General features: G+C 45.4%; 2 protein-coding genes across 28 annotated transcripts; both read right to left on the bottom strand.

Moving 5' to 3' along the window:
* Positions 1-13,505: 13,505 nt before the first annotated feature.
* Positions 13,506-26,725, bottom strand: LOC119928470 (zinc finger protein 397-like). The gene is made up of 3 exons (XM_038746751.1): positions 26,282-26,725; positions 17,656-17,779; positions 13,506-15,252 (listed from the first exon to the last, which is right to left on the bottom strand). Exons 1-3 carry the CDS (start codon positions 26,666-26,668, stop codon positions 14,405-14,407), a joined length of 1,359 nt encoding a protein of 452 aa, XP_038602679.1. The 5' UTR covers positions 26,669-26,725; the 3' UTR covers positions 13,506-14,404.
* A 31,357-nt stretch (positions 26,726-58,082) lies between these two features.
* Positions 58,083-128,542, bottom strand: LOC119928472. 27 transcript variants are annotated; one of them, XR_005451087.1, is made up of 25 exons: positions 128,388-128,531; positions 120,711-120,728; positions 119,621-119,632; positions 116,630-116,653; positions 110,373-110,384; positions 104,556-104,627; positions 103,650-103,661; positions 100,703-100,717; positions 96,985-97,056; positions 96,111-96,128; positions 95,491-95,502; positions 91,528-91,545; positions 88,722-88,736; positions 84,267-84,293; positions 81,373-81,399; positions 80,744-80,755; positions 79,140-79,157; positions 76,585-76,596; positions 74,974-75,003; positions 69,538-69,564; positions 69,039-69,065; positions 66,081-66,148; positions 61,798-61,835; positions 60,194-60,250; positions 58,556-58,628 (listed from the first exon to the last, which is right to left on the bottom strand). XR_005451087.1 is itself a non-coding variant. In XM_038746754.1 (24 exons), the coding sequence occupies exons 1-24, from the start codon at positions 128,455-128,457 to the stop codon at positions 58,503-58,505; spliced, it is 762 nt and encodes a 253-aa protein (XP_038602682.1). In that variant the 5' UTR covers positions 128,458-128,516; the 3' UTR covers positions 58,083-58,502. The 27 variants fall into 27 exon arrangements, 25 of the variants coding, with proteins under 25 accessions (XP_038602682.1, XP_038602686.1, XP_038602683.1 ...); XM_038746754.1 differs by lacking the exons at positions 60,194-60,250; positions 61,798-61,835 and adding an exon at positions 60,176-60,193 and having other exon boundaries at positions 58,083-58,628; positions 128,388-128,516; XR_005451088.1 differs by lacking the exon at positions 74,974-75,003 and having other exon boundaries at positions 66,081-66,149; positions 128,388-128,542.
* Between the last annotated feature and the right edge of the window lie 15,637 nt (positions 128,543-144,179).

Raw genomic sequence — 144,179 nt, 5'->3', positions numbered from 1 at the left:
ACCTTGGGCAAGTCACTTAACTTCTTGGTGCCTCAGTTTCCTCATCTACAAAATGGGAATCCAATACCTGTTCTCCTTCCTCCTTAGCCTTGTGAGCCCTATGTGGGACCTGATTACCTTTTATCTACCCCAGTGCATGGCTCAGTGGGAAGAGCCCGGGCTTGGGAGTCAGAGGTCGTGGGTTCTAATCCCAGCTCTGCCACTGCTCAGCTGTGTGACTTTGGGCAAATCACTTGACTTCTCTGGGCCTCAGTTACCTCGTCTGTTAAATGAGGATTAAGACTGGGAGCCCCACGTGGTACAACCTGATTACCTTATATCTACCCCAGCGCTTAGAACAGTGCTCGGCCCATAGTAAGCGCTTAACAAATACCATCATTATTATTATTTATTATTACAGTGATTGGCACATAGCCAACATGTAACAAATACCGCAATCATCCATTTGCTCCTGAGTGAAATCCTGGCAACATAAAATGGATCCCGTTCTCCTACTTACCGTCTTCTCGGATCCTTTTAGTTTGTAAGCTCCTCTCTAGACTGCAAGCTCTTTGTAGGCAGGAAATATGTCTACCAACTCTGTCGTATCATACTCTCCAAAGCGTTTAGTACAGTGCTCTGCCCCAAAGCATCCTGAGGCTGAGAGGGCAGGCGAGATATCAACCCATCTTCGTTGAACGATATCGTTGGGGATGAGAGTGGCATAAATGAATCGAGGCTGGGGCCCTGCCCTTTCTATCTTATATTTGGTGAGCACTCCGGAAAGAACAACAGAGCGATGAGCACAACGTTGTGCAGAGTGTAGCCAGCTGACCCCTGATCACTACGTGGATAAATCCACAGGCCGTAATGAATGATCTGCCTCAAACCACTCCACATTTCCATCTAGAGTGGATTATATGGCAATGAATCTACACTGTAGACAATCTAGAGTGTAAACTGGTAACTAGAGACTGTAAACTGTAAACTAGAGAAGCAGAGTGGCTCAGTGGAAAGATCACGGGCTTGGGGGTCAGGGGTCATGGGTTCAAATCCCCGCTCCGCCAATTATCAGCTGTGTGACTTTGGCTAAGTCACTTAACTTCTCTGGCCCTCAGTTACCTCATCTGTAAAATGGGGATTAAGACTGTGAGCCCCCCGTGGGACAACCTGATCAACTTGTAACTTCCCCAGTGCTTAGAACAGTGTTTTGCACATAGTAAGTGCTTAATAAATGCCATTATTAAACTCGGTGTGGTCAGGGATTGTCTCTATTCCTGAATTGGACTTTCCAAGCACTTAGTACAGTGCTCTGCACACAGTAAGCGCTCAATAAATCCGATTGAATGAATGAATGTGAGGTTGAAAAGTTGGGAAAGGATGGAAGCCCTCTCCTGAAATTGAAAACACTATGCCTGGGTATTTGAATCCAGAGCAGACTTTGGGTTCTCCCTGGGCTGAACTCAGAGCTACTTCACTATAGATATGAAGCAGCGTGGCTCAGTGGAAAGAGCCCAGGCTTTGGAGTCAGAGGTCATGGGTTCAAATCCCAGCTCCGCCACTTGTCAGCTGGGTGACTTTGGGCAAGTCACTTCACTTCTCTGGGCCTCAGTTACCTCATCTGGAAAATGGGGATGAAGACTGTGAACCCCCCGTGGGACATCCTGATCACCTTGTAACCTTGCCAGTGCTTAGAACAGTGCTTTGCACATAGTGAGTGCTTAATAAATGCCATTATTATTATATATAAACTAGAACCAATCTCAGTCACATGGTTTTTATACGGACCAAAGAAAAGTTTGGACCTAGAAATCCCTAACCAAGCCCTAACCTTGGTATTATCCTCAACTCATCTCTCTCATTCAACCCATATATTGAATCTGTAACCAAATCCTGTCAATTGTAATAAAAATAATAATGATGATGGTATTTGTGAAGCGCTTACTATGTGCAAAGCACTGTTCTAAGCGCTGGAGGGGTACAGGATTCCAATAACCCTCTGATTCATGATGATTTAGCTGCCTCCACAAACAGGAGAAATGAAAAAACACAAATAGATAAAACAAAAACGGAAAAATCTCCAATTAGATCATCACCCCTCACTCCCGCTTTCCCTGACCTACCTTCGCGTCGGCTCGATCGCATGGAACCAGATCTGAAGAGGTCCCTCACGTTCCCGGCATCAGAAGGGAAGAAGAGGATCAGAGCAGAAATCCCTTCACCTTATCAAGGTCAGGCAGAGGGGCTTGGCTCCACCCAGAACTAATAATAATAATAATAATAACAATAATAATAATAATAGCATTTATTAAGCGCTTACTATGTGCAAAGCACTGTTCTAAGCACTGGGGAGGTTACAAGGGTGATCAGGTTGTCCCACGGGGGGCTCACGGTCTTAATCCCCATTTTCCAGATGAGGGAACTGAGGCCCAGAGAAGTGAAGTGACTTGCCCAAAGTCACACAGCTGACAGTTGGCGGAGCCGGGATTTGAACCCATGACCTCTGGCTCCAAAGCCCGTTACCCTTTCCACTGAGCCACTCTGCTCCTCTGGTTCAACTACCCGCTGAAGAGGTCAGGAGTCAAGCCCCTAGGCTTCCTGGAAAAGATAGTTTTTCTCCTCCTCCTCCCTGCTGGACTTTTAAGAGGATTAGTCTCCCTCCTGCCGCCAGTCCTTCCCCTGCCCAGTCCATACATAATAATAATGATGGCATTTATTAAGCGCTTACTGTGTGCAGAGCACTGTTCTAAGCGCTGGGGAGGTGACAAGGTGATCAGGTTGGCCCACGGGGGGCTCACAGTCTTAATCCCCATTTTACAGTTGAGGGAACTGAGGCCCAGAGAAGTGCCCAAAGTCACACAGCTGACAAGTGGTGGAGCCGGAATTTGAACCCATTCATTCTTTCATTCCATCGTATTTATTGAGCGCTTACTGTGTCCAGAGCACTGTACTAAGCGCTTGGGAAGTACAAGTTGGTAACATATAGAGACGGTCCCTACCCAACAGTGGGCTTCATGATCTCTGACTCCAAAGCCCGGGCTCTTAAGCGCTTAGTACAGTGCTCTGCACACAGAAAGCACTCAATAAATACGATTGATTGATTTCCACTGAGCCACACTGCTTCTCTAATGATTCCCCAATCCACTTCTCCAACCCTCATCTCCTCTACAGCCTCGCCTGCCCTCCTGCCTTCAGGACAGCTCTGTTTGGATGTTCCAACCGACAGCTCAAATTTATCACGTCTAAAACAGAACTCCTCATCTTCCCACCCAAAAACCAATCTCTCCCTGACTTTCCCATCACTGTAGACAACATCACTAGTGTCCCTCCATCACAATCCCTAACCTTGGTATTATCCTCAACTCATCTCTCTCATTCAACCCATATATTGAATCTGTCACCAAATCCTGTCAATTGCAATAATAATAATGATGGTATTTGTTAAGCGCTTACTATGTGCAAAGCACTGTTCTAAGCACTGGAGGGTTACAAGGTGAGCAGGTTGTCCCACGGGGGGGGGGGGGCTCACAGTTTGAATCCCCATTTTCCAGATGAGGTAACTGAGGCCCAGAGAAGTGAAGTGACTTGCCCAAAGTCACACAGCTGACAGTTGGCGGAGCCGGGATTTGAACCCATGACCTCTGACTCCAAAGCCCAGGCTCTTTCCACTAAGCCACGCTGCTTCTCATCTCTAGAATCTACCTTTGCCTTTCCATCCAAACTGCTACCATGCTGATCCAAGTACTTAATAATAATAATAATAATGGCACTTATTAAGCACTTATTATGTGCAAAGCACAGTTCTAAGTGCTGGGGAGGGTACAAGGTGATCAGGTCGCCCCACATGGGGCTCACAGTCTTAATCCCCATTTTACAGATGAGGGAACTGAGGCCCAGAGAAGTTAAGTGACTTGCCCAAAGTCACACAGCTGACAAGTGGCGAAGCCGGGATTTGAACCCATGATCTCTGACTCCAAAGCCCATGCTCTTTCCACTGAGCCACACTGCTTCTCATACTTGTCATATCACATTTTTATTAGTGCATCACCCAACTCATTGATCTTCCAGCCTCCTGCCTTTCCCCTCTCCAGTCCATATTTCATTCTACTGCCTGGATCATTTATCTGAAAAAATGTTCAATTTACATCTGCCCACTCCTCAAAAACCTCCAGTGGTTGCCCATCTACCTCCGCACCAAAGAGAAACTCCTTACCATTGGCTTTAAGGCACTCAATCAATTCTTCTCCTACCTCACCTCACTGATAATAATAATGGCACTTATTAAGCGCTTACTATATGCAAAGCACTGTTCTAAGTGCTGGGGAGTTACAAAGTGATCAGGTTGTCCCTCGGGGGGCTCACAGTCTTGATCCCCATTTTGCAGATGAGGAAACTGAGGCCCAGAGAAGTGAAGTGACTTGCCCAAAGTCACGCAGCTGGGAATTGGCGGAGCTGGGATTTGAACCCATGACCTGTGACTCCAAAGCCTGTGCTCTTTCCACTGAGCCACGCTGCTTCTCAAGTGCTGATGATCACTTTCACCAACCGAACCCGCACACTTCACTCCTCTCACGCCAATCTACTCTCAGTACCTTGGTTCATTCATTCATTCAATCGTATTTATTGAGCGCTTACTGTGTGCAGAGCACTGTACTAAGCGCTTGGGAAGTACAAGTTGGCAACATAGAGAGACGGTCCCTACCCAGCAGCAGGCTCACAGTCCAGAACTTTGTCTTGATCTAGTCTTCATTCATTCATTCATTCAATCGTATTTATTGAGCACATACTGTGTGCAGAGCACTGTACTAAGCGCTTGGGAAGTACAAGTTGGCAACATATAGAGACGGTCCCTACCCAACAGTGGGCTCACAGTCTAGAAGGGGGGTATGGTATTTGTTAGGCATTCAATTACATTTATTAATTGAACTTCCCAAGTGCTTAGTACAGTGCTTTGCACAGAGTAAGCGCTCAATAAATACGATTGATTGATTGATTAATAATAATGATGGTATTTAAGCACTTACTATGTGCCAAGCACTGTTCTAAGCACTGGGATACATAGAAGGTAATCAGGTTGTCCCACATGGGGCTCACAGACTTAATCCCCATTTTACAGGTGAGGTAGCTGAGGCACAGAGAAGTGAAGAGACTTGCACAAGATCACACAGCTGATAAGTGGCGGAGCCGGGATTAGAACCCATGACCTCTGACTCCCAAGCCCGGGCTCTTTCCACTAAGCCACGCTGCTTCTCTCATTTATTGAGTGCTTACTGCATGCAGAGCACTGTACTGCGTGCTTGGGAGAGCACAATATAACAATGAGTGCTTTCTACGTGCCAGGCACTTCACTTCTCTATGCCTCAGTTCCCTCATCTGTAAAATGGGGATTAAGACTGTGAGCCCCACGAGGGACAACCTGATCACCTTGTAACCTCCCCAGCGCTTAGAACAGTGCTTTGCACGTAGTAAGCGCTTAATAAATGCCATTATTATTATTATTATTACTAAGCAATGGTAGATACAAGGTAATCAGGTTGCACCACGTGGGGCTCACAGCCTTAATCCCCATTTTACAAATAAGGAAACTGAGGCACAGAGAAGTGAAGTGACTTGCCCAGGATCACAGAGCTGACAAGTGGCAGAGCCTTCTGACTCCTGGGCCCAAGCTATATCCAGCAGGCCACACTGTTTCTCTATTCCGGGAAACCTCCTCAACTGCTCTTTGTTATTAATAATAATAATAATAATACTGGCATTTATTAAGTGCTTACTATGTGCAAAGCACTGTTCTAAGCACTGGGGGGATACAACGTGATCAAGTTGTCCCAAATGGGGCTCACAGTCTTAATCCCCATTTTTACAGATGAGGTAACCGAGGTTCAGAGAAGTGAAGTGACTTGCCCAAGGTCACATAGCAGACTTGTGGTGGAGCCGGGATTCGAACCCATGACCTCTGACTCCAAAGCCCGGGCTCTTTCCACTGAGCCACGCTGCTTCTCTAAGTTATTCCCACGTGCCATTCCAAACTTTCCCCCATACCATCCTCCACCCTTGGCTGCCCTATTAAGCGCTCAATAAATAGGATTGATTGATTTCCCCACTTGAACACAAGGGCCTCCTGAACTGAGACCTGTTGCCAACTTAGTACAGTGCTCTGCACACAGTAAGCTCTCAATAAATACGATTGATTGATTGATTGATTCCCTCTCCCACTTCTAGCCGCCCACCGTGTTTCCCGAGTGTGCAATCCAAAGCCTTCACTTCAGCTTGGGTTTCTGCTGGCATATCTCTGCAGGTTGTACAAATGGTGTCCGAATTAGATTCTGAATGCCTGGATAACAATAATAATAATAATAATAATGGCATTTATTAAGTGCTTACTACGTGCAAAGCACTGTTCTAAGCGCTGATAATTGGGCTACCATGGCATTCAGCACAGTGCTCAGGTACACATGCTGTATACGTGTCTCTTTAATATATATGACTGGACAGTAATCAACTTGTACCATAGCAGGTGGAAAACAGGGGTGGAGATGGCTGTGGGGAGTACATGGATCCTCTCGTAGGATGGCAGAGGCTCCAAAAAACCATACTGCTGGAGAACAATGCTTGGCACATAGTAAGCGCTTAATGCCATTAAAACAAAAAAGAGCCTAGGCCTTCATTCATTCATTCAATCGTATTTATTGAGCGCTTACTGTGTGCAGAGCACTGTACTAAGCACTTGGGAAGTACAAGTTGGCCAAAAGGCCTTCCTTTTTGCACAATCCCTTACTATCCCGCTTTGGAGCTTCTAGTTCATCCGCTTAATCTTTCAAAATTGTGTCCTCTGAACCACAGAGGAGCACTAACGACAATGCCAAGGCTGAATTAAGCAGGGAACAGAAATGGAAATGAAGATGATATTCTATCAACAACGTACGCTTGCCATCACGAGAAAAACTGGGAAAATCCAGGACACTTGACCTGAGGGACTTGATCAACTCTCTGGAGAGCCACCTTAGCTGGCCCAGAACCATCTACTAATAATAATGATGGCATTTATTAAGCGCTTACTATGTGCAAAGCACTGTCCTAAGCACTGGGGAGGTTACAAGGTGATCAGGTTGTCCCACGGGGGGCTCACAGTCTCAATCCCCATTTTACAGATGAAGTAACTGAGGCCCAGAGAAGTGAAGTGACTTACCCAAAGTCACACAGCTGACAAGTGGCAGAGCTGGGGTTTGAACCCATGACCTCTGACTCCAAAGCCCGGGCTCTTTTCCACTGAGCCACGCTGCTTCTCATGTGGGAACCTTCCACCTGCTGAGACACTTTTTTTAAAAAAAAATGGTATTTGTTAAGTGCTTACTATGTGCCAAACACTGTTCTAAGTGCTGGGGTTGATACAAGGTAATCAGGTCAGACACAGTCCCTGTCCCACGTGGAGGTAAGGAGGCGGTAGGATTTAATCCCCATTTTGCTGTTGAGCAAAGTGAGGCCCAGGGAAATGAAGTGACTTGTCCAAGTTATCACAGCGAGCAGTTGGCAGGGGCGGGATTAGAACCCAGGTCCTCTGACTTCCATGCTCGTTCCAGTAGGCCAAACAGTTGCTGCCGAGAAATCATCATCATCAATCGTATTTACTGAGCGCTTACTGTGTGCAGAGCACTGTACTAAGCGCTTGGGAAGTACAAGTTGGCAACATATAGAGAATATCGAGGAGCAGCGTGGCTCAGAAGGAAAGAGCACGGGCTTTGGAGTCAGAGGTCATGGGTTCAAATCCTGGCTCCACCAACTGTCAGCTGTGTGACTTTGGGCAAGTCACTTAACTTCTCCGGGCCTCCGTTCCCTCATCTGTAAAACGGGGATTAAATCTGTGAGCCCCACGAGGGACAACCTGATCACCTTGTAACCTCCCCAGCGCTTAGAACGGTGCTTTGCACATAGTAAGCGCTTAATAAATGCCATCATTATTATATAGAGAAATGGCCATTCCTTCATCTCTCCCCACAGCCAAGCCACCACACTCACTCACCACCTTGGACATACGCTCCATCTCATCGTCTCTAATGGCCGTACAAATTGCCCTCCTCGCCAACTTTGAAATTCCTCTCTCTGACCCCAGCCACCTCACCTGCCTTCCCTCCCACACACCCGCTCACCATGCATCCCAGCGCTTAGAACAGCGCCTTCCACATAGTAAGCGCTTAATAAAATAAACGCTGTGCCGAGACTTGGGAAACCTGGGAATCAATCCCCAAAAGAACCTAAGGTTCTCAGGGTGCATTATTAATACTGATACAATTCACCAAGAGATGCTAATTACAAAACAGGAAGCTTTAGGAAACCCCACGTTATACAATCAATCAATCAATCAATCAATCAATCGTATTTATTGAGCGCTTACTATGTGCAGAGCACTGTACTAAGCGCTTGGGAAGTACAAATTGGCATCACATAGAGACAGTCCCTACCCAACAGTGGGCTCACAGTCTAAAAGGGGGAGACAGAGAACAGAACCAAACAAACCAACAAAATAAAATAAGTAGGATAGAAATGTACAAGTAAAATAAATAAATAAATAAATAAATAGAGTAATAAATATGTACAACCATATATACATATATACAGGTGCTGTGGGGAAGGGAAGGAGGTAAGACGGGGGGATGGAGAGGGGGACGAGGGGGAGAGAAAAGAAGGGGCTCAGTCTGGGAAGGCCTCCTGGAGGAGGTGAGCTCTCAGCAGGGCCTTGAAGGGAGGAAGAGAGCTAGCTTGGCGGATGGGCAGAGGGAGGGCATTCCAGGCCCGGGGGATGACATGGGCCGGGGGTCGATGGCGGGACAGGCGAGAGCGAGGTACAGTGAGGAGATTAGCAGTGGAGGAGCGGAGGGTGCGGGCTGGGCTGGAGAAGGAGAGAAGGGAGGTGAGGTAGGAGGGGGCCAGGGGATGGACAGCCTTGAAGCCCAGGGTGAGGAGTTTCTGCCTGATGCACAGATTGATCGGTAGCCATTGGAGGTTTTTGAGGAGGGGAGTAATATGTCCAGAGCGTTTCTGGACAAAGATAATCCGGGCAGCAGCATGAAGTATGGATTGAAGTGGAGAGAGACACGAGGATGGGAGATCAGAGAGAAGGCTAGTGCAGTAGTCCAGACGGGATAGGATGAGAGCTTGAATGAGCAGGGTAGCGGTTTGGATGGAGAGGAAAGGGCGGATCTTGGCAATGTTGCGGAGCTGAGACCGGCAGGTTTTGGTGACGGCTTGGATGTGAGGGGTGAATGAGAGAGCGGAGTCGAGGATGACACCAAGGTTGCGGGCTTGTGAGACGGGAAGGATGGTAGTGCCGTCAACAGAGATGGGAAAGTCAAGGAGAGGACAAGGTTTGGGAGGGAAGACAAGGAGCTCAGTCTTCGACATGTTGAGCTTTAGGTGGCGGGCGGACATCCAGATGGAGATGTCCTGAAGGCAGGAGGAGATGCGAGCCTGGAGGGAGGGGGAGAGAGCAGGGTCAGAGATGGAGATCTGGGTGTCATCAGTGTAGAGATGATAGTTGAAGCCGTGGGAGCGAATGAGGTCACCAAGGGAGTGAGTGTAGATTGAGAACAGAAGGGGACCAAGCACTGAACCTTGGGGAACCCCCACCGTAAGAGGATGGGAGGGGGAGGAGGAGCCTGCAAAAGAGACTGAGAAAGAACGACCGGAGAGATAAGAGGAGAACCAGGAGAGGACGGAGTCTGTGAAGCCAAGGTCAGATAACGTGTTGAGGAGAAGGGGGTGGTCCACAGTGTCAAAGGCAGCTGAGAGGTCGAGGAGGATTAGGACCGAGTAGGAGCCATTGGATTTGGCAAGCAGGTCATTGGTGACCTTTGAGAGGGCAGTTTCCGTGGAATGAAGGGGACGGAAGCCAGACTGGAGGGGGGCAAGGAGAGAGTTGTTGTTGAGGAATTCTAGGCAGCGCGTGTAGACAACTCTTTCTGCACTTAATCAATCGTATTTATTGAGCGCTTACTGTGTGCAGAGCACTGTACTGAGCGCTTGGGAAGTCCAAGTTGGCAACACATAGAGACGGTCCCTACCCAACAGTGGGCTCACAGTCTAGATCTCAACTATCTCTCCGCTGACCCTCTATGTCACCTATGCACTCAAACCTGGACCCCTTAAGCACTTGCTATTCGCCCCACCCTCGGACTCCCAGCACTTAGGTATAGGCTGTGAGCCCACTGTTGGGTAGGGACTGTCTCTATATGTTGCCAATTTGTACTTCCCAAGCGCTTAGTACAGTGCTCTGCACATAGTAAGCGCTCAATAAATACAATTGATGATGATGATGATGATATCTGTAATTTATTTTGTCAGTTTCCCCCCCACCTACTGTCCGCTCCCTGTGGGCAAGGAACATATCTACCAACTGCTATGCTGTACCAGTCAATCCTATTATTTGAGTGCTTACTATCCAGTCCCCGTCATTCATTCAGTGGTATTTTATTGAGCCACTAAATAAACTGATTTATTTCTAGACTGTGAGCCCGCTGTTGGGCAGGGACCGTCTCTATATGTTTTACTTGTACATATCTATTCTATTTATTTTATTTTGTTAGTATGTTTTGTTTTGTTCTCTGTCTCCCCCTTCTAGACTGTGAGCCCACTGTTGGGTAGGGACTGTCTCTATATGTTGCCAACTTGTACTTCCCAAGCGCTTCGTACAGTGCTCTGCACACAGTAAGTGCTCAATAAATACGATTGATTGATTGATGCGCAGAACGCTGTACTAAGCACTTGGGAGAGTGCTGAGCTGCTTGAGAAGCCGCGTGGCTCAGTGGAAAGAGCCCGGGCTTTGGAGTCAGAGGTCATGGGTTCGAATCCCAGCTCCGCCACGTCTGCTGTGTGACCTTGGGCAAGTCACTTAACTTCTCTGAGCCTCAGTTACCTCATCTGTAAAATGGGGATTAAAACTGTGAGCCCCATGTGGGACAACCTCATCGCCGTGTATCTCCCCAGCGTTTAGAACAGTGCCTTGCACATAGTAAGCACTTAACAAATGCCATTATTATTATTATTATTATTACAATGCAAGAGAATTTGCAACATGTTCCCTGCCCAAAACGAGTTTACAGTCTAGAGGAGCTTACAGTTTTGTATTCTCCCAAGCACTTAGTACAATGCTTTCCACATACTGGGCATTCAATAAATACAATTGATTGATTGAACTCATCTAAGAGTCCTTATGGAACGTCCTATTACCACATTAAACCAACATATAATAATAATAATAATGATGGTATTTGTTAAGTGCTTACTATGTGCAAAGCACTGTTCTAAGCACTGGAACAATAATAATAATAATGGTATAAATTCATTCATTCATTCAATCGCATTTATTGAGTGCTAACTGTGTGCAGAGCACTGTACTAAGCACTTGGGAAGTACAAGTTGGCAACATATTAAGAGCTTACTATGTGCTGAGCACTGTTCTAGGTGCTGTGGGGGGGATACAAGGTAATCAGGTTGCATCACGTGGGGCTCACAGTCTTAATCCCCATTTTGCAGATGAGGGAACTGAGGCCCAGAGAAGTGAAGTGACTTGCCCAAAGTCACACAACAAGTGGTGGAGCTGGGATTAGAACCCATGACCTCTGACTTTCAAGCCCGTGCTCTTTCCACTGAGCCACGCTGCTTCTCTAACATATCTTTCAAGATGCCCATGTAGTGCCTTGGGCCTCCATGAGTTTCGTAAAGATTATTTGATAATGTTAAGGGAATGTTGATTCTACTCAGTATAAAGTCCCTTTTATTAGCAAGTTTTTCCATTTCAACTCTAGTCCTCAGACATCCCATAACCAGATGTTCTCCCCTCTATCTGGAAAATTACCGTGTGGTCACGTTGCCTCCATTTTCCTATCCTTGAGTTGATAAACTCATTCCCTATGGCTTTCCCCTTCCATCCTCCTGACAACATTCTCTATGCTGACTTTTTCTAGGCAATTTATTTCAGCTATTAATAGAATTTCATTCCTCCTAGTGTAGCTGTTTCTCTACCAAAGGCGAGAAAAATAATAGAGGAACAGCCTGGCGTAGTGGAGAGAGCACAGGCCTGGGAATCAGATGGTCATGGTTTTAATCCCAGCTCCGCCACCTGCCTGCTGTGTGACCTTGGATAAGTCACTTCGCTTCTCTGTTCCTCAGTTACCTCTTCTGTAAAATGTGGGGTAAGACTGTGAGCCCCACATGGGACAAGGGACTGTGTCCAACCTGATTTCCTTGTATCCAAGCAAGAGTTTAGAGCTTAGCTCTAAGCTTAGAAGAGCTTATGTTGCCAACTTGTACTTCCCAAGCGCTTAGTACAGTGCTCTGCACACAGTAAGCGCTCAATAAATATGATTGAATGAATGAATGAACAATGAAGCATTAACAAATACCATAATTATTATTAGTATTATTGTTATTTGCTAAACACGTGCTAGGTGCTGAGCACCACACTAAGGATTGGGAGAAGTGCAAGACAATCATTGCACACATTAGAAGCAGCGTGGCTCAGGGGAAAGAGCCCGGGCTTTGGAGTCAGAGGTCATGGGTTCAAATCCCAGCTGCGCCACTTGTCAGCTGGGTGACTTTGGGTAAGTCACTTCACTTCTCTGGGCCTCAGTTCCCTCATCTGTAAAATGGGGATTAAGACTGCGAGCCCCACGTGGGACAACCTTTTCACCTTGCCTCCCCAGCGCTTAGAACAGTGCTTTGCACATAGTAAGCGCTCAATAAATGCCATTATTATTATTATTATTATTTCCCAGCCCACACAAGGCTACAATCTAAGACTTAAGGAGAGCAGGTCTCCACCTGAGAGGGGAGGAAACAGAGATGCAGAGTGGCTGATTCACTCATAGTCACACAGTAGGTCAACGGCAGAGTTGGGATGAGAACCCAGGTCTCCTGATTCCCTTCCCCACAGCACCTGTATATATGTATATATGTTTGTACATATTTATTACTCTATTTATTTATTTATTTTACTTGTACATATCTATTCTATTTATTTTATTTTGTTAGTATGTTTGGTTTTGTCTCCCCCTTTTAGACTGTGAGCCCACTGTTGGGTAGGGACTGCCTCTATATGTTGCCAACTTGTACTTCCCAAGCGCTCAGTACAGTGCTCTGCACACAGTAAGCGCTCAATAAATATGATTGATGATGATGACGATGATTCCCAGACTCATGATATTTCCACTAGGCCCCACAGTCCCCATAGTGATGCCCCATTTTTCTTCCCCAAACAAGATGCAGGTGAAGGTAGATGATAGGCATTCCTCGGGTGCCAAAGTGGGATTGGGTAAACTCCCATTAGCCCCTCCCCTTGACCCCCCATTTCTAAAGTATAAAGTATTTATACTTTCTAAAGTATAAAGTATTTATACTTTCTAAAGTATAAAGTATTTATACTTTCTAAAGTATAAAGTATTTATAAAGTAAAGTATAAAGTACTTATAAAGTATCTGGAAATTATGAACTCACGGTTAAGTTTTATTGTTCTCACTGGAAAATACCTACTCCTGGCGGGGAGAATGCATACGGCCTGAATGAGACAACGTCCAAACCAGAACTTCTTAAAAGAAAACGTGAGATTTTAAATACTTGCTTTCAGCTGTAAGTTCCAATTTCTAGATCTCTACCAGAAAGGAAAGCATTTTTCATAGTCACTGGCCTTAACTAGTAGAATGTGAGAGCACATACTCCCTTAGTCCTACTTTTTAGTGAGCTACACTATTTAGAAAGGGAAAATGGGACTATTAGACTTCAGTACCTTAAAGGAAAAATTGCAAATTTCTCCTGTCCGGGTGGACACCCGGTTTGTCACTGAATTCTGCTACTTAAGTAAGGCCTTTTCCAATGGTACATTTAATTTCCAAGTAGGAGACTCTTTGGGAGACCGACAGTGTGGCGTTAAGTTCCAGACTAAACTGGAGATCTGCAGGAGTCCAACCTTCTATAAGGATGTGATATTTCAGCCTCCCTAAGGTGTCGTATCCATCTTCCGGAGGACTTTCACGCGGTACACTGAAGTGTCAAACAGCACACGACAGGTCAGGATTCCACTATTAGGTCTTGGATTGCCATTTTTGCCACCGTCAAAACAATAACCATCTCAATTCCACTTCCCTAAGCAGATCTTGGAGGAGAATGGGTAATAATAGCAGGTTACCTGAGTGGCTGCTGGAAAGTGAACTGAAATGGAGCAAAACAACCCTTTTATATAGTGGCAATTGGAGAAGAGCTGGTCCTTCTCCTGAAAAGACTTCTGAAATACTGTGATACTACGAAAAAAGTGTCAAATACCTCAAAATTCAGCAATCTCAATAACTACACCTGTGCGTGTGCACGCAAGCGTGCACATATACAACCCCCCACCTCATTCCTCCAGGTCCATCCTCCTAACTGGTTCTAGAGTCAGCAGTCACTTCTCTTCTGTATGGCTTTTCTGATGCCGAATAAGGTTGGAGCTCCGGCTGAAGCGACAGTCACACTTATTACATTTATACGGCTTCTCTCCCCTGTGGGTCCTCTGATGTTGAATAAGATTTGAGTTGAGACCGAAGCTCTTCCCACATTCCCGACATTCGTAGGGCTTCTCTCCCGAATGGAATCTCCAGTGCCGGACGAGGCTCGAGTAACGATTAAAACTCTTCCCGCAGCCGCACTTGTGAGGCTTCTCTCCCGTATGGGTGGTCTGGTGATCGGCAAGATGAGCTCTGGACTTAAACCGCGTCCCACATTCGCTGCAGCTGTAAGGTTTCTCGTCCGTGTGAGTGATCTGATGTTTCATGAGTCCTGAGCTTGTTTTAAAGCTTTTTCCACACTCACGGCATTTATAGGGGCTCTCACTGGTGTGGATTAGCCGGTGGTTTTTCAGTGACGAATTTCGGGTGAAGCTTTTCCCACATTCGTTACACAAAAAGGGCCTCTCGCCCATGTGGGCGCTTTGGTGATACTTTAGATAGGACTTCCTCCTGAAGCTCTTCCCACATTCAATGCATTTGTAGGGTTTTTCTGCTGAAGGTGGATTCCTGATGAGGGCAGCTATCCCCGGGAATTCTCCAGGATCGGTCACCCCCGCAGTGGGCTCTCTCTGCCACGCCTCTGGAGAGATTGCCCACTGTTCTTCTGACCCGTACCCAAAGGTGTCCGGTGAGTCGGAACTCTGAAGAACCTTTCCGATGGAGCGTCCCAGTACCGCTCCTCTGAATTCCAATTCCTCATGAGTTTCCTTCTGGATCACCTCATTCTCACTTCCGTGCCCCAAATCTGAGTGGACAAATTAAAAAAAAAAAAAATCAGATACGATCCATTCCTTTTCCTGAGACTATACGGACCTGCAAAAGGAAATACCTAACGATTGCCGAGAAAATTCAAAGCAGGCGGTAAATTTTAAACACTGAAGGATTCCAGTCCGGGTTTCTACCGTAGCGTACAAGGAAAAGCGCCCGGAAGGGGCTCCTTGGGTTTGAATCCACGAATGCGAACTGTGGTTACAAGAGGGTGAGTGAGAAAGGGATTAAAAACTAGGAGTGATGCCAATATTTGATCAAAGTAACAATAATAATAATAATAGGGTTTGAATCCATGAATGCAAACTGTGGTCACAAGAGGGTGAGTGAGAAAGGGATTAAAAACTAGGAGTAGTGCCAATATTTGATCAAAGTAACAATAATAATAATAATAATAGCATTTATTAAGCACTTAATATATGCAAAGCACTGTTCTAAGCACTGGGGAGGTTACAAGGTGATCAGGTTGTCCCACAGGGGGCTCAGTCTTAATCCCCATTTTACAGATGAGGTAACTGAGGCCCAGAGAAGTTAAGTGACTTGCCCAAAGTCACACGGCTGGCAATTGGTGGAGCAGAGATTTGAACCCATGACCTCTGACTCCAAAGCCCGGGCTCTTTCCACTGAGCCACGCTGCTTCTAGTACAGTATTTTTCTCACTGGGCCTGATATTCTCATTAATCCCTCACCAATGTGAGGGTTAACTTGGAAGCCTGTTCTCTTGGTTCCACTGGAAAGCCAAAGAAATTCCTTATGTTTGAGTGATAGCAATTTTTAAAGCAGTCACCCTAACTTATTCGAATGGAGAGAAAAATCTCACTCGTGAAGATTAAACGAGGAAAACAATGAACATAATACGAACAAAGAAGCATTTGTTTAAAAAGTTCTGGTGAAGTTATACAAGGTTTCTAGACTGTGAGCCCACTGTTGGGTAGGGACCGTCTCTATATGTTGCCAACTTGTCCTTCCCAAGCGCTTAGTACAGTGCTCTGCACACAGTAAGCGCTCAATAAATACGACTGAATGAATGAATGAAAGGTTGTGAAAACGAATTACCAAGGACAAGAGGAATTGGGAGGAGTGAGGAAATTTGAAATAGAAAAAAAGGAGAAGTCCAAGTTCAGGAAGCACAAGACTCAGAAAAAGTATTTGGATTTTTCCTCCAAGTTGCCCTTCTCACTCTGTAGCAGCATTTCACTCGGAAGATGGAGAAACTGCCTGGCCGAGTGGAAAGAGCTCGGGCCTGGGAATCCTAATCATCATCATCAATCGTATTTATTGAGCGCTTACTATGTGCAGAGCACTGTACTAAGCGCTTGGGAAGTACAAATTGGCAACATACAGAGACAGTCCCTACCCAACAGTGGGCTCACAGTCTAAAAGTCTAATCCCACCTGCCTGCTGTGTGATCCTAGGCAAGTGACTCTTCTGTGCCTCGGTTTCCTCATCTGTACGATGGGGATTTGATGCTTGTCTCCTTTAGCTGTGAGCCCCATGTGGACAGGAACTGTGCAAAACCTGGTTATCCTGTATCTACCCCAGCGCTTGAGTGGAGTGCTTAGCCCATAGCATGTGCGTAACAAATACCACAATTACTAAGATTTAGCGATTGGTGACACCCCTGTCCATATCAGTAGAATGAACAGTAGAATGCCCCCTTTATCCTCTCCTCCTCCCCTTCCCCCCGCCCTACCTCCTTCCCCCCGCCCTACCTCCTTCCCCTCCCCACAGCACCTGTAAATATGTTTGTACAGATTTATTATTCTATTTATTTTACTATTTATTTATTTATCTATTTATCTATTTATTTTACTTGTACATATCTATTCTATTTATTTTATTTTGTTAGTATGTTTGGTTTTGTTCTCTGTCTCCCCCTTTTAGACTGTGAGCCCACTGTCGGGTAGGGACTGTCTCTATATGTTGCCAAATTGTACTTCCCAAGCGCTTAGTACAGTGCTCTGCAATAAATACGATTGATGATGATGATGATGATGATATTTAAAGCTGTAAATAGCTGTAAATGTAAAGCTGCAAAGCGCTTAGCACAGTGCTCTGCACACAGTAAGCGCTCAATAAATACGATTGATTGATTGATTGATCTTACTTGTACATATTTACTACTCTATTTATTTTGTTAATGATGTGCATCTAGCTTTATTTCTATTTATTCTGATGACTTGACACCTGTTCACCTGTTTTGTTTTGTCGTCTGTCTCCCCCTTCTAGACTGTGAGCCCGTTGTTGGGTAGGGACCGGCTCTAGATGTTGCCAACCTGTACTTCCCAAGCGCTTAGTACAGTGCTCTGGACACAGTAAGCGCTCATTAAATACGACTGAATGAATGAATGAACGGGGAATATGAAAAATAAGTCCTTACCTAGCGAGGTGATATTCCTGTTTTCCTCTTTGACATCCTCAGAGAGATCCCTATCCGGGGGAATCTTGAGCCCCTTCTCCTCCTGGGAGAGGTATCCGCTCACTTGCTCCGATGTCCTCAGACCCTAAAACAACAGAAGACTCCAACTCAACATCTTTTGTGCCAAAGCAGATCGTACTTTAGGGCCCCACTGGTGAAGGACTGGGCCAATTCCATTCGGATATAGAAACATTTTCTAGGAAAATCATAATAAAAAAATTGTGCTATTTGTTAGGCACTTACTATGTGCTGGGGTTGACCCCTTGTCTACATCTCTATATGTTGCCGATTTGTACTTCCCAAGCGCTTAGCACAGTGCTCTGTACACAGTAAGTGCTCAATAAATATGATTGATTGAATGAATGAATAAATACGATTGAACGAATGAATGAATGAGTCCTGCCTCTGGCCTGGAACGCCCTCCCTCCTCAATTCCAACAATTATTCTTCCCCACTTTAAAGCCTTATGGAAGGAACGTCTCCTCCAAGAGGCCTTCCCAAAGAACCCCCCCGTTTCCTCTTCTCACTTCTGCGTCGCCCTGACTTGTTCCCGTCACTCTGTCCCCCTTCCCAGCCCCTCAAACACTTATGTATACATCTGTAATTTATTTATTTCTATTAATGTCTGTCTCCCAGCCTCCAGATTGAAAGCTCATTGTGGCCAGGGAACGTGTCTGTTTATTGCTGTACTGTACTCTCCCAAGTACTGAAGCAGCGTGGCTCAGTGGAAAGAGCAAGGGCTTTGGAGTCAGAGGTCATGGGTTCAAATCCCGGCTCTGCCAACTGTCAGCTGTGTGACTTTGGGCAAGTCACTTCACTTCTCTGAGCCTCAGTTCCCTTATCTGTAAAATGGGGATTAAGACTGTGAGCCCCCCGTGGGACAACCTGATCGCCTTGTAACCTCCCCAGCGCTTAGAACAGTGCTTTGCACATAGTAAGTGCTTAATAAATGCCATCGTTATTACTATTATTAATACAAAGTAAGCACTCAATAAATATGACTGAATGAATGAGCGATACAAGTCAATTGGATAGACACAGTCCCTGTCTCCCAGTCTTAATCCCCACTTTAAGGATGAGGTAACTGAGGTCCAGAGAAATGAAGTGACTTGCCCGAGGTCATACAGCAGATAAGTGGTGGAGCCGGGATTAGAATCCAGGTCCTTCTAACTCCCAGGCCAATGCTCTATCCACTAGGCCATCCTGCTTCTCTTAAGAAAGAGACCAGAGGAAGAAAGACGGAGGAAGAAACAGATGAGAGAGAAACTCCCAAACACTGTAAAGGATGGGCCTTGTCTCTCTGACTTAATAATAATAATGATGGCATTTATTAAGTGCTTACTATGTGCAAAGCACTGTTCTATGCGCTGGGGAGGCTACAAGGTGGTCAGGTTGTCCCACGTGGGGCTCACAGTCTTCATCCCCATTTTACAGATGAGACAACTGAGGCCCAGAGAAGTTAAGCGACTTGCCCCAAAGTCACACAGCTGGCAAGTGGCGGGGCTGGGATTTGAACCCATGACCTCTGACTCCAAAGCCCGGGCTCATTCCACTGAGCCACGCTGCTTCCCCAATTGCTTAATGAGCAACTGCAGTAGTAAAGCAATGTATTGCACTCTCCCAAACGCTTAGTACAGTGCTCTGCCTAGTGTAAGCACTCAATAAACACGACCGAACGTAGTGAGTGCTTAACAAATACCATCATTATTATTATTTGTATGTATTTATTACTCTATTTATTTTATTTGTACATATTTATTCTATTTATTTTATTTTGTTAATATGTTTTGTTTTGTTGTCTGTCTCCCCCTTCTAGACTGTGAGCCCGCTGTTGGGTAGCGACCGTCTCTATATGTTGCCAACTTGGACTTCCCAAGTGCTTAGTACAGTGCTCTGCACACAGTAAGCTCTCAATAAATACAAATGAATGAATAAATGAATGAATAGATGCAATGAAATCAGTAGTGCTACTCTCACCTCAGAATCAATCAGAGTCACTAAGTGTTTACTGTGTGAAGAGCATTGTACTATGCGCTTGGGAGCGTACAATATAACAGAGTTGCTCGACATGCTCCCTGCCCACAAGGAGCTTACAGTGCAGAAGAGGAAACAGACATTAATTTAAAGGAATTAATTATGGACATGTATGCAAGTGCCGTGAGGCTGAGGGAGGGGTGAATAAAGGGAGCAAATCCAAGTAAAAGGGGGACGCAGAAGGGAGTGGGAGAAGAGGAAGGGAGGGCTTCACAGTGGAAGACCACTTGGAGGAGAAGGGGTGAGGTATAAGCCGCTTCATATGGGATCAGCCATGGAGGGCTTTTTCAATAATAATAATAATAATAATAATAATAATAATAATAATAATAATAATAATAATAATAATAATGGCATTTATTAAGCACTTACTATGTGCAAAGCACTATTCTAAGCACTGGGGAGGTTACAAGGTGATCAGGTTGTCCCATGGGGGGGCTCACAGTCTTCAGCCCTATTTTACATTCATTCATTCATTCATTCAATCATATTTATTGAGCGCTTACTGTGTGCAGAGCACTGGACTAAGCGCTTGGGAAGTCCAAGTTGGCAGCATATAGAGGTGGTCCCTACCCAGAAGATGAGGTAACTGAGGCCCAGAGAGGTTAAGTGACTTGCCCAAAGTCACGCCAGCTGACAAGTGGGGGAGCCGGGATTTGAACCCATGACCTCTGACTCCAAAGCCCGGGCTCTTTCCACTGAGCCACGATGCTTCTCCACTTTTAGGAAGAAGCAGGAATTCTGGGGGCAGGCAGTACTGAGAGATAAGGAAGAGACCCGGGAGAGATCAGCCCTCCTATTCAACCACCAGGAACAGCGTGCTCCAGCAGACCAGGGAAGAACCAGAAGGCCCCTTAACGTGACTTTGGGCACTTAACTTCCCTGTGCCTCAGTTACCCAACTGTAAAATGGGGATTAATACTGTGAGCCCCCCGTGGGACAACCTGATCACCTTGTAACCTCCCCAGCGCTTAATAAATGCCATTATTATTATTATTATTATGACCTAGCAGGTGGATTGCACAGCTCTCTGGGGGCACAGAACATGATTAACAACTCTGTTATATTGGACCCTCCCAAGGGCTTAGTACTTAGTACTCTAAGCACATACTAAGCGCTCAATAAAAATACGATCGATACAGTCCCACCACCCTAGATCCTAGGCTGAGCCCCAGATAGGGACCTTGGGTCAGGTCAGGGCTGAGAGAGGAGCCCGGACCTCCCTGTGAGGGACTGATTATGCCACCCATTTCTGGGGATATCACGCACACCCTTAAAAGCAATCAATCAATCAATCAATCGTATTTATTGAGCGCTTACTGTGTGCAGAGCACTGCACTAAGCGCTTGGGAAATACAAGTTGGCAACATATAGAGACAGTCCCTACCCAACAGTGGGCTCACAGTCTAAAAGCAGTGTGGCCTAATGGATTGACCGCGGGCCTGAGAGTCAAAAGGACCTAGGTTCTAATCCTGGCTCCACTACTTCTCTGCTGTGTGACCTTAGGCAAGTCACTTCATTCATTCATCCATTCAATCGTATTTATTGAGCGCTTACTGTGTGCAGAGCACTGGACTAAGCGCTTGGGAAATACAAGTTGGCAACATCTAGAGATGGTCCCTACCCAACAGCGGGTTCACAGTCTAGAATGGGGAGACAAACAAAACAAAACATATTAACAAAATAAAATAAATGGAATATGTACAAGATAAATAGAGTAATAAATCCGTACAAACATCTATACATATATACAGGTGCTGTGGGGAGGGGAAGGAGGTAAGGCGGGGGGAGATGGGGAAGGGGAGGAGCGGGAGAGGAAGGAGGGGGCTCAGTCTGGGAAGGCCTCCTAATAAGTAAAAGTAAAATAAATAAGCAAAACAAGTAAAATGCCTTCACTTCTCTATGCCTCAATGACCTCATCTGTCAACTGTGGATTACTCATTCATTCATTCAGTCGTATTTAGCACTGTACTAAGCGCTTGGAAAGCACAATTTGGCAACAAATAGAGACAATCCATGAGAAGCAGCGTGGCTCAGTGGAAAGAGCCCGGGCTTTGGAGTTGGGGGTCAGGGGTTCGAATCCCGGCTCCGCCACATGTCTGCCATGTGACCTTGGGCAAGTCATTTAACCTCTCTGAGCCTCAGTTACCTCATCTGTAAAATGGGGATGAAGACTGTGAGCCCCCCCCGTGGGACAACCTGATCACCTTGCAATCTTCCCCAGCTCTTAGAACAGTGCTTTGCGCATAGTAAGCGCTTAATAAATGCCATTTAAAAAAAAATCCCTACCCAACAACAGGCTCGCGGTCTAGAAGGGGGGAGACTGCTGAGCCCCAAGTAGGACATGGGTGGTGTCCAACCTGATTAGCGTGTATCTACCCCAGTGTATAGAACAGTGCCTGGCACATAAAAAGCACTTAACCAATGCCCTCAAAAAAAAAAATACACTGTGGTCCTCCTGGGCTGCTGGGACTCATTGTTCCAGCAACTCAAAGACATAACTTTCTTCCCCTCTAGACTGTAAGCTCATTGTGGGCAGGGAATGTCTCTGCCTACCGCTGTACTGTACTCTCCCAAGAGCTTAGTACAGTACTCTGCACACAGTAAGCACTCAATAAACACAACTGAATAAATGAATACCCATGCATATACCACTATACAGTGTACATGTATGCATGTAGGGCATGCAAGGTCTTTTAGACGGTGAGCCCACTGTTGGGTAGGGACTGTCTCTATATGTTGCCAACTTGTACTTCCCAATCGCTTAGTACAGTGCTCTGCACACAGTAAGTGCTCAATAAATACGATTGATTGATTGATTGATGTAGAGTGTACACTATACACTATAATAATAATAATGATGGCATTTGTTAAGCGCTTACTATGTGCAAAGCACTGTTCTAAGCTGGAGGGTTACAAGTTGATCAGGTTGTCCCCCGTGGGGCTCACAGTCTTCATCGCCATTTTGCAGATGAGGTAACTGAGGCTCAGGGAAGTGAAGTGACTTGCCCAAGGTCACACAGCAGGCATGTGGCAGAGCCGGGATTCGAACCCACGACCTCTGCTATACTGAGCCCCTGAGCCTACTCTACAGTTTATAAGGTCCTTATCGGGGGCTCAGCTGGGCAGAGACATAGATGCATGGATCTAGGGTGGTGGGACTATCAATTGCATTTTTATTGAGCGCATAGTGTCTGCAGAGAGTACTAAGCACTTGTGAGAGTACAGTATAACAGAGTTGTTAAACATGACAAGCAGTGTGGCTCAGTGGAAAGAGCCCGGGCTTTGGAGTCAGAGGTCATGGGTTCAAATCCCAGCTCTGCCACTTGTCAGCTGTGTGACTTTGGGCAAGTCTATTCTATTCATTTTATTTTATTTTGTTAGTATGTTTGGTTTTGTTCTCTGTCTCCCCCTCTGTCTCACTGTGAGCCCACTGTTGGGTCGGGACTGTCTCTATATGTTGCCGACTTGTACTTCCCAAGCGCTTAGTACAGGGCTCTGCACACAGTAAGCGCTCAATAAATACGATTGATGATGATGATGATGAAGTCACTTCACTTCTCTGGGCCTCAGTTCCCTCATCTGGAAAGTGGGGATTAAGACTGTGAGCCCCCCATGGGACAGCCTGATCACCTTGCAACCTCCCCAGTGCATAGAACAGTGCTTTGCACATAGTAAGCGCTTAATAAATGCCGTTATTATTATTATTATGTTCTCTGCCCACAGCCCTCCATGTTCCGAAGCCCTAACAGAGGGCAAACAATGGCAGGACGCCTGGGCTTTGGCCTAAGTCATAGAGTTGGGTGCCGCCAGCTGACTCGAACCCAATCGATCAATCAATCAATCGTATTTATTGAGCGCTTACTATGTGCAGAGCACTGTACTAAGCGCTTGGGAAGTACAAATTGGCAACATATAGAGACAGTCCCTACCCAACAGTGGGCTCACAGTCTAAAAGGGGGAGACAGAGAACAAAACCAAACATACTAACAAAATAATATAAATAGAATAGATATGTACAAATAAAATAAATAAATAAATAAGTAGAGTAAAAAATATGTACAAACATATATACATATATGCAGGTACTGTACCCTGGGTGGTGTACGCTCAACACACACCCTTCCGTCAGCAAATTCCATCGCCCACGGAGGGATGGTTATTTCTCACTGCTCTCCCGCCGGGACTCAAGACGTCCCTCTGATAACCACTCACCTGATGCTGCGACGCCGGGGGTGTTCTCCCACACCCAATTTGATCTCTCTTCCTGGGTTATTCACTCCCCTTAAGCTCTACTGGATCCAGCTGGGATCGTGGTGACTTTTTTGGATCCAGCTGGGATGGTGGTGACTTTTTTGCTGTCTCTTGGGACATATGGTGTGCCCAGAGGTGGTCTGTTGGGCACATCCCGTCTCTGGGTGGACAGGAATGGCCCTGGATGTTTCTTGTGAGAGAGGATAATGGTAAAGAAGCCCCCTGAGCCTATCAATCAATCAATCAATCGTATTTATTAAGCCTACTGAAAGAGGAATCACAATTTCACCGGAGCTCCCAGTTCCGGTTACCTTTTGGGATTCCTTTGCTCCCCTAGGGGGAATCCCTATCCTGGATACAAACTGATGAGGCCCGGAAAGATATCCAGGAATTAGAATGGGCTGTAGCCCAAGGAATCAATCAATCAATTGTATTTATTGAGTGCTTACTGTGTGCAGAGCGCTTGGGAAGTACAAGTTGGCAACATATAGAGACGGTCCCTACCCAACAGTGGGCTCACGGTCTCAAAGGGGGAGACGGAGAACAAAACCAAACATACTAACAAAATAAAATGAATAGATATGTACAAGTAAAATAAATAGAGTAATAAATATGTACAAACATATATACATATATACAGGTGCTGTGGGGAAGGGAAGGAGGTAAGATGGGGGGATGGAGAGGGGGACGAGGGGGAGAGGAAGGAAGGGCTCAGTCTGGGAAGGCCTCCTGGAGGAGGTGAGCTCTCAGTAGGGAATTGAACAACCCTTGCATATCCAAGGAGTCGAATGAAACTCAGATCTCAGTAAATGGTGACTCGGCACCAGTAATTACGTACCTGTCTGTAATTTATTTACTTAGATTAACATCTGCCTCCCCTTCTACACTGCAAAATCGTTGTGGGCAGGGAATAATAATAATAATAATAATGGCATTTGTTAAGCGCTTACTATGTGCAAAGCACTGTTCTAAGCACTGGGGAGGGGAAACAAGGTAACGAGGTTGTCCCATGTGGGGCTCACAGTCTTAATCCCCATTTTACAGATGAGGTAACTGAGGCTCAGAGAAGGTAAGTGACTTATCCAAGGTCACACAGCAGACACGTGGCGGAGCCGGGATTCGAACCTACGATCTCTGACTCCAAAGCCCGTGCTCTTTCCACTGAGCCACGCTGCTTCTCCTGCCCAGCTCAATCTATTAAATTAAAAGAGATTTTCTTGAGCTTCATTTAGTTAAAAAGGAAGTGTGGCAAACGGGGAATGGGGAATGTGTCTATTGTGGTGTCGTACTCTCCCAAGCACACAGTAGAGCACTCTGCACACAGTAAGTGCTCAATAAATACGACTGGGTGAATATTCTTCCTTTTTAAGACAGGACTACGAAAAACTCCTCCATTAGCCACCTTGACTTTCTTTAATTTACTTGCCTTCGGGCGGAAGTCAAAGCCAGGGGGATGTTTCAGAAGAGTAAGAGGACGGCAGAGGGGAGTGACCGAATCCGAGCTGAGCTAATGCAGTTCTGGCTCTTTTCAACTGTCCAAAAATGACCATCCCAGCGAGGGGAATTGCTTATGCTAAATCCCTACCCCCTTCCTTCATGGCCACACGGATGGGTCCTCGACGATCCACACTAACGGTATCAGCGATCCGAGGAGGGCCACGACTGAACCGTGCTTCTCACAGGGAAAGAGATATTTTCCTCCCTTATGCCCGGTGTCAGCTGGGCTTCCCAAAAGCCCTCAGGCTCATGTGTATTCCCTGGACGGGTGTCCCGGACACGGAACGCAGCCAGATGAACAATAATAATAACAATAATGGCATTTATTAAGCGCTTACTATGTGCAAAGCACTGTACTAAGCGCTGGGGAGATTACAAGGAGATCAGGTTGTCCCACGGGGGGGCTCACAGTCTTCATCCCCATTTTCCAGATGAGGGAACTGAGGCCCAGAGCACTTAGCGACTCGCCCAAAGTCACACAGCTGACAATTGGCAGAGCCGGGATTCGAACCCCTGACCCCAAAGCCCAGGCTCTTTCCACCGAGCCACACTGCCTCATGCAGGAGACCAACGAACCCCGAGTGGTTTGCGAGATGCCCAAATACCCGTCGCCCCACAACGCCCCCCCCCCTTTTAGACTGTGAGCCCACTGTTGGGACTGTCTCTATATGTTGCCAATTTGTACTTCCCAAGCGCTTAGTACAGTGCTCTGCACATAGTAAGCCCTCAATCAATACGATTGATGATGATGATGACCCAGCTTTTCTTAGAGCACATCACACAGCCTGTTTTCTCTCCTCACCTTCTGTTCAGATTTCCCGGGCTCCCTCTGCAAATCCTCCACCAGGGCCAATGCCTCCTCCCCGTTTCGGGGCTGCCGCTCCCGCTTCCAGGCCTGGAGTTCCCTAGGCAGGATGGTCAGGAACTGTTCCAGCACCAGCAGCTCCAGAATCTGCTCCTTCGTGTTCCTCTCTGGCTTCAGCCACTGGCGGCACAGCTCCCGGAGCCGGCGGAGGGCTTCGCGGGGCCCGTCCGCCTCCTGGTAGGGAAACCTCCTGAACCGGAGGCGGCGGGTGTCGGGGCGAGGGTCGTCCCCCGGGAAGACGGAGGCCATTCCGCCGGGAGCTCCTTCCCCTTTCCCCCTCGGGGTCGCCTCTTGCTCTTCCGGAGCCTGGACCCAAGGGCTCATCTCGGGGCTCACACGACGGCCCCTTCCCAGCGGCGTCCTGTGTTTTAGAAGTCCGACTTGAGCGCTCTCTGTATCCTGGAAGCGTAATAATAATGAGGTTGGCATTTGTGAAGCCCAGATAATAATAATAATGATGGTACCTGGAAGCATAATAATAATAATGACGGCATTTGTGAAGCGCTTACTATGTGCCAAGCACTGTCCTAAGCGCTGGGGAGGTTACCAGGTGATCAGGCTGTCCCGGGGGGCTCGCAGTTTTAATCGCTCCACTTTTTCCCGCACTGGGGGATAGAAGGTGCCGAAGTAGGGAAGGCACAAAAAATCACAACTGCCTTTCCTAACGCTTGCTCATCTCATCTACGTTGCCCCCAACGCCTTGCCCACCTCCTCCCAACCACCAGCCCGCTTCTCTCCCAACCTTCAAAATCCTCCTCAAATCACATCTCCTCCAAGAAGCCTTCCCCAATTATGCCCTCCCTTCGTTTACTGTCCCCCCCACAAGTCCTGTCTGCATCCTAAGCACTTCACGAGAAGCAGCGCTGCTCAGTGGAAAGAGCCCGGGCTTTGGAGTCCGAGGTCCTGGGTTCAAATCCCGGCTCCGCCACTTGTCAGCTGGGTGACTTTGGGCAAGTCACTTCACTTCTCCAGGCCTCGGTTATCTCATCTGGAAAATGGGGATTAAGACTGTGGGCCCCCCGTGGGACAACCTGATCACTCTGTAACCTCCCCAGCGCTTAGAACAGTGTTTTAAACATAGTAACTGCTTAATAAATTCTATTTATTTTATTTTGTTACTATGTTTGGCTTTTTTCTCTGTCTCCCCCTTTTAGACTGTGAGCCCACTGTTGGGTAGGGACCGTCTCCATATGTTGCCAACTTGTACTTCCCAAGCGCTTAGTACAGTGCTCTGCACACAGTAGGTGCTCAATAAATACGATTGATGATGATAATAAATGCCATCATTATTATATTATCATTATTATTATTATAGCCACCCCAGCCCCCAAAGCACTTATTGACACAGAGGAAGTGGCATGGCTTAGTGGAAAGAGCCCGGGCTTTGGAGTCCGAGGTCATGGGTTCAAATCCCGGCTCCGCCAATTGTCAGCTGTGTGACTTTGGGCAAGTCACTTCACTTCTCTAGGCCTCAGTTACCTCATTTGTAAAATGGGCATTAAGACTGTGAGCCCCCCGTGGGACAACCTGATCACTCTGTAACCTCCCCAGCGCTTAGAACAGTGCTTTAGACATAGTAAGCACTTAATAAATGACATCATTATTATATTATTATTATTATTATAGCCACCCCACCCCTCAAAGCACTTATTTACACAAAGGAGCGTGGCTTAGTGGATAGGGCACGAGTCTGGGAGTCAGAAGGACCTGGGTTCTAAACCTCCGCCACGTGTCTCACCTTGGGCAAGTCATTTCACTTCTTTGTGCCTCAGTTACCTCATCTGTAAAATGAGGTTTAAGAGTGTGAGCCCCATGCAGACAGGGCCTGTGTTCTGACTACCCTGTAACTTCCCTAGCGCTTAGAACAGTGCTTGACACACAGTAAGCGCTTAACAAGTAATAATGATGACAATAATAATGATGGTATTTGTTTATTCATTCATTCATTCAATGGTATTTATTGAGCGCTTACTGTGTGCAGAGCACTGTACTAAGCGCTTGAGAAGTACAAGTTGGCAACATATATTCATTCATTCATTCAATCGCATTTATTGAGCGCTTACTGTGTGCAGAGCACTGCACTAAGCGCTTGGGAAGTACAAGTTGGCAACATATAGAGACGGTCCCTACCCAACAGTGGGCTCACAGTCTAGAAGGGGGAAAGTGCTCTGTTAAGCGCTCACTATGTGCCAAGCACTGTTCTAAGTGCTGGAAAGGATATCAGGTTGCCCCACGGGGGGCTCCCAGTTTTAATCCCCATTTTACAGATGAGGGAACTGAGGCACAGAGAAGCGAAGTGACTAGCCCAAAGTCACAGAGCTGACAATTGGCAGAGCCGGGATTCAAACCCATGATTTCTAACTCCCAAGCGCGAGCTCTTTCCACTAAGCCTGGATATAGATGTATATATGTTTGTACATACTTATTACTCTATTTATTTTACTTGTACATATTTATTCTATTGATTTTATTTTGTTAATATGCTTTGTTCTGGTTCTCTGTCTCCCCCTTCTAGACTGTGAGCCCACTGTTGGGTAGGGACCGTCTCTGGATGTTGCCAACTTGGACTTCCCAAGCACTTAGTCCGGTGCTCTGCACACAGGAAGCGCTCAATAAATACGATTGAATGAATAATGAATGAATAAGCCACGCCGCTCATCTCTCCTATCCGTAATTTATTTTAATGCCTGTCTCCCCCTCTAGATTATAAACTCTTTACGAGCAGGAATCATGCCTATCGACTGTACCTCATCTCACTAATCTCCTTCTGCAGCCCAGTCTACACACCTCACTAATCTAGTGCCGGCTTACTCACGTCCCCTAATCTCATTTATCTTCCCTCTGCTCCCTTTCCCACATCCTCCCCTTAATCAGTCAATCAATCAATCATATTTATTGAGCCCTTACTGTGTGCAGAGCACTGTACTAAGCGCTTGGGAAGTACAAGTTGGCAACATATAGAGACAGTCCCTACCCAACAGTGGGCTCACAGTCTAAACCTGGGCCACCTTTCCCCTCCGTATAGGCCGGACCACCACTCTCCCTACCTTCAAAGCATTCCTAAGGTTACATATTCAATCGTATTTATTGAGCGCTTACTGTGTGCAGAGCACTGTACTAAGCGCTTGGGAAGTACAACTTGGCAGCATACAGAGACGGTCCCTACCCAACAGCGGGCTCACAGTCTAGAAGGCTTATAATAATGGCATTTATAAAGCGCTTACTATGTGCCAAGCACTGTTCTAAGCGCTGGATAATAACGATGGCATTTATTAAGCGCTTACTATGTGCAAAGCACCGTACTAAGCGCTGGGGAGGTTACAAGGTGATCAGGTTGTCCCATGGGGGGGCTCACAGCCTTAATCCCCCTTTTACAGATGACGGAACTGAGGCCCAGAGAAGTGAAGTGACTTGCCCAAAGTCACCCAGCTGACAATTGGTGGAGCCGGGATTTGAACCCATGATCTCTGACTCCAAAGCCCAAGCTCTTTCCACTGCGCCACGCTGCTTCTCAATCTCCTCCAAGAGGCCTTCCCTGATGTAGTCCTCTTTTCCCCAGTTCCCTCTCCCATCTGCATCATCCACGCACTTGGATCTGTGACCAGTATTACATCTGGGCTTCTAATATTCACCCCACAGCACTTAGGAACAAATCTTTAAGTTATATATTAACTTAATAAATATATATATACTATAAATATAATAATAATGGCATTTATTAAGCGCTTACTATGTGCAAAGTACTGTTCTAAGCGCTGGGGAGGTTACAAGGTGATCAGGTTGTCCCAAGGGGGGCTCACAGTCTTCATCCCCATTTTACAGATGCGGTAACTGAGGCCCAGAGAAGTGAAGTGACTTGCCCAAAGTCACACAGCTGACAATTGGCGGAGCCGGGATTTGAACCCATGACCTCGGACTCCAAAGCCCGGGCTCTTTCCACTGAGCCACGCTGCTTCTCGTCAGAAGGTCATGGGTTCTAATTCCGGCTCCGCCACTTGTCTGCTGTGTGGTCTTGGGCAGGTCACTTCATGTCTCTGTGCCTCAGTGATCCCATCTGTATGTTGCCAACTTGTCCTTCCCAAGCACTTAGTACAGTGTTCTGCACACAGTAAGCGCTCGATAAATACGATTGAATGAATGAATCTGTAAAATGGGGATTAAGACTGTGAGCCCTATGCGAGACAATGACAGTGTCCAACCCTATTTGCTTTTAGCCACCCCAGCGCTGAGTACAGTGCCTGGCACAGAGTAAGCGCTTAAACAAATACCATCATCATCATCACTGTTATACCCTTCCGCCTCTCTGCCCCCCTGCTCTGCGTCCTCCAGCATTTCACCTTCATCCGCATGCTCCGGGCCCTCCGCTCTTCCCTCCCGCCACCCCACATTCCCGTTTTTCTCCCACCTCTCTTTTCTCCATTCGGGATCTGGAATAATAATAATAATAATAATAATAATAATAATAATAATAACAACAACAATAATAATAATAATAATGGTATTTCTTAATTGCTTACTATGCGTCAGGGACTCTACTAAGCGCTGGGGTGGAAACAACCAAATAACAATAATAGTAACAATAATGGTATTTGTTAAGCGCTTACTACATGCCAAGCACTGGTCTAAGCACTGGGGGAGATACAAGGTAAGCAGGTTGTCCCACATGGGACGCACAGTCTTAATCCCCATTTTCCAGATGAGGGAACTGAGGCACAGAGAAGCAAAGTGACTTGCCCAAAGTCATACAGCTGACAATAATAATAATAATAATGGCATTTATTAAGTGCTTACTATGTGCAAAGCACTGTTCTAAGCACTGGGCAGGTTACAAGGTGATCAGGTTGTCCCACGGGGGGCTCAGTCTTAATCCTCATTTTACAGATGAGGTAACTGAGGCACAGAGAAGTGAAGTGACTTTCCCAAAGTCACACAACTCACAATTGGCGGAGCCGGGATTTGAACCCATGACCTCTGACTCCAAAGCCCAGGCTCTTTCCACTGAGGATACAAGTAATCAGGTTGTCCCACAGGGGGCTCACTGTCTTTATCCCCATTTTACAGATGAGGTAACTGAGGCCCAGAGAAATTAAGTAATACTAATAATGATGATGATGGTATTTGTTAAGCACTTACTATGTGCAAAGCACTGTTCTAAGCGCTTGGGGGATACAAGTAATCAGGTTGTCCCATGTGGGGCTCACAGTCTTAATCCCCATTTTACAGATGAGGGAACTGAGGCCCAGAGAAGTGAAGTGACTTGCCCAAAGTCACACAGCTGACAATTGGTAGAGCTGGGATTTGAACCCATGACCTCTGACTCCAAAGCCTGGGCTCCTTCCACTGAGCCACGCTGCTTCCCTTACAGTCAATCAATCAATCGTATTTACTGAGTGCTTCCTGTGTGCAGACCACTGTACGAAATGCTTGGGAAGTACAAGTTGGCAACATATAGAGACGGTCCCTACCCAACAGTGGGCTCACAGTCTAGAAGGGGGAGACAGAGAAGAAAACCAAACATACTAACAAAATAAAATAAATAGGATAGATAGGTACAAGTAAAATAAATAAATAAATAAATAGAGTAATAACTATGTACAAACATATATACATATATACAGGTGCTGTGGGGAAGGGAAGGAGGTAAGATGAGGGGGACGGAGAGGGGGACGGGGGGGAGAGGAAGGAAGGGGCTCAGTGTGAGAAGGCCTCCTGGAGGAGGTGAGCCTTGAAGGGAGGGCCTTGAAGGGAGGAAGAGAGCGAGCTTGGCGGATGGGCAGAGGGAGGGCATTCCAGGCCCGGGGGATGATGTGGGCTGGGGGTCGATGGCGGGACAGGCGAGAACGAGGCCCGGTGAGGAGATTAGAGACAGAGGAGCGGAGGGTGCGGGCTGGGCTGGAGAAGGAGAGAAGGGAGGTGAGGGAGGAGGGGGCGAGGGGATGGATGGACAGCCTGGAAGCCCAGGGTGAGGAGTTTCTGCCCAATGCGCAGATTGATTGGTAGCCACTGGAGATTTTTGAGGAGGGGAGTGATATGCCCAGAGCGTTTCTGGACAAAGACAATCCGGGCAGCAGCATGAAGTATGGATTGAAGTGGGGAAAGAGTCCGGGCTTTGGAGTCAGAGGTTGTGGGTTCGAAGCCCGCCTCCGCCAACTGTCAGCTGGGTGACTTTGGGCAAGTCACTTCAATCAATCAATCAATCAATCAATCATATTTATTGAGCGCTTACTGTGTGCACAGCACTGAACTATGCGCTTGGGAAGTCCAAGTTGGCAACATCTAGAGACGGTCCCTACCCAACAGTGGGCTCACAGTCTAGAAGGGGGAGACAGAGAACAAAACCAAACATATTAACAAAATAAAATAAATAGAATAGATATCAATCAATCAATCGTATTTATTGAGTGCTTACTGTGTGCAGAGCACTGTACTATGCGCTTGGGAAGTACAAGTTGGCAACATCTAGAGACAGTCCCTACCCAACAGTGGGCTCACAGTCTAGAAGGGGGAGACAGAGAACAAAACAAAACATATTAACAAAATAAATAGGATAGATATCAATCAATCAATCGTACTTATTGAGCGCTCACTGTGTGCACAGCACTGTACTATGCGCTTGGGAAGTACAAGTTGGCAACATTATAGAGACGGTCCCTACCCAACAGTGGGCTCACAGTCTAGAAGGGGAGACAGAGAACAAAACCAAACATATTAACAAAATAAAATAAATAGAATAGATATCAATCAATCAATCGTATTTATTGAGCGCTCACTGTGTGCAGAGCACTGTACTATGCGCTTGGGAAGTCCAAGTTGGCAACATCTAGAGACGGTCCCTACCCAACAGTGGGCTCACAGTCTAGAAGGGGGAGACAGAGAACAAAACCAAACATACTAACAAAATAAAATAAATAGAATAGATATGTACAAGTAAAAAATAGAGTAATAAATACGTACAAACATATATACAGGTGGATATATACTGGGATTTATATACTTCACTTCTCTGGGCCTCAGTTCCCTCATCTGTAAAATGGGGGATGAAGACTGTGAGCCCCACCGTGGGACAACCTGATGACCTTGTATCCCCCCAGCGCTTAGAACAGTGCCTGGCACAGAGTAAGCGCTTAATAAATGCCATCATTATTATTATTCTAGACTGTGAGCCCGCTGTTGGGTAGGGGCCGCCTCTAGATGTGGCCAACTTGGACTTCCCAAGCGCTTAGTCCAGTGCTCTGCACACAGTTAGGCGCTCAATAAGTACGACTGAAGGAATGGGAGGGAGGAAAAGCGACTCACCTGCTCATCAGGACTCACTCAGGCCCAAGGTTTTTCCCCCACCGGAAGTGCCATGAGGCGCGCAAGGGCGTCTGGGATTGGAGTCAGGTCAAGGCCACCTCTCCATCATGGGCAAGGCCTGGACCACAACTCCCACAATGCCCCGCGCCGGCCGGGGGGGGGGGGGCTGGGGGAGACACCCATTCCTCGGGGAGGAGCCCCGTTCACGCTCCTCCCACCCTGCCCAGTCATCCCCCACGTGTCTGCTGTGTGACCCTGGGCAACTTCCTTCACTTCTCTGGGCCTCAGTTCCCTCACCTGTCAAATGGGGATGAAGACTGTGAGCCCCCACGTGGGACAACCTGATCACCTTGTATCCCCTCCTCCAGCGCTTAGAACAGTGATAATGGTATTATCTCCCCCTTTTAGACTGTGAGCCCACTGTTGGGTAGGGACTGTCTCTATGTGTTGCCAATTTGTACTTCCCAAGCGCTTAGTACAGTGCTCTGCACATAGTAAGCGCTCAATAAATACGATTGATTGATTGATTGATTGGTATTTATTAAGCGCTTACTATGTGCAAAGCACTGTTCTAAGCTTTTAGACTGTTCTTTTAGACTGTGAGCCCACTGTTGGGTAGGGACCGTCTCTATATGTTGCCAACTTGGACTTCCCAAGCGCATAGTACAGTGCTCTGCACACAGTAAGCGCTCAATAAATACGATTGATTGATTGATCTCTATTCTATTTATTTTATTTCGTTAATATGTTTGGTTTTGTTCTCTGTCTCCCCCTTCTAGACTGTGAGCCCACTGCGTGCTACGCAGCTCTGCCACTTGTCAGCTGTGTGACTTTGGGCAAGTCATTTCACTTCTCCTTCTAGACTGTGAGCCCCTTCTAGACTGTGAGCCCACTGTTGGGTAGGGACTGTCTCTATATGTTGCCAACTTGGACTTCCCAAGCGCTTAGTACAGTGCTCTGCACACAGTAAGCGCTCAGTAAATACGATTGATGATGATGATTCTAAGCGCTGGGGGGGATACACGGCGATCAGGTTGTCCCACGGGGGGCTCACGGTCTTATTTTACAGATGAGGGAACTGAGGCCCAGAGGAGTGAAGTGACTTGCCCAAAGTCACACAGCTGACAATTGGCGGAGCCAGGATTTGAACCCATGACCTCTGACTCCAATCAATCAATCGTATTTATTGAGCGCTTACTGTGTGCAGAGCACTGTACTATGCGCTTGGGAAGTACAAGTTGGCAACATACAGAGATGGTCCCTACCCAACAGTAGGCTCACAGTCTCCAAAGGCCGGGCTCTTTCCACTGAACAAACAGTGCTTCGCACATCCGATGTTGGGTAGGGACCGTCACTATATGTTGCCAACTTGGACTTCCCAAGCGCTTAGTACAGTGCTCTGCACACAGTAAGTGCTCAATGAATACGATTGAGTGAATAGAGAAGCAACGTGGCTTAGTGGAAAGAGCCCGGGCTTTGGAGTCACAGGTCATGTGTTCAAATCCCCGCTCTGCCAATTGTCAGCTGTATAACTTTGGGCAAGTCACTTAACTTCTCTGGGCCTCAGTTACCTCATCTGTAAAATGGGGATGAAGACTGTGAGCCCCCCATGGGACAACCTGATCACCTTGTAACCTCCCCAGCGCTTAGAACAGTGCTTTGCACATAGTAAGCGCTTAATAAATGCCATTATGATGATTAAATCCCGTATCTGCCAACTGTCAGCTGTGTGACTTTGGGCAAGTCACTTGACTTCTCTGGGCCTCAGTTCCCTCATCTGTAAAATGGGGATTAAAACCGTGAGCCCCCCGTGGGACAACCTGATCATCTTGAAACCTCCCCAGCGCTTAGAACAGTGCTTTGCACATAGTAAGCGCTTAAGAAATGCCATCTTTATTATTATTATTATTATTATTAAATCCCATACCCACCAACTGTCAGCTGTGTGACTTTGGGCAAGTCACTTAATTTCTCTGTGCCTCAGTTCCCTCATCTGTAAAATGGGGATGAAAACTGTGAGCCCCCCGTGGGACAACCTGATCACCTGGTAACCTCCCTAGCGCTTAGGACACTGCTTTGCACATAGTAAGCGCTTAACAAATACCATCATTATTATGAGTAAGCGCTGAACAAATGCCATCATCGTTATCCCCGCCCCCTAGCTTTCCAATTGGTCTATCCTCCGGGGAGTGGGCGTGATCAACGGGCAATCTGGGCATGTGATTGGCTAGACTGGATTTGTAGCCCCGCCCATCTGCCAATCAAATGGCCACGCCCCTCGCGGCGGCCGTGCGCCGGCCCTCTGCGCAGGCGCAAAGGCAGGGGGTGGTTGCCTAGTAACGGAGACGCGCGAGGAGATGAGGAGCCTGTCGGACACGTGACCGTTGAAACCAGTCCTTTAATAATAATAATCATCATCATCATCAATCGTATTTATTGAGCGCTTACTATGTGCAGAGCACTGTACTAAGCGCTTGGGAAGTACAAATTGGCAACATATAGAGACAGTCCCTACCCAACAGTGGGCTCACAGTCTAAAAGGGGGAGACAGAGAACAAAACCAAACATACTAACAAAATAAAATAAATAGGATAGATATGTACAAGTAAGATAAATAAATAAATAAATAAATAGAGTAATAAATATGTACCAACATATATACATATATACAGGTGCTGTGGGGAAGGGAAGGAGGTAAGATGGGGGGATGGAGAGGGGGATGAGGGGGAAAATAATAATAAATAATATAAATTATATTTATTATATATAATAAATAATATAAATAATATAAATGATAATAATAATAATGAAGGCATTTGTTAAGCGCTTACTACGTGCGAAGCACTGTTCTATTCCCTGGATTTTTTTTGTTTTTTAATGGTATAATACTACTACTAATAATAATATGTCTCCCCCTTCTAGACTGTAAGCCCATTGCTGGGTAGGGACCGTCTCTAGATGTTACCAACTTGTACTTCCCAAGCGCTTAGTACAGTGCTCTGCACATAGTAAGCGCTCAATAAATACGATTGAATGAATGAATGAATAATGGCATTTATTAAGATCTGTTCTATTTCACGGCTGTTTTTTGGTTTTCTTAATGGTATTTGTCAAGCGCTTACTATGTGCGAAGCACTGCTCTATTGCCCGGCTGTTTTTTTCGTTTTTAATGGTATAATAATAATAATAATAATAATAATAATAATAATAATAGCATTTATTAAGCACTGTTCTATTCCCCGGCTGTTTTTTTCGTTTTTTTAATGGTATTTTCATTCATTCATTCATTCATTCAATCGTATTTATTGAGCGCTTACTGTGTGCAGAGCACTGTACTAAGCGCTTAGGAAGTCCAAGTTGGCAACATATAGAGACGGTCCCTGCCCAACAGCGGGCTCACAGTCTAGAAGGGGGAGACAGACAACAAAACATGTTAACAAAATAAAATAAATAGAATAAATATGTACAAGTAAAATAAATAGAGTAATAAGTATGTACAAACCTATATACATATATACAGGTGCGGTGGGGAGGGGATGGTTGTTAAGCGCTTACTATATGCGAAGCACTGTTCTATTCCCGTCTGTTTTTTCGTTTTTTTAATGGTATTTGTTAAGCGCTTACTATTTGCGAAACACTGTTCTATTCCCCAGCTGTTTTTTCGGATTTTTAATGGTATTTGTTAATAGCTTACTATGTGCGAAGCACTGTTCTATTCCCCGGATGTTTTTTGGTTTTTTCAATGGTATTTGTTAAGCGCTTACTATGTGCGAAGCACTGTTCTATTCCCCGGATGTTTTTTGGTTTTTTAAATGGTATTTGTTAAGCGCTTACCATGTGCTAAGCACTGTTCTATTCCCCGGCTGGTTTTTGGTTTTTTAGTGGTATTTGTTCAGCGCTTACTATGTGCGAAGCACTGTTCTATTCCCCGGCTGTTTTTTCGTTTTTTTTAATGGTATTTGTTAAGCACTTACTATGTGCGAAGCACTGTTCAATTCCCCAGCTGTTTTTTCGATTTTTTAATGGTATTTGTTAAGCCCTTACTATGTGCGAAGCACTTTTCTATTCCCGGGCTGTTTTTTGGTTTTTTAAATGGTATTTGTTAAGCGCTTACTATGTGCGAAGCACTGTTCTATTCCCCGGCTGGTTTTTGCTTTTTTTAATGGTATTTGTTAAGCGCTTACTATGTGCGAAGCACTGTTCTATTCCCCGGCTGTTTATTGGTTTGTTAAATGGTATTTGTTAAGCGCTTACTATGTGCGAAGCACTGTTTTATTCCCCGGCTGTTTATTGGTTTTTTAAATGGTATTTGTTAAGCGCTTACTATGTGCGAAGCACTGTTCTATTCCCCGGATGTTTTTGTTTTTTAAATGGTATTTGTTAAGCGCTTACTATGTGCGAAGCACTGTTCTATTCCCCAGCTGTTTTTTCGGTTTTTTAATGGTATTTGTTAAGCGCTTACTATGCGCGAAGCACTGTTCTATTCCCCGGCTGTTTTTTTGTTTTTTTAATGGTATTTGTTAAGCGCTTACTATGTGCGAAGCGCTGTTCTATTCCCCGGCTGTTTTTTTGTTTTTTTAATGGTATTTGTTAAGCGCTTACTATGTGCGAAGCACTGTTTTATTCCCCGGCTGTTTATTGGTTTTTTAAATGGTATTTGTTAAGCGCTTACTATGTGCGAAGCACTGTTCTATTCCCCGGATGTTTTTGTTTTTTAAATGGTATTTGTTAAGCGCTTACTATGTGCGAAGCACTGTTCTATTCCCCAGCTGTTTTTTCGGTTTTTTAATGGTATTTGTTAAGCGCTTACTATGTGCGAAGCACTGTTCTATTCTCCGACTGTTTTTTCGTTTTTTAATTGGTATTTGTTAAGCGCTTACTATGTGCGAAGCACTGTTCTATTCCCCGGCTGTTTTTTTGTTTTTTTAATGGTATTTGTTAAGCGCTTACTATGTGCGAAGCGCTGTTCTATTCCCCGGCTGTTTTTTTGTTTTTTTTAATGCTATTTGTTAAGCGCTTACTATGTGCGAAGCACTGTTCCACTCCCCGGATAGTTTTTTTTGTTTTTTTAATGGTATATGTTAAGCGCTTACTATGTGCGAAGCACTGTTCTATTCCCCGGCTGTTTTTTCGTTTTTTAAATGGTATTTGTTAAGCGCTTACTATGTGCGAAGCACTGTTCTATTCCCCGGCTGTTTTTGTTTTTTTAATAGTATTTGTCAAGCGCTTACTATGTGAGAAGCACTGCTCCATTCCCCGGATGTTTTTTTGTTTTTTTTAATGGTATTATAATAATAATAGCATTTATTAAGCACTCACTATGTGCAAAGCACTGTTCTAAGCGCTGGGGAGGTTACAAGGTGATCAGGCTGTCCCACGGGGGGACTCATAGTCTTCATCCCCATGTTACAGATGGGGGAAGTGAGTCACAGAGAAGTTAAGTGACTTGCCCAAAGTCACGCAGCGGACATTTGGAGGAGTCGGGATTTGAACCCATGACCTCTGACTCCAAAGCCCGTGCTCTTTCCATTGAGCCACGGATATTTGTTAAGCGCTTACTAGGTGCGAAGCACTGTTCTATTCCCCGGCTGCTTTTTGGTTTTTTAATCGTATTTGTCAAGTGTTTACTATGTGTGAAGCACTGTTCTATTCCCCGGATATTTTTGGGTTTTTTTAATGGTATTTGTTAAGCGCTTACTATGTGCGAAGCACTGTTCTATTCCCCGGCTGTTTTTTTGGGTTTTTTTTAATGGTATTTGTTAAGCGCTTACTATGTGCGAAGCACTGTTCTATTCCCCGGCTGTTTTTTTTTGTTTTTTTAATGCTATTTGTTAAGCGCTTACTATGTGCGAAGCACTGTTCTATTCCCCGGCTGTTTTTTAGTTTTTTAATGGTATTTGTTAAGCACTTACTATGTGGGAAGCACTGTTCCACTCCCCGGATAGTTTTTTTTGTTTTTTTAATGGTATATGTTAAGCGCTTACTATGTGCGAAGCACTGTTCTATTCCCCGGATGTTTTTGTTTTTTAAATGGTATTTGTTAAGCGCTCACTATGTGCGAAGCACTGTTCTGTTCCCCGGCTGTTTTTTCGTTTTTTAAATGGTATTTGTTAAGCGCTTACTATGTGCGAAGCACTGTTCTATTTCCCGGCTGTTTTTGTTTTTTTAATAGTATTTGTCAAGCGCTTACTATGTGAGAAGCACTGCTCCATTCCCCGGATGTTTTTTTGGTTTTTTAATGGTATAATAATAATGATAATAGCATTTATTAAGCACTTACTATGTGCAAAGCACTGTTCTAAGCGCTGGGGAGGTTACAAGGTGATCAGGCTGTCCCACGGGGGGGCTCATAGTCTTCATCCCCATGTTACAGATGGGGGAAGTGAGGCACAGAGAAGTTAAGTGACTTTCCCAAAGTCACGCAGCGGACATTTGGAGGAGCGGGATTTGAACCCATGACCTCTGACTCCAAAGCCCGTGCTCTTTCCATTGAGCCACGGATATTTGTTAAGCGCTTACTAGGTGCGAAGCACTGTTCTATTCCCCGGCTGCTTTTTGGTTTTTTAATGGTATTTGTCAAGTGTTTACTATGTGTGAAGCACTGTTCTATTCCCCGGATATTTTTGGGTTTTTTTAATGGTATTTGTTAAGCGCTTACTATGTGCGAAGCACTGTTCTATTCCCCGGCTGTTTTTTTGGGTTTTTTTTAATGGTATTTGTTAAGCGCTTACTATGTGCGAAGCACTGTTCTATTCCCCGGCTGTTTTTTTTTGTTTTTTTAATGCTATTTGTTAAGCGCTTACTATGTGCGAAGCACTGTTCTATTCCCCGGCTGTTTTTTAGTTTTTTAATGGTATTTGTTAAGCACTTACTATGTGGGAAGCACTGTTCCACTCCCCGGATAGTTTTTTTTGTTTTTTTAATGGTATATGTTAAGCGCTTACTATGTGCGAAGCACCGTTCTATTCCCCGGATGTTTTTGTTTTTTAAATGGTATTTGTTAAGCGCTCACTATGTGCGAAGCACTGTTCTGTTCCCCGGCTGTTTTTTCGTTTTTTAAATGGTATTTGTTAAGCGCTTACTATGTGCGAAGCACTGTTCTATTTCCCGGCTGTTTTTGTTTTTTTAATAGTATTTGTCAAGCGCTTACTATGTGAGAAGCACTGCTCCATTCCCCGGATGTTTTTTTGGTTTTTTAATGGTATAATAATAATGATAATAGCATTTATTAAGCACTTACTATGTGCAAAGCACTGTTCTAAGCGCTGGGGAGGTTACAAGGTGATCAGGCTGTCCCACGGGGGGGCTCATAGTCTTCATCCCCATGTTACAGATGGGGGAAGTGAGGCACAGAGAAGTTAAGTGACTTGCCCAAAGTCACGCAGCGGACATTTGGAGGAGTCGGGATTTGAACCCATGACCTCTGACTCCAAAGCCCGTGCTCTTTCCATTGAGCCACGGATATTTGTTAAGCGCTTACTAGGTGCGAAGCACTGTTCTATTCCCCGGCTGCTTTTTGGTTTTTTAATCGTATTTGTCAAGTGTTTACTATGTGTGAAGCACTGTTCTATTCCCCGGATATTTTTGGGTTTTTTTAATGGTATTTGTTAAGCGCTTACTATGTGCGAAGCACTGTTCTATTCCCCGGCTGTTTTTTTTTGTTTTTTTAATGCTATTTGTTAAGCGCTTACTATGTGCGAAGCACTGTTCTATTCCCCGGCTGTTTTTTAGTTTTTTAATGGTATTTGTTAAGCACTTACTATGTGGGAAGCACTGTTCCACTCCCCGGATAGTTTTTTTTGTTTTTTTAATGGTATATGTTAAGCGCTTACTATGTGCGAAGCACTGTTCTATTCCCCGGATGTTTTTGTTTTTTAAATGGTATTTGTTAAGCGCTCACTATGTGCGAAGCACTGTTCTGTTCCCCGGCTGTTTTTTCGTTTTTTAAATGGTATTTGTTAAGCGCTTACTATGTGCGAAGCACTGTTCTATTCCCCGGCTGTTTTTGTTTTTTTAATAGTATTTGTCAAGCGCTTACTATGTGAGAAGCACTGCTCCATTCCCCGGATGTTTTTTTGGTTTTTTTAATGGTATAATAATAATAATGATAATAGCATTTATTAAGCACTTACTATGTGCAAAGCACTGTTCTAAGCGCTGGGGAGGTTACAAGGTGATCAGGCTGTCCCACGGGGGGGCTCATAGTCTTCATCCCCATGTTACAGATGGGGGAAGTGAGGCACAGAGAAGTTAAGTGACTTTCCCAAAGTCACGCAGCGGACATTTGGAGGAGCGGGATTTGAACCCATGACCTCTGACTCCAAAGCCCGTGCTCTTTCCATTGAGCCACGGATATTTGTTAAGCGCTTACTAGGTGCGAAACACTGTTCTATTCCCCGGCTGCTTTTTGGTTTTTTAATGGTATTTGTCAAGTGTTTACCTTGTGCGAAGCACTGTTTTATTCCCCGGCTGCTTTTTGTTTTTTTAATGGTATTTATTAACTGCTTACTATGTGCGAAGCACTGCTCTATTCCCCGGCTGTTTTCTTGTTTTTTTTTAATGGTATTTGTTTAAGCGCTTTCTATGTGCAAAGCACTGCTCTATTCCCCGGCTGTCTTTTGTTTTTTCAGTGGCATTTATTAAGCACTTACTATGTGCGAAGCACTGTTCTATTCCCCGGCTGTTTTTTTGTTTTTTTTAATGGTATTTATCAAGCGCTTACTATGTGCGAAGCACTGTTCTGAGCACAGGGGTAGATCCAAGGTAATCAGGTTGTCCCACCTGGAGCTCACAGTCTTCTTCCCCATTTTATTCATTCACTCATTCAATCATATTTATTGAGCGCTTGCTGTGTGCATAGCACTGTACTAAGCGCTTGGGAAGTCATTATTATTATTATTTTACAGATGAGGGAACTGAAGCACAAAGAAGTGAAGTGACTTGCCCAAAGCTGACAAGTGGGAGCGGGATTAGATCCCATGACCTCTGACACCCAAGGCCGGGCTCTTTCCACTAAGCCACGCTAATAATTATTATAATGGTATTTGTTAAGTGCGTACTATATGCCAAACACTGTTCTAAGCGCTGGGGAAGATCCGAGGTAATCGGGTTGTCCCAAGTGGGGCTGACAGATTTAATCCCCATTTTACAGATGAGGTCGCTGAGGCCCAGAGAAGTGAAGTGGCTTGTCTAAAGTCACACAGCAGACAAGTGGCGGAGGTGGGATTAGAACCCACGTCCTCTGACTCCCAAACCCGGGCTCTTTCCACTGGGCCACACTGTTCCGTTCTTTCTAACAATAATAATAATAATGGCATTTATTAAGCGCTTACTATGTGGAAAGCACTGTTCTAAGCACTGGGGAGGTTACAAGGTGATCAGGTTGTCCCACGGGGGGCTCACAGTCTTCATCCCCATTTTACAGATGAGGTAACTGAGGCACAGAGAAGTTAAGTGACTTGCCCAAAGTCACACAGCTGACAATTGGCAGAGTCGGGATTTGAACCCATTACCTCTGACTCCAAAGCCCGTGCTCTTTTCCATTGAGCCACGCTGCTTCTCTAATCATAATGATGGCATTTGTTAAGCACTTACTATGTATGCACAGAGCACTGTTCTGAGCGCTGGGTGGGGATACAAGGTGATCAGGTTGTCCCACGTGGGGCTCACAGTCTTCATCCCCATTTTACAGATGAGGGAACTGAGGCTCAGAGAAGTGAATTGACTTGCCCAAGGTCATACAGCAGACACGTGGCAGAGCTGGGATTTGAACCCATGACCTCTGACTCCAAAGCCCAGGCTCTTTCCACCGAGCCACGCTGCTTCTAGACTGTGAGCCAACTGTTGGGTAGGGACTGTCTCTATGTGTTGCCATCTTGGACTTCCCAAGCGCTTAGTACAGTGCTCTGCACACAGTAAGCGCTCAATAAATACAACTGATTGATTGATTGATTCTCCCCAGAACCCAACTCCACACCTGCTCTCCCACACTTCCCGCTTCCACAACCAGATTTCTGTTTTAAATGCAGGTGTGGGCAGGGAATGTATTTGTTGTTTTGTTTTTTGTGTTTGTTTTATTTTATTTAGAGAAGCAGCGTGGCTCAGTGGAAAGAGCATGGGCTTTGGAGTCAGAGGTCATGGGTTCAAATCCCGGCTCCGCCAATTGTCAGCTGTGTGACTCTGGGCAAGTCACTTAACTTCTCTGTGCCGCAGTTACCTCCTCTGTAAAATGGGGGTGAAGACTGTGAGCCCCCCGTGGGACAACCTGATCACCTTGTAACCTCCCCAGTGCTTAGAACAGTGCTTTCCATATAGTAGGTGCTTAATAAATACCATTATTATTATTATTTTTGTTTTGTAATGGTATTTGTTAAGCACCTACTATGCACCAGGCACTGTACTAAGTGCTGGGATAGATAAAAGGTTATCAGGTTGGACACAGTTCCTGCCCCACATGGGGCTCACAGTCTTCATCCTTATTTGACAGATGAGAAGCAGCGTGGCTCAGTGGAAAGAGGCCGGGCTTGGGAGTCAGAGGTCGAGGGTTCGAATCCTGGCTCTGCCACTTGTCACCTGTGTGACTCTGGGCAAGTCACTTCACTTCTCTGGGCCTCAGTTCCCTCATCTGTAAAATGGGGATGAAGACTGTGAACCCCTCGTGGGACAACCTGATCACCTTGTATCTCCCCCAGCGCTTAGAACAGTGTTTTGCATATAGTAAGCGCTTAACAAACACCAACATTATTATTATTATTCTCTGGGCCTCATCTGTAAAATGGGGATGAAGACTGTGAGCCCCACGTGGGACAACCTGATCCCCTTGTATCCCCCCAGCGCTTAGAGCCGTGGTTTGCACATAGTAAGCGCTTAATAAATGCCGTTATTATTATTATGAGGTAACTGAGGCCTAGAAAAGTGAATTGACTCACCCAAGGTCACCCAGCAGACGAGCAGCAGAACTGGAATTAGAACCCAGGTCCTTCTGACTTTCAGGCCTGGGCTGTATCCACGAAGCCAAGCTGCTGCACAGTCTTTTAGACTGTGAGCCCACTTGTTGGGTAGGGACTGTCTCTATATGTTGCCAACTTGGACTTCCCAAGCGCTTAGCACAGTGCTCTGCACACAGAGAGCGCTCAATAAATACGATTGATTGATTGATTGATCTAGCTTTATTTCCATTTATTCTGACAACTTGACACCTGTCCACATGTTTTGTTTTGTTGTCCATCTCCCCTTTCTAGACTGTGAGCCCGCTGTTGGGTAGGGACCATCTCTATATGTTGCAAACTTGAACTTCCCAAGCGCTTAGAACAGTGCTCTGCACACAGTAAGCGCTCAATAAATACGATTGATCGATTGATCTAGCTTTATTTCCATTTATTCTGACGACTTGACATCTGTCCACATGTTTTGTTTTGTTGTCCATCTCCCCCTTCTAGACTGTGAGCCCGCTGTTGGTTAGGGACTGTCTCTATATGTTGCCAACTTGAACTTCCCAAGCGCTTAGAACAGTGCTCTGCACACGGTAAGCGCTCAATAAATTTGATTGATTGATTGATTGATTGTATCCACGAAGCCAAACTGCTTCCACTTCGGACCAGGGAAGTTCAGGCAGCCAGAGTATTCTGCAGCTACTTCAGGTGGTGGCTCGGATCCCTCTGCCCCAGACCCGACGCAACTTTTAGGCCGAGACCTCGCGTTTCCGCGGCTGGGCACTGCCCCACCTGCCCCAGGGCCGCTCTGAGACAGGAAATTGAGCCCCCTTCATCATCATCATCATCATCAATCGTATTTATTGAGCGCTTACTATGTGCAGAGCACCGTACTAAGCGCTTGGGAAGTACAAATTGGCAACATATAGAGACAGTCCCTACCCAACAGTGGGCTCACAGTCTAAAAGGGGGAGACAGAGAACAAAACCAAACATACTAACAAAATAAAATAAATAGAATAGATATGTACAAATAAAATAAATAAATAAATAGAGTAAAAAATATGTACAAACATATATACATATATACAGGTGATATACATAAATACAGGTGACCCCCTTCTTCCTCTCCTCCTCCCCATCCCCTCCGCCCTACCTCCTTCCCCTCCCCACAGCACCTGTATATACGTTTGTACAGATTTATTACTCTATTTATTTTACTTGTACATATTTACTATTCTATTCATTGTTTTAATGATGTGCATCTAGCTTTATTTCCATTTATTCTGATGACTTGACACCTGTCCACATGTTTTGTTTTGTTGTCTGTCTACCCCTTCTAGACTGTGAGCCTGTTGTTGGGTAGGGAACCTCCTTCCCTTCCCCACAGCACCTGTATATATATATATATATATATTTGTACATATTTATTACTCTATTTATTTATTTTACTTGTACATATCTATTCTATTTATTTTATTTTGTTAATATGTTTGGTTTTGTTCTCTGTCTCCCCCTTCTAGACTGTGAGCCCACTGTTGGGTAGGGACCGTCTCTATATGTTGCCAACTTGTACTTCCCAAGCGCTTAGTACAGTGCTCTGCATACAGTAAGCGCTCAATAAATACGATTGATTGATTGATTGATTGATTGTCTGTCTCCCCCTTCTAGACTGTGAGCCCGCTGTTGGGTAGGGACTGTCTCTATATAACTTGTACTTCCCAAGTGCTTAGATAGTGCTCTGCACACAGTAAGTGCTCAATAAATATGATTGAATGAATGAATGAATGGATGAATGAACTAGGCTGCCCCAGCCCTGACCCTGGCTCTCTCCCAAGTGTTTAGTACAGTGCTTTGCACACAGTAAGCGTTCAATAAATACGATTGAACGAATGAATGAATGAACGGATGGAGAAAGGAGAAAAGATTCGGCAGTGGCAGACTTCAAAAAACTAGGGGACACGGGGAAGGCAAGCCAGTTGGGCAGTCATTTATTGAGCACTTACTGCATGCAGAGTACTGTACTAAGCGCTTGCGAGAGCAGTGTGGCTTAGTGGAATGAGTCCTGGCTTGGGAGTCAGAGGTCGTGGGCTCTAGTCCCGGCCCCGCCACTTATCTGCTTTGTGACTTTGGGCAAGACACTTAACTTCTCTGTGCCTCAGTTCCCTCATCTGTAAAATGGGGATTACAGCTGTGAGCCTCACATGGGACAACCTGATTACCTTGTATCTACCCCAGTGCTTAGAATAGTGCTTGGCACGTAGTAAGCGCTTAACAAATACCATCATTATTATTATTATTATTACAATATAACAATATAACAGACACATTCCCTGCCCACAGTGATCTTAGAGTCTAAAGGGGAGCTTACAGTCTAGAGGGGACATCCAGATACCCATCAGAGCAGATCCTTTCCAAGCTTCCTGGAGTGAGTGGTCCTGCCCTCAGGAACGGGCTGGGTTTTGCCCGTACAAATTAATAATAATAGTGGTATTTGTTAAGCGCTTACTCTGAGCCAAGCACTGTCCAAAAGCTGGAGCAGATCCAACTTAATCAAGTCCCACAAGGGACTCCCACCTTAAGTAGGAGGGGGCAGGTATTGAATCCCCATTTTGCAGTTAAGGGAAGTGAGGCACAAAGAAGTGAATAATAATAATGGGATGGATACAAGCGTTTAGCACAGTGCTCCACACACAGTAGGCACTCAATAAATACAATTGAATGAATGAATGAATGAGTAATAAGTACCACAGTTAATAATAATAATGATGGCATTTATTATGTGCTTACTATGTGCAAAGCACTGTTCTAAGCGCTGGGGGAGGTTACAAGGTGATCAGGTTGTCCCACGAGGGGCTCACAGTCTTAATCCCCATTTTACAGATGAGGGAACTGAGGCATAGAGAACTTAAGTGACTTGCCCAAAGTCACACAGCTGACAAGTGGCAGAGCTGAATTTGAACCCATAACCTCTGACTTTCTTAGCCCGGGATCTTTCCACTGAGCCATGCTGCTTCTCTGTGAAATGAAGCTTAGTACAGTGCTCTGCACACAGTAAGTGCTCAATAAATACGATTGAATGAATGAATGAAGTGACTTGCCCAAGGTCACACATCAGGTAAGTGGCAGAGCAGGATTAGAACCCAGGTCCTCCAATTTCCAGGCCCGTGTTCTTTCATTTAGGTCTCACTGCTTCCCCTAGGTAATAATAATAATAATAATAATAATAATAATAATAATAATAATAATAATAATGGTATTTGTTAAGTGCTTACTATGTGCCATGCACTGTTCTAAGCGCTGGGATACATACAAGGGTAACCAGGTTGTCCCACACAGGGTTCACAATCCTAATTTCCATTTTACAGATGAGGTCACTGACGCTCAGAGAAGTTAAGTGGCTCACCCAAGGTCACGCGACAGTCAAGTGGCGGAGCGGGATTAGAACCCACGACCTCTGCCTCCCAAGCCCGTGCTTTTTCCACTAAGCCACGCTGCTTTCTGTTCTTTCCCTTCTTAAGAGTCACGACAAAATCTGGTTCTGCCAGAGAAAAGAAAAGAGTGGAAGGGCTGGAGGGACAGAGAATCAAGTGGCAAAAAAGAAGAGGGTGAGGACTAAACTACAAGCAGCAGCATGGTGTAATAATAATAATAATAATAAGGTAAGTGCCTAAGTTGGGATCCTTCGGTCATCAAGGAGGCCCCGTATTAGGAAGAGAAATCAGGAACCAGGAATCAGAAATCAGGAATCAGAGTGAGCCTCAGTGGAAAGAGCCCAGGCTTTGGAGTCGGAGGTCAGGGGTTCAAATCCTGACCCCGCCACTTGTCAGCTGTGTGACTTTGGGCAAGTCACTTCACTTCTCTGGGCCTCAGTTCCCTCATCTGGAAAATGAGGATGAAGACTGTGAGCCCCACGTGGGACAACCTCATCACCTTGTAACCTCCCCAGCACTTAGAACAGTGCTTTGCACATAGTAAGCGCTTAACAAATGCCATCATTATTATTATTACAATACTACAATTAACAGATGCATTCCCTGCCCACAGTAGAGACAGTACACACAATAATAATAAGTGGGACAACCTGATCACCTTGTAACCTCCCCAGCGCTTAGAACAGTGCTTTGCACATAGTAAGCGCTTAACAAATGCCATCATTAGTATTATTATTACAATACTACAATTAACAGATGCATTCCCTGCCCGCAGTAGAGACAATACACACAATAATGATAAGTGGGACAACCTGATCACCTTGTAACCTCCCCAGCGCTTAGAACAGTGCTTTGCACATAGTAAGTGCTTAATAAATGTCATTAAAAAAAAACAGAAGCCCACGGGAATGCTTGATTGTGGAATTGTCAGCAGCTACTAGGGTTGCCTATTCCTCCCTGTTCTTGCACCCTCTTGGTCAGGTGCTGTATAGAAATTTTCCATGAGACCTAAGCCAATATATCCCTTATTCCCCAACTCCCTAGATATAGGGTAAGCCACCGATGGACGACATTAAAAAACACTGGACATCTCTTTTTCCAGCTGGATGCAACAGGTGAATATTATGTAGGTTACATATTACGTAGGCTCTGACAGTTCCCTCCTGTGTGACCTTCCACAAGTCATTTCACTTCTCTGTGCCTCAGTTTCCTCAGCTATCAAATGGGGACTAAATACCTCTTCTCTCTTCGTCATCGTCATCATCAGTGGTATTTACTGAGGGCTCACTGTGTGCAGAGCACTGGAATTAGCGATTGAGAGAGTACGATACATCAGAGTCGGTAGAGAAGCAGCGTGGCTCAGTGGAAAGAGCCTGGGCTTTGGAGTTAGAGGTCATGGGTTCAAACCCCAGCTCCGCCAATTGTCAACTGTGTGACTTTGGGCAAGTCACTTCTCTGCGCCCCAGTTACCTCCTCTGTAAAATGGGGATGAAGACTGTGAGCCCCCCGTGGGACAACCTGATCACCTTGTCACCTCCCCAGCGCTTAGAACAGTGCTTTGTACATAGTAAGCACTTAATAAATGCCGTCATTATTATTCTCTGCGCCTCAGTTACCTCATCTGTAAAATGGGGATTCAGTCTGTGAGCCCCCTGGGGACAACCTGATCACCTTGTCACCTCCCCAGTGCTTAGAACAGTGCTTTGTACATAGTAAGCACTTAATAAATGCCATCATTATTATTCTCTGGGCCTCAGTTCCCTCATCTGTAAAATGGGGATGAAAACTGTGAGCCCCCCGTGGGACAACCTGATCACCTTGTAACCTCCCCAGCGCTTAGAACAGTGCTTTGCACATAGTAAGCGCTTAATAAATGCCATCATTATTATTATTATTAGATATGTTCCCTGCCCACAGTGAGCTTACAGTCTAGATGGTGATTCCCATGCAGGACAGAGACTGTAGGTCTCATCTGATTATCCTGTGTTTACTCCAGTATTTAGCGGAGTGCCTGGACTCTACACTTAATCACTATAATAGTAATTGCAATAGTAATAATTGTTTGGTTCTTAGGGCACAGGAAAAAGTTCTTTGCAGAAATCTGCAAAATGCAGAATGTGTGATCCCTGACTCCTCCCTCCTCGTGCTCCAGGATTTCTGGGTTTTCCCCGGTCCCGGTGAAGATGAGCAGCACTTCTGAGCCAAAGGACTGTGGGAGGATCTGAGGTGGAAGGACCCTGGGTGTTTGAAATAAAATTATAGGACCCAAAGGCAGCTGTTGCCATATCAGTATTATCATCATCAATCGTATTTATTGAGCGCTTACTGTGTGCAGAGCACTGTACTAAGTGCTTGGGAAGTACAAATTGGCAATATATAGAGACGGTCCCTACCCAACAGTGGGCTCACAGTCTAAAAGGGGGAGACAGAGAACAAAACCAAACATACAAACAAAATAAAATAAATAGAATAGATATGTACAAGTAAAATAAATAAATAGAGTAATAAATATGTACAAACATACCTAGACAGTATTAGCAGATTAGCTGGAGATCAGGGTTTTCAATATTGAACTGCATGGATAATAATAATAATAATGGCATTTATTAAGTGTTTACTATATACAAAGCATGGTTCTAAGTGCTGGGGAGGTTACAAGCTGATCAGGTTGTCCCACGGGGGGCTCACAGTCTTCATCCCCATTTTCCAGATGAGGGAACTGAGGCACAGAGAAGTGAAGTGACTTGCCCAAAGTCACAGAGCTGGCACTTGGTGGAGCCAGGATTTGAACCCATGACCTCTGACTCCAAAGCCCGGGCTCTTTCCACTGAGCCACGCTGCTCCTAGGAATAGCCACCCTATCCCCAAAAGAAGTAAGCCAGGGAATCCAGAATCTCTTCCTGAACTAAGCAGGACTCGTAGGAATAGCTCTCTGGGACTAGCTCTGCTGAAATAACTTGTATATATGTTTGTACATCATCATCATCATCATCAATCGTATTTATTGAGCGCTTACTGTGTGCAGAGCACTGTACTAAGCGCTTGGGAAGCACAAATTGGCAACATATAGAGACAGTCCTTACCCAACATTGGGCTCACAGTCTAAAAGGGGGAGACAGAGAACAAAACCAAACATACTAACAAAATAAAATAAATAGAATAGATATGTACAAGTAAAATAAGTAAATAAATAAATAAATAAACAATCTGTCCCGGCCGCCCTTTAAAGACTGCTCCGGGGGAAAGTGCCTCAATAACGCCTTAATTTAAAAAGTGGGTTGAACGGCTGTTAACATACACCGAAAGAAGGGCAGACACTTATTGCTCTATTTATTTATCTTGTACATATCTATTCTATTTATTTTATTTTGTTAGTACGTTTGGTTTTGTTCTCTGTCTCCCCCTTCTAGACTGTGAGCCCGCTGTTCGGTAGGGACTGTCTCTATGTGTTGCTGACTTGTGCTTCCCAAGTGCTTAGTACAGTGCTCTGCACATAGTAAGCGCTCAATAAATACGATTGATTGATTGATTGATTACAGGTTCAAAAGGCAGGCGTGAACCATCCAGTTTTCGACTGTCACAGTTCGCGTCGAAGACCAGGGACTATTTGAAGCTAGTAGCAATACAACGGCACACAGACTTAAAGTAAAAAATATTAGAGGAGCTTGCATGCCGAAGCTAGCCACTGCACAGGAACTGGAAAACTTCCTGCTTTAGGCTATTAGTTTCACAGAGGACAGCTCAGAGCTTGGAGTTAAAGGGAAGCATAAAGACACTTGACAACCTGCCTTTCTTCTGTGTCCAGTGTGGATCCCCTCCTCTCTACTTTTTGGGGAACTCATTGGGTCACATAATAATAATAATAATAATAATGGTATTTGTTAAGTGCTTACTATATGCCAAGCACTGTTTTAAGCGCTGGGGTAATAATAATAATAATAATAATAATAATAATAATAATAATAATAATAATAATAATGGTGATGGTACTTCTTAAGCGTTTACTATATGAAAAGCACTGTTCTAAGCGCTGGGGAGATTACAAGGTGATCAGGTTGTCCCACGGGGGACTCCCCTTCCTTCCACTCCCCCTCACCCCCCTCTCCATCCCCCGCATCTTACCTCCTTCCCTTCCCCACAGCACCTGCATATATGTTTGTACATATTTATTACTCCATTTATTTATTTTACTTGTACCTATCTATTCTATTTATTTTATTTTGTTAGTATGTTTGGTTTTGTTGTCTGTCTCCCCCTTCTAGACTGTGAGCCCACTGTTGGGTAGGGACTGTCTCTATATGTTGCCAGCTTGTACTACCCAAGCTCTTTGTACAGTGCTCTGCACACAGTAAGCGCTCAATAAATATGATTGATTGATTGATTGATTTAATCCCCATTTTACAGATGAGGGAACTGAGGCACAGAGAAAGTTAAGTGACTTGCCCAAAGTCACACAGCTGACAATTGGGGGAGCTGGGATTTGAACCCATGACCTCTGACTCCAAAGCCCGGGCTCTTTCCACTGATCCACGCTGGGTAGATGCAAGGTCATCAGGTTGTCCCACTTAGGGTTCACAGTCTTAATCCCCATTTTGCAGATGAAGTAACTGAGGCACAGAGAAGTGAAGTGACTCGCCCAAGGTCACAGCAGACAAGTGGCAGAGCCAGGATTAGAATTCTCGTCCTCTGACTCCCTAGGTTGGACTGTTTCCACTGTGATGATGATAGAGTTTATTAGGCAATTACTCCATGCCCAGAACAGTGCTAAACACTAAATTCGTGGCTCAGTGGAAAGAGCCCGGGCTTTGGAGTCAGAAGTCATGGGTTCAAATCTCTGCTCCGCCAATTGCCAGCTGTGTGACTTTGGGCAAGTCACTTCACTTCTCTGTGCCTCAGTTCCCCATCTATAAAATGGGAATCAACACTGTGAGCCCCCCGTGGGACAACCTTATCACCTTGTAACCTCCCCAGCGCTTAGAACAGTGCTTTGCATATAGTAAGCACTTAATAAATGCCATTATTATTATTATTATTAAATTAGATAACAACTAATCAGATCAATGGCAGACAGTTTTTTTTATAACACTGGATTTTGTTCTTCAAGAACTTAATGGATAGAGCTTGGTGGATAGAACACAGGCCTAGGAGTCAAAGGGACCTGGGTTCTAATCCCGGCTCCTCTTGGGCAAGTCACTTCACTTCTCTGGGCCTCAGTTACCTCTTCCATAAAATGGGGATGAAGTGTGAGCCCCATGTGGGACAGGGACTGTGTCCACCCTGACAATCTTGTATCTACCAATCTCCTTTCTCTCTCCTTTCCATGAATCATTTGACACCCCATCCTCGTCTCCTGCCCCCATTAAGGACCATTATTCCTGCTGGAGGTTTTTGATAATCCAGTCATGGGTTGGTTTGGGTTTTTTTATTTTATTTTTCAGTGGTATTTAAGTGCCTGACTATGTGCCAGGCACTGTACCAAGCTCTTAATAGCTCTTCTAGACTGTGAGCCCACTGTTGGGTAGGGACCGTCTCTATATGTTGCCAACCTGTACTTCCCAAGCGCTTAGTACAGTGCTCTGCACTCAGTAAGCGCTCAATAAATACGATTGAATGAATGAATGAATCTACCACTCATTCAATTATATTTATTGAGCGCTTACTGTGTACAGAGCACTGCAATAAGCACTTGGAAGAGTAAAATATGACAATAAACAAACACATTCCCCGCCCACACAATGAGCTTACAGTCTAGAGGGGGAAACAGACATTACTATAAATAAATAAATTACAGATATGTGCATAAGTGCTATGGGACTCGGAGGGGGGATGAATAAAGGGAGTAAATCAGGCTAATGAAGACGGGAGTGAGAAGAGGAAAGGAGGGCTTATTCAGGGAGGGCCTCTTGGAGGAGATATGCTTTCATACGATAAGGGTTTGAAAGGGGGCCGAGTAATTGTCTGTCGGATTTGAGGAGGAAGAGTGTTCCGGGTCGGAAGCAGGATGTGGGCGAGGGGTCGGCAGTGAGGTAGACGAGATTGAGGTACAGATAATAATAATAATAATGATGGTATTTGTTAAGCTCTTACTATGTGCAAAGCACTGTTCTAAGTGCTGGGGGGGATACAGTGTGATCAAGTTGTCCCACGTGGGGCTCACAGTCTTAATCCCCATCTTTACAGATGAGGTAACTGAGGCTCAGAGAAGTTAAGTGACTTGCCCAAGGTCACACAGCAGACTTGTGGTGGAGCCGGGATTCGAACCCATGCCCTCTGACTCCAAAGCCCGTGCTTTTTCCACTGAGCCACGCTGCTTCTCTATAGTACCAGATACCATCACAGCGCTTAGGGTGTGAGCCTGGAGAGTTCCCAGCCCTCTACCAGTCTCGACTACAGGAGGGAGAGTCAGGCAAAGGCATACCCCGTCTATTCCTAGCTTGGGCAGTGGCTAGCAAGTGGAAGGCCATCCGCTACAAGTCAAAACTCCCCCGTGCTGGGCAGCAATCAATCAGTCAATCCTATTTATTGAGCACTTACTGTGTGCAGAGCACTGTACTAAGCGCTTGGGAAGTCCAAGTTGGCAACATATAGAGACAGTCCCTACCCAACAGCGGGCTGGGACAGGATCAAGGGTGAAGACTCAAGTTGACTGTGCGGAAGGAGGCCTCTGCTAAACCACCTCCGGATTTTGACCAAGAAAACTCGTGGAGGTGGGGCATTCCGGGAGAGATCCGTCCATGCCTGGACGGATATGCCTGGAATGCCCTCCCTCTGCCCATCTGCCAAGCTAGCTCTCTTCCTCCCTTTAAGGCCCTGCTGAGAGCTCACCTCCTCCAGGAGGCCTTCCCAGACTGAGCCCCTTCCTTCCTCTCCCCCTCGTCCCCCTCTCCATCCCCCCCATCTTACCTCCTTCCCTTCCCCACAGCACCTGTATATATGTATATATGTTTGTACATATTTTTTACTCTATTTATTTATTTATTTATTTTATTTGTACATATCTATTCTATTTATTTTATTTTGTTAGTATGTTTGGTTTTGTTCTCTGTCTCCCCCTTTTAGACTGTGAGCCCACTGTTGGGTAGGGACTGTCTCTATATGTTGCCAATTTGTACTTCCCAAGTGTTTAGTACAGTGCTCTGCACATAGTAAGCGCTCAATAAATATGATTGATGATGATGATGCCATCTCTATGAGTCGAAGATGTCTCAGTGGCATAAGGCAAGACAAGGATAGTGCCTTATACATAGTAAGCACTTAACAATAATAATAATAATAATAATGATGGCATTTATTAAGTGCTTCCTATGTGCAAAGCACTGTTCTAAGCGCTGGGGAGGTTACAAGGTGATCAGGTTGTCCCGGGGGCGCTCACAGTCTTAATCCCCATTTTACATATGAGGTAACGGAGGCACAGAGAAGTGAAGTGACTTGCCCAAAGTCACACAGCTGACAATCGGCAGGGCCGGGATTTACAAACACCATTAAGAAAAAACCCACATTAAGGAAAACTTGCATTGTAACACTCACACCTTCTACTAGACTGTAAACTCCTTGAGGTCAGGCATTGTGTCTACCATATATACCGTACTCTCCCAAGAGCTTAATAAAGTGCTCTGCGCATACTAAGTACTCAGTAACTACCACTGGTTGATTGATTCACTAATGTCATGCCAAGAGCACAAATGTTTCTTCCAACATAGCACTTTGCTCTATATATGTTTGTACATATTTATTACTCCATTTATTTATCTATTTTACTTGTACATATTTATTCTATTTTATTTGGTTTATATGTCTTGTTTTGTTGTCTGTCTCCCCCTTCTAGACTGTGAGCCCACTGTTGGGTAGGGACCGTCTCTATATGTTGCCAACTTGGACTTCCCAAGCACTTAGTCCAGTGCTCTGCACACAGTAAGCGCTCAATAAATACGATTGAATAAATGAATGAATCACTCATCAATATCAGTGTCAGTCCCACCTTCACAACATATCTAAAATCCACCCTTTTGTCTCCATCCAAACTGCTACTGTGCTAATATACTCACTGTGGGCAACAACGGGCAAGGGGGGTACGGAGAGATCAGGCTTTCTGAGCGCTTAGACCAGTGCTCTGCACTCGGCAAGCGCTCAATAAATACGATTTAATGATTGAATGCCTACCCCCTGCTAGACTGTGAACTCGTTGTAGGCAGGGATTGTCTCTGTTGCCGAATTGTACTTTCCAAGCGCTTAGCCCACCGTAAACGCTCAATAAATACGATTGAATGAATGAACGCCTCTCCCTTGCTAGCCTGTGATCCTGTTGGTGGGTAGGGACCGTCTCTATTTGTACTTTCCAAACGCTTAGTACGGTGCTCTGCACCCAGGAAGCGCTCAATAAATCCAACGCTTAGAACAGTGCTCTGCACATAATAAGCTCTTAATAAATGTCATAATTATTATTATCCTATCCCACCTGGATTACTGCAACAATCTCCTTGCTGACCACCCAGGCTCCTGTCTCTCCCCATTCCAGTCCATACTTCACTCTGCTGCCCGGATCATTTTTCTACAAAAATGTTCGGGACATGTTTCCCCACTCCTCAAAAGACTCCAGTGGTTGTCCATCCACCTCTGCATCAAACAAAAACTCCTCACCATTGGCTTTAAAGCACTCAATCATCTTGGCCCCCACCACCTCACTTCACTAATCTCCTATTACAACCCAGCCCGCACACCTGGCTCCTCTAAATGCTAACCTTCTCGCTGTGCCTCCATCTCGTCTAGCACACTGCCGACCCCTCGCCCTCATCCTGCGTCTGACCTGTAAACACCCTCCCTCCTCAAATCCAACTGACAATTACTCTGCCCTCCTTCAAAGCCTTATTGAAGGCCCATCTCCTCCAAGAGGCCTTTCCTGCGTAAGCCCCCCTTTCTTCTTCTCCCACTCCCTTCTGTGTCACCCTGACTTGCTCCCTTCGTTCTCCCCCCGTTCCCAGCCCCACAGCACTTAGGAACATATCTGTAATTTGTTCATTTATATTAATGTCTGTCCCCCTGCCTCACTGTGGGCAGAGAATGTGTCAGTTTATTGTTGTATTCATTCAATCGCATTTATTGAGCGCTGACTATGTGCAGAGAAGTGCTTGGGAAGTACAAGTTGGCAACATGTAGAGACGGTCACTACCCAACAACAGGCTGTACTCTCCCAAGTATATACTAAGCACCAAGTCACTAAGACTCAGTAAATGAGTGAATGCATTGAACGAATGATTGAATATTCGTTCAGTGCTAACTATACGCAGAGCACTGTACTAAGCTCTTGGGAGAGTTCACACTGCATGGCTCAGTGGAAAGAGCACGGACTTTGGAGTCAGAGGTCATGGGTTCAAAGCCCAGCTCTGCCAATTGTCAGCTGTGTGACTTTGGGCAAGTCACTTCACTTCTCTGGCCCTCAGTTACCTCATCTGTAAAATGGGGATTAAGACTGTGAGCCCCCCGTGGGGCAACCTGATCGCTTTGTAACCTCCCCAGCGTTTAGAACAGTGCTTTGCACACAGTAAGTGCTTAATAAATGCCATCATTATTATTATTCTATACAACAGAGTTGGTAGACATGTTCCCTGCCCAAAGTGAGCTCACTGCTCTATCCTGACAGATGTGAATTATCAGAAGAATGTTCCGTAATTTCTCAACCATGTTCTAACCAAAATTAGTAGTGAAACTAGACTGTAAGCCCACTGTTGGGTAGGGACCGTCTCTATGTGTTGCCAACTTGTACTTCCTAAGCGCTTAGTACAGTGCTCTGCACACAGTAAGTGCTCAATAAATACGATTGAATGAATGAATGAATGAATGAAACGCTTAAGTTCTGGACTGTCTCTACCAGATTCCCAAATCTACACCTCCAACCTTGATTTCTCAACTTTTCTCCCGTTTCATATTTCCTTCGGCCTCTAAGTTGCTTACATTAGAATGATCTACTTTTTTGTGATTTATCGAAAACTGATTCTCCCATTATTATCTTCCTAGTCTCTCATGCCACTAATTCTAGGAACTAGTGTCTTAAACAGAGTGAGGGTTCAATAAAAAGTCATCAGTCAGTCATCGGGTGTTTATTGCATGCTGTAATGTCAGCTGAACTTCATATTCACTTTTATGAGAATTCATTGATGTTAATAAATCGATCTCCAGCCATGTACAGTCTATTAAATGGGAAATGTTTTGAGACAATGCCTGGTCCATTCCTAATCCTACATAGATTACTTCACACCGAAACACAGTGTGCACATTCAAGATTGCTAGCCAGAGCACATGAAACACTAGTACATCGTAACGTAAGACAAGACATGAGTTAAGTTACCCAATTTAATGTTTCATGGTGAGTTATTTCTTCAAGAGTGTGTTTGTGAGATGATCGGGACATAATCTTACAACGGGGCTGATTACACATAGTGAAGGAGTAGATTGTAAAGCTTGGGGACTCAAGGGGGATCCTGGCAACCTAAGGTAATGATCCTCAGGAGAAAAGAACTTGAAAGGCCAGGTGAAAGTTAGGGAGAAAAAAAAGCAAGGGCAAGATTTTGCAGTGAGGAGAAACTGAAGTGCCGAGTTGTGGTGGTCTGTCATTCACACATGCCAGTTTCTGGAAAAAAAAAAATAAAGGAGAGAGATGGTTGAATTCATGAAACCAAGGTGAGGGGAGAGGAGGATGACTAGAGAAGTGGTGGAGAATATAATAAATGCAGTTAAAAGGCTAAGTAACTTCCAACCTTGAGATTTAACTCCACTAAGCTGAGCTAAAAGGAAATTCCTCATTGCTGAGCTGTTAACCACTGAGATATACTTCTGCGATTCAAATGGCAAAGGACTGGACTTCATTATCATTATTATTATTATTATCTTTACATTTGTTAAGCGTTTACTATGTGTCAAGCACTGGTCTAAGCACTGGGATAGATGCAAGTTAATCAGGTTGGACACAGTCCCACATGGGGCTCATAGTAGCAGGGGAAACAGATATTTAATCCCCATTTCACAGCTGAAGAAACTGAGGCACAGAGAAGTGACTATTCAAAGTCACACAGCAGGCAATTGGAAGAGCCAGGATTAGAACCCAGATCCTCCAACTCTCAGGTCCATGCTCTTTCCTCTGGGTCATGCTGTTTCTCATGAGCAGGGAATGCACCTACCAACTCTGTTATACTGTACATTAAAAAAAATATGAATTTGTGTTGCCTTGTACTCACAACTCAGATATCCCTACTGACAGGACGGCGAGTCTCTCAGACTCAGCACGTCCTGACTGCAGTGGCCTCTATTATTATTAATAATGATAATAGTATTTCTTAAGCACTTACTTTGTGCTAAGCACTGGGGTGGATACAAGTTAGGAACAGTCCCTGTCCCACTTGGGACTCACACTCTTAATCCCCATTTTTCAGAAGAGGTTAATGAGGCCCAGAGAAATTAACTGACTTGCCCCAGGTTGTGACATGTGACAGCGGACATGGGGGGAGGCGGGATTAGAACCCAGGTCCTCCTGACTCCCAGTTCTGTGCTCTATCTACTAAGCCATGCTACTTCTCAAGTGTGCCCTGACTTCTATCACATCTGACTTTCTGAGAAACTCTCTGTGTGGGCAGGGAACGTGTAAACTAACCCTGCTTTATTGTGCTCTCCTAAGTGCTAGTTTGGTGCCCTGCACACTGTAAGTGCTCAATAGGCATGACTGATTTACTGAATGAGTTTTTATGGTATTTGTAAAGTACTTACTCTGTTGAAGGCACAGTACTGAGTCCTGGGGTAGTTACAAGTTCATCAGATTGGACACAGTCCATGTCCCACATGGGGCTCACAGTCTTAATCTCCATTGCACAGACGAGGTAACTGAGACCCAGAGGAGTTAAGTGACTTGCCTAAAGTAATATTACCTACATAATAAGGTACATAATGCATAAAGAGGTATTTGGCATATATTTCTAAGAAAAATATTCCTGTAGAGGGATGTAGGATATGCTAGAAGGAGAGGGAGATTGGGGTCTCTATCCAGGAGGGAAGTTCCAAGCTCTTGAAGCACTCCCAGGAAACGATGCTATAAGGGAAGTGGAAAGGGGTGGAGGCAACGGGGGAAGAAAGATTGAGGTGAGCTGAAGGGAGTGAAGCCAAAGGTATAATGGAAACGGTACTTACAATATTTTGCTTTCTTACCTTTAATGACAACAAAGTCAGCCAAGACCAGGATAGCATCAGCAGATCCCCAAGTGCCAACATAGGATAGAGAAAGAAGTCAGTCAGTTGGTTTCCAAGTCATCCTGCTCACTCTTCCCACCAACGAGTTCATCTGGATTCTGTCTCCGTGGCCAATTGACAAAGAAACTCACCATGATCTCAGGGTTCCTCAAATGCCAACAATTATGTCAGAGTTGTTGAGGAGTTACTTACTATCGAGCTCTCCATATGCCGAGCCCCTACATCAGGCAATCGGAGGGATTCAACTCTAGTTCAGCCATAAAAACCTTCACAACAAATTTTTTGTGAACACACTTCTGGTTTGTGCATTCACCTGGCTTCTGACTCCAGAGCTATTTAACTGCTCTAGTAGCTCAGACATAGCATTATTCAAAATGTAGGGCCTCGTCGTATAAGATTTATAGGTGAATCAATACTGAGTTGAGAATTAGACAATGAGAGGGTCACAGAACCCTAGCTCAGTTATGAAACCTTTCCCAAATGTACATTTTCACAATATACACTGCTGATTTGAGGCAAACATTTTCCCAATGGTATTTGTTAAGAGCTTACTATGTGCCAGTCACTGTACTAAGTGCTGGGATAGATGTAAGATCATCAGTCCATGTCCCACGTTGGGCTCACAGTCTTAATCCCCATTTTACAGATGAGGTAATTGAGGGCCAGAAAAGTTAAGTGATTTAAACAAGGTCACAGAACAGACAAGTGGCAGAACTGGAATTAGAATCCAGGCTCTCTGACTCCCAGCTGCAGGCTTTTTCCACGCCACTACTAAACTTTTCAATAGAGTCCGTGTCCTTTAGCTTCTCCTAGGTATTAATCCATGTGGGCACCCATTTTCACACCAATCATACCTTATTCATTTACAGGGAATGGTGGAGAGCCGCTAAACTTTTCAGACCAACTTACATCACTGTTGTTTGCCTCTGAGCATCTTAACGTCCCTTATATAAACTGTCCTTCGGTATTTTTTTTTAAATATTATTCATTAAGCACTTACTCTGTGACAGACACTGTACTAAGAGCTGGGGTAGATACAAGATAATCCCATTGGACACAGTCCCTGTCCCGCATGGGGCTCAAAATCTTAATCTCCATTTAACAAATGAGGAAAGTGAGGCATGGAGAAGTTAAGTGATTTGCCTAAAGTCACGCAGCAGATGAGTGACAGAGTGAGATTAGAACTCAGGTCTTCTGACTCCTAAGGCCCCGTGCTCTATCCACTAGACAGCACTGCTTCTCTTCTTCCCCGACCGTCGGAAAATGCATTTGCTCAGGTTCACCTTTTATTCCCCCAAGAAGACACCTTCTCTTCCCACCTCCATCCCCTGCTAATAGCCATCATCTCTCCCATCAGCATTTATCACATTATTATGGATCTTTTCCCACGATTTTCTTCTTTTTCACTGTGGGTGGCAAATATTAAGTCACTGGGCTGACTTTAACTTCTCTGACCTCCTGGCATTCCCCCTTGAATGTTGCCTTTCCTGAAATGGCCCTTCTGCCTCAGGTCTAGAGGGTCAGAGGAAATCAGAGGCAGGGTGAGCTGTGATGAAACTTACCTGGTTTATAGGCTATATGAATGACCACATAGATGGACCTGGGAAACCACATCCATAATCAAAGACATCAGCATGGAAATCAGAGAAGTTAAACAGTGAGGGACTCAGTTACTAATAGCCACCCACGGAACAGAGCTCCCCATGTCCCTACCTCCTTATACTTAATAATAATAATAATGGCATTGATTAAGCGCTTACTATGTACCAAGCACTGTTCTAAGCGCTGGGGTAGATACAAGCAGAACAGGTTGTCCCTCATGGGGCTCACAGTCTTCATCCCCCATTTTCAATAAGGTAACTGAGGCACAGATAAGTTAAGCGACCTGTCCAAAGTCACACAGCTGATTAGTGGTGGAGCCAGGATTAAAACCCACAACCTCTGACTCCCAAGCCCGTGCTCTTTCCACTAGGCCACGCTGCTTCTTATACTTGACCCTTCTCACCCAAGACCCTTCTCGGCAGAATTCCCACACCGGAGAGTGTCAGACGGTCTGGATATCTGGGAGGAATACTCCCCTAGCTGATGTTAGCCTAGGCTGAAAGGTGAAAAGCGTGCGGCTTATATCTGCAGAGATGTTCCAGGTCAGTTTCCAAACCATTTCCACAGAGAGATGCTGTTATTTAACCTCAGGATCAAAGATCCCACTATCCTTCCTGTCTCACAATCCCATAACCTTGATGTTATCCTTCACTCTTCTCTCTCAGTCAACCCATATATTCAATCTATCACTAAATGCTGTTGGTCCCACCTTCCTAACATCGCCAAAATCCTCTCTTTCCTCTTCTAATGCTAACCTTCCCATTGTGCCTATCCCTCCGCCAACCCCGCACTCACATCCTGCCTCTGGCCTGGGACACCCTCCCTCCTCAAATCTGACAGACAATAACTCTCCCCTCCTTCAAAGCCTTATTCTATCCTACTTATTTTATTTTGTTGGTATGTTTGGTTCTGTTCTCTGTCTCCCCCTTTTAGACTGTGAGCCCACTGTTGGGTAGGGACTGTCTCTATGTGATGCCAATTTGTACTTCCCAAGCGCTTAGTACAGTGCTCTGCACATAGTAAGCGCTCAATAAATACGATTGATTGATTGATTGATTATTGAAGGCCCATCTCCTCCAAGAGGCCTTCCCTAACTAAGCCCCCCTATACTCTTCTCCCCCTCCCTTCAGCATCACCCTGACTTGCTCCCTTTGTTCCTCTCCCTCTCTCAGTCCCACAGCACTTACATACATATCTGGAATTTATTCATTTATATTAATGTCTTTCTCCCCCTTCCTAGATGGTAATTTCATTGTCGGGAGGGAATGTGTCTGCTTATTGTTGCATTGTACCCTCCCAAGTCCTTAGTACAGTGCTCTGCACACAGGAAGTGCTCAATAAATACGACTGAATAAATGAATGAAGGAAGGAATGATTGGGTCCTCTGACCTTTCTTACAGAGATGCTCATCTATCTCTGGATCACTTTGCAGAGTGAATGTAAAGCAAAAAATGAAAAATAAGTGGATTCTGGGATATAGCCATCAGACATGGGGAGCTTGTTTTTGTACCCCAATATAAGTAATACCCTGGAGGTTGGGGCACAAATGAAGCATACCATGTAGAGAAGCAGAGTGGCCTAGTGGATAGACCATGGGCCTCGGAGTCAAAATGACCTGAGTTCTAGTCCCACCTTGCCATTTGTCTGCTGTGTAAACTTGAGCAAGTCATTTTACTTCGCTAAGGTCTCAGTTATGTCATCTGTAAAATGGGGATGAAGACTGTGACCCCCAGGAGGGACAGGGATTGGGTCCAGCCTGAAAAACCTGTATCTACCCCAGGGCTTAGTACACTGCCTGACACAAAGTAAGCGCTTAGCAAATTTCACAGTCATCATCATCATCCCTTCAAGGCCCTACTAAGAGCTCACCTCCTTAAGGAGGCCTTCCCAGACTGAGCCCCCCTTTTCCTCTCCTCCTCCCCATCCCCCCAACCCTACCTCCTTCCCCTCCCCGCAGCACTCGTATATATTTGTACAGATTTATTATTCTATTTATTTTACTTATGCATATTTACTATTCCATTTATTTTGTTAATGATGTGCATATAGCTATAATTCTATTTGTTCTGACGATTTTGACACCTGTCTACATGTTTTGTTTTGTTGTCTGTCTCCCCCTTCTAGACTATGAGCCCATTGTTGGGTAGGAGCCGTCTCTATACATTGCCAACTTGTACTTCTCAAGTGCTTAGAACAGTGCTAGGCATGCAGCAAGCACTCAATAAATACGATTGAATGAATGAATGAATCATCACAACAGCAGCAAGGGAGTGGGAAAGGGATCAGCAGCATCTGAGTTCTCTTTTCCCACCACTACGTCCATGGGAATGGCGTCACGGTTCCCCTTCCCTTAGGGCGATCATGGATAACCCCTTCTCCCCTCCTCCCTCCCCCCACTCCCACCTAGTAGGGAGAAAGACAAGACAGTGAAAAAGGCCACTGGAGAAGCATGAAAAATCTCTACCCTGGATTCTCCCACTATTCCTTCATTCATTCAATCGTATTTATTGAGCGCTTACTGTGTGCAGAGCACTGTAATAAGCGCTTGGGAAGTACAAGTTGGCAACATAGAGAGACAGTCCCTACCCAACAACGGGTTCACAGTCTAGAAGGGGGAGACAGACAACAAAACAAAACATGTGGACAGGTGTCAAGTCATCAGAATAAATAGAAGTAAAGCTAGATGCACACCAGACTGAGCCCCTTCCTTCCTCTCCCCCTCGTCCCCCTCTCCATCCCCCCATCTTACCTCCTTCCCTTCTCCACAGCACCTGTATATATGTATATATGTTTGTACATATTTATTACTCTATTTATTTATTTATTTATTTTACTTGTACATATCTATCCTATTTATTTTATTTTGTTAGTATGTTTGGTTTTGTTCTCTGTCTCCCCCTTTTAGACTGTGAGCCCACTGTTGGGTAGGGACTGTCTCTATATGTTGCCAATTTGTACTTCCCAAGCGCTTAGTACAGTGCTCTGCACATGGTAAGTGCTCAATAAATACGATTGATGATGATGATGATGATCATTAACAAAATAAATAGAATAGTAAATATGTACAAGTAAAATAAATAGAGGAATAAATCTATACAAACATATATACAGGTGCTGTGGGGAGGGGAAGGAGGTAGGGTGGGGGTGGGGGGATGGGGAAGGGGAGAGGAAGAGCTATTTTTTCCAGTCCTGAATTCTGCACGACGATTGCAGGAGGAGTAAGGGACTGTGTTATTTTGACTGTCATCTACTCCCTACACACACATAAACACCACCATCACCATCACCACCCCACCCCCAACTCCAGAACCAAAAAGTTGGAGAGATGGAGAGCAGAGGAAATGGCACCCAAAGTGGCCTTACTCACCCAGAATTATGGGTTCTAAGCATATGTCCCAGCAATGGAAGGAGGCACCCAGAATAATAATAATAATGATGATGGTATTTGTTAAGCACTTACTATGTGCAAAGCACTGTTCTAAGCACTGGGGAGGATACAACGTGGTCAGGTTATCCCACGTGGGGCTCAAAGATTTAATCCCCATTTTACAGATGAGGTAACTGAGGCACAGAGAAGTGAAGTGACTTGCCCAAAGTCACACAGCTGACAAGCGGCGGAGCCGGGATTAGAACCCATGACCTCTGACTCCCAAGCCCGGGCTCTCGCCACTTAGCCATGCTGCTTAATAAGTTAATTGGTGTATATTTATAAGACAATTATTCCTGTATAGAGATAGAGGATATGCTAGAAGGAGAGCGAGATGGGGGTCTCTATCCAGGACGGAAGTTCCAGGTTCTAGCAGCACTCCCAGGAAACAATGCTGTAATCAATCAATCAATCAATTGTATTTATTGAGCGCTTACTGTGTGCAGAGCACTGTACTAAGCACTTGGGAAGTACAAGTTGGCAACATATAGAGACAGTCCCTACCCAACAGTGGGCTCACAGTCTAGAAGGGGGAGACAGAGAACAAAACCAAACATATTAACAAAATAAAATAAATAGAATAGATATGTACAAGTAAAATTAATAAATAAATAAATAGAGTAATAAATATGTACAAACATATATACATATATACAGGTGCTGTGGGGAAAGGAAGGAGGTAAGATGGGGGGATGGAGAGGGGGACGAGGGGGAGAGGAAGGAAGGATAGTGGAAAGGGGTGGACGCAAAGGGGGAAGAAGAATTGAGGTGAGCTTAAGGGAATGAACCCAAAGGAATAATGGAAATGGTACTTACGAAATCTTGGTTTGTTAACTTTAACACCAACAAAAGTCCACCAAGACCAGGACAGCATCGGCAGATCCCCAAGAGATAGAGAAAGAAATCAAAGTCAGGTTGGTTTCCAAGTCATCCTGCTCGCATTTCCCACCCATGAATTCACCTGGATTCTGGCTCCATGGCCAATTGACAGAGAAACTCACCACAATCTCAGGGTTCCTCAAATGCCAAAAATAATGTCAGAGTTTTTGGGGAATTATTATCGAGCGTTCTGCATACTGACTCCTGCATCAGGCAATCAGAGGGATTCAACTCTAGCTCAGCCATAAAAACCTTCACGACACAGTTTTTATAGGTCATACTTCTGGCTTGTGCATTCATCTGGCTTCTGACTTCTGAGCTATTTCACTGCCCTAGTAGTTTACCAAAATAATATTCAAATGGTAGGGCCTCGCCATGTAAGATTTAGAGAAGATTTAGAGAAGCAGCGTGGCTCAAAGAGCCCGGGCTTTGGAGTCAGAGGTCATGGGTTCAAATCCCAGCTCCTCCAGTTGTCAGCTGTGTGACTTTGGGCAAGCCACTTCACTTCTCTGGGCCTCAGTTGCCTCATCTGTAAAATGGGGATGAAGACTGTGAGCCCCGCGTGGGACAACCCGATCAACTTGTAACCTCCCCAGTGCTTAGAACAGTGCTTTGCACATAGTAAGCGCTTAATAAATGTCATTATTATTATTATTTATGAGTGGAATCGATTTTGAGTTGAGAATTAGACAATGAGAGGGTCACAGACCCCTAGCTCAGTTATAAAACCTTTCACACATATACATTTTCACACTATACACTGCTTATTGGAGACAAACCCTTTTTTAATGGTATATGTTAAGAGCATACTATGCGCCAGGCACTGTACTAAGTGCTGGGGTTCGATAGGAGATAATCAGTCCACATCCCACATTGGGATCACAGTCTTCATCCGCACTTTACAGATGTGGTAAATTGAGGGCCAGAGAAGTTAAGTGACTTATTCAAGATCACATAGCGGGCAAGTGGCAGAGCCGGGATCAGAATCCAGGTTCTCTCTCTCCCAGACCCACTCTCTTTCCACTAGATAGCACCAAATGTTTCAAAGGAGTCTGTGTCCCTAAACAACTTCTTGGCATTAATCTGTGTGCGCACCCATTTTAATGCCAATCATGCTTTATGCATTGTTGAGGAATAGTGGAGCCAATAAACTTTCCAGACACACACAGATCACTGTGTTAGCCTTTGGGTATCATGTAAATTGTCTTTTGGTAAATTTTTAATATTATTTGTTAAGTGCTTATTATGTGCCAGAAACTGCACTAAGAGCTGGGATAGATACAGGACAATCACGTTGGACACAGTCCCCCGCAGTCTAAATCACTATTTTACAGATGCGGGAACAGAGGTGCAGAGAAGTGAAGTGAGTGGCCCAAGGTCACCCAGCTAATAAGTAACAGAATAGTAGTAGTAATAGTAATAATAGTATTTGTTAAGTGCTTACTATGTGCAAAACACTGTTCTAAGAGCTGGGGGGACAAGGTGATCAGGTTTTCCCATGTGGGGCTCACAGTCTTCATCCCCATTTGACAGATGAGGGAACTGAGGCTCAGAGAATAATAATAATAATAATGATAATGGCACTTATTAAGCACTTACTCTGTACCAAGCACTGTTCTAAGCACTGGAGGGATACAAAGTGATCAGGTTGTCCCACATGGGGCTCACAGTCTTCATCCCCATTTTACAGATGAGGGAACTGAGGCTCAGAGAATAATAATAATAACGATGACATTTATTAAGCATTTACTCTGTGCCAAGTGCTGTTCTAAGCACTGGGGAGGTTACAAGGTGATCAGGTTGTCCCACTTGGCACTCACAGTCTTCATCCCCATTTTCCAGATGAGGGAACTGAGGCCCAGAGAAGTGAAGTGACTTGCCCAAAGTCACACAGCTGACAATAATAATAGTGATAATAATAATGATGGCATTGATTAAGCACTCACAATGTGCAAAGCACTGTTCTAAGCGCTGGAGGGATACGAGGTGATCAGGTTGTCCCATTTGGGGGCTCACAGAACAGAAAGGGATTAGAACCCTAGTGTTTTCAATCTCAAGTTGGCCCAGTTTCTGACTTCGGTGGAATCTGATTCGGCCTAGCGGAAAAAGCACGTGCTTCAGGGTCAGAGGTCCTGGGTTCTAATCTCTGCTGCTCCACTTGTCTGCTGTATAAACAGGGGCAAGTCACGTAACTGCTCTTTGCCTTCATTTCCTACTTTGCCAAATTCCACACCAGTTATCCCTCCCTCTTAGATTGGGAGCCCCATGTGAAGCAGAGATTATATCTAATCTTCTTATCCTTTATCTACCCCTGGGCTTACTAGTAGAGAAGCAGCGTGGCTCAGTGGAAAGAGCCCGGGCTTTGGAGTCAGAGGTCATGGGTTCAAATCCTGGCTCCGCCACTTGTCAGCTGGGTGACTTTGGGCATGTCACTTCACTTCTCTGAGCCTCAGTTCCCTCATCTGTAAAATGGGGATGAAGACTGTGAGCCCTCTGTGGGACAACCTGATCACCTTGTAACCTCCCCAGTGCTTAGAACAGTGCTTTGCACATAGTAAGCACTTAACAAATGCCATTATTATTATTATTATTATTAAGATGTAGTAAGCCTTTAACTAATACTGTTGCTATTATGGTGATGAGGAGGAGGATTAGCAGTTTGTCAAGATCCCCGTCATTGATTGGGCCAATTACATTAGAACTGTCGGTGAATTAACACTGATCTGTGCATTCTGGAATTGGAACTTCCCAACGGAAAATCAGAGGATCACAGAACTCCAGCTGAGCTGTAAAATTTGGAACCCCCAGACTTTGCTCTTTTTGACTTACGCCCGAATAGCGGAATGAAAATGCAGGAGAAACGAGGCAGGAGGTGAGGAAGAAAACAATTCTTACCTTCAGGTGAGTCCCAAGTGTCTGATTCTATGAGACATCCAACAGCAAGGGAGAATCGGCAGTCATAAATCCCATCATGGAACAAACAGAAATGGCAGTTAAAGCTAGCTTCCTGAGCCCTCTGTCTCAGGTTGAGACAGATCATCTTCCCCGGAGAAGATCTGGCTTCTGTTCCAAAGTACAGTGCTTAGGATGTAGTAAGCTTTTAACCAATACTTTTACTATTATGGTGATGAGGAGGAGGATTAGTAGTTTGTCAAGATCCCCATCATTTGTTGGGCCAGTTACATTAGAACTGTTGGTGAATCAACACTGATCTGTGCATTCTGGAATTGGAACTTGCCAACAAAAAATCAGACGATCACAGAACTTCAGCTAAACTGTAAAATTTGGAACCCCCATACTTTCTTTGTTCCTTTTGACTTCTGCCCGAATAGCGAATGAAAATGCGGGAGAAGGGAGGCAGGAGATGAGGAAGATAACAGAAAACAATTCTTACCTTTATCTGAATCCCAAGTGCCTGATCCTATGAGACATCCACCACCAAGGGAGAATCGGCAGTCATAAATCCCATCATGGAACAAACAGAAATAGCAGTTAAAGCTAGTTTCCTGAGCCCTCTGTCTCATGCTGAGACAGATCTTCTCCTCTGGAGAAGATCTGGCTTCTGTTCCAAAGCAGTTTGACTGCCTAAGAAGTTCCCCAAGAACTGAACTTTATTCCAAAGGTACAGCTGTGTATGATAGACCAGAGAGGGAGACAGAGACATTCTGATCAGCATTAAAACCTGTAAATGCACTCCATGAAATTACGTGAACTTTCCTAATGGAGTTTGTGTCCACTAAACTCCTTTTTTCATATTTACAGGGCTAGAACTCCATATTCAGCCCATTCACACTTATTCTTGGGGAATAGGGTTTGAGGAGCTAATTTTAGCAGCATTGGACATTCAAAGTGTGAGCTTCTGGGAATTGCCACACATCATGATAATCTGGGGTTGCAAATTGTTTTGCTTCTTTTATTCTTACTGGACACATCTGCAGTCAAATTAGTTCAGGCCTACACTTTTCTTGATCCATTTTGCTAAGTAGACAGCTCAAACAACCACCATTTGAGTACTGCTTTTTTCTACCCTCACTGATCACCTAATCCTGAACTCTTTCCGTATTTTTCAGCCCTTCCATACTCAAAAAATACTTGTTGGTTGGCCTCTTTAACCCAACCTAACAGTTTGCAGAAGAGCTTTTTGGTTAATTTAACAGTCATGTAGAGGACGAATAAGGGGCCTGGAAGCAGATGTTCAAATTATTTCCAATCTTCCGATGGTGTCTTCCCACAGAAAGTATTATCAATTCATCAATCATATTTACTGAATGCTTACTATGTGCAGTGCACTGTATTAAGTGCTTGGGAAAGTACAAAGCAACAGAATTAGCAGTTACATTCCCTGCCCCTAGTGACTTGGAGTCTAGAGGGGGAGACAGACATTAATATGATTAAGTAAATAATTTAAAATATCTAATTTAAAGTTAGGTACATAAAAGCTGAGGGTTTGGGGTTGGGGTGAATATCAAACGTCCATAGGTCACAGATCCAAGTGCATAGATGTGGTAGAAGGAAGCGCAGACCAGCGAAAGACAGCTTCATCGGGGAAGGCCTCTTGGAAAAGGTGTGACCTCAATAATGCTTTGACGGTGTAGAGCGTGGTGGTCTGGCGGATATAGTACAGTGCTCTGCACACAGTAAGTGCTCAATAAATATGACTGAATGATTGAATGAATGAATATGGAAGGGGAGGGACTTCCGGACTGGGGATAGGATGTGGGAAAAGGATCAGTGGAGAGAAAGACGAGATGAGGGCATGGTGAGTAAGATGATGCTAGAGGAGCAGGGCTGCGGTGGGAGATTAGTGAGGTGAGATATACAATGTGGCAAGCTGACTGAGTACTTTAAAGCCATGTTGCAGAAAGGTCACCGATGACCTCCTTCTTGCCAAATCCAATGGCTTCCACTCCATCCTAATCCTCCTCGAACTCTCAGCTGCCTTTGACACTACTGACCACCCCCTTCTCCTGGAAATATTACCCTAACTTGGATTCACTGACACTGTCCTCTCCTGGTTCTCCTCTTATCTCTCTGCCTGCTCATTCTCAGTCTCCTTCGCGGGCTCCTCCTCTGCCTCCCACCTCCTAACCGTGAGGGTCCCGCATGGTGCTGTTCTGGATCCCCTTCTATTCTCCATCTACACCTACTCCCTTGGGGAACTCATTGTTCTCCCACAGCTTCAGCTATGACCTCTCCACTGATGACACCCAAATCTACATTTCCTGGCCTGAACTCTCTCCTTCTCTGCATCTCGCATTTCCTCCTGCCTTCAAGACATCTCGTGACTCAATGGAAAGAGCATGGACTTTGGAGTCAGAGGTCATGGGTTCAAATCCCTGCTCTGCCAATTGTCAGCTGTGTGACTTTGGACAAGTCACTTAACTTTTCTGTGCCTCAGTTACCTCATCTGTAAAATGGGGATGAAGACTGTGAGCCCCACGTGGGACAATCTGATCACCTTGTAACCACCCCAGTACTTAGAACAGTGCTGTGCACATAGTAAGTGCTTACTAAATGCCATTATTATTATTATTGTTATTATTATTATTATCTCTACTTGGTTGGCCTCCTGTCACCTCAAGCTTAACATGTTCAAAACAGAATTCCTTATCTTTCCACCCAAACCCTGCCCTCCCCGTGACTTTCCCCTCGCCACCATCCTTCCTGTCTAACAAGCACATAAACTTTGTATTATCCTTCATTCCTCTCTCTCATTCAACCCACAAATTTGATCCATCACTAAATCCTGTCTATCCCACCTTCACAACATTGCTAAAATCCTCCCTTTCCTATTCATCCAAACTGCAACCACATTAATACAATCACTCATCCCCCTCCGGCCTGGATCACTGCATCAGCCTCCTGGCCGGCCTCCCAGCCTCCTGTCTCTCCCCACTTCAGTCCATACCTCATTCTTATTATCATTATTATAAAGCAAGGGCCCGGAAATCAGAGGACCCGGGTTCTAATTCCATCTCTGCCAATTGCTTGCTGGGTGACCTAGGACAAGTCGCTTAACTTCTCTGTGCCTGAGTCCTCCTGTTCTCCCTCCTACTTTGACTGTCGGTCCCTTGTGGGACAGGGACTGTGTCCAATCTAATTAACTTGTACCTCCCCCAGTGCAGAGAATAGTGTTTAACACACAGTAAGTGTTTCACAAATACCACTAAAAAATACAAATGTGTGATGCCTTATACTCACAATTCAGATATCTCTACCGACAGTACAGGGGAGTCTCAGACTCAGTCCATCCTGCCTGCAGTGGCCTTAATTAATAATGATAATTACAATGCTACTTGTCAAGCATTTGTTACATGTTAAACACTGTTCTAAGCACTGGGGTAGATACGAGTTAATCAGGTTGGACAAAGTCCCCGTTCCACCTGGGGCTCACACTCTTAATCCCATTTTATAGATGGGTTAACCGAGGATCAGAGAAGTTAAGTCACCTGCCCAAGGTTGTGACATATGACAACAGACATGGGGTAGAACCGGAATTAGAACCCAGGTCCTCCTGACTCCCAGTTCCAGACTCTATCTAAGCCTTGCTGCCTTTCAAGTGTGCCTTTGACTTCTGCCACATCCGACCAAACTTCCTGAGAAATTTCTTTGTGGGCAGGGAATGTGTTCCAACTCTGCTATATTGTACTCTCCCAAGTGCCTAGTATGGTGCTCTGCACACTGCAAGTGCTCAGTAGATATGACTGATTGACTGACTGATTTTTTTATGGTGTTTGTACAGTATTTAGTTTGTGGCAGGCACAGTACTAAGAGCTGGGGGAAGTACAAGCTAATCAGTTTGGACACTGTTGGATATGTTGCCAACTTGTACTTCCCAAGCGCTTAGTACAGTGCTCTGCACGCAGTAAGTGCTCAATAAATACGACTGAATGAATGAATGAATGACACAATCCATGTTCCACGTGGAACTCACAATCTTAATCCCCATTTCACAGATGAAGTAACTGAGGCACAAAGGAGTTAAGTGAATTGCCTAAGGTCACACAGCAGACAAGTGGTTCAGTGGAAAGAACACGGGCTTTGGAGTCAGAGGTCTTGGGTTCAAATCCCGGCTCTGCCAATTGTCAGCTGTGTAACTTTGGGCAAGTCACTTAACTTCTCTGTGCTTCAGTTACCTCATCTGTAAAATGGGGATTAATGCTGTGAGCCCCCTGTGGGACAACCTGATCATCTTGTAACCTCCCCCAGTGCTTAGAACAGTGTTTTGCACATAGTAAGTGCTTAATAAATGCCATTATAAAAAAAAAGTGGCAGAGCCGGGATTAAAACCTAGATCCTCTGACTCTCAGTCCCGTGCTTTCTCTACTAGGACACATTGGGATCCAAGACTTCCTCCTCCAAGTGGAGAAACCTAAAGAGATTTGATATATTATACACTCCCAACCACGTAGTACAGTGCTCTGCACCCGATAAACACTCAATAAATATGATCAATTGATGAATGGAGTGATTGATGGATTGATTTGTCTTTTCCCAAAGCTTTACCGAAAGGGTTCATGCCAGTTCATAACTGCGCGTCCTCTCTGATGGAGTTTTTGAGGCTTCACAGCGGCAAAGTTTTCCCAACTTTCCTTAAAAGCCTTGCGCCCTCAGCTGAGAAATTACTTGGAAACCCAATATACTGTGGGAGACCCTTATACAATGCCATAATCCAATCCACCTCCGAGATTCTGCATGGTCTTCTGGAAAGACCACAGGCCGGAGAGTCAAAGAGCACCTGCATTCTAAGCCTGCTCTGCTAGTTGCCTGCCTGTTGGGTGACCTTGGGAAAGTCAGTTCACTTCATCCATTCATCCATTCAATCATATCTACTGAGCGCTTACTATGTGCAGAGCACTGTACTAAGCGCTTGGGAAGTACAAGTTGGCAACTTGCCTGTGCTTCAGTTGCTTGTATCCACCTGCATGTGAGTACAGTGCCTGAGACATAGGAAGTGCTTAACAAATAGTACAATTATTATCATTTCTATCTGTTTCATCATCTGTAAAATGGGGATTCAATAGCTGTTCCCCCTTCTTCTTAGTCTGCAAGCCCCACGTGGGCCAACTGACTTGTAGCTATACCAGACCTTCGAATCAATCAATCCGTGCTAATTAGTGAGCATGGTACTAAGCACTTAGGAGAGTACAGTACCACAGAATTAGTGGAAATGATGTTCCTTGCCTGTAAGAGCTAATTAACATTCACCTGTTGTCCCTCCTCTCCACCTCTGCCCAGGGTCTTCCTTATGCTCTGCTCCCACACAGAGGCATTCTTGAACCTCCTCAAGACCAGCATATGGTAAACCAGTCTGGCTCATCCCAGCCTCTCCTCATCCCTGAATTCTGCCCTCCCGTTTGACAGGGTCATTTATACTCTTCTTCCCTCACAGATTTTCTCACACACCCATGGAACCAGCTATCTGACCCCTTCAGTATCTTCCTGGAGCCCATAACACCACACTTCTTTCTTGGAAAAGCCTCAAAGGCCAGAGAACCCTGTACCCCTGACACTTCTTTTCAAAGCTCTTCATGTTAGAATTCTCAAGACATAATAATATAATTGGTATATAGTTCTAAGAAAATTATTCCCGTAGAGGGATGTGGGATATGCTAGAAGGAGAGGGAGATGGGGGTCTCTACTCAGGAGGTAAGTTCCAAGCTCTTGCAGCACTCCCAGGAAATGATGCTATGATTTCCTACTCACGTGTAGAGGGTATAGCAATTTGGGGGGAAAAGATGGTAAGGAAAGTGGAAAGGGGTGGGGGCAGTGGGGGATTGAAGTGAGCTGAAGGGAATGAAGCAGAAAATATAATGGAACTTGTACTTACGATAATTTGTGTTTACAACTTTAATAACACCTAGTCGCCCAAGACGGAGATAGCATCGACAGATTCCCAAGTGCCAACATAGGACAGAGAAAGAAATCCCAGTCAGTCAGATTGTTTTCCAAGTCATCCTTCTCACGCTTCCCCCCACCAATGAGTTCACCTGGCTTCTGGCTCTGTGGTGTCCGCAAATGCCAACAATTATGTCAGAGTTGTTGGTGAATCATTATCAAGCTCTCCTTTTACTGAGCCACTGCACTCAGCAATCAGAGGGATTCAACTCTTGCTCAGCCATAAAAACCTTCAAGACACAATTTTTATAGGGCACACTGCTTGTGTGTGCATTCACCTGGCATCTGACTCCAGAGCTATTTAACTGCCCTAGTAGCTCACCGACATAACATTATTCAAATGTGAAACCTCACTGTGTCAGATTTAGGGCTGAATTGATATAGAGTTGAGAATTACCCAATGGGAGGGTCTCAGACCCCTAGCTCGGTTAGGAAACCATTCACACACATATCTTTCACAGTATACACTGCTTATTTGAAGCAACCTATTTCCTAATGATATTTGTGAAAAAGAGCTTACTCTGAGCCAGGCACTGCGCTAAGTGCAGGGGTAGATATAAGATCATCAATCCAGGTCCCACATTGACCTACAGCCTTAACCCCCATTTTACAGATGAGGTACTTGGGGTCACCGAAGTTAGATGACTTACCCAAGGACATAGAGCAGACAAATGGCAGAGCCGGGATTAGAATCCAGGTCCTCTGACCCCCAGACACAAGTCTTTCAACTAAGCGGCACCCAATTTTTTACCCGAGTCTGAGTCTTTAAGCTTCCTGTTGGTATGAATCTGGGTGGGCACCCATTTTAATGCCAATCATGTTTTATTCATGGTTGGGGAATGGCAGAGCCCATAAGCTTTCCAGATCGATACATATCACTGTGTAAGCCTTTGAGAACCACATCTTTCCTCATGTAGATTGTCTTTTAGTTCATTTTTATCTGTTTTTAATACTACTTGTTAAATGCTTAAAATATGCCAGATACTGAACTAAGCACTGGGGTAGATACTAGATAATCATGCTGGACACAGTCCCAGACCCACATAGGGCTCCCTGTCTTAATCCCCATTTTACAGAAGAGAGAACTGGGGCACAGAGAAGTTAAGTGACTTTCTCAAGGTCATACAGCGGATAAGCTACAGAGTGGGAATAGAACCCAGGTCTTCTGACTCCTAAGGCCCCATGCTCTATTCACTAGGCAACGCTGCTTCTCTTCTTCCTCGAGTGACACAAAATGAGTTTGCTCAGGCTCACCCTTTCCCCCATCTATTCTTTCAAGTAGACACCTTCTATTCCCACCTCCATGCCCTGCTAAGAACAGTTTTCTCTCCCATCAGCATTAATCACATTATTATAGATCTTTTTTCACCATTTTCTTCTCTTTCATGTGCGTGGCAAATATTAGGCCACTGGGCTGACTTCTCTAACTTCTCTAACTTCCTGGCATTCTCTCTTGAATGTTGCCTTTCCTGGAAAGACCCTTCTATCTCAGGTCCAAGGGTCAGAGGTAATCAGTGGCAGGGTGAGGAGTGATGAAACTTACCTGGTCTATAGGCTGTAGCATCGACCACCCAGATGGACCCAGGAAACCACATCCATAATCAAAGATGTCAGCATGGAAACCACAGAAGAAGAACAGTGAGGGACTCGGTTAGTAATAGCTACCCATGGGTCAGAGCACCCCAAACCCCAGCCTCCATAAACTTGACATTTGTCACCCAAGACTTCTCAGCAAAATTCCCACACTGGAAAATATCTGATGGCCTGGCTATCTGATGCTAGCCTTGACTGGAAGGCAGAAAGTGTGGGCCTTCTATCTCGGGGGTGGTTCCAGGTCAGAGTTTACTCTCCTGCACCGTTTCCACTGAGAGATGCCGTTATTTAACCGCATGATCAAAGATCCCATCATACGTCCTGTGTCACAAGCCCATAATCTTAGGTATCCTTGATTCCTCTCTCTCAGTCAACCCCCATATTCAGTCCATCACTAAATCCTGTTGGTCCCACCTTCACAACATCACTAAAATCCTCCCTTTCCTCTCCATCCAAACTGCTACCATTACTCACTCATTTATTCATTCATTCAATCATATTTATTGAGCACTTACTGTTGGGAGAGTACAATACAACACTAAATGGACAAATTCCCTGCACATAAGGAGTTTACAGTCTAGAGGAGGGGAGACAGACATGAATATAAATTAATAAATTACAGATGTGTAATTCAGTCCTGTGATTCTGGGAGGGGAGATGAACAAAAGGAGCAAGTCAGGGAGATGTGGAAGGGAGTGGGGAAAGAGGAAAGAGGGGCCTAGTCTGGGAAGGCCTCTTGGAGGAGATTTGCCTTCAATAAGACTTTCATTCATTCATTTTATGCCACCTGGATTACTGCATCAACCTCCTTGCTGACCTCCCAGCCTCCTGTCTCGCCACATTCCAGTCCATACCTCACTCTGCTCCCCAGATCTTTTTTCCATAAAAATGTTCAGGATATGTTTCCTCACTCCTCAGAAAACTTCAGTGTTTGCCCATCTACCTCCTCTTCAGACAAAAACTCCTCACCATTGGCTTCAAAGCACTCAATCCCCTTGCCCCCTCCTACCTCACCTCACTACTCTCCTGCTACAATCCAGACAGCACACTTCGCTCCTCTAATGCTAACCTTCTCACTGTACCTTGATCTCATCTATCTCGCAGCCAAATCCTTGCCCACATCCAGTCTCTGGCCTGGATCGCCCTCCCTCTTTATACCCTACAGACGATTACTCTCCCCTCTTTCAAAGCCTTATTGAGGGCACATCTCTTCCAAGAGGCCATTCCCTGACTAAGCCCAACCTTCCTCTATCTCCCACGCCCATCTGTGTTGCCCTGATTTGCTCCTTTTATTCAACCCTCTCCAAGCCCCACAGCAATTATGTACATATCTGTTATTCATTTATTTATATTAATGTCTGTCTCCCCCTTTCTAGACTATAAGCTCGTTGTGGGCAGGGAATGTGTCTGTTCATTTTTGTACTCTTCCAAGCACTTCGTTCAGGGTTCTCCACAGTAAGCGCTTAATAAATATGATTGAATGAATGAATGAATGGTTGGGCCCTTTGACCTCTTACACAGAGATGTTCATCTACTTCTGGATCACTTTGTAGAGTGAATGTAATACTGAAAATGAAATATATGTGGATTTCTGAACATAGTTTTTAATCCCTAAATATAAGTGACCAGTGATAGCATAGAGGTAGGGTCACAAATGACCTATCCCATAGAGAGAAGCAGCATGGCTTAGTAGTGACCAGTAATAGAGTAGAGGTAGGGTCACAAATGAAAATCCATTCAGAAAATCTTGCATATTCCCCAGCGCTTAGTACAGTGCCTCCCTTTTGGCAGGACCATTTATATTCCTTATTTTCTCATACACTCTTGGAACCAGCTTTCTGACCCCTTTAATATCTCCATGGAGCCCAGGTCCCCCGAAAAGCAGGCCAGTACTTTATCTGCTAGGCCATGCTGCTTTCTCGGAAAAGGCTCAAATCAATCAATCAATCAATCGTATTTATTGAGTGCTTACCGTGTGCAGAGCACTGTACTAAGTGCTTGGGAAGTACAAGTTGGCAACATATAAGTGAGTGCTTTGAAGCATATAGTGCTTTGAAGCCAATGGTGAGGAGTTTTTGTCTGAAGAGGAGGTGGATGGGCAAACACTGAAGTTTTCTGAGGAGTGAGGAAACATGTCCTGAGGGGTTCTCAAAGCCAGAGAACCCCTGTACCCCTGACCTTTCTTGTCAAAACTTTTCGCGGTAGGATTCTCAAGATGTAATAAGTTAATTGGCATATATTTCTAAGAAAATTATTCTTGTAGAGGGATGTAGGATATGCTAGAAGGAGAGGGAGATGGCAGCCACTACCCAGTAGGGAAGTTCCAAGCTCTTACAGCACTCCAAGGAAATGATTCTACAATTTCCTACTGTCGTCCAGAGGGCATAGCAATTTGGGGAGAGAAGAAGGTAAGGAAAGTGGAAAGGAGTGGGGGCAGTGGAGGAAGAAGGATTGAAGTGAGCTGAAGGGAAGGAAGCAAAAAGTATAATAAGAAATAGTACTTACGATAATTTGGTTTAATAACTTTAAGGACATCAAGTCACCCAAGACCGGAACAGCGTCAGTAGATCCCCAAGTGCCAACGTGGGATAGAGAAAGAAATCACAGTCAGGTTAGTTTCAAAGTCATCCTTCTCGTGCTTTCCCCCACCAATGAGCTCACCTGGATTCTGGCTACTTGGTGTCTGCAAATGCCAGCAATTATGTCAGAGCTATTGATGAATTACTATCCAGCTCTCCTTACACTGAGCCCCTGCATCAGGGAAACAGAGGGATTCACTCTAGCTCAGCAAAAAAAAACCCTTCACTACCCGATTTTTATAGGGCACACTACTGGTTTGTGCATTCTCCTATCTTCTGACTCCAGAGCTATTTAATGCTCTAGTAGCTCACCGACATAATATTATTCAAATGGTGGGGCCTCTCCAGGTAAAATTTTTGGGTGAATTAATATTGAGTTGATAATTAGACAATGAGAGGGTCTCAGACCTCTAGAACAGTTATGAAACCTTTCACACACGTACATTTTCACAGTAAACACTGCTTATTTGAGGCAAACTTTTTTTAATGGTATTTGTTAAGAGCTTACTAAGTGCCTGGAACTGAACTAAGTCCTGGAGTACATATGGAAGAAAATCAGTCCGTGCCGCACATGGGGCTCACGGTCTAAAAGCTCATTTTACAGATGAGGTACTTGAGGGCCAGAGAAGTTAAGTGACTTACCCAAGGTCACAGAGCAGACAAGTGGCAGAGCCAGGATTAGAATCCAGGTCCTCCAACTCCCAGAACCTGATCTTTCAATTAGATAGCACCAAATTTTTCAGTAGAGTCTGTGTCTTTAAGCTTCCTCTTGGTATGAATCTGGGTGGGTACCCATTTTAATGCCAATCATGCTTTATTCATTTTTGGGAAATGGCAGAGCCCATGAGCTTTCCTGATACACTCAGATCACTGTGTTAGCTTTGGGTACAAAATCTTTCCTCATCTAAATTGTCCTTTAGTTTGTTTTGGGGTTGGGGTTTTTTAAACTATTTGTTAAGCTTACTATGTGCCAGGTACTGAACTAAGTGCTTAGGTAGATACAAGATAATCACATTGGACTGTGATTACCCCACATAGGGCTCAGAGTCTTAATCCCCACTTTACAAATGAGGGAACTGAGGCACAGAGAAGTTAAGTGACTTGCTCAAGGTCACAAAGCAGATGTGGCAGAGTGGGATAAGAACCCAGGTCTTCTGAATCCTAAAGCCCTGTGCTCTATCCACTAGACTATGCTGCTTCTCTTCTTCCTTGACTTCTCACAAAATACATTTGCTCGGGTTCACCCTTTCCCTGATTTATTCTCCCAAATACACACCTTCTATTCCTTCCTCCATCCCTTCTAATAGCAATCATCTCTCCCAACAGTATTAATCACATTATAGGTCTTTTTCCACCATTTTCTTCTCTTTCACTGTGGGTGGCAAATATTAAGTCACTGGGCTGACTTTTCTAAATTCACTGACTTCCTGGCATTCCCTCTTGAATGTTGCCTTTCTTGAAATTGCCCTCTGCCTCAGGTCCAGAGGGTCAGAGGAAATCAGAAGCAGGGTGAGGAGTGATGAAACTTACATACACCATGGGCTGTAGCCCCGACCACCCAGAAGGATCCAGGAAACCACATCCACAATCGAAGGCAGCAGCATGGAAAACAAAGAAGCAAAACAGTGAGGGACTCAGTTGGGAATACCCAACCAGGAGACAGAGCTCCCCAAATCCAAGCCTCCATGGTCTTCTCACTCAAGACCCTTCCCAGCAGAATTCCCACACTGGAAAATGTTGAATGGTCTGGAAATCTGAGAGGAATATTCCTCCAGCTGAAGCTAGCCTAGGCTGGAAGGTGAAAAGGGTGGGATATCTATCTACAAGACCTGTTCAGGTCAGAGTTTGCTCTTTTACACTATTTCCACAGATATGCCATTATTTAACATCGGTATTAAAGACACCTGTGCTGTCTGGTTGATGTGATGCCAAAACCACATGCATGTGATGCGGGTTGATGCGTGGAAAATGAAGGAAAAAGATTTCGGAGAAGAAACTGACGGGGAAGAGATGAGAAATTGTTGGGGAAATGACAATATGGGCAGGGGATATATCTGCTAATTCTGTTGAATTGTACTCTCCCAACCACTTAGTACAGTGTTCTACACATAGTAAAAGTTCAATAAATAAAATCCATTGATTGGATGATTGATACTTACGGTCGTCCGGATCTATGTCTTCTATGGCTGAGTCATCCAGGCCCAGGACAGAATTGGTGACATTGAAGTTCCAACATGGCACAGAGAGAGAAATCACAATCAGGCCTATTTTCAGCTCCACCTGTCCTGCTTATATTGACCTACCGCTGAAGTTGGCCCGGCTTCTGACTTTGGTGGAATTTCACTTGGCCGAGTAGAAAAAGCACGTGCCTTGGACTTAGGGTTCCAGTCCTTGCTGCTCCACTTGTCTGCTGTGAGACCTGGGGTAAGTCACTTAACTTTTCTTGACCTCCATTGTCTCATCTTCCAAATGGGGATTCCATACCACTTCTCCCTCCTGCTTAGACTATGAGTCCCAAGTGAAACAGGGATGGTATCTAATCTGCTTCTCCTTTATCTACCCCGTTGTTCAGTAGTACAGTGCTTGGGACATAGTAAGCTTTTAACCAGTACCATTACTACTGTGGTGATGAAGGTGATGAGGATTAGTAGTTTATTAAGATCCCCACTGTTGGCCGGGAAAGTTACATTAGAACTTTTGGTCAGTTAATACTGAGCTGTGCATTCTAGGAAAGGAACTTGCCAACCGAAAATCAGAGGATCACAGAAATCCAACTAAGCTGTAAAATTTTGAACCCCCATAGTTTCTTTGCTCTTTCATTCATTCAATCGTATTTATTGAGCACTTACTGTGTGCAGAGCACTGTACTAAGAGCTTGGGCAGTACAAATCAGCAACATATAGAAATGGTCCCTACTCGACAACGGGCTTACAGTCTAGAAGGGGGATACAGACAACAAAACAAAACAAGTATATAGGTGTCGATACCATCAGAATAAATAGAATTAAAGCTATATACACATCATTAATAAAATAGAGTAATAAATATGAACAATTATATACAAGTGCTGTGGGAAGGGGAAGGGGGTAGGGCAGAGGGAGAGAGGGGACGATGGGAAGGGGAGGAGGAGGAGGAGACGGAAAAGTGGGGCTCAGTCTGGGAAGGCCTCCTGGAGGAGGTGGTCTCTCAGTAAGGATTTGAACAGAGGAAGAGAGCTAGTTTGGCGGATGTGTGGAGGGAGGGCATTCCAGGCCAGGGGAAGGATGTGGGCCAGGGTTCGACAATGGGACAGGCAAGAATGAGGGACAGTGAGGAGGTTAGCAGCAGACAAGTGGAGTGTAAGGGCTAGGCTGTAGAAGGAGAGAAGGGAGGTGAGGTAGGAGGGGGCGAGGTGATGGACAGCCTGGAAGCTGAGAGTGAGGAATTTTTGCTTGATTTGAAGGTTGACAGACAACCACTGGAGATTTTTGAGGAGGGGAGTGACATGCCCAGAGCATTTCTGTACAAAGATAATCCAGGCAGCAGAGTGAAGTATAGACTAAAATAGGGAGAGACAGGAGGTTGGGAGATCAGAAAGGAGGCTGCTGCAGTAATCTAGTCGGGAGAGTATGAGAGATTGAACCAAGCAAGGTAGTGATTTAGATGGAGAGGAAAAGGCAGATCTTGGCGATGTTGTGGAGTGAGAGTGGCAAGTTTTGGTGATGGATTGGTTGTGTGGGGTGAATGAGAGTGCGGAGTCGAGGATGACACCAAGGTTACGAGCTTTTGAGACGCGAAGGATGGTAGTGACATCTACAGTGATGGGAAAGTCAGGGAGAGGACAGAGTTTTGGAGGGAAGATAAGGAGCTCAGTCTTGGACATGTTGAGTTTTAGATGGCGGGTGGACATCCAGATGGAAATGTCCTGAAGGCAGGAGGAGACACGAGCCTGGAAGGAGGGAGAGAGCAGGGGTGGAGATGTAGATTTGGGTGTCATCATCATAGCGATGATATTTGAAGCCGTGGGAGTGAATGAGTTCACCAAGGGAGTGAGCATAGGTAGAGAACAGAAGGGGACCAAGAACTGACCCTTGACAAACGCCTACAGTAAGGGGATGGGAGGAGGAGGAGGAGGAGTGCGAGAAGAAGACTGAGAATGAACAGCCGGAGAAGTAAGAGGAGAACCAGGAGAAGATGGAGTCTGCGAAGCTGAGTTTGGATAGCGTGTTGAGGAGAAGGGGGTGGTTCACAGTGTCAAGGGCAGCTGAGAGGTCGAGGAGCATTAGGATAGAGTAGGAGCCATTGAAATTGGCAAGAAGAGAGCATTGGTGACCTTCAAGATGACATTCATTCATTCATTCAATCGTATTTATTGAGCGCTTACTGCGTGCAGAGCACTGTACCAAGCGCTTGGGAAGTACAAGTTGGCAACATATAAAGATGGCCCCTACCCAAAAACGGGCTCATAGTCTTGAAAGGGGAGACAGACAACAAAACAAAACATGTGGACAGGTGTCAAGTCATCAGAATAAATAGAAATAAAGCTAGATGCACATCATTAACAAAATAAATAGGATAGTCAATATGTACAAGTAAAATAAATAGAGTAATAAATCTGCACAAACATATATACAGGTGCTGTGGGGAGGGGAAGGAGGTAGGGCGGGGGAGATGGGGAGGAGGAGAGGATAAAGGGGGCTCAGTGTGGGAAGGCCTCCTGGAGGAGGTGAGCTCTCAGTAGGGCTTTGAAGGGAGGAAGAGAGCTAGCTTGGGGGATGGGCAGAGGGAGGGCATTCCAGGCCAGGGGGAGGACATGGGCCGGGGGTCGACGGCGGGACAGGCAAGAATGAGGTACAGTGAGGAGGTTAGCGGCAGAGGAGCGGAGGGTGCAGGCTGGGCTGGAGAAGGAGAGAAGGGAGGTGAGGTGGGAAGGGACGAGGTTTCGGTGGAGTGAAGGGGATGGAAGCCAGATTGGAGGGGGTCTATGCTGTTCTTGACATACACCCCAATATCAAATGAAAATGATGGAGAAGGGAGGCAGGAGATGAGGTATATAACGGCAAACAGTACTTACTTTCATCTGAGTCCAAAGCATTCGAGTCTATGAGACATCCAACACCGAGGCAGAATTGGCAGTCATAAATCCCAACATGGAACAAACAGAAATGGTAGTTAAAGCTAGTTTCCTGGGCCCTCTGTCTCAGGCTGAGAAAGGTCTTCTCCCCCTGAGATGATCTGGCTTCTGACTCCAAAGCAATTTGACTGCCTAAGAAGCTCCCCAAGAGCTGAAGGTTATTACAAAGCTACAGCCATGTATGATAATTGCGTTTGTGAATTTATACCGAGCTGCGCCATTGGACCAGATAGGGAGACATGGACATTCAAATCAACATTAAAACCTATACATGCACTCCTTGTAATGATGGGAATTTTTCTTCTAATGGAGTCTGTGTCCACTAAACTCTTTTTTTTTTTTGTATTTACAGGGCTAGAACTCCAAATTCAGTCCATCCACACTTATTCTTGGGGAATAGGCTTTGAGGAGGTTATTTTCCCAGAATTGGTCATTTCGACTGTGAGCCTGTGGGAATTACATGTTTGCATCATAATAATCTGGTTATGCAAATTGTTTTTCCTCTTTTATTCCTATTGGACACATTTTCAGTCAAATTTGTTCAGGCCTACACTTTTCTTGATCTATTTCGCTAAGCAGACACCTCAAAGAACCACCACTTTTGTCCTACTTTTTTTCTGCCCTCACTAATCACTTAACCCTGAACTCTTTCCGTATTTTCCATCCTTTCCACACTGATAAAATACTTGTTGGTTGGCCTCTTTAACCTATTCTAATTGTTTGGGGCAGAGGTTTTTATGGTTAATTTTATAGTCATATAGGGGACAAATAAGGGGCCTCGAAGAAGATGTTCAAATTATTTCCGGTCTTTTGATGAATTCTTCCCACAGAAAGTATTATCAATTAATCAATCATATTTATTGAGTGCTTACTATGTGCAGGGCACTACATTAAGTGCTTTGGAAAGTATAATGCAACAGGATTTGCAGACATACTCCCTGTCCATAATGACTTACAGTCTAGAAGAGGAGATAGACATTAATATGAATAAGTAAACAATTTATAATATCTTATTTAAAGATAGGTACATAAATGTTGAGGGCTTGGGGGTGGGGTGAGTATTAAAAGGCCAAAGGTCACAGATCCCAGTTCACAGATGTAGCAGAAGGGAGTGTGAGCCAGAGAAAGATCGTTTCATCGGGGAAAGCCTCTTGGAGAAGATGTGACCTTAATAATGCTTTGAAAGTGTAGAGAATGATGGTCTGGTGTATATGGAACAGGATGGACTTCCAGATGGGAGATAGGATGTGGGAAAGGTGTCAGTGGCGAAATAGACGAGTTGGCGGCACAGTGAGTAAGCTGGTACCGGAGGAGCTGAGTGTGCCAGTGGGCTGTGGTCGGAGATTAGTGAGGTGATAGATAGAATGGGGCAAGCTGACTGAGTGCTTTAAAGCCAGGATGCAGAAAGGTCACCGATGATCTCCTTCTTGCCAAATCTGATAGCTTCCACCCCATCCTAATCCTCCTCTAACTCTCACTACTGACCTCCCCCTTCTCCTGGAAACATTATCCAAACATGGCTTCACTGACTCTGTCCTCTCCTTGATCTCCCCTTATCTCTCTGCCTGCTCATTCTCTGTCTCATTCATTCATTCATTCAATCGCATTTATTGAGCGCCTACTGTGTGCAGAGCACTGTACTAAGTGCTTGGGAAGTACGAGTTGGCAACATATAGAGACGGTCCCTACCCAAAAGCGGGCTCACAGTCTAGAAGTGGGAGACAGACAACAAAACAAAACATATTAACAAAATAAAATTAATAGAATAGTAAATATGTCTCCTTCACAGGCTCCTCCTCTTCATCCCACCTTCTAACTGTGGGGGTCCCTCAAGGTTCTGTTCTGGATTCCCTTCTATTCTCCATCTACACCCACTCCCTTGCAGAACTCATTTTCTCCCACGGCTTCAGCTATGACCTCTACACTGACAACACCCAAATCTACATTTCCAGCCCTTATCTTTCTCTTTCTCTGCATCTCACATTTCCTCCTGCCTTCAAGACACCTCTACTTGGTTGGCCTCCTGTCACCTCAAGCTTAACATGTCCAAAACAGAAGTCCTTATCTTCCCACCCAAACCCTGTCCTCCCCCTGACTTTCCCATTGCTGTAGGCAGCACCGCAATCCTTCCTGTCTCACAAGTACATAAACTTGGCGTTATCCTTCACTCCTCTCTCTCATTCACCCCACATCTTCAATCCATCACTAAATCCTGTCGTTTCCATCTTCACAACATCGCTAAAATTCTCTCCATCCAAACTGCTACCATATTAATACAATCACTCATCCCATCTGGCCTGGATTACTGCATCAGACTCCTTACTTGCTAATCTCCCAGCCTCCTGTCTCTCCCCACTCCAGTCCATACCTCTCTCTGCTGCCTGGATCATTTTTCTACAAAAACATTCAGGACATGTTTCCCCACTCCTCAAGAAACTCCGCTGGTTGCACATCCACCTCCGCATCAAACAAAAACTCCTCACCATTTCTTCAAAGCACGCAGTCACCTTGGTCCCTCCTAACTCTCTTCGCTATTCTCCTGCTACAACCCAGAGCACACACTTTTCTCCTCTAATGCTAACCTTCTCACTGTGACTCGATCTCACCTATCTCGCTGCCAGCCCCTGGCCCGTTCATTCATTCATTCATTCAATCGTATTTATTGAGCGCTTATTGTGTGCAGAGCACTGTACTAAGCACTTGGGAAGTACAAGTCGGCAACAGGCCCATGGCCTGCCTCTGCCTGGGAGCCACTCTGTCCTCAAATACAACAATCACTCCCTCTCTTTTCAAACCCTTATTGAAGGCACATCTACTCTAAGAGGACTTCCCTAGGCCCTCCTCTTCTCTTCTCCCGCTCCCATCTGTGTTGCCCTGACATGCTTCTTTTGTTCATCCTTCCCCAAGCCCCACAGCAATTGTGTACATATCTGTAATTCATCTATTTATATTAATGTCTGTCTCCCCCTCTCTAGACTATAAGCTCATTGTGGGCGGGGAATGTGCCCGTTCATTGTTGTACTCTCCCAAGCACTTTGTACAGTGTTCAGCACATGGTAAGTTCTCAATAAATATGACTGAATGAATGATTGGATCCTTTGACCTCTTACATGGAGATGTTCCTCTATTTCTGGATCACTTTGCCGAGTCTATGTAACACTAAAAATGAAAAAAAATTGGATTCCCATGTATAGCCATCAGAGATGGGGAGCTCGTTTTTATACTGAAATATGTGACCCCGTATTAGCTTAGAGGTAGGGTCTCAAATGATCCATCCTATGTAGAGAAGCAGCATGGCCCAGTGGTTACAGCATAGGCCCAGGAGTCAGAATCACCTGCATTCTAGTCCCAGCTCTGTGACTTTGGCCAAGTCATTTCACTTCTCTGGGCCTCAGTTACATCATGTGTAAAATGGGGAAGAAGACTGTGAACCCCAATCAATCAATCAATCAATCGTATTTATTGAGCGCTTACCGTGTGCAGAGCACTGTACTAAGCGCTTGGGAAGTACAAGTTGGTAAGTCAATAAGTAAACAGGGGATGAACCCTGTGAGCCCCCCGTGGGTCACCCTGATTAGCTTGTACCTCCCCAGTGCTTAGAACAGTGCCTTGCACATAGTAAGTGCTTAATAAATGCCATTATTATTATTATTAATAATAATAATAAATAGTACTGAATGAATGAGAGAGGGAGTGAAAAAAAGAATGTGGCTTATTTTATTTTATTTCTTTTTTTATGGTATGTGTTAAATGCTTACTATATGTCAAGCACTGTTCTAAGCCCTGGGATAGATACACGATAACCCCAGGTGGGACAGGGATTGTGTCCAACCTGAAAAACATCCATCTGCCCCAGCACTTAGTACAGTGCCTGGCACATAGAAAGTGCTTAACAAATACGAGAATCATCATCATCATCTCAGATAGCAGCAGGGGAGTGAGAAAGGGGACAGTAGCACTCCATTTTCTCCAGAACCTGAGTTCTCTTTTCCCACCACCAGGTCTATGGCACTGGGGTCCCGTTTCCCCTTCCTTAATGGGGTCATAACTATCCCCCCACCCCACAAATGGGAGAAAGCCAAGACAGTGACAGAGCCCATCAGAGAAGCTTGAGAAATCTCTTCCCTGGATCCTCCCACAAGTCAGTGCTATAGTTCCGTCTCTTGTGGTGCCAAGGCTACTAGGAATTTTCAACTCTGGTTTTCACCCCCAGATGTGACTTCCCTCCACTGCCCCATTATCTCCATTCCTGAATTCTGCATGACGATTACGGGAAGGATAGGGGACTGTGCTGTTTCGACTGTCATCCACTCCCTCCCCCTCACCCCACACCAGAACCGAAAAGTCGGAGAGATGGAGAGTAGAGGAAATGGCACCAAAATTGGCCTTACTCACCCGGAATTTTGGGCTCTAAGTGCATGTCCCAGCAATGGAAGGAGACACCCAGGAGGTGCAGAAGGTCGCACATGGCAAAGAGAGAAAATAAATCAATCAATCAGTAAGTGATATTTGTGCTTATCCTATGCAGTGTTCTGCACTAAGCACTTGTGAAAGTACAGTCCATCAGAAAGATATGAACTGGAATGAACCATAAGAGAAAAGCTATTTCTCACTGGAGACAAATCTCTATATAATACTCCTTTTGGAGGAGAAAGTCTCTGATCACAGCTTGGCCTGGTGGATAAAACACAGGTCTGGGAATTAGAGGACATGGGTTCAAATTCCATCTCTGCCAATTACATGCTGGGTGATCTTGTGCAGGTCGCTTAATTTCTCTGTGTCTGGGTCCTCTTGTTTTCCTTCCTACTTAGACTGCAAGCCCCTTGTGGGACAGGGACTGTGCCCAATCTAATTAATTTGTACCTATCCCAGCACTAAGAACAGTGTTTAACAAGTAGTAAGTGCTTAACAAATACCTTTAAGAAAATATGAATGTGTGTTGCCTTGTACTCACCACTCAGATATCTCTACTCTTTCGAGGGCTCTTCAAAAGAGACTGAGAATGAATGGCCAAAGAGATAAGAGGAGAACCGGAAGAGGACAGAGTCTGTGAAGCCAAGGTTGGATAGCATGTTGAGGAGAAGGGGATGGTCCACAGTGTCGCACAAGTGGCACCGGGGAGTGGGTCTTCTCAGTCTCCTTCATGGGCTCCTCCTCCCCCTCCCATCCCCTTACTGTAGAGCTTCATCAAGGATCAGTTCTTGGTCCCCTTCTGTTCTCCATCTATACTCACTCCCTTGGTAAACTCATTCGCTCTCACAGCCTCAACTATCATCTCTATTCAGATGACACACAAATCTACATCTCCTCCCCTGCTATCCCTCCCTCCAGGCTCATATCTCCTCCTGCCTTCAGGACGTCTCCACCTGGATGTCCACCCACCACCTAAAACTCAACATATCCAAGACTGAGCTCCTTATCTTCCTTCCCAAACCCTGCCCTCTCCCTGACTATCCCATCACTGTAGATGGCACTATCATCTTTCCCATCTCACAAGCCCACAACCTTGGTGCCATCCTTGACTCCGCTCTCTCATTCACCCCACACATCCAATCCATCACAAAAACGTGCCGTTCTCACCTCGGCAACATCGCCAAGATCCGCCCTTTCCTCTCCATCCAAACCACTACCCTGCTGGTTCAATCGCTCATCCTATCCCAGATGGATTACTGCATCAGCCTTCTTTCTGATCTCCCATCCTCCTGTCTCTCCCCTCTTCAGTCTATACTTCACTCCGCTGCCCAGATTATCTTTCTACTGAAACGCTCTGGGCATGTCACTCTCCTCCTCAAAAATCTTCAGTGGTTGCCTCTCAACCTTTTCATGAAGCAAAAACTCCTCATACTGGCTTCAAAGCTATCCATCACCTTGCCCCTTCCTACCTCACCTCCCTTCTCTCCTTCTCCAGCCCAGCCTGCACCCTCCGCTCCTCTGCTGCTAATCTCCTCACCATGCCTCGTTCTCACCTGTCCCGCCATTGACCCCTGGCCCACGTCCTACCTCTGGCCTGGAATGCCCTCCCTCAACACACCCGCCAAACTAGCTCTCTGCCTCCTTTCAAAGCCCTACTGAGAGCTCGCCTCCTCCAGTAGGTCTTCCCAGACTGAGCCTCCCTTTTTCCTCGGCTTGTCCTCCCGTCCCCACCACTCCCACTCCCTCCCTCTGTCCTTCCCCCTTCCCCTCCCCACAGCACTTCTGTTTATTTGTACATATTTTTTACTCTATTTTATTAATGATGTGGATCTATCTATAATTCTATTTATCTATTTTGATGGTATTGATACCTGTCTACTTGTTTTGTCTTGTTTTATTTTGTTGTCTGTCTCCCCCTTCTAGACTGTGAGCCCGTTGTTGGGTAGGGACTGTATCTGTTGCCAAATTGTACTTTCCAAGCACTTAGTACAGTGCTCTGCACACAGTAAGCACTCAATAAATAAGATTGAATGAATGAATGAATGAAGGAATGAAAACATCAATCCATGATTTTATTGATCATTTACTACATGCAGAGCCCTGTACTAAACACTTGGGAGAGCACAATGCAACAGAATTAGTGGAATGGTTTCTTGGTCGTAAGAGCTAATTATCCTTAACCTGCTGCCCCTCCTGTCCACTATGGCCCAGGGTCTTCCTTACGCTCTGCTCCCACACAAAAGCATTCTTGAACCTCCTTAAGACCAGCATAAGACCTCTTCTCCTCCCTGAATTCTGCCCTCCCTTTTGGCAGGATCATTTATACTCCTCTCCTTTCATAGATTTTCTCATTCACTCTTGGAACCAGCTTTCTGACCCCTTCACTATCTCCCTGGAGCCCATAATGCCACACTATTTTCTCAGAAAAACCTCAAAGGCCAGAGAACCCCTGTACCCCTGACTGTTCTTGTCAAAGCTCTTCAGGGTAGAATTCTCAAGACATAATAAGTTAATTGATTTATATTTCTAAGAAGATTATTCCTGTAGAAGGATATAGGTTATGCTAGAAGGGGAGGGAGATGGGGGCCTCTATCCAGGAGGTGAGTTCCAAGCTCTTCCATCACTCCCAGGAAACGATGCTGTGATTTCCTACTCTCGTACAGAGATTATAGCAATTCAGGGGGAGAAGATGGTAAGGAAAGTGGAAAGTGGTTAGGGCAGTGGAGGAAGAAGGATTGAAGTGAGCTGAAAGGAATAAAACAAAAAGTATAATAGAAATGGTACTTACTATATATTGGGTTTACAACTTTAACAGTTACCCAAGACCAGAACAGCATCAGTAGATTCCCAAGTGCCAACATGGGATAGAGAAAGAAATCACAGTCAGGCTGGTTTCCAAGTCATCCTTCTCTCATTTTCCTACCCATGAGTTCACCAGACTTCTGGCTCTGTGGTGTCCACAGATGCCAGCAATTATGTCAGTGATGTTAATGAATTACTATCCAGCTCTCTTTATACTGAATCCCTGCATCAGGCAATCAGAGGGAAACAACTCTAGCTCAGCTATAAAATCCTTCACTATACAATTATTATAAGACACACTGCTGGTTTGTGCATTCACCTGGCTACTGACTCCAGAGCTATTTAACTGCTCTAGTAGCTCAGTGACATAACATTGTTCAAATGGTGGGGTCTCGCCATGTATGATTTATGGGGGAATTAATATTGAGTTGATTATGGGTGAGGTAATATTGGGAATTAGACGATGAGGGTCTCAAACCCCTAACTCAGTTATGAAACCTTTCACCCAGATACAACTTTGCACTGTACATGGCTTACATGAGGCAACCGTTTTCCGAATGATATCTAAGAGCTTACTCTGTACCAGGCAATGTACTAAGTGCACAGGCAGATATAAGATCATCAATCCATGTACCACACTGGCCTATTGTCGTTATCCCCATTTTACAGATGATGGAACTGAGGCACAGAGAAGTTAGGTGACTTGCTCAAGGTCATGCAGCAAGTAAGTGTCAGAGTGGGATTAGAACCCAGATCTTCTGAATCCTAAAGCACCATGCTCTATCCACTAGGTCATGCTGCTTCTCTTCTTCCTTGACTGTTACAAGTGTCCACCCTCACCAACTCTGAAATCTCTCTCTCTGATCATAATCTTCTCACCTGCCTCCTCACTCACACTCCTTTCCTCTGTAAATCCATATTACTTCCTCACAGAGATCTCTGCTCTCTTGACCCCATCCATCTATCTGAGCGCCTCACACCCCACCTCGCCTCCCTCTCCTCTCTACCCAATCTTGATGATCAGATTACTGCTCTCAACTCTACCCTTTCTACTCAGCTAGACTCACTTGCTCCCCTTTCCCTTCGCCGCTCTCGCACCACTAACCCACAGCCCTGGATCACTGCCACTGTCTGCCTCCTTCGCTCTTATGCTCGAGCTGCCGAACGCTGCTGGCGAAAGTCTAAACACCATGCCAACCTCTTTCACTTCAAGTTTATCCTTTCCTGCCTTAACTCAGCCCTCTCCTCTGCCAGACAAAACTATTTCTCCTCCCTTATTGACACCCATGCCCATCATCCCCGTCAGCTCTTCTGTACATTCAACTCCCTTCTCAGGCCCCCGGTTCCTCCCCCTCCTCCTTCCCTCACAAACAATGATCTGGCCTCCTACTTCATTAATAAAATTCAGTCCATCAGGTCCGACCTCCCCAAAGTCACTCCCCCTCCTCCAACCCCCCGACTCTCAACACTCTCCGCTACTCTCCCATCCTTCCCAGCAGTATCTTCAGAGGAGCTCTCCTCCTTCCTCTCAAGTGCTACTCTGGCCACCTGTGCTTCTGACCCCATTCCCTCTCATCTCATGAAATCTCTCGCTCCATCCCTTCTCCCCTCCGTAACTTCCATCTTCAACAGCTCACTCTCCACTGGTTCCTTCCCCTCTGCCTTCAAACATACCCATGTCTCTCCCATCCTAAAAAAACCTCTTTTGACCCCATCTCACCTTCTAGTTATCGCCCCATCTCCCTCTTACCATACCTTTCCAAACTCCTTGAACGAGTCGTCTACACACGCTGTCTCGAATTCCTCAACACCAACTCTCTCCTCGCCCCCTTCCAGTCTGGCTTCCGTCCCCTACATTCCACGGAAACTGCCCTCTCAAAGGTCACCAGTGACCTCCTGCTTGCAAAATCCATTGGCTCATACTCTATCCTAATCCTCCTCGACCTCTCAGCTGCCTTCGACACTGTGGACCACCCCCTTCTCCTCAACATGTTATCTGACCTTGGCTTCACAGACTCCATCCTCTGCTGGTTCTCCTCTTATCTCTCTGGTCGTTCATTCTCAGTCTCCTTTGCGGACTCCTCCTCCCCCTCCCATCCCCTTACTGTGGGGGTTCCCCAAGGTTCAGTGCTTGGTCCCCTTCTGTTCTCGATCTACACTCACTCCCTTGGTGACCTCATTCACTCCCACGGCTTCAACTATCATCTCTATGCTGATGACACCCAAATCTACATCTCTGCCCCTGCTCTCTCCCCCTCCCTCCGGGCTCGTATCTCCTCCTGCCTTCAGGACATCTCCATCTGGATGTCTGCCCACCACCTAAAACTCAACATGTCCAAGACTGAACTCCTTGTCTTCCCTCCCAAACCCTGCCCTCTCTCTGACTTTCCCATCACTGTTGACGGCACTACCATCCTTCTCGTCTCACAAGCCCGCAATCTTGGTGTCATCCTCGACTCCGCTCTCTTGTTCACCCCTCACATCCAAGCCGTCACCAAAACCTGCCGGTCTCAGCTCTGCAACATTGCCAAGATCTGCCCTTTCCTCTCCATGCAAACCACTACCCTGCTCATTCAAGCTCTCATCCTATCCCGTCTGGACTACAGTATCAGCCTCCTCTCCGATCTCCCATACTCTTGTCTCTCCACACTTCAATCCATACTTCACGCCGCTGCCCAGACTGTCTTTGTCCAGAAACCCTCTGGACATGTTATTCCCTCTCAAGAATCTCCAGTGGCTACCAATCAACCTACGCATCAGGCAGAAACTCCTCACCCTTGGCTTCAAGGCTCTCCATCACCTCGCCCCCTCCTACCTCACCTCCCTTCTGTCCTTCTCCAGCCCAGCCCGCACCCTCTGCTCCTCTGCCGCTAATCTCCTCAGCGGGCCTCATTCTCGCCTGTCCCACCATCGACCCCCAGCCCACGTCATCCCCCTGGCCTGGAATGCCCTCCCTCCCCACATCCGCCAAGCTAGCTCTCTTCCTCTTTTCAAGGCCCTACTGAGAGCTCACCTCCTCCAGGAGGCCTTCCCACACTGAGCCCCCTCCTTCGTCTGCCCTTCCTCCCCCTCTCCATCCCCACCGCCTTACCTCCTTCCCTTCCCCACAGCACCTGTAGATATGTATATATGTTTGTACGTATTTATTACTCTATTTATTTATTTTACTTGTACATATCTATTCTATTTATTTTATTTTGTTAATATGTTCTGTGTTGTTCTCTGTCTCCCCCTTCTAGACTGTGAGCCCACTGTTGGGTAGGGACCGTCTCTGTATGTTGCCAACTTGTGCTTCCCAAGCACTTAGTACAGTGCTCTGCACACAGTAAGCACTCAATAAATGCGATTGATTGATTGATTGATTGCATTTGCTCAGCTTCACTCTTTCCCTGATTTATTCTCCCAAGTAGACACCTTCAATTCCTTCCTCCATCCCCTGCTAATAGCAATCATCTCTCCCACCAGTATTAATCACGTTATAATTATAATCACATTAGAAGCAGGATAGCATAGTGGATAGAGCAAGGGAGTGGGAGTCAGAACGTCATGGGTTCTAACCCGGCTTGGCCACTTGTCTGCTGTGTGACCTGGGGCAAGTCATTTCACTTCTCTGGGCCTCAGTTCCCTCATCTGTAAAATGGGGGTTAAAACTGTTAGCCCCACACGGGACAACCTGCTTACCTTGTGTCTACCCCAGTGCTTAGAACAGTGCTTAGCACAAAGATAAGCACTTAACAAATACCATCACTATTATTATTATAGGTCTTTTTCCATCATTTTCTTCTCTTTCACTGTGGGTGGCAAATATTAAGTCACTGGGCCGACTTCTCTAACTTCACTGACATCCTGGCATTTCCTCTTGAATGTTGCCTTTCCTGAAATGGCCCTCTGTCTCAGGTCCAGAGGGTCAGAGGAAATCAGAAGCAGGGTGAGGAGTGATGAAACTTACATACACCATGGGCTGTAGCCCCGACCACCCAGAAGGATCCAGGAAACCACATCCACAATCGAAGGCAGCAGCATGGAAAACAGAGAAGCACAACAGTGAGGGACTCAGTTGGGAATACCCACCCAGGTGACAGAGCTCCCCAAACCCAGGCCTCCATGGCCTTCTCACTCAAGACCCTTCCCAGCAGAATTCCCACACTGGAAAATGTTGAATGGTCTGGAAATCTGAGAGGAATATTCCCCTAGCTGATGCTAGCCTAGGCTGGAAGGTGAAAAGGGTGGGATATCTGTCTACAAGGGCTGTTCAGGTCAGAGTTTACTCTCTTACGCTATTTCCACAGATATGCCATTATTTAACATCAGTATCAAAGACACCTGTGCTGTCTGGTAAAAAGCATGTGATGCAGGTTGATGTGTGGAAAGTGAAGGAAAAAGATTTCGGAGAGGAAACTGATGAGGAAGGGATGTGAAACTGTTGGAGAAATGACAATATGGGCAGGGGATGTATCTGCTAATTCTGTTGAACTGTACTCTTCCAAGTACTCAGTACACATAGTAAGGGCTCTACACATAGTAAGGGCTCAATAAATACCATTTATTGATTGAATGATTGATACTTACGGTCATGCGGATCAAGATCTTCAGTGGCAATGAGTTATCCAGGCCCAGGACAGAATTGGCGACATTGAAGTTCCAACATGGCACAGAGAGAGAAATCACAATCAGGCCTATTTTCAGCTCCACCTGTCCCGCTTATATTGACCTACCCCTAAAGTTGGCCTGGCTTCTGACTTTGGTGGAATTTCACTTGGCCTAGTAGAAAAAGCACGTGCCTTGGACTCAGGGTTCCAATCTTAGCTCTTCCACTTGTCTGCTGTGAGAGCTGGGGTAAGTCACTAACTTTTCTTTGCCCCCATTTGCTTCATCTTCCAAATGGGGATTCCATACCACTTCTCCCTCCTGCTTAGACTGTGAGCCCCACGTGAAACAGGGGTGGTACCTAATCTGCTTCTCTTTTACCTACCCCGTTGTTCAGTGGTACAGTGCTTGGGATGTAGTAAGCATTTAACCAGTACCATTACTAGTATGGTGATGAAGATGATGAGGATTAGTAGTTTATCAAGATCCCCATCGTTGGCCGGGCCAGTTACATTAGAGCTTTAGGTGAGTTAATACTGAGCTGTGCGTTCTGAGAATGGAACTTGCCAACAGAAAATGAGAGAGTCACAGAAATCCAACTAAGCTGTCAAATTTCGAACTAGAATTTCTAGACTGGGAGCCCGTTGTTGGATAGGGACCGTCTTTATATGTTGCCAACTCGTACTTCCAAAGCGCTTAGTACAGTGCTCTGCACACAGTAAACGCTCAATAAATACGATTGAATGAATGAACTCCCGTACTTTCTTTGTTCCTCTTGACATACAACCCAATATCAAATGAAAATGCGGGAGAAAGGAGGCAGGGGACGTTGAATATAATGTCAAACAGTACTTACCTTCATCTGAGTCTGAAGCGTCCAATTCCATGAGACATCCAACACCAAGGCAGAATTGGCAGTCGTAAATCCCAACATGGAACAAACAGAAATGGCAGTTTAAGCTAGCTTCCTGGGCCCTCTGTCATGCTGAGAAAGGTCTTTTCCCCCCTGAGAAGATCTGGCTTCTGATTCCAAAGAAATTCTACTGCCTAAGAAGCTCCCCAAGAGCTGAGGGCACGCTGAGTAAACTGATGCTAGAGGAGCAGGTGTGCCGGCTGGGCTGTGGTGGGAGAATAGTGAGGTGAGATATAGAATGGGGCAAGCTGACTGAGTGCTTTAAAGCCACGATGCAGAAAGACTGCCAAATCCATTGGCTTCCACTCCATCCTAAACCTCCTCAAACTCTCAGCTGCCTTTAACTCTACTAACCACCTCCTTCTCCTGGAAACATTATCCAAACATGGCTTCACTAACTCTGTCCTCTTATGGTTCTCCTCATTTCTCTGCCTGCTTAATCTCAGTCTCTTTCGTTGTCTCCTCTTCCATCTCCCACCTCCCAACTGTGAAGGTCCCTCAAAGTTCTGTTCTGGATCCCCTTCTATTGTCCATCTACACCCACTCCCTTGCAGAACTCATTTTCTCCCATGGCTTCAGTTGTGACCTCTGTGCTGATGTCCCCCAAATCCACATTTCCAGCCCTGATCTCTCTCCTTCTCTGCATCTCGCATTTCCTCCTGCCTTCAAGGCATCTCTACTTGGTTGGCCTCCTGTCACCTCAAGCTTAACATGTCCAAAACAGAACTCTTTATCTTCCCACCCAAACCCCTTCCGCTCCCTGACTTTCCCCTCGCTGTAGACGGTTCACCATCCTTCCCGTCTCACAAGCACATAAACTTGGCGTTATCCTTCACTCCTCTCTCTCATTCACCCCACATCTTCAATCCATCACTAAGTCCTGTCGACAACATCACTAAAATCCTCCTTTTCCTCTCCATCCAAACTGCTACCATATTAATAATAATAATAATAATGGAATTTATTAAGCGCTTACTATGTACAAAACACTGTTCTAAGTTCTGGGGAGGTTACAAGGTGATCAGGTTGTCCCATGGGGGGTGCTCAGAGTCTTCATCCCCATTTTACAGATGAGGTAACTGTGGCACTGAGAAGTTAGGCGACTTTATCAAAGTCACACAGCTGACAATTGCCGGAGCCAGGGTTTGAACCCATGACCTCTGACTCCAAAGCCGTGCTCTTTCCACTGAGCCCTGCTGCTTCTCTATTAATTAATGCATTAATAGAATGCATTAGTGTATTCTATTAATTAATGTATTAATTAATGCATGCATATTAATGCAATCACTCATCCCATCCGGCCTGGATTGCCGCATCAGACTCCTTGCTTCCTATCCTCCCAGCTTCCTGTCTCTCCCAACTCCAGTCCATACCTCGCTCTGCTGCTCGGATCATTTTTTCTACAAAAATATTCAGGACATGTTTCCCCACTCCTCAAGAAACTCCAGTGGCTGTGCATCCACCTCTACATCAAACAGAAACTCCTCATCATTTCTTGAAAGCACTCAGTCTCCTTGGCCCCTCCTAACTCTCCTTGCTACTCTCCTACTACAACCCAGACCGCACACTTCACTCCTCTAATCAATCAATCAATCAATCAATCGTATTTATTGAGCGCTTACTGTGTGCAGAGCACTGTACTAAGCGCTAGGGAAGTACAAATTGGCAACATATAGAGACAGTCCCTACCCAACAGTGGGCTCACAGTCTAAATCTTCTCACTGTGCCTCAATCTCATCTCTCTTGCTGCCAACCCCTGGCCCACGGCCTGCCTCCTCCTGGAAGCCACTCCATCCTCAAATATAACAATCACTCCCTCCCTTTTTAAACCCTTTTTGAAGGCACATCTCCTCCAAGGGACCTTCCCTAAGCCCTCCTTTTCTCTTCTCCCACTCCCATTTGTGTCGCCCTGACATGCTCCTTTTATTCATCCCTCCCCAAGCCGCGCAGCATTTATGTACATATCTGTTATTTATTTATTTTTATTAATGTCTGTCTCCCCGTCTCTAAGCTGTAAGCTCGCTGTGGGCAGTGAATGCGTCTGTTCATTGTTGTACTCTCCCAGGCACTTAATACAGTGTTCTGTACACAGTAAGCGCTCAATAAATATAAATGAATGAATGATTGGGTCCTTTGACCCCTTACACAGAGATGTTCATTTATTTCTGCATCACTTTGCAGAGTGAATGTAACACTAAAAATGAAAAATAAGTGGATTCCTGGATATAGCAGAGATAGGGAGTTCATTTTTATACCTAAATATAAGTGACCCAGTAATATGGCTTAGTGGAAAGAGTACGGGCTTGGGAATCAGAAGTCATGGGTTCTAATCCCAGATCCGCCACTTATCAGCCGTTTGACTCTGGGCAAGTCACTTAACTTCTCTGTGCCTCAGTTCCCTCATCTGTAAAATGGGGATTAAGACTGTGAACCCCAAGTGGGACAACCTGATAACCTTGGATCTATCCATTCATTCATTCATTCATTCAATCAATCGTATTTATTGAGTGCTTACTGTGTGCAGAGCACTGTACTAAGTGCTTGGAAAGTACAAGTTGGCAACATATAAAGACGGTCCCTACCCAACAGTGGGCTCACAGTCTAGAAGGGGGAGACAGAGAACAAAATAAAACATATTAACAAAATAAAATAAATAGAATAAATATGTACAAATAAAATAAATAGAGTAATAAATACATACAAACCTATATACATATATACAGGTGCTGTGGGGAGGGAAAGGAGGTAAGGCGAGGGGGGGGTGGAGAGGGGGAGGAGGGGGAGAGGATGGATCTAACCCAGTGCTTAGAACAGTGCTTGGCACATAGTAAGTGCTTAACAATCAATCAATCAATCAATCAATCGTATTTATTGAGTGCTTACTATGTGCAGAGCACTGTACTAAGCGCTTGGGAAGTACAAATTGGCAACATATAGAGACAGTCCCTACCCAACAGTGGGCTCATAGTCTAAAAATAACAAATAACATCATTACTAGGGTCTCAAATGATCCATCCCATGTAGAGAAGCAGCATGGCCTAGTGATTTCTTCAAAGTCATCTGTAAAATGGGGATGAAGACTGTGAACCGCATGCGGGACAGGGATTGTGTCCAACCTGAAAAACGTCTATCTACCCCAGCGCTTAGTATGGTGCCTGGCACATAATAAGCGCTTAACAAATACCATAATCATCATCATCACAGATAGCAGCAGGGGAGTAAGAAAGGGAACAACCACACTGCATTCTCTCCAGAAACCGGAGTCCTCTTTTCCCACCACCAGGTCAATGGCACTGGGATATGGTTCCCCTTCCTTAATGGGGTCATGACTAACACCCAACCAAAGGGAGAGAGCCAAGACGGAGACAGAGAAGCTTGAGAAATCTCTTCCCTGGATCCTCCCACAAGTCAGTGCTATAGTTCTGTCCCTTGCCGGGCAAAGGTGACTAGGAATTTTCAACTCTGCTTTTCACCCCCAGATGTGACTTCCCTCCATTGCCCCATTATCTCCATCCCTGAATTCTGCATGACCATTGTAGGAGGAGTAAGGGACTGTGCTATTTTGTCTGCCATCTACTCCCTCCCCACACACGCACACCAGAACCAAAAAGCTGGGGAGACTGAAACAAGAGGAAATGACACCAAAAGTGGCCTTACTCACCCCGAACTCTGGGTTCTAAGTGCACGTCCCCGCAATTGAAGGAAACACCCAGGAGGTGCAGAAGGTCACACATGGCAAAGACAGAAAATCAGTCAATCAACCAGTGGTATTTACTGAGTGCTTACCCTTTGCAGTACTCTGTACTAAGCACTCGGGAAAGTACAGAGTCCATCAGAGAGGATGCACAGGCATGAACTGGAACGAACCGTATGGGAAAAGCTACTTCTCAGGGGAGACAAATCTCTGAATGATTCTCCATTTGGAGGGGGAAGTCTTTGATCACGGTGTGGCCTAGTTGATAAAGCACGAACTTGTATGAGACAGAGATTTTCACCTTCTTTATCTGCCATTAAAGTTGCCTGGAGCCTTTCTAGGTAATAATATTAATAATTGTGGTATTCGTTCAGCACTTACTATGTGCCAGGCACTGTATTAATTGTTGGGTTAGGTAATTTGGTTGGACACAGTCCACGTCCCATATGGGGCTTGCAGTCTTAATCTCCATTTTGCAGATGAAGTAACTGAGGCACGGAGAAGTTAAGTGTTTTGCCCGAGGTCACACAGCAGAAAAAGGTACAGAAGCTTTCATTCAGTCCCCTTAATTGTCTAGCTGCCTCTTTCATCTCTTTCTATGGGGAGTTTGATACTCCTCCTCCTCCATGTCCTCGACTCCAATGGCTATGTGCGAATGACCTCCAGCTCTTCAGAAACTCTCGCTAATTTCTCCCAAAGCCTCCAGGACCCCAATCTGGTTCTCCTTTCCCTATGTTCATCCCCCCGGCTCTCTCCGCTGCATCTGAAGCACAGCGGCCTAGTGGAAAGGACACGGGCTTGGGAGTCAAAGGACCTGGGTTCTAACCCTGGCTCTGCCACGTACTTCCCGTGTGACTGTGGGTAAGTCACTTCACTTCTCTATGCCTCAGTTTCCTTTTCTGCAAAATGGGGATTCAATGCCTGTTCTCCCTCCTACTTAGACTGTGAGTCCCTTGCAGTGCCTGGTTATCTTTTATCTATCCCAGCACTTAGAACAGCACTTTGAACACAAAGTGCTTAATAAATACCACTGTTATTACCTGACACTCTGGACCACTCTCTGGTTTTGGCTTCCCTGGTAGTCTTTTCCTGGTTCTCAGTTTTCTTTCTAACAGCAACATCAATATCTTTCACTAGTTCAAATTGCCCCTCCTTTGCGAGTTTATCCATCTTCTTTCCTTCTCAATTGTAAGCTCCATGAGGGCAGGGAATATGATTAAATCAAAACAGGTAAATCCTGAAACCACCTATTACAGGGTCAAGTGCCTGTAGGCTCCAACCATATTTATTAGTGACAAAAAATAAAGGAAAAATGTGAGGACTGAGACTTTGGGCAAGTCACAACTTCTCTGGACCTCAGTTTCCTCATCTGCAAAATGGAGATTAAACATCTTTTTAGATTAACATTAGATTAACATCCAGATTAAACATCTCTGTTTAGAGAAGCAGCGTGGCTCAGTGGAAAGAGCACGGGCTTTGGAGTCAGAGGTCATGGGTTTGAATCCCGACTCTGCCATATGTCTGCTGTGTGATCTTGGGCAAGTCACTTAACTTCTCTGGGCCTCAGTTACTTCATCTGTAAAATGGGGATTAAGACTGTGAGCCCCACGTGGGACAACCTGATCACCCTGTATCCTCCCCAGAGCTTAGAACAGTGCTTTGCACATAGTAAGTGCTTAATAAATGCCAATTATTATTATTATTATTATTATCTGTTCTCCTTTCTACTTAGACTGTGAGCCCCATATTTTCATTCAATTGTATTTATTGAGTGCTTACTGTGTGCAGAGCACTGTACTAAGTGCTTAGCATTGTACTAATTCATTCAATCATATTTATTGAGCACTTACTGTGTGCAGAGCACTAGAAGAGTACAATACAACAATAAACAGACACATTCCCTGCTCAGAACAAGTTTACAGTCTAGAGGCAGCGTGACATAGTGGATAGAGCATGGGCTTTGGAGTCAGAAGGTCATGGGTTCTAATTCTGGCTCCACCACTTTTCTGCTGTGTAACCTTGTGCGAATCACTTCACTTCTCTGTGCCTCAGTTACCTCATCTGTAAAATGGGAGTCCTGACTGTGAACCCCCATGTGGGACAGGGATTGTGTCCAACCCTGTTTGCTGTTATCCACCGCGGCAATTAGTACAATGCCTGGCGCATAGTAAATGCTTAACCGCGTGGCCCAGTGGAAAGAGCCCGGGCTTTGGAGTCAGAGGTTCAAATCCCAGCTCCTCCAATTGTCAGCTGTGTGACTTTGGACAAGTCACTTAACTTCTCTGTGCCTCAGTTCCCTCATCTGTAAAATGGGGATTAAGACTGTGAGCCCCATGCGGGACAACCTGATCACCTTGTATTCTCCCCAATGCTTAGAACAGTGATTTGCACATAGTAAGCACTTACTATGCACCATGATTATTATTATTTTTATCATCAATGGTATTTCTCAGGTGCTTACCAGATGCAGAGCACGATAGTAAGCGCCTGGGAGAGTACATTACAACAGGGTTGGTTCCCTGCCCACGAGGAGCTTATGCTCTCAACAGGCAGAGAGACATTGGTATTGATAAATAATGACTCATGTGCTGGCTGAACTGCAGTAGCAACAAGTAACAAATACCATCATTATTATTATTATTATTAACAAAAATACAGTTATAATTATTAATATCTTGTATTTAGTGCAGTGCTCGACACACAATGCTTACAAAATACCACACTTATCATTATCATTATTCAATCAATCGATCAATGGTATTTATTGAATGCTTACTTTGTGCAGAGCACTGTTCTAAGCGCTTGGGAGAATACAATACAACAGAATTAGCAGACACGTTCCCTGCCCATAACGAGTTTACAATCTAGACGGCGACTGGATGTTAGAAGCATCGCGTACAGTGACGGTACTTACTGAACTTAAAGCCTGTAGGAACCAGCACGCAGAAGGACCCAGGAAATCCCATCCGTGGTCACAGATGTCGGGATGATGTCGGGATTAGAGAGGTACAACAGTGAGCATCCCAGTCATGGGGAGAAGCCCCCCAGACCAGAGACCCCCATTCACCTCACCCTGATCACCACAGCCCTGGAGGATAGACTTCTCAAGACATAAAAGGTTAAAGGGCACATGAGTCTAAGGGAAACGTTCCTAGAGATGACTCTAGCAAACACTGGAAGGAGGGAGAGACGGACCTCTATCCGGGAGGGAAATTCCAGCTTAGGGGATATTCTCCTTCAGCATTCCCAGGAAATGATCTTATTTTTTCCTTGCTTCGGCTCAGAGAACATGGTATCTTGTGAAAGGAGGGTGGTGCGGGGAGGTTGGGAAGGAAAATTAGGGAAAATGATTGGTGTATTTTAAAAGGGTTAAGGTGAAAAAAACATAACAGAAGCCGCATGGCTTATTGGATAGAGCACGGGTCTAAGAGTCAGAGGGTTGTGGGTTCTAATCCCAGCTCCGTCACATGTCTGCTGTGTGACCTTGGGGAAGTCACTTAACTGGGCCAAAGTTACCTCATCTGTAAAATGGGGATTAAGAGTGTGAGCCCTGTGTGGGACAGGGACTGTGTCCCACCTGTCTTAACTTGACTCTACCCCAGCACTTAGAACAGTGCTTGGCACTTAGTAAGCGCTTAACAAGTACCATAATTATTATTATTTTTATCATCAATGGTATTTCTCGGGCGCTTACCAGATGCAGAGCACTATAGTAAGCGCCTGGGAGAGTACATTACAACAGGGTTGGTTCCCTGCCCATGAGGAGCTTATGCTCTCGACAGGCAGAGAGACATCGATATCGATAAATAATGACTCTTACGTGCTGGCTGAACTGCAGTAGCAACAAGTAATCCAGAGCCAGGAAAGAATCGGTAGGGTCGCAGATACCAACATGGAAGAGAGAAAGAAATCAGAGTCAGATTAGCGACATGGCCATCCTGTTTACACTGACCTCCCCCGCCCCGCCACGACGTCCACTGACCCTTAGAGAAAAATTAATCTGAGGCAAGATCCTCAGGTTACTCCAATGTAGGAGTCAGCTTCGTTGTACTTGTTGGGGAATTCAAAGCAAAGCGTGCGTATACCAGCTCTTGTTTGTATCTACCCCAGCGCTTAGTACATAACCAGGCACATAGTAAATGTTTAACCAATGCCACTTATTATTATAGTGTGTATTGTCTCTACTGCGGGCAGGGAATGCATCTGTTAATTGTTGTATTGTAATAATAATAATAATGATGGCATTTTTTAAGCGCTTACTATGTGCAAAGTGCTGTTCTAAGCACTGGGGAGGATATAAGGTGATCAGGTTGTCCCCCGTGGGGCTCACAGTCTTAATCCCCATTTTACAGGGGAGGGAACTGAGGCACAGAGAAGTGAAGGGACTTGCCCAAAGCCACACAGCTAAGTGGCGGAGCTGGGATTCGAACCCATGACCTCTGACTCCCAAGCCCGGGCTCTTTCCACTGAACCACACTGCTTCTCTAGCAAGCGCTTAGTACAATGCTCTGCTCACAGTAAGCTCTCAATAAATATGATTGAATAAATGAATCAATGACTCTACCACTGCTTGTGAGTATATACATCCTAGTGTGTATTCCACTGCCTCTCCCCTTAATGTCTGAAAGACGATCACTCCCGCCACCTTCATACCTCTTCCAAGGGACCTTCCTTGACTAAAACCTCACTCCCTCTTCTCCCATTCCCTTTTGTGTTGCTCTTGCACTTGGATTTGTACCTTTTAATAGTAATAATTAATAATTATAGCATTTGTTAAGTGCTTACTATGTGCCAAGCACTGTTCTAAGCACTAGGGTAGATACAAGTTAATCAGGTTGGACATAGTCCCTGTCCCACATTGGGCTCACGCTCTTAACCCCCATTTTTTACAGATGAGGTAACTGAGGCTCAGAGAAGTGAAGTGACTTGCCCAAGATCACACAGCAGACAAGCGGTGAAGCTCGGATTAGAACCCGTGATCTTCTGATTCCAAAGCCACTACAACATTCACCCCTCTCTCAGCCCCTCGGCTCTTATATACATTTCCATAATTAATTTATTTATACTAATGTCTGTCTCCCCCTCTAGACTGTAAGCTCCTTGTGGGGAGGGAATATGTCTATCAACTCTGTTATATTGTATTTTCCTAAGTTCTTAGTACAGTGCTGTGCATATAGTAAGTGCTCAATTAATATGATTGATTGATTCTACTCCTGCCTCTGCCACTTGTCAGCTGTGTGACTTTGGGCAAGTCACTCCACTTCTCGGTGCCTCAGTTCCCTCATCTGTAAAACGGGGATGAAGACTGTGAGCCCCAAGTGGGACAACCTGATTACCTTGTATCTACCCCAGCGCTTAGAACAGTGCTTGGCACATAGTGAGTGCTTAACAAATACCATCATCATCACCATTATGCCAAGCTGGGATCTGGGAAAATAACAAATACCATAATTATTATTATTATTATTATCACAGACTCACTGTTTCCAGTGAGGAAGTGAGAAAAGGGGTAGCAAGACCCTGTTTTCTCCAGAAAATTGAGCTCCCTTTCTTCTAGACTGTGAGCCCACTGTTGGGTAGGGACCGTCTCTATATGTTGCCAACTTGTACTTCGCAAGCGCTTAGTACAGTGCTCTGCACACAGTAAGCGCTCAATAAATACGATTGATTGATTGATTCTTCACTTTGTCTATGGCACTGGGGTCACTGTTCCCCTTCCCTGAGGATTTCATGGGTTCCTACCCTCATAACGATGGCGAAGCTCTGGCAGTGACAGAAATCACTCGAGGGGCTTGAGAAACCCGCACATTGGATCCTGACCACAGGCCGGAATGAGAAGCAGCTTCAATCGGTCAATCAGTCCGTCAAGAGCATTTACTGAGCACTTACTGTGTGCGGAGCACTGTACTTAGCGCTTGGGAGAGTACAATACTACAATAGACACAGTCTCTGCCCACAACGAGTTTACAATCTATAGAGGAAGGCAAACGTTATTATAAATAAATTGCAGATATGTACATAAGCGCTGTGGGGCTGGAAGAGGGGATAAATAAAGGGAACAAATCACGTTGATGCAGAAAGGAGTGGGAGAAGAGGAAAGGAGGGCTTAGTCAGGGAAGGCCTCCTGTTGGGTAAGGACTGTTTCTATATGTTGCCAACTTGTACTTCCCAAGCGCTTAGTACAGTGCTCTGCACACAGTAAGTGCTCAATAAATACAATTGATTGATTGGAAGAGATGATTGCAGGCCTGGACATCAGGGGACCTGAGTTCTAATGCCACTTCAACTGCCGCTTGTCTGCTGTGTGACTTTGTGCAGGTCACTTCACTTCTGGGGGCCTCCGTTCCTTAATTTACAGAATGGGGATTCAATACCTGCTCTCTGTCCCTCTTAGACTGTGAGTCTCATATGGGACGGGAACTCTGTACGATACGATTGTCTTGTATCTACTCAACAATTCATAGTAAGTGCTTAGCAATTATTATTATTGCTGTTATTATCATCATCATTATCATTATGAGAGTTCCATCCCGGCGGTGAACAGGATTCAAGGAATATTGACCTCCTCTTTTCATTTGCTTCAGAGAAGCAGCGTGACTCAGTGGAAAGAGTGCGGGCTTTGGAGTCAGAGGTCATGGGTTCGAATCCCGGCTCCGCCACTTGTCAGCTGCGTGGCTTTGGGCAAGTCACTTAACTTCTCTGAGCCTCAGTTCCCTCATCTGTAAAATGGAGATTAAGACTGTGAGCCCCCTGTGGGACAACCTGATTACCTTGTATCCCCCCAACGCTTAGAACAGTGGTTGGCACATAGTAAGCGCTTAATAAATGCTATTATTATTATTATTATTTGTGCATGTGACTTTATTTCCCCATTTTTTCCACTCCTGAATTCTGCATCTGAGGACTGTAAGCTCCCTTGCCTCTCTCCCTCCCCGCTCACCAGACCAAAAGTTGTGGGAGAAAGTGAGCACAAGAAACTGCACAAAAAAGTGATGTATTTACCTTTCTCGTCTAAGGTTATTTCCCAGCAATGGAAAGAGCTACCCATGGTGGGAAATGGCAAAGAGAGAAAATGAAGTGCGTTGCCTTGTACGCGTGTTGCTTCATACGCACAACTCACATGTCTCTTCTCATCATCATCAATCGTATTTATTGAGCACTTACTGTGTGCAGAGCACTGTACTAAGCACTTGGGAAGTACAAGTTGGCAACATATAGAGACAGTCCCTACCCAACAGTGGGCTCACAGTCACACAGACATTCCCAGGATGAGGAAATCCCTCAAACCCAGCCCATCCCGGCTACACTGGTCATAAGAGAAGCAGAGTGGCTCAGTGGAAAGAGCACAGGCTTTGGAGTCAGAGGTCATGGGTTCAAATCCCAGCTCCGCCAATTGTCAGCTGTGTGACTTTGGGCAAGTCACTTAACTTCCCTGTGCTTCAGTTCCCTCACCTGTAAAATGGGGATTAAGATCGTGAGCCCCACGTGGGACAACTGATCACCTTGGATCCCGCCCAGCGCTTAGAACAGCATTTTGCACATAATAAGCACTTAACAAATACCATCATTATTATTATAAGGTTTGCCCTGACTTCTATCAATCAATCATATTTATAGAGTGCTTACTGTGTGCAGTGCACTGTACTAAGCACCTGGGAGAGCAGAGGAGCAGCATGGCATAATGAATAGAGCATGGACATGGGAATCAGGTCGTGGGTTCTAATCCCAGCTCTGCCACTTGTCTGCTGTGTGACCTTGGACGAGTCACTTCCCTTCTCCGGGGCTCAGTTCCCTCATCTGTAAAATGGGGCTTGAGACCATGAGCCCCACGTGGGACAGGGAAAATGGGGATTGATACTGTGACCCCCACATAGGACAGGGACTGTGTCCAACCCGACTTGCTTGTATCCACCCTACCTCTTAGTACAGTGCCTGGCACAAAGGAAGCGCTTAACAAATACCGTTACCATTCCATTCCATGCACACAATGAGCTTACGGTCTAGAGGGGAAGATGGACATAAATATAGACCAATTATGGATATGTACATATTTCTGTGGGGTTGAGGAAGGAGTGAATAAATGGTGCAAATCCAAGTACAAGGGTGACACAGAAGGGAGGGAGAGAAGAGGAAATTAGGGTTTAGTCAGGGAAGGCTTCTTGGAGAAAATGTGCTTTTAATTAGTTTTTGCAGGTGGGGAGAGTGATCATCTGTTGGATATGAACTTCTTGTCTTCCCACCCAAACCCTGTCCTCCCCCGGACTTTCCCATCACTATAGACAGCAACTCCGTCCTTCCTGAAAGGGTGGTGCTTCTATCCAGCTCAGGGTCCAACCCGCTGCAGCATTTCCACTAAGAGATGCTGATATGTAACCTCATGACCAGAGATCGTCATCATCATCAATCGTATTTATTGAGCGCTTACTATGTGCAGAGCACTGTACTAAGCGCTTGGGAAGTACAAATTGGCAACATATAGAGACAGTCCCTATCCAACAGCGGGCTCACAGTCTAAAAATCTAAAGATCAGGCATCTGCTGGGAGGGTGGTGGGAAGCAACATGGTGTAGTGGACAGAGAATGCGTGCAGGAGTCAGAAGGTCACAGGTTCTAATCCCGACTCTGACACTGGTCTGCTGTGTGTCCTTAGGCAAGTCACCTCACTTCTCTGTGCCTCAGTTCCCTCAGCTGTAAAATGGGGAATAAGACTGCAAACCCTATGCGGGCCAGAGACTGTGTCCAACCTGATTTGCTTGTATCCACCCCAGCACTTAGTACAGTGCCTGGCACATAGTAAGTGTTTAACAAATTCCATAATATTAATAATAATAATGGCATTTGTTAAGCACTTGCTATGTGCAAAGCACTGCTCTAAGCACTGGGGAGTTTACAAGGTGATCAGGTTGTCCCACGGGGGGCTCACAGTCTTAATCCCCATTTTCCAGATGAAGGAACTGAGGCCCAGAGAAGTGAAGTGACTTGCCCAAGGTCACACAGCTGACAATTGGTGGACCCGGGATTTGAACCCATGACCTCTGACTCCCAAGCCCATGCTCTTTCCATTGAGCCACGCTGCTTCTCATAATAATAATAACAGTGATTACAATGAGGGAAAAAGATTAATAGGGTGGGAGAACTGAATGGGAGAGGTTGAGGAATAAGATGGGAAATAATAGTAATTGTCATGTTTGTTCATTCATTCATTTGTATTTATTGAGTGCTCATTGTGTGCAGAGCACTGTACTACGGAAGGGAGAATGACTATGTGAAATAATACATTTTCCCAAATCAAAACCTTCAGAGGCAATGAGTCAACAAGACCAGGAAAGCCATTGGCAGGCCAAAAGTCCATTCATGAAAGAGAGAGATGCAATAGTCGTTATTCATGAAAAGGAGGAATTAGAGGAGAGGTAACCAGTAGCCTGGGTTAGAAGGGCAAAGTGAGAAATCAAATCACATCCTGCTTTTCTACCAGTCTCCCTCCTGGAAGGGTCTTATATGGAAAGACTTAGTGGTCCGACCGATGTCTCTTTTCCCCATCTTAGTCCTTGGGTGTTACGCTCCCTGAAATACCCCCTTCTGGGACTTATGGTTGGAGGGGCAGAGCCAGAAAAATGGGTATCAAAGATGCCACTTACCATTCCTGAAGACTGGAGTAGTCATGATGTGGAAGTTCCCAGGCAGGCCCAACCACAGTGAGGGATGTCAGGATGGAAGGTAGAGAGGAACAGAGGTGAGCGTATCAATCGGAAACCCCATCCCTGGGACAGAGCCCATGTGCCAAAGGTTCCCAAAGACCCTTTCTCCCAAGACCATTCCCAGCAGAATTCCCGTGGCAGAAAATGTTGACTAGTCTGTCTGTTTGAGAGAAGAAACCCCCAGGGAAGGCGGGAAGCAGCATGACCTAGTGGATAGAACATGAGCCTGGGAGTAAGAAGGATCTGGGTTCTAATCCCGGCTCTACCACTTGTCTGCTGTGTGACCTTGGGCAAGTCTCTTCCCATCTCTGAGCCTCAGTTACCTCATTTGTAAAATGGGGATTAAGACTACGAGCCCCATGTGGGACAGGGACTATGTCCAACCTGATTACCTTCCAGTGCTTAGAACAGTGCTTTTTTATTATTTGTTAAGCACTTACTATGTGCCAAGCACTGTTCTAAGCGCTGGGGTAGATACAAGGAAATCAGGTTGTTCCACGTGGGGCTCACAGTCTTACAGATGAGGTAACTGAGGCACAGAGAAGTTAAGCGACTTGCCCAAAGTCACACAGCTGACTAGCGGCGGTGACACGTAGTAAGAGCTTAACGAATGCTGTTTTTATTATTATCATTATTAACATTAAGACTTGCATGGGCTTTGAAAGTGGAAAGCAGGTGGCTTCTAGCCACAAAGGATGTTCGGAGTCTACTCAGCTGCAGCATTTCCACAGAGAGACACTATTTACCCTCATGATCAGAGTTATAACAAGTGACAAGGGCAGGAGAGGTGGTGTGGGTGGGGGGAATGAGGAGGAGCTGGTTTGGGTAAGTTAAGGAAGAGGATGGGAAATTCCACTTTCATTTGTTCGGATCAGAATCTTCATTAGCAGTAATAATAATAATGATGGCGTTTGTTAAGCGCTTACTATGTGCAAAGCACTGTTCTAAGCGCTGGGGAGGTTACAAGGTGATCAGGTTGTCCCACAGGGGGGCCCACAGTCTACATGTTGCCAACTTGTACTTCCCAAGCTCTTAGTACAGTGCTCTGCACACAGTAAGTGCTCAATAAATACGGTTGATTGATTGATCCTTTTAGACTGTGAGCCCATTGTTGGGTAGGGACTGTCTGTATATGTTGCCAATTTGTACTTCCCAAGCGCTTAGTACAGTGCTCTGCACATAGTAAGCGCTCAATAAATACGATAAATACGATTGATGATGATTCATCCCCATTTGACAGATGAGGAAACTGAGGTACAGAGAGGGTAGATTGCCGTAGTCTCCCAAGTGCTTAGAACAGTGCTCTGCACAGAGTTAAGTGCTCAGCCACTACTATAACTGGTGAGAATGATAATAATAATTATTATTATGGTATTCGTTAAGCACTTACTATGTGCCAGGAACCGTACTAAACACTGGGGTAGATAGAAGCTAATCAGGTTAGACTCAGTTTCCTGTCCCACATGGGCTCCCAGTCTTAATCTCCATTTTATGGGTAATAACGATGATGACGATGATAATGACAGGGGTGGAATATCCCAACATAGGAAAGGGAGAGAAATCATAGTCAGACTGGACACCCCAGCCCATCCCACTGACACTGACTCATCTATGAGTTGACTTTGGTTCCGATAACGAATTAGTTGGTCCCCAGAAAATCACAGAAATCTGGTTGTTGGGTTCTCAGCCTCCCTGGATCTCCCTCCCTCTTCAGAATCTCTACAAAACAGCTTTCCCCGTCCTCACTGCTCTTCTGAAATCTCCTCTAAGAAGCCTCCCCTGACTCATTTTTTTCCTCTCCCCAGGTGTTATCCTCCTAACTACCATGAGAGCCTTTCTCTGCCAACTACACACTTAATAATAATAATAATTGTGGTATTTGTTAAGCGCTTACTATGTGCCAGGCACTGTACTAAATGCTGGGGTGGAAACCAACAAATTGGGTTGGACACAGTCCCTGGTCCACGTGGGGCTCACAGTCTCAATCCCCATCTTACAGATGAGGTAACTGAGGCACAGAGAATTGAAGTGACTGCTCGGAGTCGCGCAACGGACAAGTGGCCGAAGCGAGATTAAAAACCAGGTCCTTCTGACTCCCGGGCCTGTATTCTATCCACTAGGCCACACTGCTTGATTGATTGATTGATTGATTGATCGGTGATGGCAAACCTAAACTGAGTGGGCCCATTGTGGTTGGAACTTGCTGTGCTTAGCCCATAGTAAGCGCTTAACAAATACCATCATCATAATCAGAGAGACACAGAGGTCCTGCTTTAACCAAACGATTTTTCAAGGCCACTCTTTTAGAGGCCATGCAGCTCCTTTGCAAAGAGATATGGGGAGAAGCTGGAGGGAAGGAAAACAAAAAATCGTCCTTAGCATGGCTCTCCTTGGTTACTTCTTGGGCAATGAATCAACCAGGAACTGGGCAGAATTGTCAGAGTCACAATCCCAGCAGGGAACAGAGAAATCCAGCACAGATCATCATCAGTCGTATTTATTGAGCGCTTACTATGTGCAGAGCACTGTACGAAGCGCTTGGGAAGTACAAATTGGCAACATATAGAGACAGTCCCTACCCAACAGTGGGCTCACAGTCTAAAAGATAGATTGATGTCCCAGATCCCCCTGCTCACCACAGTCCAGCTTAACCTGAGAATGGTTCATTCATTCATTTGGATTTATTGAGCACTTACTGTGTGCAGGGCACTGTACTAAGCGCTTGGGAGAGTGTTTGTGTCTGTATTTGGGGCGATCAAATTTCTCTTTGTCTCAATGATAATAATAATTAAGGTAACTGTTAAGCGCTTACTATGTGCCAAGCACTGTTCTAAGGACTGGGGTGGATACAGGGTAATCAGGTTGGACACAGTCCCCATCTCACATGGGCCTCACACTCTAGATGCCCATTTTACAGGTGAGGTCACTGAGGCCCAGAGAAGTGAAGTGACTTGCCCAAGGTCACACAACGGACATGAGAAGCAGCGTGGCTTAGTGGCAAGAGCCCGGGCTTGGGAGTCAGAGATCGTGGGTTCGAATCCCACCTCTGCCACTTGTGCTCTGCACACAGTAAGCGCTCAATAAATATGATTGATTGATTGATTGTCAGCTGTGTGGCTCTGGGCAAGTCACTTCGCTTCTCTAGGCCTCAGTTACCTCATCTGTAAAATGGGGATGAAGACTGTGTGCCCCACACGGGACAGCCCGATGACCTTGTATCTACCCCAGCACTTAGTACAGCCCTTGGCACATAGTAAGCACTGAACAAATACCAACATTATTATTATGTGGCAGAACCAGGATTAGAACCTATGAACTTCTGATTCCCAGGCCTGTGTTCTTGGTGACTTCCAGCCTAACAAGCTAAGGATATCGAAGTCCAGTACGGAACACCTGGAAAAGTCTCTGTCAATAATAATAATGACGGTATTTGTTAAGCGCTTACTATAATAATAATAATAATGGTATTTGTTAAGGGCTTACTGTGTGCAAAGCACTGTTCTAAGCACTGGGGAGGTTACAAAGCGATCAGGTTGTCCCACAGGGGGCTCACAGTTTTAATCCCCATTTTAAGGTAACTGAGGCACAGAGAAGTGAAGCGACTTGCCCAAAGTCACCCAGCTGACAGTTGGCGGAGCCGGGATTTGAACCCATGACCTCTGACTCCAAAGCCCGGGCTCTTTCCACTGAGCCACGTTACTATGTGCGAAGCACAGTTCTAAGCACTGGCGGGATACAAGGTGATCAGGTTGTCCCACAGGTGACTCACAGTCTTAATCCCCATTTTCCAGATGAGGTCACTGGGGCCCAGAGAAGTTAAGTGACTTGCCCCAGGTCACACAGCTGACAAGTGGCGGAGCCGGGATACGAACCCATGACCTCTGACTCCCAAGTCCTCGCTCTTTCCACTGAGCCACGCTGCTTCTCTGAGGAGGTTAGGAAGAGCCCAGCCTGGAGCCAGGGGAGGAATTCTGAGAAGAAGCCAAGGAGTAATAGAGAGTAGGGCCACAAAGAGGTGGGAATTATCAGGAAGCTGATGACCCTATCATATTTTATTTTGTTAGTATGTTTGGTTTTGTTCTCTCTCTCCCCCTTTTAGACTGTGAGCCCACTGCTGTTAGGGACTGTCTCTATATGTTACCAACTTGTACTTCCCAAGCGCTTAGTACAGTGCTCTGCACACAGTAAGCGCTCAATAAATACAACTGATGATGATGATGATGATGATATTTGGAAGACTGCAAGAAGGTTGAGAGTTCCTCCCCTCAAGTCTCAGACCTCAGAACAAAGCGTAGGCCATCGGGATTGGACAAAGACTGTAGACTGCAAGCCTCCTGTGGGCAGGGATCGTGTCTACCAACTCTATTGTACTGTAATAATAATAATTGTGGTATTTGTTAAGCGCTTACTATGAGCCAGGCACTGTACTAAACGCTGGCACAGATACAAGCAAATCAGGTTGGACTCAGTCCGTGTCCCATTTAGGGCACTGCCAATTGCCAGGTGTGTGACTTTGGGCAAGTCACTTCACTTCTCTGGGCCTCAGTTCCCTCATCTGTAAAATGGGGATTAGGACTGTAAGCCCCATGTGGGACAACCTTGATTACCTTGTCTCCCCCCCCCGCCACCCCACCAGCTCTTAGAACAGGGCTTGGCACATAGTAAGAGCTTAACAAATACCAACATTATTATTATCATTATTTAGGGCCCCAGTTTTAATCCCCATTTTATAGATGAGGTAACAGAAGCACAGAGAAGTTTCTGGAAGTCAGAAAGATCTAGGTTTTACTCCAGGCTCCACCGATTGTCTACTATGTGACCCTGGGCAAGTCACTTCACTTCTCTGGGCCTAAAATTCCCCTATCTGTAAAATGGGGATTAAGACTGTGATCCCCAGGTGGGACAGGGACTTTCATAATAATAATAATAATAATGGCATTTATTAAGTGCTTTCCATGTCCAAAGCACTGTTCTAAGCACTGGGGAGGTTACAAGGTGACCAGGTTGTCCCACAGGGGGGCTCACAGTCTTACTCCCCATTTTACAGATGAGGTAACTGAGGCACAGAGAAGTTAAATGACTTGCCCAAAGTCACACAGCTGACAATTGGTGGAGCTGGGATTTGAACTCATGATCTCTGACTCCAAAGCCTGGGCTCTTTCCTGGAAGCAGCATGGCTCAGTGGAAAGAGCATGACTTAAGAGTCAGAGGTCATGGGTTCAAATCCCGGCTCTGCCACTTGTCAGCTGTGTGACTTTGGACAAGTCACTTCACTTCTCTGTGCCTCAGTGACTTCATCTGTAAAATGGGGATTAAAATTGTGAGCCCCACATGGGACAACTTGATCACCTTGTATCCTCCCCAGCGCTTAGAACAGTGCTTGGCAGATAGTAAGCGCTTAACAAATGCCATCATTAGTATTATTATTTCCACTGAGCCACGCTGCTTCTCATGATTAGTTTGTATCTACCCCAGCACTCAGAGCAGTGCTTGACACATAGTAAGCGCTTAACAAATACCGTCATTATTATTATTTATATACAGGCCACAAAACTCATCATTAAGTGAAAATGAGTGACAGGAGCTGGAGAGGAGCAAGAGAGGAGGAAAAGAGAATGGTACTTCAGTTGTCCAGATCCGCGACTTCGGGGACAATGAGTTATCCGGGATCAGGATGGCATTGACAGGTTCACGATCCCAGCATGGAACGGGGAAAGAAACCACAGTCCGACTGGATCGTCCCCCTCCCCCTTTTAGACTGTGAGCCCACTGTTGGGTAGGGACTGTCTCTATATGTTGCCAATTTGTACTTCCCAAGCGCTTAGTACAGTGCTCTGCACATAGTAAGCGCTCAATAAATATGATTGATTGATTGATCGTCCTGACCCACCCGTGAGTTGACCTCGTTTCTGGCTGCAAACCAAATTGGGTGCTCCACGAGGCCTCCAAGATCTGGCGTTTGCCTCAGTCCTACGGCCAGCTATTTCAGAAATGTCGGTGAATTCAGCCGGAGCTGTGCGTGCCCTAGTTGGAATTTGCCATTGATGATAAGCAGGAGGTAGGCCTTCCACTCAGCCGCAAACATCTGGAACTCCTGACCTTTATTTATGGGCTACGTACCCCATCGTTAGGTGAAAATGAACTACCGGGATTGGGGAGAAGCGGGCAAGAGGAAAGGGATGCGAAATGACACTTACCATAATCAGAATCAACAGAATCATCTGGAGTCATCCGGGATCGGGGCAAGCAATGGCAGGGTCAAAAGTCCAGTCATGGAAGAGAGAGAAACCGGAATCTTGCTGGTGTCCTGGACCATCCCGATCACTACATTCTCCTCAGCCCACCGGCACGTGTGAGGCTGTATCGCGGAGACTGAAAACTCCTCTTTTTTGCAAAGATTCATTCATTCATTCAATCGTATTTATTTATTGAGTGCTTACTGTGTGCAGAGCACTGTACTAAGCACTTGGGAAAGGACAATGCAACGATAAACAGTATCATTCCCTGCCCACGACAAGCTCACAGGCTACAGCGGGGCGGACAGACGGCAATACAAGTAAATAAAATTACAACTGTGTACATAAGTGCTTTGGGGCTAAGGTGGGGGAACAAAGGGATAAATAAAATTACAAATGTAATCTACAGGCAGTGATGAGTTTCACTTTTGTCATCTAGTGACCCAAACCCAGCAAGATGCACCCTGAGAGGTGTCTGTTAATAATAATAATAGTAATGGCATTTGTTAAGCATTTACTATATGCAAAGCACTGTTCTTAGCACTGGGGGGATACAAGGTGATCAAGTTGTCCCACGTGGGGCTCACAGTCTTAATCCCCATTTTACAGATGAGGTAACTGAGGCTCAGGGAAGTGAAGTGACTTGCGTGACTTGCCCAAGGTCACACAGCAGACATGTGGCGGAGCCGGGATTCGAACCCCTAACCTCTGACTCCAAAGCCCATGCTCTTTCCACTGAGCCACGCTGCTTCTCTTAACAGCCTGTCTGTTAACAGCCAGGGATTTATTTATTTATTCATTTATTCATTTATTTATTTACTTCCATTCAATGTCTTTCTCCCCCACTAGAGTGTAAGCTCTCTGTGGGCAAGGAGTGGATCTAATTATTGTTATATTGTACTCTCCCAAGCACTTAGTACAGTGCTCTGTACACAGTAAACGTTCAATAATTCATTTATTTATGTAGATTCATTCAATTGTATTTATTGAACACTTACTGTGTGCAGAGCACTGTACTAAGCGCTTGGGGACTACAAGTCGGCAACATGTAGAGACAGTCCCTACACAATATTAACGCCTGTCTCCCCCTCTAGACTGTAAGCTCGTTGTGGTCTGGGAATGTGTACTCCCCCCAGCGCTTAGTACAGTGCTTTGTCTACTGAAAGTACGCGATAAATGAATGAATGAATAAATATGACTGAATAAATGAAAATGAATGAAAGCTCAGAGGCAGGGGCAAAGTTCAGGTGTCCTAAAAAGCAGAGCCGGGATGAGGTGGGGGTTTTAATCATCAGTTGTATTTATTGAGCGCTTACTATGTGCAGAGCACTGTACTAAGCGCTTGCACTCTAGACTGTGAGCTCATCTCTAGACTATAAACTCATCGTGGGCAGGGTTTGTGTCTACTCTGTTATATTGTAATCTCCCTTGCTCTTAGTATGGCGCTCTGCACACAGTAAGCGTTCAATAAATAAATACGATCGAGCGGTTGGTTCATTCATTCATTCGATCGTATTTATTGAGCGCTTACTATGTGCAGAGCACTGTACTAAGCGCGTGGTTATTCAGAAGCAGTTGGTCTAATCATGTATGTGAAACAGTGCAGGAAAGCTAAGGACTCCTCCCTGTAGGTTTCAGGCCTCAAAGGAAGGACGAAAATCTATCCAAATTTGGTGAAATGCATCATCAATTAACGAGGGGGCCCAAGCTCTCCAGAGGGGATCAATCATTCAGTGGTATGTACTGAGCGCTTATGTGAGGAGCACTGTACTAAGCACTTGGGAGAGTTCAGTATAACAGAGTTTGCAGACATGAACCCTGCCCACGATACGCGCATTCTCTTCCCACAACAAGGAAGGAGACAGATATTAATAGGAATAAATAATTCTTAACGTACATAGTGCTATGGGGTTGAGGTTGGGGCGACTATCAAATGCCTAAAGGTCACAGATCTAAATGAATAGATGATGCAGAAGGTAGAGGGAGCTGGGAAAAGGGGGGCTTAATCAGGGAAGGCTTCTTGGAGGAGTTGTGCCTTTCAATAAGGCTTTGAAGGTGGGGAGAGTGATCGTCTTATTGGCTAGCATCTGAGAAGCGGCGTGTTTTAATATGTTTTGTTTTGTTGTCTGTCTCCCCCTTCTAGACTGTGAGCCCGCTGTTGGGTAGGGACTGGCTCTATATGTTGCCAACTTGTACTTCCCAAGCGCTTAGTACAGTGCTCTGCACACCGTAAGCACTCAATAAATATGATTGAATGAATGAATGAATGATTAGTTTGTATCTACCCCAGTGCTTAAAGCAGTGCCTGGCACATAATAATAATGATGGCATTTCTTAAGCGCTTACTATGTGCAAAGCACTGTTCTAAGTGCTGGGGAGGTTACAAGGTGATCAGGTTGTCCCACGGAGGGCTCACAGTCTTAATCCCCATTTTACAGGTGAGGTAACTGAGGCCCAGAGAATCAATCAATCAATCAATCAATCGTATTTATTGAGCACTTGCTGTGTGCAGAGCACTGTACTAAGCACTTGGGAAGTACAAGTTGGCTGACTTGCCCAAAGTCACACAGCTGACAGTTGGCAGAGATGGGATTTGAACCCACAACCCCTGACTCCAAAACCCAGGCTCTTTCCAGTGTGCCACGCTGCTAATTGCTTAACAAATACCATAATCATTATTATTATTATTATATTTAGAGGGCGGGTGTTCCGGGAGAGAGGCAGGATGTGGGCAGGAGGGCAGAGGCGAGATAGGCTAGATTGCTCTGTGCCTCAGTTTCCTCATCTTTAATTTGAGGATTAAATGCTTCTTCTCCCTCTTATTAGAGTATGAGCCCCTTGTGGGACTAGGAGTATGTCTGACCATCATCTACCCCGGCATTTAATACACTGTTTGGCACGTAGTAAGTGCTTAACAAATCTCACCCCCATTATGTTATTACTATTACTTACCGAAATAAGAGCCTGTAGGCAGCAGCACACAGGAGGACCCAGGAAATTCCATCCCCGTTGTCCAGGATGTCCGGGAGATAACCAGAGAGATAGGGCAGTGAGAATCTCCCCTATCCATGGGGAGCAACCCCCAGAAGCCCGGGATTCCTGAATCCTGACTTTTCTCACCGAAGTCCTCCAGGGCAGAATTCTCAGGGCATAATAAAGGGTGTATTTTGCTAAATATTCCTTTCATTCATTCATTCATTCATTCAATTGTATTTACTGAGCGCTTACTGCGTGCAGAGCACTGGACTAAGCGCTTGGGAAGTCCAACTCGGCAACAGAGAGATGGTCCCTACCCAACAACGGGCCCACAGTCTAGAAGCGGGAGACAGACAACGAAAGAAAACATGTAGACGGGTGTCCAAATCGTCAGAACAAATAGAATTAAAGCTGGATGCACATCATTCACAAAATAAATGGAATGGTAAATATGGACAAGCAAAACAAATAGAGTAATAAATCTGTACAAATATATATACAAGCGATGTGGGGTGGGGAAGGAGGTAGGGCTGGGGGGAGGGGGAGGAGGAGAGGAAAAAGGGGGCTCAGTCTGGGAAGGCCTCTTGGAGGAGGTGAGCTCTTAGTAGGGCTTTGAAGGGAGGGAAGGAGGGACAGATGGGGTTTTTATTCTGGAGGGATGTTCCAGCCCAGAGGATGTTCTCTTGTAGCCATCCCAGGAAAGGATGCTATTATTCTCTGCTCACATCCAAAAAAAAAAAATAATGATGGCATTTATTAAGCGCTTACTATGTGCAAAGCACTGCGCTAAGCGCTGGGGAGGTTACAAGGTGATCAGGTTGTCCCACTGGGGGCTCACAGTCTCAATCCCCATTTTACCAATGAGGTCACTGAGGCCCAGAGAAGTGAAGTGACTTGCCCAGAGTCACACAGCTGACAGTTGGCGGAGTTGGGATTTGAACCCATGACCTCTGACTCCAAAGCCCGTCCTCTTTCCACTGAGCCGCGCTGCTTTGATTTTATGAGGAAAAAAGTAGGGGGCAGGCTGAAGGAGATGAGGCAGAGTGGTAATGGAAATGCTACTCACGGCGCTCTCGACCCAAGTCTTCGGGTGCCAATCAGCATTCGGGGGGTCACAAGTCACGGCATGGAACAGAAAGAGAAATCACGACCACGTTAGTGTCCGGCCCATCCGGCTAACGCTGATTTTCTTGACTTTTCAGCGCTTCATCAGTTGACCGCCCTCCAAGGTGACCGCAGTCCCAACTCCCTAGAGGCAAGGCCTACTCTGTTGGCATCGTTTGCTAAAGAAAACGTGGCTCAGTGGAAAGAGCCCGGGCTTTGGAGTCAGAGGTCGTGGGTTCGAATCCCGGCTCCACCACAAGTCTGCTGTGTGACCTTGGGCAAATCACTTAACTTCTCTGAGCCTCAGTTCCCTCATCTGTAAAAATGGGGATTAAGACTGTGAGCCCCACGTGGGACAACTTGATCACATTGTATCCCCCCCCAGCGCTTAGAACAGTGCTTTGCACATAGTAAGCGCTTAACAAATGCCATCATTATTATTCTTATCGTTGGTGAATTCACACCTAGTCTTGTGTCTACAGAACAAGCGCATCGGACGTTTAGAGGGACACAGGCATTCAGGCCAACTGGAATACTACCAGTGAACAGGGAATTTTTCCTCAAAAATCTCCGGTGGCTACCAATCAATCTGCGCATCAGGCAATCAATCAATCAATCAATCGTATTTATTGAGCGCTTACTATGTGCAGAGCACTGTACTAAGCGCTTGGGAAGTACAAATTGGCATCACAATTGGCAGAAACTCCTCCCCCTGGGCTTCCAGGCTGTCCATCCCCTCGCCCCCTCCTCCCTCACCTCCCTTCTCTCCTTCTCCAGCCCATCCCGCACCCTCCGCTCCTCCGCCGCTAATCTCCTCACCGGGCCTCGTTCTCGCCTGTCCGGCCGTCGACCCCTGGCCCATGGCATCCCACAAGAGGCTAGACATATAAAAACGGTCCCAAAATGAGCAAACTAGAGTGAGCAGGGCAGATCAGGACCCCAAAGGCACTGGCTTGGGCGTCAGAAGGTCATGAGTTCTAATCCCAGCTCTGTTGCTTGTCTGCTGTGTGACCTCGGGCAAGTCACTTCACTTCTCTGAGGCCTCAGTTCCCTCTTGGTAAAAAGGGGATTGAGAACGTGAGCCCCTCGTGAGACAGGGACTGTGTCCAACCCGATTTGCTTGTGTCCACCCCAATGCTTAGTACAGTGTCTGGCACACAGTAAGCACTTAAATGAAATTATTATTATTATTATTATTATTATTATTATTATTATTATTATTATGGAAAATGAGGGGGAAAGATTTGACGGGGAAGGAGAGTATGGGAAATAGGCAAAGTCACTTCACTTCTCTGGGCCTCAGTTACCTCATCTGTAAAATGGGGGTTTAAGAGTGTGAGCTCTATGTGGAACAGGGACGGTGTCCAACCTAACTTGAATCTACTCCAGCGCTTGGAACAGTGATTGACACATAATACGTACATAATATGAACATAATAGGCAGAAGCAGCATGGCTTAGTGGAAAGAGCACAGGCTTGGGAGTCAGAGGTCATGGGTTCTAATCCCTGCTCCGCCAACTTCATTCATTCATTCAGTCGTATTTGTTGAGCGCTTACTATGTGCAGAGCACTGTACTAAGCGCTTGGAAAGTGCAATTCGGCAACAGATAGCGACAATCCCTACCCAACAGCGGGCTCACAGTATAGAAGGGGGAGACAGACAACAAAACAAAACAAGTAGACGGGCATCCATAGCATCTTCTAGAATGTGAACTCACTGTTGGGTAGGGACCGTCTCTATATGTTGCCAACTTGTACTTCCCAAGCGCTTAGTACAGTGCTCTGCACACAGTAAGCGCTCAATAAATACGATTGAGTGAATGAATCTAAATAGATAAATAGAATTATAGATATATACACATCATTATCACCTGATATCACCTCTCCTCCAGGAGAATAATAATAATAATAATAAATAATAATGGCACTTTTAAGTGCTTACTATGTGCAGAGCACTGTTCTAAGTGCTAAGGGGGGAATACAAGGTGATCAAGTTGTCCCATGTGGGGCTCACAGTCTTAGTCCCCATTTTACAGGTGAGGTAACGGAGGCTCAGAGAAGTTAAGTGACTTGCCCAGGGTCACACAGCAGACACGTGGCGGAGCCGGAATTCGAACCCATGACCTCTGCCTCCAAAGCCCGGGCTCTTTCTACTGTGCCGCGCTGCTGCTCCCATTATTCATCATCATCATCAATCGTATTTATTGAGCGCTTACTATGTGCAGAGCACTGTACTAAGCGCTTGGGAAGTACAAATTGGCAACATATAGAGACGGTCCCTACCCAACATTGGGCTCACAGTCTAAAAGGGGGAGACAGAGAACAAAACCAAACATACTAACAAAATAAAATAAATAGAATTCAGAGAACTTCCCTGAATAATCTATCAATCAGTGACACTTATTGAGCGCTTACCAGGTGCAGAGCAATGAACTAAGCGTTTGGGAGAGAACGGTGTAACCGAGTTGGTAGACCCGCTCCCTGCCCACAGTGAGCCCACTGTTGGGTAGGGACTGTCTCTATATGTTGCCAACTTGTACTTCCCAAGCGCTTAGTACAGTGCTCTGCACACAGTAAGCGCTCAATAAATACGATTGATTGATTGATTATTACGGTGTAGCTGGGGGAGACAGACGTTAATATGTATAAATAAATTATGGATAGATGCAAAAGTGCTGTGGGGCGGAGGGAGGGGTGAATAAAGGGCACAAATCCAACTGCCAGGGTGACACAGGTGGGAGTGGGAGAAGAGGAAATGAGGGTTTAGTTGAGGAAGGCGTTTGGGGGGAAATTTGCTTTTAATAAAGCACTGAAGATGGGGTGTGAGATTGTCTTAGGCATCCCCCCCCCAGCCTTACCTCCTTCCCCTCCCCACAGCACCTGTATATATGTATATATGTTTGTACGGATTTATTACTCTATTTATTTTACTTGTACATATTTATTCTATTGATTTTATTTTGTTAATATGTTCTGTTTTGTCGTCTGTCTCCCCCTTCTAGACTGTGAAGCCGCCGTTGGGTAGGGGACCGTCTCTAGATGTTGCCAGCTTGGACTTCCCAAGCGCTTAGTCCAGTGCTCTGCACACAGTCAGCGCTCAATAAATAGGATTGAATGAGGGAAGGAATGAAGAGGGAAGATGTCCAGGCCAGAGGCAGGACGTGGGCGAAAAGTCGACAGGGAGATAGAGAAGCGGGCGGAGAAACAGCCTGGCCTAGTGGGTAGAGCATGGGCCTGGGAATTAGAGGACCTGGGTTCAAATCCCAGCCCCGTCACTTGTCTGCTGTGTGACCTTGGGCAAGTCACTTTACTTCTCTGGGCCTCAGTTACCTCCTCTGTAAAATGGGGATTAAGACTGTGAGTCCAACCTGATTAGCTTATATCTACCCCGGCACTTAGTGCAGTGCCTGGCATGTAGTAAGCACTTAATAAATACCATAAATAATACCGTGAAGCAGCATGGCTCGGTGGAAAGAGAACAGGTTTTGGAGTCAGAGGTCAGGGGTTCAAACCCCAGCTCCTCTAATTGTCAGCTGTGTGACTTTGGGCAAGTCACTTCACTTCTCTGGGCCTCAGTTCCCTCATCTGGAAAAGGGGGATTAAGACTGTGAGCTCCCCGTGGGACAACCTGATCACCTTGTAACCTCCCCAGAGCTTAGAACAGTGCTTTGCACATAGTAGGCACTTAATAAATGCCATTATTATTATTATTATTATTATTATTCTCTGTGCCTCAGTTACCTCCTCTGTAAAATGGGGATTAAGACTGTGAGTCCAACCTGATTAATTTATATCTACCCCGGCACTTAGTGCAGTGCCTGGCACATAGTAAGCACTTAAATAAATACCATAAATAATACTGTGAAGCAGTGTGGCTCAGTGGAAAGAGAACGGGCTTTGGAGTCAGAGGTCATGGGTTCAAATCCCGGCTCCTCCAATTGTCAGCTGTGTGACTTTGGACAAGTCACTTCACTTCTCTGTGCCTCAGTTCCCTTATCTGGAAAAGGGGGATTAAGACTGTGAGCCCACCGTGGGACAACCTGATCACCTTGTAACCTCCCCAGCACTTAGAACAGTGCTTTGCACATAGTAAGCACTTAATAAATGCCATCATTATTATTATTCTTATTATTCTCTGTGCCTCAGTTACCTCCTCTGTAAAATGGGGATTAAGACTGTAAATCCAACCTGATTACCTTATATCTACCCTGTCACTTAGTACAGTGCCTGGCACATAGTAAGCACTTAAATAAATACCATTTAAAAAGTGATGGACAAGATCGAAGTACAGTGAGTAGGATGGCATAATAATAATAATGATGATGGTATTTGTTAAGCGCTTACTATGTGCAGAGCACTATTCTAAGTGCTGGGGGGATACAAGGTGATCAAGTTGTCCCACGTGGGGCTCACAGTCTTAATCCCCAGTTTACAGATGAGGTAACTGAGGCTCAGAGAAGTTAAGTGACTTGCCCAAGGTCACACAGCAGACATGTGGCAGAGCTGGGATTCGAACCCATGACCTCTGACTCCAAAGCCCGTGCTCTTTCCACTGAGCCACGCTGCAGCTTCATAAGAGTGAGCCCGTTATTGGGTAGGGACCATCTCTATATGTTGCCGACTTGTACTTCCCAAGCGCTTAGTACAGTGCTCTGCACACAGTAAGCACTCAATCAATACGATTGAATGAATGAATGAATAAGAGGAGCAAAGTGTGCAGGCTGAGTAGCAGTAGAAAATTAGGGAGGTAAAGTACGAGAGGTCAAGGTGATCGAGTGCCATTATTAACGATGGCATAAAAATGGAAGTAATAATAATAATGGTATCTATTATATACACCAGATCACCACTTTCCCCACCCCAAAGCCTTATTAAAATGATATGTCTTCCAATAGGCTTTCCCCTTATTAAGGTAAGGTAAGGTAAGCTCTTATTTTCCATATTCTATCTCCCTTCTGAATTGTCTATACATTTGTATCCACGCCCTTTAACTATTTGATATTCGCCCCACGCTCAGCCCCACAGCCCTTACTTCCGTGTCCATAACTTATTTTAGCATCTGTCTCCCTACCTAGACTCTAAGCTCCTGGTGGGCAGGGCAAACGCCTGCCAACTCTGTTGTACTCTCCCAAGCCCTTAGTAAAGTGCTACGAACACGGTATGGTCTCAATAAATACCATTAATTGATTGATTAAGCGCTTACTACATGCCAAAGTAATCAGATTAGATTTCTGACTGAAATTTCCCCAGCACGTCTGCATCATCTAAACACACGAGTGTTCATACTACACCGTGTCACTTCTTACTTTTCTTTATACTTAGTTGCTTCTTCCTACTTGTAATTCATTTTAGTTTTTTCTTTGCAATAATTTGTAAGCTCCTTGAGGGCCGGGAGTGTGCCTGCTCACTCCATTGTGCTCTCCCGAAGGCATAGCACAGTGCTCTGCACAAAGAGCTAGATAAACACGATGGACTGATTGGTTGATTGACCGTTTAAATGGTCTTTTTTTCAGATCCCTCTTTTTTTTCACACCCACCCTTAAAAAAAGCAGGTGAGACGCGGAGGCGATGGACAAGGAGCTTGAGGAAATGGATGGAGTCAAAGGCAACAGAGCCTCAGAGAGACATAGATACATAGAGCAAGACAGGGCAGTGCTCCCAGAAGAAACAAAATAAGCCCTATTAGACAAGGATGGGGTCTGCCCTTGTCATTTTTTAATGGTGCTTGTTTGTTTCCTATGTTTGCATCCTAAGAGAAGCAGCGTGCCTCAGTGGAAAGAGCCCGGGCTTTGGAATTAGAGGTCATGGGTTCAAATCCTGGCTCCGCCAACTGTCAGCTGTGTGACTTTTGGACAAGTCACTTAACTTCTCTGCGCCTCAGCTACCTCATCTGTAAAATGAGGATTAAGACCGCGAGTCCCCCGTGGGACAACCTGATCACCTTGTAACCTCCGCAGTGCTTTGCACATAGTCAGTGCTTAATAAATGCCATTATCATCATCATTATTATTATTATTATTATTGTTATTATTATTATTATCATGTGCCAGGCCCTAACTGTACTAAGCCCTGGAGGAGATACAAGTTAATCAGTTTAGACACAGTCCCTGCCCCACGTGGAGCTCACGATCTTTATCTCCTCCCCCTCTCCATCCTCCCCGTCTTACCTCCTCCCCTTCCCCACAGCACCTGTATATACGTATATATGTTTGTACGTATTTATTACTCTATTTATTTATTTTACTTGTACATATCTATTCTATTTATTTTATTTTGTTAATATGTTTGGTTTTGTTCTCTGTCTCCCCCTTCTAGACTGTGAGCCCACTGTTGGGTAGGGACCGTCTCTAGATGTTGCCAACTTATACTTCCCAAGTGCTTAGTACAGTGCTCTGCACACAGTAAGCACTCAATAAATACGATTGATTGACTGATCTCCATTTTACAGAGGAGTTTACCTGAGGCACAGAGAAGTGAAGTGACTTGCCCGAGGTCACACAGCAGGCAGAGCCAGGATCAGAACCCAGATCCTCTTACTCCCAGGCCCAAGCTCTTTCTACTTGCCAACAACTGCCTCTCGCCCTTTGTCTTGTACCCGCCCTTTCGCCGATCCAACTCAACAGTACGCTCAGACCACAGTCCACTTCCTCCTGCCCACCGTGAATTCAATCAATCAATCAATCAATCAATCAATCGTATTTATTGAGCGCGGACTGTGTGAGAGCACTGTACTAAGCACTTGGGAAGTACAAGCTGGCAACATATAGAGATGGTCCCTACGCAACAGTGGGCTCACAGTCTAAAAGGGGGAGACAGAGAACAAAACCAAACATACTAACAAAATAAAATAAATAGAATAGATATGTACAAGTAAAATAAATAGAGTAATAGATATGTACAAACATATATACATATATACAGGTGCTGTGGGGAAGGGAAGGAAGTGAGGTGGAGGGGATGGAGAGGGGGACGAGGGGGATCAACCAATCAACCAATCAATCAATCAATTTATTGAGCGCTGACTGTGTGCAGAGCACTGTACTAAGCGCTTTGGGAAGTACAAGTTGGCAACATATAGAGACGGTCCCTACCCAACAGTGGGCTCACAGTCTAAAAGGGGGAGACAGAGAACAAAACCAAACATACTAACAAAATAAAATAAATAGAATAGATATGTACAAGTAAAATAAATAGAGTCATAGATATGTACAAACATATATACATATATACAGGTGCTGTGGGGAAGGGAAGGAAGTAAGGTGGAGGGGATGGAGAGGGGGACGAGGGGGATCAACCAATCAACCAATCAATCAATCAATCGCACTTATGGAGCGCTGACTGTGTGCAGAGCACTGTACTAAGCGCTTGGGAAGTATAAGTTGGCAACATATAGAGACGGTCCCGACCCAACAGTGGGCTCACAGTCTGGAATTCAAGGCATGATACACCATCCCTCCCCACCCCTGCCCTACAAATCTCTGATCTCCCTCTCAGGGTAAATGGGAAGCCCGAGAGGTGTTTGTCTGAAACCAGTAGAACCAGAGTAGTGGGTGTCTGGGCCTCGGGCCCAGGGAAAAACCCCCTCCTCCCATCCTCTGGAGTCCTTTAAGCGGAGGTCCATAAGGGCTGGAGTTGTCACCTTGGGCAGGAGAGATGGCAGCCCCGTCCACCATCCCGGCCAACAGCAGTAGCAGCCCGAACACCTTCATCCTGGAAATCCGGTGAGACAAAATCCTCACGCGGGAGGACACGGAGGCTCACCGCGGAGACCGTGTCTGCCCTGGGCCGTCTCCCGGTTTTATACCTAGAGCAGACTCCTGGGAAGAGGGGATGGGAGGGCACTGTCCGGGGCGCTGAGGCCCCGCCTAACGTGGGAGCATATGGGACGCACACGAAACAAGGCCGCTGGCTGCTTTCCACCCTCTTCCTGGCCCTACTGAGAGCTCACCTCCTCCAGGAGGCCTTCCCAGACTGAGCCCCTTCCTTCCTCTCCCCCTCGTCCCCCTCTCCATCCCCCCCATCTTACCTCCTTCCCTTCCCCACGGCACCTGTATATATGTATATACGGTTGTACGAGTTTATTACTCTATCTTACTTGTACATATCTATTCTATTTATTTTATTTTGATAGTATGTTTGGTTTTGTTCTCTGTCTCCCCCTTTTAGACTGTGAGCCCACTGTTGGGTAGGGACTGTCTCTAGATGTTGCCAACTTGTACTTCCCAAGCGCTTAGTACAGTGCTCTGCACACAGTAAGCGCTCAATAAATACGATTGATTGATCGATTGATCTGCTGACGCCTCGTGGGTCCATCCCAGGGCAGCATTCATTCATTCATTCGATCGTATTTACTGAGTGCTTACTGCATGCAGAGCACTGGACTAAGCGCTTGGGAAGCACCAGTTGGCAACATCTAGAGACGGTTCCTACCTAACAACGGGCTCACAGTCTAGAAGGGGGAGGCAGGCGACGAAACAAAACATGGAGACAGGTGTCAAAGTCATCAGAACAAATAGAATTAAAGAGCTGATGACACCCAAATCTGGCCTCCGTAATGTTTGGTCCTAAGATTGAGTTGTGGTCTCCCCCCTGCCCCAGCCCCACTAGGAGAAGTTTGCTCCTCACCTCCTCTGCTACTCCTCTTTCTCAGGTCCCTAGCAGTGTGGCTCTGTGGAAAGGGCCCAGGCTTTGGAGTCAGAGGTCATGGGTTCAAATCCCAGCTCTGTGTGACTTCGGGCAAGTCACTTAACTTCTCTGGGTCTCAGTTACCTCATCTGGAAAATGGGGATTAAGACTGTGAGCCCCCCCGTGGGACAACCTGATCACCTTGTAACCTCCCCAGTGCTTAGAAAAGTGCTTAGAAAAGCACTTAATAAATGCCATCATTATTATTATTATTAATGATAATAACGGTTTTTGTTAAGCACTTTTAATGTGTCAAGCACTGATCAAAACGCTGGGTTAGATACAACTTGGGTTGGACAAAGTCCCTGTCCCACATGGGGCTCAGTCTTAATCCCCATTTTCCAGACGAGGGAACTGAGGCCCAGAGAAGTAAAGTGACTTGCCTCAGGTCCAAGTAGCAGAGCCGGGATTAGAACCCAGATCTTTCTGACTCCAAGGCTCATGCTCTATCCACTAGGCTACGCCGCTTCTCTTAGGGGAAGCAGCGTGGTTCAGTGGAAAGAGCCTGGGCTTTGGAGTCAGAGGTCAGGGGTTCAAATCCCGGCTCCACCAATTGTCAGCTATGGGACTTTGTCCAAGTCACTTCACTTCTCTGGGCCTCAGTTTCCTCATCTGTAAAATGGGGAGTAAGACTGTGAGCCCCCCATGGGACAACCTGATCACCTTGTTACCTCCCCAGCGCTTAGAACAGTGCTTTGCATATAGTAAGTGCTTAATAAATGCCATTATTATTACTATTATTCTCATTCATTCATTCAATCTCATTCATTGAGCGCTTACTTGTGCAGAGCACTGTACTAAGCACTTCTCCAATCACCATCCGGGCAGGGCCCTGGCCCAGGTCTGAGGGGAGGATCTGAACAATCCTTAATACAGTGCTCTGCACATTCATTCAATCGTATTTATTGAGCGCTTACTGTGTGCAGAGCACTGTACTAAGCGCTTGGGAAGTCCAAGTTGGCAACATATAGAGACGGTCCCTACCCAACAGTGGGCTCACAGTCTAGAAAGCACTCAATAAGTATGACTGCATGAACAATCCCTGCCTCACCCCACCCGGAGAGACAATGGCCTTCCCCCAATCCCAGGTCCCAGAGCACCGCCAAACCCCCTAGCTATCTACTAATAGCTAAGCGCTGAGGTATATACAAGGTAATCGGGTGGTCCCACACAGGGCTCACAGTCTTCATCCCCATTTTACAGATGAGGTAACTGAGGCACAGGGAAGTGAAGTGACTTGCCCGGCGGGCAAGCGGCGGAGCTGGGATTAGAAAGCAGTTCTTTCTGATGCCCAGGCCCACGCTCTATCAGCTAGGTCACAATGCCTCTCCCCCTAAGAGAAGCCGGATGGAAGGCGCATCTTTGGGCAAGTCACTTCACTTCTCTGGGCCTCAGTTACCTCATCTGTAAAATGGGGATGAAGACTGTGAGCCCCCCGTGGGATAACCTGATCACCTTGTAACCTCCCCAGCACTTAGAACAGTGCTTTGCACATAGTAAGCGCTTAATAAATGCCATTATTATTATTATTATTATTATTATTATTTTATTATTATTATCTCCTCCATGGTGGCCAGAGGCAGGTGGTGTGAGATTAGGGGGAGAAAGGGGTCTGGGGCAGAGCATGGCAGTGTACAGAGCTAGGTGATCCCCAGGGGCCCCGGGTTCGGGAGCCGCAAGTCTTGATGGCGGAGGGAGGCAGGCTGCCCTCGGGGTCAATCAATCAATCAATCAATCAGTCATATTTATTGAGCGCTGTGTGCAGAGCACTGTACTAAGCGCTTGGGAAGTCCAAGTCGGCAACATATAGAGACAGTCCCTACCCAATAGTGGGCTCACAGTCGAAAAGGGGAAGACAGAGAACAAAACCAAACATATTAACAAAATAAAATAAATAGAATAGATATGTCCAAGTAAAATAAATAAATAAATGAATAGAGTAATAAATATGTACAAACGTATATCCATATATACAGGCGCTGTGGGGAAGGGAAGGAGGTAAGATGGAGGGATGGAGAGGGGGACGAGGGCGAGAGGAAGGAAGGGGCCCAGTCTGGGAAGGCCTCCTGGAGGAGGTGAGCTCTCATTAGGGCCTTGAAGGGAGGAAGAGAGTGAGCTTGGCGGATGGGCAGAGGGAGGCCGGTGGCGGCAGCAGGTATTTTGGAAACCTGGGCACTCTGACAGAAAAAATGTCTACTCTCACCCGATCGGTCAGTCCGTCAGTCAGTCTTATTTACTGAGCGCTTACTGAGCACCCTTCTAATAATAATAATAATAAGCGCTGAAGTGGAGACAGGTAGAGAAACATTGTGATTTAATGGAGAGAGCATGGGCTTGGGAGTTAGAAGATGGGGGTTCTAATCCCGGCTTCATCAATTGTTTGTTGTATGACCTTGGGCAAGTCACTTCACTTCTCTGTGCTTCAGTTCCCTCATCTGTGATATGGGGATGAAGACTGTGAGCCCCCCGTGGGACAGCCTGATTACCTTGTGTAACACCAGTGCTTTGAACAGTGCTTGGTACATAGTAAGCGCTTAACAAATGCCATTATTGTTATTATTATTATTATTATTATTATTATTATTATTATTAGCAAATCGGGTTGGACATGGTCCCTGTCCCACTCTCACAGTTTTAATCCCATTTTACAGATGAGGCAACTGAGGCATAGAGAAATCAAGTGACTTGCCCAAGGTCACCCAGTAGGCACGTGGCAGAGCCGGGATTAGAACCCATGACTCCTTGACTGCCATATGACCTTGGGCAAATCACTTCCCTTCTCTGTGCCTTAACTTCCTTCATGTGTAAAATGGAGATTGAAACCGTGAGTCCCATGTGGGACAGGGACTAAGGCCTTCCCAGACTGAGCCCCCTCCTTTCTCTCCCCCTCCTCCTCCTCTCCATCCCCCCCGCCTTACCTTCTTCCCTTCCCCACAACACCTGTACATATGTATATATGTTTGTATTGATTTATTACTCTATTTATTTTACTTGTACATATTTAGTCTACTTATTTTATTTTGTTAATATATTTTGTTTTGTTCTCTGTCTCCCCCTTCTAGACTGTGACCCCACTTTTGGGTAGGGACCATCTCTATATGTTGCCAACTTGTACTTCCCAAGCGCTTAGTCCAGTGCTCTGCACACAGTAAGCGCTCAATAAATTCATTCATTCATTCATTCAATCGTATTTATTGAGCGCTTACTGTATGCAGAGCACTGGACTAAGCGCTTGGGAAGTACACGTCGGCAACATATAAAGACGGTTCCCACCCCACAACGGGCTCACAGTCTAGAAGGGGGAGACAGGCAACAGAACAAAACATGTAGACAGGTGTCAAAATCATCAGAATAGCATTATAGCTATATGCACATAATTAACAAAATAAATAGAATAGTAGATATGTACAAGTAAAATAGAGTAGTAACTCTGTACAAATGTATACAAGTAATGATGGCATTTATTAAGCGCTTACTATGTGCAAAGCACTGTTCTAAGCACTGGGGAGGTTACAATAATAATAATAATGATGGCATTTATTAAACACTTACTACGTGCAAAGTGCTGGGGAGGTTACAAGGTGATCAGGTTGTCCCACGGGGGGCTCACAGTCTTAATCTTAAAAAGTCTTAAATACGATTGGATGAATGAATGAATGACTGTGTCCAACTCTACTTGCTTGTATCCGCCTCAGCGCGTTGTACAGTGCCTGGCACATAGTAGGCGCTTAACAAGTACCATGATTATTAAGTCCTTTTGCTCCATGAGACCGTTTTGTGGGTAAATCATCATCATCATCATCAATCGTATTTATTGAGCGCTTACTATGTGCAGAGCACTGTACTGAGCGCTTGGGAAGTACAAATTGGCAACATATAGAGACAGTCCCTACCCAACAGTGGGCTCACAGTCTAAAAGGGGGAGACAGAGAACAAAACCAAACATACTAACAAAATAAAATAAATAGAATAGATATGTACAAATAAAATAAATAAATAGAGTAAAAAATATGTACAAACATATATACATATATACAGGTGCTGTGGGGAAGGGAAGGAGGTAAAATGGGGGGATGGAGAGGGGGGCGAGGGGGAGAGGAAGGAAGGGGCTCAGTCTGGGAAGGCCTCCTGGAGGAGGTGAGCTCTCAGCAGGGCATTGAAGGGAGGAAGAGAGCTAGCCACGGTCCCAGGAGGGAACTCAGATCCATCCTTCCTCAGTGTCATCAGTATCTCTCCTAATCTCTCAACTTCCCTCAGGCCATTTTGAAAGAGGCCTTTAAATCTCGAGATCAGTCCCATTCCTCCCTTAACATTCCGCATTATTTTAAAACTACCCCAAAAAGGCCCTCCGAAGAGATATCTCTGTTCTGTCGTAGTTTATTGTGCGCTGTAGGGCAGGAATGGAATGCTGCTTACACGATCTCTCCACTCTTAGCATCTTTCAGGCATTCCAGGACAGTTTCCAGAACAGGACAGTTCGCCTGTATATATGTATACGCCTGTATATATGTATATATGTTTGTACATATTTATTACTCTATTTATTTATTTTACTTGTACATATCTATTCTATTTATTTTATTTTGTTAGTATGTTTGGTTTTGTTTTTTTTTCTCTGTCTCCCCCTTTTAGACTGTGAGCCCAATGTTGGGTAGGGACTGTCTCTATATGTTGCCAATTTGTACTTCCCAAGCGCTTAGTACAGTGCTCTGCACATAGTAAGCGCTCAATAAATATGATTGATTGATTGATTGATTGATTTCCAGGGATGGACAGGCTCTGTTGCTCCAAGATGGCAGCAGGCAGTCAAGCAATCAATCAGTTATATCTGTTGAGCGCTTGCTGTGTGCAGAGCACTGTGCTGAGCGCTTGGGAGGTGCAGGTTGGCAACATAGAGAGACAGTCCCTAGGCAACATGGCCCAGTGTGGAGGTGGGATCTAGGAGACGTACTGAGAGCTCACCTACTCCAGGAGGCCTTCCCAGACTGAGCCCCTTCCTTCCTCTCCCCCTCGTGCCCCTCTCCATCCCCCCCATCTTACCTCCTTCCCTTCCCCACAGCACCTGTATATATGTATATATGTTTGTACATATTTATTACTCTATTTATTTATTTATTTTACTTGTACCTATCTATTCTAGTTATTTTATTTTGTTAGCATGTTTGGTTTTGTTCTCCGTCTCCCCCTTTTCGACCGTGAGCCCACTGTTGGGTAGGGACTGTCTCTACATGTTGCCAACTTGTACTTCCCAAGCGCTTAGTCCAGTGCTCTGCACACAGGAAGCGCTCAATAAATACGACTGATGATGATGATGATCACCGCAGAGTGTTCGGAGAATAAACGCAAGCACGCCGGGTGCTGTTCTGGACCGCGTGAGGATCAGCGAGACAACATTCACTCCCTCTGGGAGCTGACGGTGCCCAACGGAGGCAAACATAAAGATGGATTCGTCACCCCTCCAGCTGGGCAAATATTGCCCGAGTCCAGAGAACTAGTTGAACGAACGTTCAGTACGACCTCTGAGTTTAGAACCAAACTGTATCGCTCGATAATATTTACTGAACACTTAGCAGGGAACGGGCCTACCAACTCTCTTTCCAAGTGCTTAATACAGTTCGCTGCACAAAGTAGAATGGGGATGAAGAATGTGAGCCCCATGCGAGATAGGGACCGTGTCCAACCCTATTTAGCTGTATCCACCCCAGCGCTTAGTACAGTGCCTGGCCCATAGTAAGTGCTTAAAAAGCCACAATTTCTTCTAGACTGTGAGCCCGTTGTTGGGTAGGGACCGTCTCTATATGTTGCCCATTTGTACTTCCCAGGCGCTTAATACAGTGCTGTGCACACAGTAAGCGCTCAATAAATATGACTGAATGAAAGTAAGGGCTCGATAAATATGATTGATCCCCTGTTGCCAATTTGTACTTCCCAAGCGCTTAGTACAATGCTCTGCACATAGTAAGCGCTCAATAAATACGATTGATGATGTTGATGATGATGGTCCGTTTAGAGCACTGTAATAAGGGCTTGGAGAATAATAATAATAATAATAATAATAATAATGGCATTTATTAAGCGCTTACTATGTGCAAAGCACTGTTCTAAGTGCTGGGGAGGTAACAAGGTGTTCAGGTTGTCCCACGGGGGGCTCACAGTCTTAATCCCCATTTTACAGACGGGGTAACTGAGGCCCAGAGAAGTGAAGTGACTTGCCCAAAGTCACACAGCTGACAATTGGCGGAGCCGGGATTCGAACCCATGACCTCTGACTCCAAAGCCCGGGCTCTTTCCACTGAGCCACGCTGCTTCTCTACAAGAGAGTTAGTAGACAGGATCCCTGCTGTCAAGGAGTTTTCTATCTAGTCGGGGAGACAGATGATAAAATAAATCGCAGGTAATAATAATAATAGCATTTATTAAGCGCTTACTATGTGCAAAGCATGGTTCTAAGCGCTGGGGGGGATACAAGGTGATCAGGTTGTCCCACGGGGGGCTCACAGTCAAACCCCATTTTACAGATGAGGTGGTAATAATAATAATAGCATTTATTAAGCGCTTACTATGTACAAAGCACTGTTCTAAGCACTGGGGGGATACAAGGTGATCAGGTTGTCCCACGGGGGGGGCTCACAGTCAACCCCTATTTTACAGATGAGGTAACTGAGGCCCAGAGAAGTTAAGTGACTTGCCCAAGATCACACAGCTGACAATTGGCGGAGTGGGATTTGAACCCACAACCACTGACTCCAAAGCCCGGGCTCTTTCCACTGAGCCACGCTGCTTCTCTTAGGGGAAAGAGATGGAGTTTAGCGATAAGTGCTAAGGGGGAAGGGATGGTGGGGGGGCTATCCGAATGCCGGGGGCTGATGAGGAAGTGGAGAAATGGAAACAGGGAGGTGGTGAATAGGAGAGGAGATGAGAGTTTAATAAGGGAAGGCTTCCTGGAGGAGATGTGTAGGTATCAGATTCATATCAAATACTCGGTAAATGTTAAGGTACATTTAATTACATTTAATTAATGTAAATTTAATTAATTGCACATTTAATTGCATTTAATTAATGTACAATTAATACAATTGTTCATTAATTACATTTAATTAATGTAAATTTAATTAATTGTACATTTAATTACATTTAATTAATGTACAATTAATACAATTGTTCATTCAATTGTATTTATCGAGCACTTACTGTGTATAGAACACTGTACTAAGCGCTTAGGAGAGTGCTATATAACAATAATCAGACACATTCCCTGCCCACAATGAGCTTAGCTCCTCGAAAGCAGGGACCGTGTCTGCCGACTCTATTGCACTGTACTTTCCCAAGCGCTTAGTACAGTGTTCGGCGCACAGTAAGCACTCATTAAATACCATTTATTTTCCTTCTACAATCCAGCCCTCTAAAGTCAATCTACTTACTGAACTTCAAACTCATCCATCTCCCTACAGACCTCTCAACCGCAGAACACTCTCCCTTTTCATACCAAACAATTACTCTCTCCTCATCCATTCAATCGTATTTATTGAGCTCTTACTGTGTGCAGAGCACTGTACTAAGCGCTTGGGAAGGACAAGTTGGCAACATATAGAGACGGTCCCTACCCAACAGTGGGCTTACAGTCTAGACTCATTCAAAGTCTTATTGAAGGCACACCTCCTCCAAGAGGCCTTCCATGACTAAACCCTCAGTTTCTCTTCTTCACTCCCTTCTGCATCACCCTTGCACTTGGATTTGCTCCCTTTATTCACCCCTCCCTCAGTCCCAAAGAACTTACGTACACATTCATTCATTCAATCGTATTTATTTTTCATTTTTTTTATCGTATTTATTGAGCGCTTACTGTGTGCAGAGCACTGTACTAAGCGCTTGGGAAGTACAAGTTGGCAACATATAGAGCCAGTCCCTACCCAACAATGGGCTCACATAATTATGTACAGTTCGGACTCCCCATCTAGACTGTAAGTTCCCTGTGGACAAGGAGCAGTAGAAGCAGCATGGCTCAGTGGAAAAGAGCCCGGGCTTTGGAGTCAGAGGGCATGGGTTCAAATCCCAGCTCTGCCAGTTGTCAGCTGTGTGACTTTGGGCAAGTCACTTCACTTCTCTGGGCCTCAGTTAACTCATCTGTAAAATGGGGATTAAGACTGTGAGCCCCCCGTGGGACAACCTGATCACCTTGTAACCTCCCCAGCGCTTAGAACAGTGCTTTGCACGTAGTAAGTGCTTAATAAGTGCCATTATTATTATTATTATTAAGGAACAACCAACTCTGCTACATTATATTCTCCCAAGCATTTAGTACAGTGCTCTGCACACAATAAGCACTCAATAAATACTATTGATGAGTGATTGAAGTCTCCCAAAGACGCAGTTCTGCCCTTCTGGATAGTATCACAAAGTCTCCCATTGGGCAATTGTACAAATTTTCCTTCATCCGATTCAATTTTCTGCCATTACAGGAATAAGAGGGTGGGAAGAATCCCGGGAATCCCGGGAACACCTACCCCAGAGCTGACCCACCCCAAAACACTTGGGATCTACAAGGAACAGCTGCAGGGAGCACAGGCCAGAGAGGGTCAAAAGACCTGGGTTCTAGCCCCGGCTCTGCCACTTGCCTGCTGTGTGACCTTGGGCAAGTCACTTAACTTCTCTGTACCTCCGTTTCTTCAGCTGTGAAATAATTGTGGTATTTATTATTAATTTATTGTGGTCAATTACCTATTACCTTGCATCCTCCCCAGTACAGTGTCTGGCACAGGGTAAGTGCTTAACAAATACCACAGTTTGTTATTATTAACAATAATAATAATGTTTGATTGACTGTTTAGGCAGAACTATACATTCTCATCATCAATCCCGAGTTGTCTGCTCTCCACAAACGCTTGCTATGGCGACGTTGTTCTAATTCCTTAAAGGCACTTTCAATTTTATCTAATTTGGGGGGAATTTTTTCCCTTCTTCTGGACCTTAAAGCAGTCTAGCTAGCATCATTCTTGTAAGTTAGCAACATCTTCACCCTCTGCCAATTCCCCATCTGTCCTGGCTAATTGTCATGACTACTGATGATGATAGAGGTTTATGAGTTGCTCTTAATTATTCATTCAATCATATTTACTGGATGCTTACTGTCTGCAGAGCACTGTATTAGAGAAGCCGCGTGGCTCAGTGGAAAGAGCACGAGCTTTGGAGTCAGTGGTCGTGGGTTCAAATCCCGGCTCTGCCAGTTGTCAGCTGTGTGACCTTGGGCAAGTCACTTCACTTCTCTGGGCCTCAGTTACCTCGTCTGTAAAATGGGGGTTGACTGTGAGCCCCCCGTGGGACAACCTGATCACCTTGTATCCCCCCAGCGCTTAGAACAGTGCTTTGCACATAGTAAGCACTTAATAAATGCCATTATTATTATTATTATTATTATTATTATTATTATTATTATTAAGAGCCTAGGGGTGCAACCTTCAGCTAAACAGAATGCTGGGCAGAATTCAGGATAACATTTGGATACATTCCTAATCTTCCATTAAGATGTTCAAAATTGGTGTTGATATTCATTCATTCATTCAATCGTATTTATTGAGCGCTTACTGTGTGCAGAGCACTGAACTAAGCTCTTGGGAAGTACAAGTCAGCAACATATACAGACGGTCCCTACCCAAAAATGGGCTCATAGTTGATACGGTATATATCCACAGTCCTGAAGAAGCTATTATGGAAAAATCAGTTACCTCCTCTCTAAAATGGGGATTAAGACTGTGAGCCCCATTTGGGACATGGACTGTGTCCAACCTAATTAGCTTGTATCGAATACAGTGCCTGGTACATAGTAAATGCTTAGAGAAGCAACGTGACTCAGTGGAAAGAGCCCGGGCTTTGGAGTCCGAGGTCAGGGGTTCAAATCCCGGCTCTGCCAGTTGCCAGCTGTGTGACTTTGGGTAAGTTACTTCAATCAGTCAATCAATCAATCAATCAATCGGATTTATTGAGCGCTTACTGTGTGCAGAGCACTGTACTAAGCACTTGGGAAGTACAAGTTGGCAACATATAGAGACAGTCCCTACCCAACAGTGGGCTCACAGTCTAAAAGGGGGAGACGGAGAACAAAACCAAACATGCTAACAAAATAAAATAAATAGAACAGTCAGTTCTGTCATCTGTAAAATGGGGATGAAGACTGTGAGCCCCCCGTGGGACAACCTGATCACCTTGTAACCTCCCCAGCGCTTAGAACAGTTCTTTGCACCCAGTAAGTGCTTAATAAATGCTATTGTTATTATTATTATAAAAAATATATTTTTAAAAAATCGACAAGAGCTTGAACCCCAAACTGAATGTGTAGCTGCAGAAGAGGGAAGAGTCAAAGCAACTCTGAGATTTCTGCCAGGGAGGAAGAGGGTGAACGTAGGCCAAAGGAGCAAACTCCACTGGATGTGATGGTCCTGCCCTTATCGCTCTGAGCCGTCCTAACAGCCTCATTCGTCCCAAATCTCTGGCAAGGCCAGAATTCCCAGCCAGGGTTGAAAAGTCGAAAGGATTCAAAATGGTGGCTTTCTGACTTGTTAGCACTCTGACCTAACGGTCGATCAATCATTGCTATTTATTGAGCACTTACTGTGTGCCGAGCACTGTACTAAGCATTCAAAGTGCTCCCCTCCCAGTCCCGATTCCAACATCCCCGCCCCCTTCCCACCCCACAACCAGAATGGAAAGTTGGTATGTATGAAAAGGGACTTTTGGCCACTGGGACAGGGAAAGAGATTCTGGATACAGATTATGGAGGAAATGAAAGCAGCTCTGTCTTTGCCACCTTGGACTCAGGAGGATGAGCATTCTGTAATAGTAATAATAATGATAATATTCATTAAGCGCTTACTATGTGTCAAGCCCTGCTGTAGGTAGATATTCCCCCTCCACCACTTGTCAGCTGTGTGACTTTGGGCAAGCCACTTAACTTCTCTGTGCCTCAGTTACCTCATCTGTAAAATGGGGATTAAGACTGTGAGCCCTATGTGGGACAACCTGATCACCTTGTATCTACCCCAGCATTTAGAACAGTGCTTGGAACAAAGTAAGAACTTAACAAATACCATAATTATCTTTATTATTATAGGATAATCAGGTTGTATTCAGTCCCTGTACCACACTGGGCTCACAATCTAAACAGGAGGGACAAGGTGTCCCTAATCCCCATTTAACAGATGAGGAAGGTGAGGCCCAGAGAAGTTAAGAGATTTGCCCAAGATCACCCAGCAGGCAAGTGGCAGAGCTGGAATTGGAACCCAGGTCCTCCAACTCTCAGGTCTGGGCTCTTTCCGTGAGGTCATGCTATCCGAGGGATGGACAAAAAGAAGGGGAGAGATGCATTGATAGAGGAGAGAATCTCCTGTGACACTGTGAGAGTGGATAATCCAATCCGTCACCAAAACCTGCCCATCTCACCTCCACAACATCACCAGGATTCGCCCTTTCCTCTCCATCCAAACCGCTACCCTGCTAGTTCTATCTCTCATCTCATCCCGACTGGATTACTACATCAATTTCCTTTCTGCTCTCCCATCCTCCTGTCTCTCCCCGCTTCAGTCTATACTTCACTCTGCTGCCCGGATTGTCTTTCTGCAGAAGTGCTCTGGGCATGTCTCTCCCCTCCTCCAAAATCTCCAGTAGTTACAATAATAATGATAATGGCATTTATTAAGCGCTTACTATGTGCAAAGCACTGTTCTGAGTGCTGGGGAGGATACAAGGTAGTCAAGTTGTCCCATGTGGGGCTCACAGTCTTCATCCCCATTTTCCAGATGAGGTAAATGAGGCCCAGAGAAGTTAAGTGACTTGCCCAAAGTCGCACAGCTGACAAGTGGTGGAGCCAGAATTTGAACCCATGATCTCTGACTCCAAAGCCCATGCTCTTTCCATTGAGCCACGCTGCTTCTCCTAACAACCTACAAACCTTCAAATCAAGCAAAAACTCCTCACTCTCGGCTTCAAGGCTGTCCATCACTTCGCCCCCTCCTACCTAACCTCCCTTCTCGCTTTTTACAGCCCAGCCCGCACCCTCCGCTCCTCTGCCGTCGCTAACCTCCTCACTGTCTCTCATTCTCGCCTGTCCCACCGTCAACCCCCAGCCCACATCCTGCCTCTGGCCTGGAATGCCCTCCTTCCACACAACCGCCAAACTAGCTCTCTTCCTCCCTTCAAAGCCTTACTGAGAGCTCACCTCCTCCAGGAGGTCTTCCCAGACTGAGCCCCCCCCTTTTCCTCCTCTTCTTCCCCTCCCCATCGCCCCCCTCCCTCCCTCTGCCCTACCCCTTTCCCCTCCCCACCCCACAGCACTTGTGTATATTTGTACATATTTATTACTCTATTTTATTTGTGATGTGTATATAGCTATAATTCTATTTATTCTGATGGTATTGACACCTGTCTACTTATTTTGTTTTGTTGTTTGTCTCCCCCTTCTAGACTGTGAGCCCATTGTTGGGTAGAGACCGTCTCTATATGTTGCCGATTTGTACTTCCCAAGCACTTAGTATAGTGCTCTGCACTCAATAAATGCAATAAACTCAAGCGCTCAGTAAATACGATTGAGTGAAGGAATGATAATCACACCTAGGGCCTATAGAAAATACAGATGGAGGGCATCTGTATTTTCTCCCTTCAAGGCCCTACTGAGAGCTCACCTCCTCCAGGAGGCCTTCCCAGACTGAGCCCCTTCCTTCCTCTCCCCCTCGTCCCCCTCTCCATCTCCCCATCTTACCTCCTTCCCTTCCTCACAGCACCTGCATATATGTATATATATTTGTACATATTTATTACTCTATTTATTTATTTATTTGTACATATCTATTCTATTTATTTTATTTTGTTAGTATGCTTGGTTTTGTTCTCTGTCTCCCCCTTTTAGACTGTGAGCCCACTGTTGGGTAGGGACTGTCTCTATATGTTGCCAACTTGGACTTCCCAAGTGCTTAGTACAGTGCTCTGCACACAGTAAGCGCTCAATAAATATGATTGATTGATTGATTGATTGATCTCCTAGCCTGTCCTCAACCCATCCTAGTCTCATCATGCTAGAGGGACATTTTCAGGATGCAGAATTCCCTCTCCACTTCTCAGGACCCTCAAACGCTTCTCACTAAGATCCCGGTTAAGGGCAAGTTCTGAGAAATGGCCAAGAGAAGTGTACGAGAGATGAAAATGGAACGAGTTGTTCCCCAGTTATATCCCTCAATTATTCCAGAGGGATTCAGCCACCTCTTTCTCCCCCCGACACTATCACAGAGCGTCCAGGATCTTTCTACATGAGCAGCACAGTTCTGGGCACAGCACAAGTCCAACCTCCGCGCTTTGGGAACTGACAAGGTGAACAGATGGCAGGACTTGGACAAACACAAAACGTAATAACGGTTAAACCGACAGCTGAATAAACATTGACCTAAAGCAGAGAACTGTCTCGGCCAAAATCCCCGCGGTGCTGAGGAGAAGTGCTCAGCCTAAACGGGGGAAGGTTTGAGTTGGTGAGTTTTCCCACTGGGGAGAGTATTCAGTAGGGCACATTATGGGGGCTCCAAAAATGCCGTTGAGGCTGATAAGATGTAGCATGGCCCAGTGAACAGGAATTCAGGAGACCTGGCTTCTAATCCCAGCTTTGCCACTAGCCTGCTGTGTGACCTTAGACAAGTCACTTAAACCATCTGTGTTTACATTTCCTGATCTGTAAAACGGGGGTCAAATACTTGCTTTTCTATGTCTTATATTGTAAACCCTGTGTGAACCAGGAACGGTCTGATGGGATTATCTTGTATCTTGTATCTATCACAGCATTTTAATACAGTGTGATGAAGGGGTCTCTCTTCAAAATTAACCGGTGAGCCTCAGTCCCATGAAACATTCAATCGTATTTATTGAGCATTTACAGTGTGCAGATCACCGTACTAAGCGCTTGAGAGAAGCAGCGTGGCTCAGTGGAAAGAGCCCGAGCTTTGGAGTCAGAGGTCATGGGTTCGAATCCTGGCTCCACCACAAGTCTGCTGTGTGACCTTGGGCAAGTCACTTCACTTCTCTGAGCCTCAGTTACCTCATTTGTAAAAATGGGGATTAAGACTGTGAGCCCCACGTGGGACAACTTGATCACATTGCATCCCCCCCAGCGCTTAGAACAGTGCTTTGCACATAGTAAGCGCTTAACAAATGCCATCATCATCATTCATAATGTTTCGTGAGGTGAGTATAGGGACTTAGAGGACCTGTCTCAGCTACTAAATTCTTAAGCTCTTGCGTCTATGGAGACCGTTTTGAGGTTGGCCTTCTGTCTTTTTTCCTTTTCCTTAGCTCCAAGATATGGTCACCCAACATTCATTCATTCATTCAATCGTATTTATTGAGCGCTTACTGTGTGCAAAGCACTGTATTAAGCGCTTAGCAGAATACAATATAACAACAGACACAGCCCTGCCAACATAAATAAATAAATTACAGGTATATACAAATGTGCTGTGGGATTGGGAGGGATGATGAATGAAGGAGCAAGTAAGAACAGCGTCGAAGAAAGCGAGAGAAGAGGAGAGGAGGGTTTAGTCAGGGAAGGCCTCTTGGAGGAGATGGTTTGTCTTTAAAATGTAAGCCCGTTATGGGCAGGGACCATGCCTATCTACTCTGTTGCATTGTACTCTCCGAAGAGTTTAGTTCTGTGCTCTGCACACAGGCAGCCCTCGATAAATACCATCGACTGATAGACTGGTTGAATCATTTTATC

The sequence above is a fragment of the Tachyglossus aculeatus genome, chromosome 5 (genome assembly GCF_015852505.1).
Source record: "Tachyglossus aculeatus isolate mTacAcu1 chromosome 5, mTacAcu1.pri, whole genome shotgun sequence".
NCBI classification, from domain to species: domain Eukaryota; kingdom Metazoa; phylum Chordata; class Mammalia; order Monotremata; family Tachyglossidae; genus Tachyglossus; species Tachyglossus aculeatus.
This window is presented reverse-complemented; position numbering and strand designations above follow the sequence as displayed.

What these genes read in the sequence shown, in the direction of transcription:
- LOC119928470 (XM_038746751.1), bottom strand. Translation starts at nt 26,668, where the DNA reads ATGAGCCCTTGGGTCCAGGCTCCGGAAGAGCAAGAGGCGACCCCGAGG. An exon ending in CCGGGAAATCTGAACAGAAG is followed by an intron (nt 17,780 to 26,281) that starts GTGAGGAGAGAA and finishes CTGTTGTTTTAG; the next exon opens with GGTCTGAGGACATCGGAGCA. An exon ending in CAGGAATATCACCTCGCTAG is followed by an intron (nt 15,253 to 17,655) that starts GTAAGGACTTAT and finishes TTGTCCACTCAG; the next exon opens with ATTTGGGGCACGGAAGTGAG.
- LOC119928472 (XM_038746754.1), bottom strand. Translation starts at nt 128,457, where the DNA reads ATGAAGGTGTTCGGGCTGCTACTGCTGTTGGCCGGGATGGTGGACGGG. An exon ending in AGTTGTAAACACAAATTATC is followed by an intron (nt 69,565 to 74,973) that starts GTAAGTACAAGT and finishes GATGTCTCATAG; the next exon opens with GATCAGGCACTTGGGATTCA. An exon ending in CACTTGGGATTCAGATAAAG is followed by an intron (nt 69,066 to 69,537) that starts GTAAGAATTGTT and finishes GATGTCTCATAG; the next exon opens with AATCAGACACTTGGGACTCA.